General features: G+C 42.6%; 8 protein-coding genes, 2 long non-coding RNA genes and 2 pseudogenes across 22 annotated transcripts; 7 read left to right on the top strand and 5 right to left on the bottom strand.

The window, feature by feature from the left end:
• Positions 1-21,029: 21,029 nt before the first annotated feature.
• LOC144705231 (Adenine nucleotide alpha hydrolases-like superfamily protein) lies at positions 21,030-22,995 on the top strand. Its single transcript, XM_078577814.1, has 3 exons — positions 21,030-21,515; positions 22,327-22,445; positions 22,777-22,995. Exons 1-3 carry the CDS (start codon positions 21,153-21,155, stop codon positions 22,922-22,924), a joined length of 630 nt encoding a protein of 209 aa, XP_078433940.1. The 5' UTR covers positions 21,030-21,152; the 3' UTR covers positions 22,925-22,995.
• On the bottom strand, positions 22,943-26,447 carry LOC144705230 (UDP-galactose transporter 1-like). The gene is made up of 5 exons (XM_078577813.1): positions 26,103-26,447; positions 24,316-24,565; positions 24,036-24,243; positions 23,457-23,688; positions 22,943-23,320 (listed from the first exon to the last, which is right to left on the bottom strand). The coding sequence occupies exons 1-5, from the start codon at positions 26,211-26,213 to the stop codon at positions 23,114-23,116; spliced, it is 1,008 nt and encodes a 335-aa protein (XP_078433939.1). The 5' UTR covers positions 26,214-26,447; the 3' UTR covers positions 22,943-23,113.
• Positions 26,448-33,149: 6,702 nt separating this feature from the next.
• Positions 33,150-34,060, top strand: LOC144705170 (zinc-finger homeodomain protein 2 pseudogene; annotated as a pseudogene).
• A 189-nt stretch (positions 34,061-34,249) lies between these two features.
• On the top strand, positions 34,250-37,219 carry LOC144705169 (short-chain dehydrogenase TIC 32, chloroplastic-like). Its single transcript, XM_078577719.1, has 8 exons — positions 34,250-34,407; positions 34,485-34,716; positions 34,783-34,862; positions 34,929-35,082; positions 36,210-36,288; positions 36,360-36,438; positions 36,695-36,750; positions 36,817-37,219. Exons 1-8 carry the CDS (start codon positions 34,293-34,295, stop codon positions 36,994-36,996), a joined length of 975 nt encoding a protein of 324 aa, XP_078433845.1. The 5' UTR covers positions 34,250-34,292; the 3' UTR covers positions 36,997-37,219.
• Positions 37,220-39,901: 2,682 nt separating this feature from the next.
• ABCD1 (peroxisomal ABC transporter 1) lies at positions 39,902-81,660 on the bottom strand. The gene is made up of 26 exons (XM_078578775.1): positions 81,478-81,660; positions 79,671-79,853; positions 78,219-78,477; positions 76,860-77,084; positions 70,532-70,729; positions 69,735-70,189; positions 68,857-68,995; positions 68,687-68,765; positions 63,190-63,428; positions 62,784-63,088; positions 62,614-62,716; positions 62,368-62,520; positions 61,960-62,059; positions 61,779-61,887; positions 44,115-44,205; positions 43,744-43,868; positions 43,522-43,671; positions 43,361-43,433; positions 42,857-43,037; positions 42,625-42,783; positions 41,884-42,048; positions 41,549-41,785; positions 40,829-40,989; positions 40,685-40,737; positions 40,318-40,396; positions 39,902-40,221 (listed from the first exon to the last, which is right to left on the bottom strand). The coding sequence occupies exons 2-26, from the start codon at positions 79,730-79,732 to the stop codon at positions 40,132-40,134; spliced, it is 3,990 nt and encodes a 1,329-aa protein (XP_078434901.1). The 5' UTR covers positions 79,733-79,853; positions 81,478-81,660; the 3' UTR covers positions 39,902-40,131.
• A 15,941-nt stretch (positions 81,661-97,601) lies between these two features.
• LOC144706030 (small ribosomal subunit protein eS1-like) lies at positions 97,602-100,443 on the bottom strand (annotated as a pseudogene).
• A 1,154-nt stretch (positions 100,444-101,597) lies between these two features.
• EMB1968 (ATPase family associated with various cellular activities (AAA)) lies at positions 101,598-104,564 on the top strand. 3 transcript variants are annotated; one of them, XM_078578125.1, is made up of 12 exons: positions 101,598-101,744; positions 101,936-102,014; positions 102,096-102,175; positions 102,887-103,009; positions 103,102-103,171; positions 103,241-103,314; positions 103,383-103,503; positions 103,585-103,647; positions 103,734-103,793; positions 103,904-103,978; positions 104,105-104,188; positions 104,272-104,564. In XM_078578125.1, the coding sequence occupies exons 1-12, from the start codon at positions 101,701-101,703 to the stop codon at positions 104,368-104,370; spliced, it is 972 nt and encodes a 323-aa protein (XP_078434251.1). In that variant the 5' UTR covers positions 101,598-101,700; the 3' UTR covers positions 104,371-104,564. The 3 variants fall into 3 exon arrangements, with proteins under 3 accessions (XP_078434251.1, XP_078434250.1, XP_078434252.1); XM_078578124.1 differs by having other exon boundaries at positions 103,904-104,029; XM_078578126.1 differs by lacking the exon at positions 103,734-103,793 and having other exon boundaries at positions 103,904-104,029.
• Positions 104,565-114,512: 9,948 nt separating this feature from the next.
• Positions 114,513-118,553, top strand: LOC144705529 (BTB/POZ domain protein TNFAIP protein). Its single transcript, XM_078578267.1, has 11 exons — positions 114,513-114,977; positions 115,561-115,658; positions 115,730-115,775; positions 116,268-116,350; positions 116,475-116,539; positions 116,830-116,891; positions 117,047-117,106; positions 117,261-117,293; positions 118,003-118,068; positions 118,153-118,242; positions 118,333-118,553. The coding sequence occupies exons 1-10, from the start codon at positions 114,537-114,539 to the stop codon at positions 118,195-118,197; spliced, it is 999 nt and encodes a 332-aa protein (XP_078434393.1). The 5' UTR covers positions 114,513-114,536; the 3' UTR covers positions 118,198-118,242; positions 118,333-118,553.
• Positions 118,554-131,106: 12,553 nt separating this feature from the next.
• Positions 131,107-132,334, bottom strand: LOC144705148 (uncharacterized). Of its 2 annotated transcripts, XR_013581988.1 has the most exons (3): positions 132,194-132,334; positions 131,588-132,076; positions 131,107-131,506 (listed from the first exon to the last, which is right to left on the bottom strand). It is a non-coding gene; the product is annotated as an uncharacterized LOC144705148 (long non-coding RNA). The 2 variants fall into 2 exon arrangements; XR_013581987.1 differs by having other exon boundaries at positions 131,107-132,076.
• LOC144705146 (uncharacterized) lies at positions 131,589-132,681 on the top strand. Its single transcript, XM_078577696.1, has 3 exons — positions 131,589-131,765; positions 131,871-132,127; positions 132,205-132,681. Exons 1-3 carry the CDS (start codon positions 131,589-131,591, stop codon positions 132,641-132,643), a joined length of 873 nt encoding a protein of 290 aa, XP_078433822.1. The 3' UTR covers positions 132,644-132,681.
• A 9-nt stretch (positions 132,682-132,690) lies between these two features.
• Positions 132,691-134,764, top strand: LOC144705145 (Eukaryotic aspartyl protease family protein). Of its 9 annotated transcripts, none has more exons than XM_078577689.1 (8): positions 132,703-132,890; positions 132,960-133,077; positions 133,156-133,382; positions 133,465-133,819; positions 133,890-134,078; positions 134,150-134,222; positions 134,281-134,368; positions 134,463-134,764. In XM_078577689.1, the coding sequence occupies exons 1-8, from the start codon at positions 132,781-132,783 to the stop codon at positions 134,554-134,556; spliced, it is 1,254 nt and encodes a 417-aa protein (XP_078433815.1). In that variant the 5' UTR covers positions 132,703-132,780; the 3' UTR covers positions 134,557-134,764. The 9 variants fall into 9 exon arrangements, 7 of the variants coding, with proteins under 7 accessions (XP_078433819.1, XP_078433816.1, XP_078433818.1 ...); XM_078577694.1 differs by having other exon boundaries at positions 132,741-132,890; positions 133,481-133,819; XR_013581984.1 differs by having other exon boundaries at positions 132,692-133,077; positions 133,890-134,062; positions 134,463-134,618.
• On the bottom strand, positions 133,080-136,783 carry LOC144705147 (uncharacterized). Of its 2 annotated transcripts, none has more exons than XR_013581985.1 (5): positions 136,382-136,783; positions 135,588-135,706; positions 134,302-135,219; positions 133,457-134,205; positions 133,080-133,389 (listed from the first exon to the last, which is right to left on the bottom strand). It is a non-coding gene; the product is annotated as an uncharacterized LOC144705147 (long non-coding RNA). The 2 variants fall into 2 exon arrangements; XR_013581986.1 differs by having other exon boundaries at positions 134,302-134,508; positions 136,382-136,774.
• Between the last annotated feature and the right edge of the window lie 5,331 nt (positions 136,784-142,114).

Below are 142,114 nucleotides of genomic sequence, written 5' to 3'. Positions count from 1 at the left end.
ATTATTTAATATATTCTTTTAACATGATATTACATTTAAACTGATAACATATATTTTCTGAATGATTATTTGTTCTCTTATATTTATATAGAGAATAGACACTAAAAGATTTTGGAATTATTTTGGTCATTGGGCTTTGAGTTAAAAAATGTAATATGAGTTAATCCGAAAATGAGTTTAAATGGCTAAGGAATAACCTAAGTGAGGGTGAATTAGTTTCTCTAGCTATATTATATTTTAATGTTTAATTTACCTAGGATTTTTCTACCTAGGAAATGAAGTAGAGGAAATAGGAAACACAATTATTATTTTTAGACAGCTTAGGCTAATCTTAATGTTGTTCGAGGGTATCTGTCCCAAGGTGATGATGTGCCCTAATCGTGTTTCGGTGAATACCCCCCAAGAAAATCATTTGAAAATAGGGATGAACAAGGATACTAAAAAAGGAAAAAGGCGATGAAGCTCTGTCATCATCAGCCCCCAAAGTTTTTCATGGAATGATGTCGCTTGACCTACTTCAACTTGGCCCTCAAATCCTTCTTCTAATGGTCCCCTAAGCCTTAATATGACCGAACAAAAAGATCTAGCAAGAACAATTTACTTCTGAACAATATTTGCTCCTCAACAACACTTAGTGTGTCAACTCCTTAAGTAGTATTGAAGACATTGCATGATGTCATGTATTTCAACAAGAATATTTTAGATCAGAAATTTATTAATTCAGAGATTAAAATTCATAAATATAATTATGGATTCCCTGCATTACACCTCCCTGTTTGTGATCTTTCTTTCCTCAAGCCCTCTTATACTTCACATTTCTCTTTGGATAAAATTTCTTGATTTGTGTTTGACCTTTGGTGATTAACACTAAAATAGCATCTTCATTCTTGAATCAAATGATACAATTACACATGGAATGATTTTTAACACAATTTCAAAAAAACATTATCTCACACAAAATATTCAAAATCAAATCTCTTACATCTCCAAAGGTCAATCCTCCCACATTCTTAGTCGACCATCCAATTTATCCGCGTCCAAGTTCAAACCCCTTTAACGCTAAACCAAAAGATGTGATTCCAAGTTCTATGGATTTTTATGGATGTTAGAAACTATTCATAGGTTGAACAAAAGTTATGAATCAATGTGGAAATTATGATAAAGATGTCAAAATTATCACAAGGTCGAGGACATGCAACATTTGTAGGCCAGCCTTCTTTTCTTTGAATCTTAAATCACCTTGGATTGATGTTAGAAAACCACTATTCCAAGTTCTATGGACTTGGATTGATGTTAAAAAAAAAATCATCTTGCAGGAATGCTAAAAAACTGCATGAAAATTGCTTCAGCAATTGAAAGATCTCTCTAGCTTTTGGACCTTGATTTTCAAAGACCAAGGATGGAGATTGTTTGAAATTTGGGCTCCAAACTGTATAAATAAACTTAGAAATTTGAAATTGCATAATTGTAATTTTTTAAAATTCCAACAGTCATGTGTATTGATTATGATTAGGAAAAATGAAACAGTAATCATTTTAATTTTAATATCTTTATCATAATTTCCATATTGACTTTTAACTTATGAATTTATTATGATTAGGCAATATGAAAGAGTAATCATTTTAATTTTGAATCTTTGATATTTACTATTTTTCCATAAGTTCAATGTTACCTCTCAAGTGTCAAGGGTAAAAATTAGTCGTTATGCCAACAATTTAAAATTTAAAATAATTTGAAAGTTTCAGGTTTGTGTACTACATATCTTATCCAATACATCACCATTGGATAGTAATATCTTCCAGTAATTTATGTTAAGTAAATCATCAATAAATGTAGTCATGAATAAATGTAGGAATTTGACAAAGTTATTAAACCAATCAAATAAGTTCAAATCCAGAAAAATATTTGAAAATTTTTAGAGAATATGTTTTTCTTCACATCATAGAAAATACAAGTCCTTAATCAATGATTTAACTTTTTCACCATATGGTGAAACTAAGTAGCCTTTTAATATAACTATGGATGGCTATTTGATTTTTACATACACTTAATCTACTAGTTGACTAAAGACCTATTGTGCTTGAACACGGTCCCAATTGGGCATGTCTTACTTTGAAAATTCATCAAAACACATATCAAAGCATTTTACTAAAATGTCATTTAAGATTAGTCTTCACCAATGTTACCAAGTATAATAAAGGATTAAAAAATTAGTACATGGAATAACATTTTACCCTTCGCAATGACAGATTAATGAATCTTTTAAATAAATCAGAACCTATCATGCATCATCTTTGAATTGCATCCAAATACTAGAATTTCTCAATTCTTGGGTTTCTCATTCTAGCATCATATTCATTCATGACACCTAAGTTCAATGCCACGAGAAGCTCAGTATGCTTCTTTTATGATGTACTATTGTATGCTAGCCCTTTAAGATAAGCAATGAATTGTTAGTGCTTTGCTGTTCACATGAACAGAGGGGCTGCTACTCAATAGGATTCACAAGAAAATGATTCCCTAACCCCTTTCAATGCCATTAATTTGCTTATATATTTAATTTCCCTGATATTTTTAGGTTTTTATGGACTTTTATAACCATTATTCCTTTTACAGCAAGTTTCTAGTGTCAAAATGTCAATATTTATCTATTTAATGATTTATTTATTTTAAAAAATATTTTTATGTTTATATTGGTCAACGTTAAGGCTTCAAATTTCTTGTGACTTTTTAAAATCTAGATAAAACCCATTAGACCTCTTGTTACTACACCACCATTCATTTTAGAGAAATCATGGGGGAAGCTTCATAGAAGGCGCGCTCATTTTATTGAAAATGCATTCATATGCATATATGTCGTCACATGTAATGCAGAAATTTTCGCTTATGGTGCACCTCCAAAAAAGGCAATATTATTAATTTTATAATATTGCCTTACGATGTGAGCCTGGAAGTTTCTAAATTATACTGCTGAAAAAATGCAGCATTTATGGGGAAATGGCAAGCACCCAAAGTTTGTAAAACTAGAATTAGGTGGTAACTAATCATGGATATAATATATTTCATTTTTAAAAATATTTTATCTAAATTTATAATCATATAAAAATTATTTGAAATTAGCGACATCTAGAGAGATCTATTGTATTCTATTACGGGATAATTTTTTCCAATTTGATCATATCTGTCACAGAAATTGGGATAGAGAATAAGGTGTGTGTTGCACTACTTAATACAATAAAATTAATATTTCAGATATTATAAAGTTTACATATAAATGATTTGTGAAATTATAATTGATATGGTATTACGGCACTATCGTTGTCATCATTTAAATACTAAATTCATATTACTGACTGAAATAAGATTATTACGGAAGAAATCAAATTATCCTTATCTTGATTTGAATTATTATATGTATTTAAATGAAAGATGAGCGTGAAAAATATTGATAGTTTATTTGTTTTCAACAATAATATTTTGGAGATAAAAAATCTCCACAAATGGTATCCTCTGTCAACATCCAAAACCTCAAATGAATGCATATACCAATATGGGGACACATATTAATATAGAATATTTATGTGTCCCAATATTGGTATATGCACGTAGATGTATTCAATTGTTAAATTATAAATATTCTATATTAATATGTGTCCAAATATTGGTATATACATTCATTTGAGGTTTTGGATGTTGACAGAGGATACCATTTGTGGAGATTTTTTATCTCCAAAATATTATTGTTGAAAACAAATAAATTTTCAATATTTTTCACGCTCATCTTTCTCTCAACGTTCACGATTAATGTTTTCATATTTCAAATGTCTCCCCCCCCCTTCAACATGGGTCCCCATCAAGCAAGACTGCATTCTTGATTCAATGTCATTCGAACCATGAATGATTTAACAAACATGATTTTTTAACTTTAATGATATTAGGATATGTTATAAATATATGTGGCATGAAAGCCATCATGCATTCCACATCTCATATAATATTCATTAAAATAATAGGATCATTAAAATATCATCAAGATATGTATAAGTCCATGAGTACATGAAATGACTAAGTAAATTATGATGAGATCATAATATAATGATCGTTATTATTTAAAAATATTTTCAAAACATTCTTATCTGAAAGATACTCCAAAAGGACACCATTTATCTAGAAAGAATACAATAAGTATTTTCACTCACATGATGAGTGTTTAGTTCAATAGCCATGAGTGTGGAGACACTAAGGACAGATAATAGGTGCACTTTGGGGAAATAGCTATTTGAACTGATCTGCACAAATCTATGAATGGTAATATGCCTATTGTTAGTCAAGTTGATTCGTTACACAATTCAGTAAGTGGTCCTTGGGCTTAAGGCACCAACGACACCTCATAGATGGATGATTGTAGTTTGACAATGAACTAATGCTCTCTACCCATGAGATTTAAACCATCCTTTCTTGGATTTAGCAACAAGTCCACAAAGGTGATTGCGTGATCAATATGGGATCACCTGCCCTCAATATAAGATGATATTGACTTAGGAAGAAGATGCAATTAGATCCTTGGATAGAGTAGTGGAAATATTAGAGGTATATTCTAACTATGACAAACAAGTCATTCACCATGAGATTTGAAGTTGTCTTAGTTCAGATGCAAAAACAAGTATATAAAGGTTCTTGTTATCTGAGATGGGATCTTTAGCCCTTGATATAAGGGGATTGCCATCGAGTAAGAAGATGTGATATAATACTCGATCAAGGTAGTGAAAATAGTAGAGAAGGTGTTCTCTAATAGTTTCCACATGAAGTAGTACTGACTAGGATGACCAATTAGTTCTTGATAGTTGATTGTATCCTAACTCATCTTAAGAGTGCCCAGTGGATAAGGAATTGATGGATATTGTGTGGCCATCAAGCCAAATCACACCACCACGTTTTTATTTAAATTTATTGAATAAAATATTAGTTCATTATTATTCCAATGTGATGTTCATAATGAAGTCTATGAATACGTGCAATGGCCTAGTGAATTATGATGAGATCATAATATAGTGATAACTAGCCTTTAAACATGTATTCTTACTATTACTATTGGATGGATAGTCGAGATAGAGATTGAATTATCCAGATAGAATAGAACCATCTGATACTACTTATATGACAAGTATGGTTGATCTTGTGTCCATTAGTGTAGTGACACTAAGGACAGATTGTAGGTGCTCTTTGGAAGAGGACCTACAATCTGTCATTATACCTAAACGTCAATCAGGTTGGTTCATGTCACGGCTTTACAAATGATCCATTGACCTAAGACACCAAGGACATCTCGTGGATGGACACCAACATTTTGACAACAAGTTATGGGTCCCTAATCATAGGATTCAAATAAGTCAAAGCTCGGATGTAGTAAGAAGCTCACAGAAATGATTGGCTGGTCAAAATAGGAGATCTTCCCCTGGTATAAGAGGAGATTGACTCAATGAAGAAAATGCAGAAAATACTTGGCCAGTGTACTGAGGATATCAGAGAAAGCATTCTCCAATGATCCCCATTAGGCATTAGTACTAATCGAATAATGGATTTGGGTTTGACAATCAACCATACCCTAAGTCGTTTGAGAGTCTCTCCCGGATGAAGGATTATACATATATGGTAATTGATGATGGTAAAGGCTCCATGAGCGAGTTTGAACACTACTTGGTATCTTCTAGAGCGAGAGGTGTAGTTTGGCACCCCTGAGGCTGGAAACTTAACCTATCGATTGGGTAAAATTGATCCTTAGTTAATTAATCTATGCATTGATGTAGTTAATGAATGATGTTAGAAAATAATTTTTATTGGGCGATTAAATTTAATAACTAGAATGATACATGGGCCTAGAGGGTCACACACATAAGATCATAAGGGCATTGGTGAATATATTTTACTTATTGGGTTTCTAAGAAAAATATTAAGTAAAATATAAATAGCAAAAGGGGCACAAATTTTAGGCACCTAGGCCAGCGACCCCGTTCTCCTCTTTGATCCCTTCTCCATTCAACCAAGGAGAGAGTCTTCATGGTGAGAAGATCTTCAAGATTTTCATGAAGAGTTGGAGATGAAGAAATGGAGATCCAAGAGTTATGTGATCACATTGATACTTCTAGAGGCCAGGCACCTGAACGGCTTCAAAAAAATCTTAGAGTTAGTAAGTCAAGGGTGAAAAAAATTTTCAACAAGGTACATATGATGTGCTGATTTTAATGATTGATTCAAAGGATCAATTAATCATTTCAACATTCATAAAAAACATATTTTCTATGATTGAACCAAGGCACCATAAACCAACATGTATTGTACATAGATGACAACAAATGGTGGTAAAGGTTATATTAGAAAGTTGACATACTTTTTATCTTATAGAGCAAAAAGGTGTAGCTTTGTATAATCACAAATTGCATGTTATTTTTAAGATTAATTTAATGTATTTTTTCATTCAAATGTCCATAGATGCATGTTAATTAATACTATAATAATTTATTAAATTTTATAGATGAAGTTATGGTTTTCCTTTTTTTGGTATTTTTATATATTTTTATAATACTCCAATATCTCCCCTTTAGTTGCATCCAATGCGAGACTAGCTAGGCCGTCACTCTCTAGGACATAAGCTATGTGCACAGACTTAAGAAAAAAATTAAAGTTCTTAACCCAACCAATAAATTTTGGGATGGTCAACAAAATCATAACTTCATAGCTCATATTTGTTGTCATCTATTATAGATCATATCAGGTTACTCAATGAAATCCGAGCCTGCAAAATGTATCTCTAATGGATCAATAAATCAAGGAAATCCTAAGTTCATAGAAATGTTTAGCTCCTTCTAAAGTTTATCATTCCATACAACCATCACGTGTATGTTACTCGGTGAACTGACGATATCCTAGTGGAGATCGAAATCTCAACATACGTACTAAAATTTAGAGAATCCCCCATTAATCATAGTATATTTTATTAAGCATCCATCTCATGGGACTTATAACTAATTACAATATCAAATTGTGGTTTACTCCCTACAACTTATGCAGCCAGGAATATACCCCCACCAACCATTGAGTATTCTGGAGCAGTAACTTCATTACTTGACGGAATTAGACATCATGTCCTTGTGTTATACATTGGTCCTTAGTTCATCTTTAATAAGTGGGCCAAGATTGGACTCCGTCAACCCAACCTAAGGGAAAATAGATTCTGATACACTATCAAAGGAGGACCATCCTAAAGTTCTTCACGTTCACCCTACAGCTCATATGTTAAATAGATGAGTTTTCTATGGTCTCTTAGGTGAAGTAAGAATCTTGTTAGATTCCAACTTAACAAGTAACTTTAAATATGTCTGGTATGCGAGTGTGGGATAGTGTATGTCAACTATCTTACATAGTTAACCCCATGATTAAATATCATTGGTTGACTATGATGGAAATATATGTGGTCGGCAAGCCAATCACACATTCCACATCTCGTTCCATGTTCAATAGAACATATTCATTATAGTGCACGTGTGATGCTTTTAATGAAGTCCGTAAACGCATGATCGGACTTAGTGAATTATGATGAGATCGTAATACGGAGATCACTAGTCTTTAAGCATGTGTTCTAAACATTCCTATTCAAAGGATACGCGAGAAGGACATCAAAGTATCTAGATAAAATTAGCACTATCTAGCTTCACTCATATGATGAGTATGGTCGTTCCCATAGCCATTAGTGTGGAGACACTAACGATAGATAGGGGCTGCTCTTTAGTGGAAAGAGTTCACTGAATTGACCCGAACGAGTCCCTGAATGGTATTATACCAAACTATCAATTAGGTTGATTAACGTCACGGTTGTATAAGTGGCCCTTAGACTTGAGACACCAAAGACATCTTGTGGACGGACGGTTGTACTTTGGCTATGGCGAACGAGTCTCTAATCATGGGATTCTAAATGATCTTAATTCGGGTACATCAAGAAGTTCACGAAGAAATTCACCCAGGCCAGAATTGTTCATGGGCCTTCCCCTTCTTCTCCACCCTACCCACACCCCCTCTCCATGCCCAATGCGATCAGAACGGCGTAACGATGACAGTGGAGGTAGAACGGGGCTCGTGAAGGAGAAGGAGGAGATTCGATGCGCCGAGGATTGCGTGGATACGTCTAGAGGCTGCACACATTAGCAGCTTGACTCGTCTCTCTCCAGGATCCAAGAAATCACAAATGCGATCCGTGGAAAGGTACTTCGTTTCAATGGTTTTATTGATGTCGTTCGATTTGCAAAAATATTCCGCTGCAAACCGTTTTGTTTTGTTTATCCATGTCAAGGCCTCTAGAACCCAACAGTGGTATTAGAGCCAGGTTATGCCTTGATTTGGATGAAGAACATCATCAAAATTGTCCAAAACGGAGTGCAAAAAGATGTTTTTCGCATTATTTAGTTCATTTCCATTCGAACAGCCCTCTCGTTCCGTTCTGGGCTCTCTAGAGCTTGAACAGACCCCGTTTCAATGGTTGAAAGGGGTTTGTCCAGGGTGGAACGGGTCTCCGTTCAGTTTGAACAGGACCTGTTGCCTCCCCATGGCGGATCGGGCCTCCCCAAAGGGAAAAGGGGCCCCGTTCAGGTTGAACGGGACCTCCTAACGGCAGAATGGGGTTCTGTTCAATCTGAACAGGGCCCGTTCAGCGGCGGCGGTCCTTCGGCGGCAAGGGTGAACCCAGCGTGGGTTGACCGGGGCTAGGCTGATGCAGGCCGCGCTGGGCCCGTTTGCGGCGCCACCTAGCACGAATGGGTCGAACCCAATCCGCTCTAGGCGGCCCGCACACGTGGCGATCGCCAGCTAGGCAGCGCACCCGCGTGGTGGGAGCCAGCAAGGCTGGCCGCCCACGGGGCCTGCACCACGTAGGCCAGATTCCTATGTGGCTGGCGCCACTTGGGCGGCCGGCCCATGTGGCAAAAGCCAGCTAGGCTGGCCGCCCGCGTGGTTGGCGCTACCTAATCCGGGCTGCACGCATGGCGGGTGCCACGTAGGCTCCATGCCCTGCGTGGCGGTGGCCACCTAAGCGGCCCGCTCGCGTGGCGAGTGCCACGTAGGCGCAAGGCCCGCGTGGCAGTGGCCACCTAAATGACCCGCCCGCGTGGTGGGTGGCGCCTGCCCACGTGGAAGTGCCAACTAACCGGGTGGCTTGTAGGGCCCGCCCTTGTGGGGAAGCAAAAATTCTTTGTTTTAAAATGGTGCGACCATGGGGTATTGATCCCCCAAGACCTGGTGGTCGGTGGGCAAGGCCCAGTACCACCAGGCTATATAAGAGTTGTTGGTAATGTTAATAAAAGAAATATATACATTTCCTTTATAAGCGGGATATTTATTTAAACTTAAATATTTTAGAAATAAATTATTTGAGGCATGAAATAATTTCTGAAATTTTCTGGAAATATCAAAAAAATTATATTATTGATTTCTTGACATAAAAAATTAAAGGTTAAATTTTAATGTCAAATAAGTCGAAAATATAAATTGGGAATGTTGATTTCCCTTTATTTGAGTTGAATAATTTAAAAGTTAAACTATTTAATATCAAATAAATTCCAGAAAAATCAGGAATAATATGCATTTGATTTTATTCATCTTACTAAATTAAAGCTAATTTATTTGTTGTCAATAAAAGTCCTTAACTTAGGGAATACATATATATTTGGAATAATTGAATGCAATAATTTAAGAGTTAAATTATTCAATTCAATAAAATTCCTATAACCATTTTAAATTGATTAAATGATTGTTTCTTGATTTATTTTTCACAATTTTCATGATTTTTAAATTTAGCAATGATTTAATGTGATTAAATTTTGATGTAATATTGCATTTATTTATTTGATTTATTATTTGCGATATTATATTGTGGAATGTTGGATGGAATGAGATACTAGAAAAAATTAGATGGACCTAATGTAGAATCCCTAAATTTTGGTTATTCAATATAGAGAGATATTCGACTTAAATTTTTTACTATCATTGATAGTCAAGATACATTCACATCCTTACACCATACACGACACATGTATTATTGATACGCCCTAGATGAAGACACATGTGATATGAGATGTCTCATAGTGCTCCTCGTGATAGTTGAGACAAAACCTGAAATCCCTCAAAAATTAAACTCTGAGCCGTAGCGCGAGAGTGACGAACTCAAGCGTGGTCCTCCTTCATTGTAGTCTTAGGATCCAAATTCCTTTTAGTAGAGTCGGTGGAGTAAACTCCAGGCCCATTTATGTGTTTTGAGATTCCGATCCCCACTAGGACAATGTCAGTTTCTCCGCTTTCGTACACATGAGGGTTGCATGGATTGATAAATTTTAGTGGGAGCCCTTATAGATGAATATAACATCTGCTAAAACTTTTCATTGACCTAATCTCCTCTAAACTCGTCGTCAAGTAGCCCATTAGCTTGCATGTTTGATGAAACTCATTGACAAGTCGATAATTTATGATGTGCTCATGAACTTGATGAGAGTCTTCAAGTCTAAAAGGTTAGTTTATGTCCTTACAAACAATGTCGATGACGGTGATGGGATACGAGTAAAAGGTTGAAGTGAAGAGTTCACTATGACATGGTTCAATGTTAACGCACCGTGAATGAGTTGTTAGCTATTGAGGTAGCATGAATACAAAGAACCTAAGGCCATGTAACACTATATGATAGTTATTTGGATGTGAAATTCAAGAGTCAATTCAATGCTCACATGGTCGAGGGATCTTCTGCATATTAGGATATGCTGAAGATGATTGAAATGATAACATATTGATATCGACTAGGATAATGGTTCTACGTTCAATTTATTGTTGATCTTGTCATTGAATCCCTTCATGAATTGAACTTAACTTGCTTACAAATGTCAAAGATGAACATTTACAAGGTAACATCCCAAGACCCCTAATTTGGTATGACCAATGAGAAGGTGCTCCATGTCCTTGAGAAGGAAAAAGGAATAATGCATGTTAAGGTATCCCCATCACACAAGGATATAAGCAGCAACAAATATTTACACTATGGTCTGAAATGTCACTAGAAGAGGAACTATGCGTTGTAACTCATTAAAATTGCTCAGAGCAAGTTGAAACATATGGATGTTTTCATTGCTTAACATGTGGAAGAAATTTGAGGAAAAGGAAACATGAAGTTGAGGCTAGGAAGTATCATAAAAGTTACGATGATCACTATTTGTATAGTGAACCTCAATTTTCACTTTGGAGATATAGTATCTTTGGAAGATAATCATGTTCCTATCATGAAGAAGAACATCGCATCTGTTATGAACAGGTTTGGATATTCCCTAACTATTGAGAACAATAGTTATTCTATTTATTTGAGAAATGATTTGATTGCTTTGGCATCAATAGAAAGGGAATAATTATAGTTGATGGTTCTTACCATTATCTCAAAGTGATATTACTCTTGAGAAGAGTAAGAACTATGTGAAGAAAGCTCATCTTTATGAGCATATGTAGTATTGTCAAAAGGTACAGAACCTAAGATTCATAGGATGCATAGTTAGCGCATTTGATTTTGAATCATTTGCTAAATGCTAATCATACCTTTGGGTAAAGTACCCATGCCTCCAAAATTATAAAGTGGAGAACATGTCAATGATTCGTTGTAGTTAATACAGAATGATGTATGTTTCTACATACCTGAAAGAGTATGAAAACTTTTCGATGCGATAGAAGAGAATAATACTTGAGTATGGAGTTCACATAGTTCATGCATGAAGATGTTACCTATCTCAACTTAGTCATCCATTTATGAGATGAATGGTTCAACAAAGACATAGATTCACACTGTGTTGGGCATAGTGGATTCCATGAAGAGTGTGGGAGGGTATCTGTTGACTATCTTACATAGTTAACCCCATGATTAAATATCATTGGTTGACTAAACTTAGGAGTAGATGCATTATATCTATCTAGGTTCTCCATGTCTCACAATTATGCATCATATCATAATTGAAAATCAAATTTACGAGTGTAAAATGGTGGAAAATTAAAACATTGAAATTATTGTGAAATAAACATAAAAGTTGCTGAATATTTATGAGATAATCATCTATAAATATTAACATAATTTATGTAATTTTGCTAAACCTCAAAATAATATAACTCTTAATTTTTTTATTCAATAAATAGTTATACAACATTTCATAATTTTATTAGCCTAAAGTAATTTTATTTTATACTTATTTGAGGCGATGGAATTATTTATATTTTTTCCAAAACGTTTAGATTTTTTATTTATTTACCCTTAAATAATTTATTGTAAATCATTTAACTAAATAAATTATTGATAAATTATTTGAATGTAGCATATCTGTATATACAAAAAAGCAAGAAAGGGTTGACGTTGTTGTAGCACTCCCGCTCTCGAAATGTCGGAGGATCCATGTTCAAGTACCAACTTCCTCATTCTAAGAAATATAACCTTTTTCTCACATGCTTAATTCAATTAGATGGGGTTGGGTCGCATCGTGTCAAATGATTTGTTGGGTGCTATAAGCCTAGATCTAGATGAAGAAGAGGATTCCATGAAGCGAAAGACACGTAATAATCATAATAACATCATTAAATTCATGAAATGAAGTACCTTAGCACAAATCACATCCGTGATTTCTTGGATCCTGGAGCGAGACGAGTCAAGCTGCTCAATTCTGAAGCCTCTAGACGTGTCCACGCGATCCTCGACACATCAAATCTCCTCCTTCACGTTGACGAGCCCTGTTCTTTCTTTGTTGTCGTCGTTACGCCATTTCAATCACATCAGGAGTGGATAGGGGTTGTGGGGAGAAGGGAGAAGAAGGGGAAAGGCCCCTGAACAATTATGGCATGGGTGAATTTTGTTCAGGGCCTTCCCCTATTAATACTAAGTGGGTATTTTTCATAAAACCCCCAAAATTTTAAGTATACCTTTCGACATCCAAAAGACCATTTGCGTGTGACCCTCTAGGCAAATGTCTCAGTCTAGCTAACGACTCCAGTGGCCCAAAAACCTTTATTGGCCTTCCAAATTAATTAACTAGATCATTATATAGATTAATTAACGTTGCATTGATTTTACCCAATCGATAGGTCAAGTGTCTAACACGTGGGGTGCCAAGCTACACCTTGTACTCTAGAAGATACAAAGGAGTGTATATCAACTCACTCATGGAATCTGTTCGTCATTGGTTACCGTGTATGTATAATTCCTCATCCACTTGACGCTCCTTGTACGACTTAGGGTATGGTTAACTGTCAAACTCTAATCGGTCATTTGAGTTAGTAATGATGTATTCAAAAATCATCAGAGAACTCTTCTTCGATATTTCACGGCCTTGGCCAACAACTTCATCGCATCGTCTTCCTTGAGATGTCACCTCTTATACCGAGGGTGGACAATCCCATCTTGACCACTCAATCGTCTTTGTAAACTTCTCGATGTACCATGAACTACGAAAGTTTAGAATCTCATGATTAGAGACTCGTTGGCCATAATTAAAGTACAACCGTCCATCCACAAGACATCTTTGGTGTCTCAGGTCTAAGGGACACTTACACAATCATAACGTGAATCAACTTGATTGACACTTTGGTATAATACTATTCAGAGATTTGGACAGATCAATTCAGTGAACTCTTTCCACTAAAGAGCACCCACTATCTATACTTAGTGTCTCCACACTAATGGCTATGGGACCTGCCATACTCATCATATGAGTAAGGCTATATGGTGCTATTCTATCAGATACTTTGATGTCCTTCTCGCATATCCTTCGAATAGAAATGTTTAGAACACATGCTTAAAGACTAGTGATCTCTGTATCACGATCTCATCATAATTCACTAAGTCCAATCATGTATTCATGGACTTCATTATAAGCATCACACACGCATTATAATAAATATCTTGTATTAATGAATATGAAATGAGATGTGGAATGTGTGATTGGCTTGCCAGCCACATATATTTCCATCATGATTGATTGGATCAATCAGCCCGAACAACCCAATCTAATTTTATCAGATTGGGTTAATTGGTTTGCTAGACCCAATCTAGTACTAATCAACCTACTCAACTTGATCATCTGAGTAAACAATATCAGTGGCCTACCTATCATAAGCTGATCAGGGTTCACCTGATCCACGGGCCACCTAGTGGGCACCCATCGAGTGCATGTCTCTTGTGTACGTAAATTCTAGGTGTACATTTAGGCATCCATGGTAACCCCTAAAGAGAATCCTAAGAATCCAATTAAAGGGCAAGCAACTGGCATCAACACTAGGGATGTTCGTGGCATTAGTGTTGATGTGCAAGACTATGGTTAGCTCTTGCATTGGGCACCATTAGCATTAAAAATGCCCCTAACAATGTCCAAAAATAAATTTTCTTAGAGCTCATTTCAGACTTTTTACTTTATTTTTGAATCAAGGCCTCTAGAACATGATGATAATTCTATTGTTGAGTTCTAGGCCTTGATTCAATACTTAGAATAATATTTTCCATAATGCATGGTAGAAATCAAGTCTAAATTGATATCTATAATATAAGAAACTCATAATATCTTGTGGAAAACTTGTTCCACTCTTGACTTATACCGTGGGAGAGTACTTTTAGGCCGGTCATGTGCCTAGCCTCTAGATATATTCGCAAAATAAAGGGGCTACTAGATCTATTATTATTTTTCTCCAACTCTTCTTGAAGATCTAATTGATCATCTCACTATCAAGACCTTCTAGTGGAATGAGTACAAAGTGAAAGAGAGAGTTAGTATGGGGGCATATGATGAATGCAAATTCAGGATGTCAATTTTTTTTGATATTTTAGTTAAATAACAATGATTTATATATCTTAGTTCATAAAATATTTTGACTATTTAGAGACGAAAAAGGATCGTCTCCACAGGGAATGTATATTAGGCTTTAAATACTGTTCAAATGATAAATCAAGAGTTTTTTAGAGGAGATAAGTCTAAAAGAGGATATTGTGATGTGATGAATACAAGGTATCGAGAGGGTGATGATAATTATTAAATAAGGGTGATATGAATAATAATATGCAAAATAAGGAGGAGGACGTGGACAGATCAAATGGAAATGAGAGAGTGTGATAGATAAAGACGTGAAGCGATGATGGATGTAGGAGATGAATAAAAATACTGGATCATGAAATGTGTGAGTGGTAGTGAGTGGATGTGGATGGAAGATGGTGGATTAGAATGGTGAATAAGTGATAATGATCTACCTAATGGATGTGATGGAAGAGCAGATATGTGGTTGAGAGATGGAGAAGAGGATGATGGAATACATGATTTAGTATTTTAATATGAGATGAAGGTAACGAGATTGAAACCCAGACGAATGTGGCAGGGTGAGATGATGAAGATAAGGATGTTGACCCATTTAAATGAGTCTGAAAGAGAAAAACCAATGTAAGGCAAGAGACTTACCTTACATTTCTATATTCCATCATGATCAAGGCATTTCCTAATGCAGATCAGCCTCTTCTCTTCACTTTCAACCTTCTGCAATCATTATAAAAATAAATTTAATGATTTTAGGCTTGATAACAAGCATATATAATCAATTTAATGCATATAAACTTATAGATATTGTCAAATTAGCATACTAAAAATATGTGTTATCAGCTCCCAGGTTGGTCGGGATGGGCAACTAAAATGGGTGTCCCTAATTTTATACTTATTTAAGAACAATTATAAAAATCATTTTGAATAAAGTACATCTACCAACGTTCTCTAATCTTATGTGTGTGACACTATAGGCCCACTTATCAATATAGTTAATAACTTTCATGACCTGATAATATTTATTGACCTACCAAATGAACTAAATATATTGAAATATAGATTAACTAATTCAAGATTAATTTAATCAATCGATAAATTAAGTTTTAAGCTCGTGGGGTGTTATGCTACACGTCTTACTCTAGAAGATAATGAGTATTTGAACTCTCTCGTGGAACATTTTATCTCATCGATTATAATATATGTATGATTTTTTGTCCGTGGAGACTCCTGAATTACTTCGGGTATTTTAGATGTCAAACCCTAATTTTTCATTAGCTAGTAGTGATGTGTAATGTGGAATATCCCTATTACCCTAGATAGAGATTAGATGCATATGATTCTTCGAGACAATGTCATCTTACACCAAGGATGGATGATCCCCTAATAACCGCTTAATCACCTTCATGTATGTCTTACTATGCACAAGTTGAGACGTTTCAATTCCATTGTTAGAGACGGCTGCATTATATTCAAAACATTGGCATCCATACATAAGACGTCCTTGGTATCTCAGTTCAATGGAACACCTATAAAATTGTGACATGAATTAAACTCATTGTCTGTTAGGTATAATACCATTAAGGGATTCATACATATCAATTTAGTGGACTATTTCCCCAAATAGCACACTAATGGACAGAAGATCAGCTATATTTCTTTTAAAAGTAAGATCATATAGTGTTATTCTACACAACAAATAGGATATTTAAAATACACACCCGATGCCTAGTGATCATTGTTTATGATCTCATCAAAATTTAACAAGTCATTACACACATTTAAATACTTCATTATAAACGTCACACGAGAATGATAATGAATAAATATTTATTTTGATGAACTCAAATAAATCATGTTAGTGTGATTGGCTTGACAACAACATAACATAGATCACCATTGCTATGCCTTTGTATTTGTCTTGGTTTGTCATTCAGTTAGTACTTATGCCATTCGTGATGGGATTGTCTACCCTCATTAGAAAAGGAGATTGACTCAAGGTAGGAGATGCATCAAATTTTCTTCCAAGAACAGCGTAGATGTCTGAAAAAGGCTCTCTACTTATCACTGTCTTACATCATTGCTAATTGGAATGAGAAAATATTGTCTGATTGGTAACCATACCTTTAAGTTATTAAGGAGTAACATGTAAATGAAGTATCACTACATGGTAAATGATGATTGTAAATATTCCACGAGAGAGTTGATATGCTCCTCTATATCATATAAAACCTAAGATGTGGCTTGGAGCACCACGAAATGGAAACTAAATGTATCAATCTGGTTCAATATATTTGTAACACTTATGTCAAAATATTAAATTTACAAAGCCTTTTGATTAATTTTACTGGACCATTAAGTTGTTAATAAGACTCATAAATAGGCTCAGATGGCCACATAGATAAGATATGTGGACGTTGGTGGATATATCCAAATTATACTGGATTTTATCAAAGTGTCCAAAAAGAGAATAAATAGGGGGCACCCTATTTTAGGTGCCCTCTTGAACCATACTTAGGTGCTTCCCCTTTCTTCTCTCCCTCGTAAAACTATTTATCTTTCTTGAAAAATAGGATAATGAGAAGATATGCTCGATGTTCAAGAGTTGTTAAAGAGATTCAAGAGGGATCTAGTGTTGAAGTGATCTTGAGTATCCATATTGAGGTTGGGTATATGAGTAACTTTTAGGAATTCTTTCATGCATTTACTTTTGCAATTTCTTATAAAAAATTTGTTAGTTTACTTTAGTGCACGGCATTGTTTATCATTTTGGTCTCTCACTATTTGGTCTTTACATTCAAATGACCCTCTCAGTTTGGTCCGGTTTGGGTCCGATTGGACCTGTCCTGGACTAGTCTGGTTGACTTGTCAATGACAAAGTCGTAAGTAAAAAAATATATTGATCGGTATGTTAAAATATCCATATAACAAGCTGTAGAACAGATGGTAATGAATGTCACTTTGCCTCCCTTCCCTTCTTTCCCTTCTCTCTCTCAATCTCCTTCTTTAGGTTTTTCTCCCAACACAATAGAGAAGAAACGCTGAATAGATAAGAAAATTTGGATGACATCTTGTAGCCCTCCTTCAAAGAACTCTACATCAAGTGGATGCCCACAGATGGTCAAACATATGGCCACTATCACTAAGCTCAATAAAAACCTCTGCAACAAGTTAGATTTGCAATTTTTTTGAATTTTACAAAAAAATATTAACTAAATATTTCATACTTTACTTCCAGTTTTGGTCCGGTTTGGCCCTTGACCTACAGCCCACTCTCAAATGGAGCACCAACAATCCTGGTTTAGTTCGGTCAAACCAGCCCTCAGTCCTAAATGCCCAACCCTACTAATGAATACCACTAATTATCCTCATCAACGAGAGTCACAGTCGTGTGTCTTATCTGTTGTCACCCTCCATCAGTGCAGTGATTGTTGTCGACATTAGACTTATTAAGCATAGAATGTACAAATGTGATGCTCCTATATACAATACACAAATTAGAACATCATCATTCGGACTTAATTATTTTATTTTGATTTCCATCATACTGTCATCCCTCCTCTTCCTTCATAATTTCTGTCACTTGCCATCTGCCATCTCGGACAGATGACTGGTGAATGATGGCGGCAGTGCCTCAGCCAAGTCATCCTTCAACCGATCCAGATGATGTTAAAAAAAAGAGTGATAGTAAACGGAGAAGAGATAGAGAGAAACAGCCAAGACCCTCATGAATCATGATGATAAAAGAGAGAGAGGAGAGAGAGATAGATGGCACGTCGGGAAAGCAGGAATTTAAGAAACTTCCGGCTCTGTTCTTCTGTGTTTTCGAACCTGTTCATCGTTCTTCATCTCTGCCAATATTTGATTTTGTTCCTCGGCGTTTGGTTACGCTGACTATGCAGTTACTATTCACTGTCTCCAGTTTCTCAACCACAGTAAATGAACTACTCTATCTCCAGCGAAGAACGGTGTTCTTTGGCGCTATCATAGTACAGATGACGGGACGGGACGGAACGGGATATGGGAATATTAATGATATATTTTAATATTAATGGGTGTTTTAATGATCGTATCCCATCACGTGACAGACGTCTGCTTTCCCGAAAAAGTCACGCGCGAGTCCGACTGGGAAAAAGGTAGCATCCGTTCACGTTCGCGTGTCGCGACGTGCACGTGGCGGATTGTCGGCCGTCCGATACACCGATTACGACGATCGATGTCAGCATCTACTAGAAAAGCCTCGATTTTCACTCATCGCTTTTACTCAATTCCCAAAACTGACAAGTCAGAGAAAGATCAGAGACTTGTTCACAGAAATGAATCAGAGAGAGAGAGATTGGGTCCTAGAGAGAGAAACTCAGATTCTTAGAGAGAGATTTAGAGAGGGAGAGAGACACTTGGAGTATCTTCGAGAGAGAGATTTAGAGAGGGAGAGACACACTTGGAGTATCTTCGAGAGAGAGATTTAGAGAGGGAGAGACAAACTTGGAGTATCTGAGAGAGAGAGAGACTTGGAGTATCTTAGAGAGAGATTTGGAGAGGGAGAGAGAGACAGTCTTAGAGACAGATTTGGAGAGGAAGAGACACTTGGAGTATCTTAAAGAGAGATTTGGAGAGGGAGACAGTCTTAGAGAGGAAGAGAGTGATAGTCTTAGATTTAGAGATTTGGAGAGAGAGAGAGAGAGAGAGTCTTAGAGAGAGAAAGATTTGGGGAGGGAGAGAGTGACAGAGTCCTAGAGAGAAACTTGGAGAGGGAGAGAGAGAGACAGACTCTTAGAGAGAAACTTAGAGAGGGAGAAAGAGAGACAGAGTCTGAGAGAGAGAGATTTGAAGAGTGAGAGAGAGACAGTCTCAGAGAGAAAGTTAGAGAGGGAGAGAGAGACTGAGAGTCTTAAAGAGATTTGAAGAGGGAGAGAGACAGAATCTTAGAGAAAAAGACTTACACTCTTAGACAGAGAGAAAATTGGAAATGGAAAGAGAGAATAGAGTCTTAGTGAGAGAGAATCAGTGAAGGAGAGAGAGACTCAGGTTCTTAGAGAGAGAGAGACTGGGCCTTAGAGATAGAGACTTGGAGTTTTAGAAAGAGAGATAGAGGACGGGGCAGAAGAACGCGCTGTAAACGCGCGCCAAACAGTTCACAAGTAATTGGAGGAGCAAACACGCCAAGTATCGTATACGCATAACTCGGGGTGCAATTATAAGGGGTGGGTTTCTCACTCTTTCTCTCTTCTCTGTTCACGAGAGCTCTGTCTTATCCTATTTACTTCTCCACAGTTTTCGCTGACGGATTCCATTATGAGGCAGAAGAGAGGGACAGAGAGAGAAAGCGAGATCAGAGTTTGTGATGAGCACGCAGAAGCATCACCCGGCCGTAATCATGGAGACTTTTCGCGGTTTAGAGAGAGAAGGGTGCCATCGAGGTCAGCCTCTTGCAGGAGGAGCTTTCAATAGTTGCAGGCCGTGGTGTCGGAATGGTCAGGAATCTCAGAAAGATAGAGAGAGAGGATAAGGACAGAGAGTTGGAGAGAAGGTCAGGACTCTGAAAGAGAGATGGGGAGAGAGAAATATAGCTTTAGAGAGAGTAATCTTCAAGATAGATGGGGAGAGAGATTGATACCGATATAGAGAGAGAGAGTAATCTTCAAGTGAGATGGGAGAGAGATAGCGATAGAGAGAAAGAGGGAGTAATCATCAAGAGAGATGGGAGACAGATACCGATAGAGAGAAAGAGAGAGTAATCTTCAAGAGAGATGGGGGAGAGAGATATAACGATAGAGAAAAAGAGGGAGTAATCTTCAAGAGAGATGGAGAGAAGGATAGATACCGATCGAGAGAAAGAGGGAGTAATCTTCAAGAGAGACGGGGAGGGGATAGATACCGATAGAGAGAGAGAGAGAATAATCTTCAAGAGATATGGGAGAGAGAGAAATACCAATAGAGTGAGAGATTAATCTTCAAGAGGGATGGGAGAGAGAGAGATAGATAGAGGTATAGATAGGTAGAGTTTTATAGAGAGAGATGTCAGGAATCTTAAAGAGACAGAGAGAGATAGAGAGAGTTCGAAACGGATTGATTCGAAGGCGGGCCTCGTGACCACCTTTCCTCGTCGCAAGAGTAGGTCCGTCTTTGTCCCTTGGCTCTCACTTCGTCTTCTTCCGTCTTCCCCTCCCTCCACGCAACTATAATAACGCAAGCACCCGACTTTCAAGCAGAAGTCTCAGAAGAAAGGAGAGAGAGAGAGAGAGAGAGAGAGAGAGTGAGAGTGAGGAAGAGAGAGAAAGGGAGGAGAAGGAGAAGAAGATGAACGGCGCGATGGGGGAATCGCTACTAAGGCAGCTGAGCAGGAAAGAAGCGAGGGGCTACGGCGGTGGGCGAGGGTCGAGGAGGTGGAGCAGAGGAGGCTATGGCGATCAGAGCTTGAAGAAGCTGCAACATGATGTGGCTGGGTTGGCGATGAAGAAGAGGGTGGTGGTGGTGATCGACCAGTCTACGAGGGCCAAGCACGCCATGATGTGGGCTCTCACTCACGTCGCCAACAAGGGCGACGTGCTCACGCTCATCCACGTCGTCTCCCCGCACTCCTATCCCCACCGGGACTCTGCCCGCTCCCCTCCTCGCCTTGCTGATTCCCTTGGCGCCCTCTGCAAGGCCTGCAAACCGGAGGTTCTCTCTCTCTCTCTCTCTCTCTCTCTCTCTCTCTCTCTCTCTCTCTCTCTCTCTCTCTCTCTCTCTCTCTCTCACACACACACACACACACACACACCCTCCTCTCCTCAGCTTTCTCTCACCCTCCTCTCCTCAGCTCTCTTTCTCTCTCTCTCTCCCACTCTTTCTCACTCTCTCTTCTTCTCTCCTCAGCTCTCTTTCAATCTCTCTCTCTCCCACTCTTTCTCACTCTCTCTTCTTCTCTCCTCAGCTCTCTTTCTTTCTCTATCTTCTTCTCCTCCACCTACTCTCTTCATCTCTCTCTCTCTCTCCTTCTCTCCTCAGCTCTCTTTCTCTTTCTATCTTCTTCTCCTCCACCTACTCTCTTCATCTCTCTCTCTCTCTTCTTCTCTCCTCAGCTCTCTTTCTCTCTCCATCTTCTTCTCCTCCACCTACCCTCTTCATCTCTCTCTCTCTCTCTCCTCAGCTCTCTTTCTTTCTCTATCTTCTTCTCCTCCACCTACTCTCTTCATCTCTCTCTCTCTCTCCTTCTCTCCTCAGCTCTCTTTCTCTTTCTATCTTCTTCTCCTCCACCTACTCTCTTCATCTCTCTCTTTCTTCTTCTGCTCCACCTCCTCTTCTCTCTTCAGCTCTCTCTCTCTCGCTACGTATATAACTCTTCCTCCCTTCTCTCCTCGACTCTTTCAGTCCTCTCTCACTGCTCCTTGCTCTTATCAGTCTTCTTCTCCTCGCTCATCTTCTTGTTCTCACTCTTCTCGTTGTTCTTGGTCTTGTTCTTCTTGTAAACATTAGTTCTGTTTGTGTTTAGGTGGAAGTGGAGGCATTGGTGATCCAAGGGCCAAAGTTGGCGACGGTGCTCAGCCAGGTGAAGAAGCTTGAGGCCTCGGTCCTCGTCCTCGGCCAGAGCAAGCCCTCAGCTTTCTGCTGGTACTCCAGCCATCTCTCTCTCTATCTCTATCTTTATCTATCTATCCATCTCTCTATCTCTCTATCTAGCTATCTCTCTCTCTTTATATCTCCCTCTATCTATCTATCTCTATCTCTCTGTCTCTCTACCGTTCTATTTCTCTATCTATCTCTCTGTCTTTCTATCTCTCTATTTCTCTATCGATCTCTATCTCTCTATTTCTCTATCAATCTCTCCATCTCTGCATTTCTCTGTCTATCTCTCTATTTCTCTGTAGATCTCTCTATCTCTCTATCTATTTATCTATCTATCCAGTTTGAGTAATCTCACACTCTAATCTCCATTACGCAGCTTATTCCCAGACACCCAGGAAGAATTTGTGGAGAATTGCATAAACAGAGCCAGCTGCCTGACCCTCGCCGTGAGGAAGCAGAGCGGAGGCCTCGGCGGCTACCTCGTCAGCACAAGGTGGCAGAAGAACTTCTGGCTCTTGGCGTAGAGCAGTACATAAATCTCGTAACATGAACAACTGATCTATATATAAAAAAGAACCATGTCACTGATCATCCATACATGTCATGCACCGATCATCTCATTTTCACGACCCATTTCCCCCCATGTCGGAAGAGAGAGAGATACATCAGATAAATTACCGTAGGTAGTCGGCCAATCCGCTGATAAATTATCGTCAGGCCTTGTCATGTTTATCGTTGACAAGGGGAAGAAGCTCTGAAGAGCTTGATCGAGTGGTCACTTGTTGCTGGTTTTGCTGCAACCTCTGCCTAACGAAGCCATAGAAAGTGCAGCCCATAAGCGTTATCGCGCAGCCAAACGCGTTCAAACCCGAGATTGGGTTTCGGAAAACCGCCCAGGAGGCGATCACCGCCACCGCCACCTGCAATTCACCACCTTGATCTTAGCTTCTTAATTTTCCAAGAAATATCAGCTCCCCGTTCTACCAGATCATGAGTGATAAATTGGTTTGCACAATTATGATCGCATGTGATCATATGATTGTTTAGAGTGCTTACCTTGAGGTTGCCGGCGACGTTGAAGGTGACGGCGGTGGTTGAATGGATTACGTAGAAGATGGAGAAGTTGAGACAGAAGGCCAGGATGCCGGAGCTGAGGATAACGAAGAGCCCTGTTCCGACGGATTGGTGGGTGTAAAGCCACGTCACCACGCCACCACTTTCCAATATTATTGCCGGCACTGCCAAGATCATGGTCGCGAATGGAGCCATGTAGTAGACAGTGTTTATGCTGTGCCACCCACCATGCCTCACAAGGTTTAGGGTTCAGGGTTTAGGGTTTAAGGTTGATGGACAATGAAAAGTAGAATAGATGACGGTTGTAAATCTAGAGTGTTTGCTGGCAACAGATTGCAGAACTAGATGTAAAAGACAATGTGAAGACTGACAACGTCAAGGAACAGGACAGATTACTTGTCGTCATTCGTCCCTAAACCTTAATTCAGGAAAGGTAAATTGAAGAGGCTAACGAACTGAAGAGAGAGAAAATGTAAAACTAAGAGGTCTGACAGCAGCATAAGTTGGAATAAGGTAAGAGTAGAAAGTAAATAGTTGTAACCCTGAGAGTAAAAAGGTTACCTGTCAAATTTATATCCGTGGAGAAGAGACTCTGCCAAGATGGTTTTAGTGGAAGTAGCCAAACACCCAAATAGTGCTGCACAAAACCCTAGCACGTTAAAACTAAGCTCAGTAATGGAAGCCAACAGAATTCCTCCGACGATGGGCACTAGAGAAACCCATATTCTCCGGTCAAAGCGCTTTTTCCATACAACCCATTGCAAAATAACTGCATAGAAATAAAACCTTGCCTTCATTAATTTTCCGAATGTCATCCATGAAATTCTGTGATAATACCAACCTGTTGTTGCAGGGGTAAAGGATTTGATAGTCTGCATGAAAGAGACGGGAATGTAGCGCAAGCTGACGTTTCCCAAAACGATATTGATGCAAAAGACAAACGACATTGGGAATATTCTTCTCCAACGATCTTCTGGGTCGACCTCAATTAGTGGTTTTATCTTCACTAGCTTGATAGCGATGTATGCTCCAATTGAAGAGCATATAAAATGAATGCATGAAACGGTTAAAGGAAACTTGAAATCTAGTTTCTGCATCCAAAAAAATCAATGATTAAATACAAGGATTGGATCTAAAACAATAAAGGTAACAGATATTGAACGACATAAGGAGTATAGATTTTATCGAAAAAATGACCCCTTGGATTCGAGACATCCACCCAAAGTAGCAATTGAAAATGACGACAAAAATTTTGTTTGGGACAAAAACTATATTAATAGGGCAAAATGCCTTTGCATGAATAATTCATGGAGAATATTCCAAGAAGTGTTTCAAAATTGGAAATGGAAAAAAACAGTCAATCGTTTAATATATTTTGATGTTAACTGAATCATTAAATCCATTGAAAACTGGACATGGCATATTGAGATATGAACTCGGATGGAAATTCAAGGAACTTAAATGCAGTCATAAAATAAGTTCTGTGTCTTGACTGGCCCATTAAATCCATGCCACCTGTATCAGTCGTAGGATTGAAGTCAAAACAAAAGGAGATCAGGGTAAAAATGCTTCATTGACTCGACCCCCATATATCGCCTCCATCAGTTCCTTATAATATGAAGTCAACTGGTCACCCAACATCAGTCTATAGATGCGTTCCGTTATCAAGCATATGAGAGTTTTTCCATGTTTCAGGAGGAATTGTTCTATAAGTTCAGGTAAAATTCGTAGCAAGTACAACTCTTCAAATAGATTTTTACATATCCAGTTGTTAAAACCGGAGTTATCATCTAATTCATTCGCTGCAGGTGCAATCACAGTATAAGATACCAGACAAAATGGCATCTGTTGTAGAAATACCACTGCGCTAAATTTATGGTCCTGGGCATAAACAGATCCAAAAAGTATTAAAATCAAAGACTGAAGGTCCTCTTGAAATATCACCCTTCCAATTTCAATAAGATTTTTGGGATGGTGGTGCAGAGGACAGTTCCTCTGCAAATAAGGGTGTTGCATCAAGACGGATGTTCTCCGTGGTCGTACTTCAAGAATCCGCAAAAGCATCAAGCATCTGACTCATCCTTAACCGAGAACAATCTGCCAGAATTTTGGAACCTTTCTACATGATTGGATCCCCATCCCCTGTAGGAGTGTATCCGTCATTTGCTTTTTGAGTAGTTTCCCTTGAAATACCTGTCGCCATTATCTTAGGAGGGCAATTAAAAGTTGTTGACTTGGGCCGATTTCAAAATTTAATCAGGAATACAGTGATAGAGACCTCGGATTTGGAAGGGTCTAGGAAGGGATGTTACAAAACGATAGAAAGAAGAGGGAGAGAAAGCAGTGGCTAAAAGCCAATTTTAATACCCCAGCCGAAAGAGTGGACAGGAGGAGTTTATGAAGAAGAGAAAGCTAACGAATATTTTCGATTTGCATACTGAAATTCGAGAAGCTGAGTAGAGTTTGCTATAGTCAGAACCCCGTAAACGACCTCGCAAATTCAGCAAAACAACATAAATCAGACAATACAAGTAACAGACGAGCTAGAGCAGGAAAGAGCATGCCACAAAATAAATTTCAGAGATTGGAGAAAATTGAAGAGAAAAAAGGGGAAACCCATCTGGTAACCTGAAAGATCCACTTGTTCATGATAATAACCGTCACATTAAACGCCCACCACTGAAGGATTGCGAGGATGGACCGAAAAACAGGCCACGAGAGCAGCTGGGTTTCCTCCATCGGCCCAGCTCAGGGAAGGGCAGAAATCTCCCAGGAGAAGACGAGAGAAATCAGTCGGAAGGGGGTCTTCGAGAGAGGGAGAGAGACGCCGTCTGGGGGAAAACCGGGGGACCCTTCAACTTCCATGAGACTGGGGGGAATTGGCGCGCGGGGCGGGGCTGACACCCTCCCCAGGGCTGCGGAACGCCGAGAAAAGACGCGTGAGACCACGATTTCACCCACTCTGTCACGCCTGCCGTCAAAATACAACGACCCATGTCTCTCTCTAGTCTCTGTCTAGTCTCTCTCTAGTCTCTCTCTAGACTCTCTATTATCTTTCTTGTCTCTCTCTTCCCCTAGTTTTCTCTCTCTAGACACTCTCTATTCTCTCTCCAGTCTATCTATAGACGCTCTCTATTCTCTCTTCAGTCTATCTCTTTACTCTCTCTCTCTAGTTTTCTCTCTATAGACACTATCTCTCTATAGTCTCTTCAGGATACTTCTAGACCCTCTCTCTCTCTAGACACAATCTCTCTATAGTCTCTCCAGGATATCTCTAGACCCTCCCTCTCTCTCTAGTTTTCTCTCTCTAGACACAATCTCTCTAGCGATCGTTCGAATCTTGATCTAAGATTTCAAACGAACAAATGCAGATTCAAACTGATTTGTTCGAATCTTTCAATCAAACAGACCCTTTGTTCATGTGCAATCAAAAGCTTTGAACTAATAATTTGATTCGTTCGTGTTCGATCGGCCATTTCTTCGAACTGTTCGAATAAGTTTGAACAAATGACCAGCGGGCGCCAGCGGCACCAACGACCGCCAGCGACTTTCTCTCTAGCGGCTGCTGGCCACCGCTTGCTACTTCTGGTGGTCGTTGGCCACCGCTGGCGACTTCTGGCAGTCGCTGGCAGCCGCTGGCTAACCCAGAACTGAATACCGAATTTGGATTTGAACATTCAATTCGATCCAGATTCGAACAACGTGTTTGAATCGAATCGAAATTGAACATTCGATTCGATCCAATTCAAACAACGTGTCTGAATCGGATCAAATTCGAACATTCGATCCGAAACATCCATCTTGTTCGAACAATCCAATCCGAACACGATGCGCAGATTGGGTTCGAATCGGATCTGAACTAGACAGATCGGTGTTCAGATTCAATCGTTCAGACGCCCGATGCGATCGACCATTCAAATGATCTGTCCGAATCCCTGATGCCTAAATCTCTCTGTAGTCTCAACAGGCTATCTGTAGACATACTCTCTCTCTAGTTTTCTCTCTCTAGACACATTCTCTCTCCAATCTATCTCTTGTTTTCTCTTTCTAGTCACTTCTCAATATTCTCCCTCCAATCTCTCTCTAGTCACTTTCTCAATATTCTCCCTCCAATCTCTCTCTAGACCATCTCTCTCCAGCCTCTCTCTAGACACAATCTCTCTCTAGTCACTCTCTCAATAGTCTCCCTCGAATCTCTCTCTAGACCCTCTCACCAACCTCTCTCTAGTCACTCTCTTGATAGTCTCCCTCCAAACTCTCTCTAGACCCTCTCTCTCCAGCCTCTCTATAGTTTCTCTCTCTCTAGACACAATCTCTCTACAGTCTCTCTCCAATGTATCTCTAGACTATCTCTCCAGCCTCTTTGTAGTCTCTCTATAGACTCTGCTATGCTACATTTGCCGCCGTTGCTGCCGTTGAGAGGAAAACTTCCTGCCCATAGCCATTGTGCGTCGTGCCCACCCGCATGGCTGCCATGCATCACGCCCGCTCGCCCGACCACCACATGCCGCGGCCACCGCGTGCCGTGCCTGCCCGCGATGCCACTGTGCGCCGCACCCGCTGCGCTCACCCACGCGGTCACCGTGCGCTGCGCCTACCTGGGGGCCATGCCTACCCGTGCTATAACCGCGCGGTGCACCTACCCGCGTGACCACTGCGCGCGCCCCCGCCCGCCTACTTGCCTACCGTGCGCCGTCACCACCTGATTCAGAAACATCATCCTCGGCTTGTGGTTCTACAACTGTGCACCCCGTTTACCGTTTAGGTTCTGGGGCACTGCCCGGAACCTCGCAATGAAGCGACTCACCCCTTGACCCCCCCAACAGCGCGTCACCCTATCAAAGTGCACGATATTCGCTCTCACCAACGACGCGTTGAGAATTTTTGCATTGCCCTCTCATGCTACGCCGGCGCTAAAGGTCCACCCTTCCCGCTTGGTGATCTGCATTATTTTATCCAGTATTTTCTCGTGTGTTTTTCCACGGGCGTCGGACTTAGTTGAATAGCTTAGCTGAATAGGTTTTTGAATCTTCTCGAAATCGACCATTTTCAGATATTGGATTTGGAGCTTTATTTTCACTGCAGTGGTTGTAAGACAGTATGCCCGCCCTCGACCGAAGAAAGGGGCTGCACCATCAACATTTTCACCGGATTTAAATATTCAAAGTCAATCGTGTCAATTTGTGGTTTGTTTTATCCACCCCCAGTTGAGTTAGCCATCCTACCCCTGTCAGTCCTAGTCATTTGACATCACCTTCTCCCTAGTCTCTCTTCAGTCTCTCTAGGCTATCTCAAGACACACAATCTCTCCCTAGTCTCTCTAGGCTATCTCAAGACACACACACACACACTAGTTTGTTTTCTCTCTAGACACAATCTCTTTATAGTCTCTCTCCAGTCTATCTCTAGAACCTCTCTGTTTAGTTTTCTCTCTCTAGCCACTCCCTTAATATTCTCCTTCCAATCTCTCTATAGACCCTCTCTCTCTCCAACCTCTCGCTAGTTTCTCTCTCTAGACGCAATCTCTCTTTAGTCACTCTCTCAATAGTCTCCCTCCAATATCTCTCTAGACCCTCTCTCTCTTCATCCTCTCTCTAGTTTCTCTCTCTAGTCTCTCTTTCTCTCTCAATATTCTCCCTCTAATTTCTCTATAGACCCTCTCTCTAGTTTCTCTTTCTATACACAATCTCTCTCTAGTCACTCTCTTGATAGCCTCCCTCCAATCTCTCTCTGGACCCTCTCTCTCCAGCCTCTCTCTAGTTTCTCTCTCTCTAGACACAATCACTCTACAGTCTCTCTCCAGTCTTATCTCTAGACTTTCTCTCCAACCTCTATGTAGTCTCTCCCTAGACTCTGGTGTCACTCTTTCCAGATTATCACTCTCTAGACACTCTCTAGACCTTCTTTATAGTTTCACTCTTTCTAGATTATCACTCTCTTGGCACTCTCTCTAGACCGTCTCCCTAGTCTCACTCTCTCCGGATTATCCCTCTCTAGATCTTCTCCCTAGTCTCTCTCTCTCTCCAGATTATCTCTCTCTCTCTACCTTCTCCCTGGTCTATCTCTCTCTTTCGACCTTCTCTCTAGTCTCTCTTTCTACAACTTATCTCTCTATAGCCCTCTCCCTAGTCTCTCTCTTATGATTATCTCTCTCTCTCTCGACCTTCTCCCTAGTCTCTCTTTCTACAGATTATCTCTCTCTAGACCCTCTCCCTAGTCTCTCTCTCTCTCCAGATTATATCTCTCTAGACCCTTTCCCTAGATTATGTACCTATAAACTCTCTTTACTCTCTCTCTAGAACCCACCCTCCAGCATCCAGCCTCTCTCTCTAGTCTCCTGCCTCTCTCCAGTCTCTCTGTCTAGACCCTCTCTTGAGTCTCTAGAACCCCTCTCAAGTCTCTCTGTCTAGACCCTCTCTTGAGTCTCTCTCTAGAACCCCCTCTCCAATCTCTCTCCAGTCTCTCTGTTTGAACCCTCTCGCCATTCTCTCTCTAGACCATATCTATCCAGACTCTATTCTATCTCTAGTCTCTCTCTCTAAAATTTGAAGAACCTAGAACATAAAAGAAGTGACAAGTTTCTGGCGGTCTGGCCCACTACGATGGAGGAGTGGCAATCGAATCGAATTTTCATCTGATCTGCCAGCCCGATTGTGGCGATCGGATGGACGGTCAAGATTTTCTGACTGATACAACCGAATAATGCAGATCACAATCTATCAAAATTTCCGATCATCCCGATCCTAGTCAACCGCCAATCGTCAACTGTCATCCATTTCATCTGAATCTCTCACAGATAGACATAGGTGTTCTTTTCTGTTCGTTTGAGACGAACAAAAAATTCGCACAAAACAACCACACAGGACCTTGTTCTTTGTTATTTTCTTTTCTATTTTAAAAAACAAAACAAAAAATTGCACATTCGAGCCAAATTGGCACATTCAAACAAAAAATTCGAACAAAGCGAACAAAAGAACCACAAAAAAATGACAAACATACCAAACATAACAGATAAATCAGATAAACCCCAAAGATCTGTGTGATGTTCTGTTCGAATACTTTTTTGTTATGTTCGGAAAACTGAACAGAATGAACATTTTGCACAAAAAACGGAACGACCACGTTTGCTCACAGATCATGATCTACGCTGACGAGGACAGCTAGACTGAATGAATCATTTTGTTCCAAGTGACAAATGAATAGAGACAAAAATGACAAACATACCAGATATCAGAAATGTGAAATACAATACCCAGCTTTATGGATATTTGGATACTGTTTATTCGTCCTAATATTGGCACCTGTCCTCTACTTAGGGGTTGTTCTGGTTCGATCCAACCCATCTCATAGATATTGATGTCAGATTGCTGCATTTTTTTATATAGGACAGTTAAATCTAATTTTAATTTTGATAATTGACTACATTCATCTTATTTTTCGTTTGAATATACTTAACAAGTTTAGTTCATTGATCAATATCAAATTTGGTAAAAAATGAACATGAATTTTAACTTTTGGATAGCCGGTCAATTATGGTATTAAATAGGCGAACACTAGTAACCAGTGTCCATTGGGGGAAGAAAAGGGATAAAGTGACGGCCAATATGGGCATCAAGCCGCGGGTGATGGTCGCCCCTGCGAGTGTGACGACAGAGAGAGACTCCATGCATGACTGACCGTGGACCATCCTGACTTCTTTGTTTTACCCCGAGACCTTCGGAAGTGAGCGGTGACAAATTTTAGGGACTACTAAGACAGACAGCGTTGACGGTCACACCAGTCAACGTCAACGTCATCCAAATACTGATATATGGGCAATGGTTAGACCAGGTCAAAGCTTCCTCCATCCAGGCCAATGAATCAAGTAGGGCTGGTCTGCTTGGTGGACAGAAGAGGACTATTTTGGGCCCAACCCATTAAGACAAAAACACCAGCCCAGGTTCCTTTTCTGGTGCGTAGGCCACAGATCCAAGTAGGCCACGACGATGTGACCAGACTTGCTCATTCAATCCAGAAAGCGTGAGCTAAGAACCCAACCGATCAGACTTTGACTGGGTCTACTCCACTCTCTCACTCTATCTCTCTATCTCCATCTCTCTACAGGATATATACGTGGGAAAAGCAGTCCCTTTTTCCATGATTGAGTGCATTTCTAGGATAACATCTCCCACCCCATCTACCTATCTCTCATCTAGAGATCGGCGTAGGAGAAGAGAGATGAGAGATGGATACATCTGCGCAGATAGTACAACCATCTCACATCCTATTTTTCTATCTCTCCTCTAGAGATGGGTGTTGGAGAGACAGATACATCTTCGCAGATAGGACAACCATCTCCCATGCTCTCATCTAGAGATGGGTGCAGGAGAAGCGAGAGGGGAGATGGATACATCTGCGCATCACCCATCCTATCTTTATATCTCTCATCTAGAGATGGACGTAGAAGAGAGAGGGGAGACAGATGCATCCGCGTAGATAGTACAACCATCTATCAGTCTATCTCTCATTTAGAGATGGGTGTGGGAGAAGAGATAGATACATCTGCGCAGATAATACAACCATCTATCAATGTATCTCTCTTCTAGAGATGGGTGTAGAAGAGAAATGAGAGACAGATACATCTGCGTAGATAGTACAACCAGCATCAATATCTATCTCTCATCGAGAGATGGGTGTGGGGGAAGAGAGAGGAGAGGGAAACAGATACATCTGCGCAGATTGTACAACCATCTATCAATATCTATCTCTCATGTAGAGATGGGTGTGGGAGAAGAGAGAGGAGAGATAGATGCATAGCCTCCTCCCCGGGCCAATTGCCATTTCCTGGCCAATCATACGACCATCTCGCATTCTTTTATTGCGGATGCGTCTTGTCATGGTAATTCACGCAGACCCCGACATGCCCGAAGCCCACCCTCCTCGTTCACCCACCCCCCCCTTCTTTACTTCTACCGTGGACCACTGAAACAGCGGCGATCATCACCGATTTCCCTCCAGCGATCCGCATAATTAAAACCCAAACTTTGGAAAATACCCAGATTGAGCTCTCGCTTCTTCTCTGCGCGCGAAGAACAGTGACCCCCGGTCCTGTCGGATAGATCGCCGTCGGCGTCATTTCCCACAGTAACTCCCACGTCAGAAAAAATCCATCCTTTGCAGGCGGGTCAAACTCCAACTTTACAGGAACAAAAAATAACAATAATAACAACAAACAAACCCATCAAAAAACCAAGAACAAAGAAGGAAGAGTAAGTAGATCGCGTGGAGGTAAAGTAAATGAGCATTGAATGGCGATTACGCAAGGGGCTCAGCTCCCCAGGTGACCGGAAACAACTGTTATGACCTCAGAGGCCGAGTCGGGGGACCGCGGTGAAGTTACCGCGGAGAATAGTTAGGGATCGGCGCTCATTAACAGCGCCAGCGCTGTCAGCGCAGGCCGATCGGGGCCCAACAGAAAATGGGCCTGCCAGCAGGCCCACTCTACAAAACCCCCCACCCAATCCAACGGCCCCGGGCCCTCCACGTCGGCGTCTCCCATCGACTCAGGAGCCGACACGTGGCCCTCTGACCTCCTGCCCATCAACTCATGAGTGGTCACGTGATCGCCGCGGGAGTAAATCCCCCCCTTCTCCCTTTATAACCCCGCGCTAATTCCCTTCAGCGAGGCCAAACCACGCGGTTTGCGCCGCCCGTGACAGCCAAGCGAAAGCACGAAGAAGAAGAAGAAGAAGAAGAATGGAGCTGAGCATGGTGCCGTACAGGGGGGAGGAGGAGGGGGGGAAGGCCGGCGGCGCCGCGGCGGAGACGGCGGCGGCGCCGGCGGCGCGGTACTGGGAGTGCATGAAGAACCACGCGGCGGGGCTGGGCGCGCAGGCGCTGGACGGGTGCGGGGAGTTCATGCCGGGCGGCGAGCCGGGCTCGCTGGAGGCTCTGAAATGCGCGGCCTGCGGCTGCCACCGCAACTTCCACCGCAAGGAGGAGCTCGGCGGCGGCGACTACGTGCCCTTGGACCACCTCCACCACCACCACCCGGTCGTGGTCAAGCCGGCGGCGCCCTTCTTCCGACCGATCGGGCTCGCGCTCCCGGGCTACCGGCCCGTGGGGCTGGCGCCGTCGCCGAGCACCGGCTCGGAGACCCCCCCGCCGGCCGCGCCCCTGCTCTTCTCCGGCAAGGACCGCGACCGCGCCAGGAAGCGGTTCCGGACCAAGTTCACGCCCGAGCAGAAGGAGGAGATGCTCAAGTTCGCGGAGAAGGTCGGGTGGCGGATCCAGCGCCACGACAACGACGAGCTTCAGGAGTTCTGCTCCAAGGTCGGCGTCAAGCGCCAAGTCCTCAAAGTCTGGATGCACAACAACAAGAGCTCCCTCGCCGGCTCCGCCCCCAAATCCGACCCCCCCTCCGCCCCCATCCCCGTCTAATCCCCCCCCCCGTAATTACCCCTAATCCTCCCCCATAACGTCTCCTCTGATCAATCCCCTGACACGGATTAGCCCTTAATCGCCGCCGCCCCCCGGCGCCGCCGCCGCCGAGTGTAATTCGCTAATCGGAACAAAAAGCAAGGGGTAATTCGTAGTTTTCGTGACGACATCGTGACGGAAAAGTTTAATCGTGTTTCCCGTTTTTTTTTTCGGAATTTAAAAAATCCCGAGAAATTCTATGCCGTGGGCCCCACCGGATATCGGGACAGCTGGCGGACGATCTCGGATTGTTTTTTCTTCGCGCGCGGCCCATTAGGGTTCATTGGGCCGGCGGGCCCGTTAAGGAGATGTAGCTGGGATTTGAGGGAGAAGAAGAGGGAGGAGAGTGGTGAGAGAGAGATGGGGCTATGGCGGTGGCCGTGGGCGGCGGGAGCTTCCGGCTATGGCGGATCTTCCACGGCGGAGCAGGTCACGGAGGGAGTCGACGCGGGGAAGCTGACGGCCATTGTTACAGGTTCGTCTCTCTTGTTCTTGGATCTCGATCCATGGGGGGAGCGAGAGTTGGTCAGATTTGCTAGGGTTTTTGAGCAGGCGCGACGAGCGGGATCGGGAGGGAGACGGCGAGGGTGCTCGCTCTGCGAGGAGCCAAGCTCATCCTGCCCGTCCGATCCCCCGAGGCGAGCGCGTCGGCGATTGAGAGTCTGAAGCGGGAGAATCCGACGGCCCAGATCGAGGTCGCGGAGATGGACGTCAGCTCGCTCAGCTCGGTCGCGTCCTTCGCTTCCAACTTCAACGCCTCCGGCCAGCCCTTGAACATACTCGTGTGAGTAGATTCTTCCCTCGAATTTCACCTCGCTCGCCATCCAATTGTCTAACTCTTCGCGTTTAGAAACAATGCGGGCGTGATGGCCTGCCCTTTCCAGCTCTCCAAGGACGGCGTGGAATTGCAATTCGCCACTAACCATCTCGGTGATTTCTTCTCTGCCCTCTTGAGATCTCCATGGCTGCGGTCTGACTGTGGGTTTTTTCCTACAGGGCACTTTTTGCTGACGAAACTTCTGCTGGAGAAGATGAAGGCCACGGCCAAGGAGACGGGGATTCAGGGGAGGATCGTGAATGTCTCTTCCGGGGCGCACACCCGAGCAGACGGCGCCTGGATCGATCTTGAGAAGATAAACAACGCCTCAGAGTAAGCTCTGTTTCTCCTGGCATGGCCTTCGATTCCCCTTGAAACTTCTGTAGCTGTTTGATCATCTCCGATGACGCTGACGAGACGTCATCGTCAGTGTCATTGTTGAGGAGACAAAATCTTTGGTTGCCTGGAGAAGACGGGACGGTTTGTGCCTTCCGTCGTGGGGATTAGGCGGTGTGGTTCAAAATTTTGAACTTTACAGATCAAATTGGCGGGTTTTGATCGGTTTTTTTCTATAGCAAAGTCTCACAATTAATAAATAACTCATGTGGGTGATTGATCAATAGGTTCAGAGTTCAAAACCTGGTCAAAATGTATTTTTGGCATTAAATGTAGTGAAATTTTGGTCATCAGTTCAGCAAATGGGGGAACCCCGGCCGACTTGTCATGTGGGGGGGTAGTTTTGTGTGATGGGCAATTCTGATTTCCGCCCCGCAACTGGCCTGTTCACCATCCGAGGGGTTTAGGACAGTCAGAAATTCACCCACTTGGCTTGAATTTCTGCATCGGACAGTGCGACCATAGATAGTGAGATGCAATACCTCTGATTGCATCTCATCTCGTTTCCATCCATGATCATGGGTGACAAAGGGGAGGCGTCTTCCATCCACATTGGAATCTTACATACGTAATCTATTTCTGGTTCTCGCATACCAAAGTATTCTTCAACACTGGGCCACTCTCAAGTGAGGCTGTTCCATCCCTTATAGTCAGCAGTCATCCTTCCTGACCTTTGAACAGAGAATGGAGTGAAAAAGCCTTCCTTTCCGTTTCATCCTTGTTCTTACATCGGGTGCCGGTGATTTACTCTAGCTTTATAACCATCCTCCGTGGTTGCCTCCTTGGACAGAAAGGGAACTAAGGTGCAGACTCCTGGACAGATGACTGACTGAAATGTCATCACGTCTTATTCTGTTATCTGTTCCCCAGCCTTCTTCGTGAGACCCGCTTTGCCGGTGGGGATGTGCGTCCTGGGTTCGCGCCGTACATCCCATCTGCCTGGCCTGTATGCAAGTAGTGATGCACTTGTTCCCCATCAATCTCTTGTCCACACGCACCAAGCTCGTTGTTTACCTCGCTCAGACACTAGAGAAACAAGATAAATCTTCCATCTCTTTTGCCAGGTACAAGGCGTTCAAAGCCTATTCACGCTCTAAGCTCGCCAACATCTTGCATGCGAACGAGCTCTCCAGGCGCTTGCTGGTGGGCGCTTGAAAGGAAAACTGCCTTCTTTTGCTGAATGTTCATTCATCCTTGTAGTCTACCTCATGCAGGAAGAGAAGGCCAACGTGACGGTGAACTCGCTCCACCCGGGTGTGATTCCAACGAACCTCTTCCGCCACTTCAACAATGGTGAGTAGTGTTTGCCTTCACTGATGACAATGACGAATGGATGATGACGAGCAGTTGTGGAGGTAATTCATCACCTCTCGTCATTGTCCCTTTGATAGCCTCACTTGGATGATCAGACATGACAGAATGGTGCTCATCATTCGTTTGTTGGCGGATGATGATGACTGCTTCTTGTCATCGTCATCAAACTCTACTAGTGAGCAAAGCCTGCGTCATCTCTGCTTCCTTAAAGTTCCTAATGGAGACTTGTTTGTAGCTGTGGCTCTCTGTCTAGGTTCCTTGGTAAAGCCCTTCATGAAGACGGTGCCACAGGTGAGTTCCTGGGCTAAATGTTCATCTTCATGTCATTCGGTAAGATTGGTCTCTGTGAGTTCGCAGGGCGCCGCCACCACGTGTTACTTGGCGCTGAACCCTGCACTAAAAGATGTCACCGGGAAGTACTTCGCCGACTGCAACGAGGAAGTTCCGACCTCATATGCCATGGACGAGGAGCTTGCAAAGAAGCTCTGGACTCTCAGTGAAGAGCTTGTGGAGAAGCTGGAGAAACCTATTCAATGAGCCCCAACGCTCAGGTATGACTCTTGGTTCTGAGGTCGCAAAGAAAGCACTCCAGTCGCACTGGCCATTCTTTTAGAACCTCATGATGATAAATTCAAAACTTGAAATCAACCCTGGCCGGAAGGAATTATGTATGTGAGCTCAAAGTCGTCCTACATCGCAATTATAAACATTTAACTTCTGGGCATTTCAATAGTAATGGCAATGATTTTACTCTGTTTAATGCATTCGTTGAGGACAACAATCATGATTCAAAGATGGTTGTTTTCGTGCAAAGAAGCGCTTGTGAATTAATTTATCTTACTAGAAATCCCAGAATGATCCCCCCCATGAGCTTCTAAATGGCTTAAAACCCATATTATGGCATTTGCGTAACACAAAATATGGTCTTGAAAATGTTGAATGTGCAAGATGATGAAAGCTTTCTTATTGTACGATGGGCAGATCTCAACTTTAAGCAACAGTGATAGTGAAATGTTATGAAACTGGGCAGAAAAAGACTAGCAGGATTTGATTATTGCTCGAAGAGCAGGTATTGAAAGATTGAAAAATTAAAGGATTAAAGTTGCATAGTGAAGGACACTTATAAGATCAAGACAAACCAACGACGGATTGGAAGAAAATATGCAAACAATGTATTTTGCAGATCCTGAAGAACAAATGAGTACAAACGTCTTTTAAAATGAGATAAATTTGACATTTCCATAGGGGTGGGTTCCTCTTTCTCCAGTGATAGAACATGCCACCTTGGCATCTGAGTGCCAACTCTAGTGATAAAACATGCAAATCCAACGCTTGAAGGTGTTTAATATGGAGAAGAGCGTGCCACCTTGGCATCTCCGGATGGGAGTGGCTGCATTGACAGCTCTAACTGACAACCTTGCCTTGCTGATTGAACTTAACAGTGGGTAGTCTTGAATGTTTAAAGGGACACAGGGTGATGGGAATACAGCTAAAGAGAATCAAGAATCTGGGATAACCAAGGGGGACTTGGGGGGAATGAATGCTGAAGATTCATAAAAATTGCTATTGCTATTAACTAAATATCATGAAAAATTGCCCTCATTTTACAAAATTGCTGTCCGAGGTGCACGAGGGATGGGCCAAATATTGAGTGGCATGAGTTCCTCTTTCTCCAGTGTTGTCATCCATCCAACACAAACAATAGATAATTATCTGAGTTTCTTCCTCAGGAGAGAAGCTGCTCTCAACCATACCACATCATCAATCGTAAAACATATTGATGCATATCTTGGAAAAGTTCTAGCTTGAAGGAGATACCATGTTGTCTTGGTGAAATTATAAAGGCATGGTTGTCTTCCTTGAACTTCCACCTATTGAATGAGAGGTACTGTCAGTGCGTGATCAGTGCTCTGGCTGAGTGACTGTTTCTCTCAAAGCAACATCCATGATGACGATATTGACTTAAATGACACAATCACTTTTTTAGCAGTAATTCTTATGCTATAGTTTTAGTTACCAAATTTTCTTTTTTTGAATAACAAAAAGGGTGGTCAACCCAAAAGGATCGATAACCACCCTCCGATTTACATGCCTTAAGCCGTATGGCTCTATTAAAAAGGGGTTTATCCTCTCCCCTCTCTTTTCCCCACTCAGGGGAGCCAAGCTGCCAGAAGTCCTTCCACCTCGTGGGCTAGCTCATCTGTAGAGGCTGTCCCCCCACGAAAGATCACGTCATTTCTGTGGCGCCATATCCCCTAGAGCACTGCCAACGCTTTGCCCCCCGCGTCTCTTTGTCTAGAACCGAATCTCTGTATCGAGTCCCAGAAGGCTTCCTCTGATGTCGGGTTCATTGCCGCCTGAGTTCAAGTAGCCCAAATAATACGAGCACGAGGGCACTCGAAGAATAGGTGATTACAATCCCCTTCTCCTCCTGTGCACAATATGCATTCCGTCAGTGCGTAGGGATACATCTTCTTTCAGAAGATCCGAGTCCTGACTCTTTTTTGAAACACAAGCCACCCGAAGATCTTCACTTTCAGAGGGACCATTAGACGCCATATCACTTGGCATGTGTGCGCCATCTCTAGTTACCAATATACTTTTATTTAAACATATTTATTCTTATTGTGTTTGTCATGATCCAGATTACATGCGACGGATCACTTTGGTATTGGGTGACTGTACGTCTGCAGGAGAATAGTAGGACATACACTTATCCTTTGACTAACTTTACACATCCTTTAACTAAGCTCAAACTCTAAATTCTTGTTCAAAAATATACATCTATATATCTATATTTCATCAAATATATATATACATCTATTGAAACCATTTTTAAAAAGTAATTTATCTAGATCATAGGCGGTTTAAGAAAAGCAAAAAAGATGCATAAATAACACCACATCAAAGAATTAATTTTTAGCTTGTCATGACTGATTAAAATAAAGTCTTAATTTTAATTCATTTAATCACCATCCATTCTGCACCTTACTATCATCAGTCAAGTCATCTGCCTTGACTTTGGAACAGAAATGAAACTAAAGCCTTCATCCCTTCTGTTCTATTATGTTCCATCCAACATTGGATGTCGGTGATTTACTCTAGTGTTTCCGACATTCTTCTGTCCATTCAGTCATCTGTTCCTTCTTGCTCCTTGGGGAAGGAAATGGAATAAAACTGCACACTCTGACAGAGGACAGACCAAAGTACCGTTCTGTCCGGTCCCGTCCCTCCTATTCCGTCTTCCATTGTCGTCCCTGCCTCCTATTCCGTCGTCTGTCTTCCTCTGTCCATTAAGTAGTTATTAGGCTATGACTGGCGATGGAAGACCAGAAACAACAACCGCCGCTGAACAGGCAGGGACACCCGAATGAACCAAACTGAGCGAGCAAACGATCAAACTCAATATTTGCTAATTCTGAGGCATTTCCATGGGGGGATATTTTACCGCTGCTAACATGTATATTATTGATGATAGCACCATCCAAACTTACATTCGAAATGGGCCTTCTAAGCTTGTTGGGCTGGGTAATACAGTGTATGACAACCAAATGATGTACTTTATTTGCAGACGAGCGGCCCGCCACAGATCTTCTCCTTGGCTTTCGTACAAGAGATTAAAACGCCCAAAATATATGATTTCTGATAGGAGTTACAATACCTGGGTTTGCTTTATTGGTGGATGATTGACCGTAGCTCCCACTTGCCCTCGCCATCAATAAGGCACAGCTCCGAGGAGTGAAATGGGATGAGCGCAGGTCTCTTCACAAGGTGGAGAAAAATTGAAGATGAGATGATCATAGAATACCCACTTGACCAATTAACTTAACAAGAGACCGACTGGCGTAGTTAATTCACCTGGGAAGATGTAATTACGGTGATGCCCAATTCTTTGGCAATTCTGTACAAATGTTCCTCTACATCGACACTGGTGGCACTGCAAGAGGATGCATAAGCAACTTAAGATTGATACTATGACTCAATCTTAGAAATTATTTTATAGCAAATAAAAATAACGTTTGTTGAGACCTCCATCCGACAGCTTGTCAAACCAATGCTCACAGAAATAAAAAGTATAGGCAAAACAGGCATAACGTTTATGATAGGGTAAGAATAGCATAAGCCTCAGGCATCTTTCCCAAGAAAACAATAGAAAAACTGCAGAAAAGGGAGATGCCCGTTTGCGAAAAGACATTTAAAAAAGCAATAAAATCATAAAATTTACTTGGTGCATTCGTCCAGAATGCCGAATTTAGGGTGGTGAAAGAACAGCCGTGCCTGCCAATAAGAAAACCTGTCAGAGATTATGCAAAAAACAAGCAGGAGACACACATAAGGGGAGGCGGAGGATGAATATCTATTAGCTGACCATGCCAAGCCTCTGCTGTTCCCCCAAAGACAAGATGTCTTCCCAGTTTGGTGTCGCATCCCAACCATTCTCCTCCCTCTCAAGAATGTAGAAGAGTCGTACATGCTCAAGGATTGTTCGAAGATGAGCGTCTAGAGAGAATGAGTTCCCTGATGCATCGCCTATGAGAGAGAAAGCAATAAATAATCCGCAACAATGAGCATGTGTGTTATAATGACAGTTAACATGGGAATTTGGATATGGCCCAGAGACTAGTAAGCAGAAATATTGAATTTATAATCATGATCGTGAAAACCAAGGAAACCATCATTATAATTTTATGAAAGTATTTCTAGAAAAAATAATTCACATGCTCACAGCTATAATCGGATTCTCCACGTTACACCATTTTACTATTTTTGGCAATTCTAGACATGGATTTTTTATAAAACATTTTTTAAATAGAATAACAAAAGTGAACTTTGAGTGCTAAAATAAAATGACGACAACGTGTGAATAATGCACACAAGTAAAAACTTAGTTCCAACAAAATTTTCTAGCGAGAAAAAATTGAAAAATTTTGAGACGGTAAAATACAGGGATATTTCAATAATTAAGGATACTATCCTCAAATACAGGGATATTTCAATAATTAAGGATGCGCAAGTAGAAAAGGCTGAGGTTAGACAAAGGAAGAGAGATAATTGCAGCGCAAAAATTCTGGAAGAGGAGGAGATTTACTTTTGCCACTTAAACTCAGGATCCTCTCCTCTGCTTCCTCACGAGTGAGGGGGTAAATAATTTGATCCCGCAGAGTCCCCAGGCACGTGTACGGTCGCTGAGGGATGTAGAAAAGACCACATTCTGACCGAATGTCTTCATTTATATTGAGGCAAGGTTTAGCTAGCTTCCCACTCGCCACAGGCCACAAACCTCGAAGGATTCTGAAAACTGAGCTCTTGCCGCTGCCATTGGGACCTTATATAAGATTAAGAAAATTAGAATTAAAACTCATATTTTGGTGGCAATGAAGAAGAGATCATCATAAAATGAACCTAAGAGAATGCTTCTCTCACCGGTAACCAGCATACTGTTGCCCTGTGCTACATCGCAAGTCAGTTGTCTGGCAAGCAACTTTTGGGCAGGGGTAATTATATCAACATTAGAAAATGAAATACTATCACTGGAGGTCACAAGCTCCTCATTTGAAGCAGATCTTGACTCAAGGGAGAGGCTAGTCTCTGCGTATGACAATAAAAAAACACCAATTGGCCAGGTTTTCATGTATTGTATGCTGTAATTTCCTCAAGATCAGTAGAAAGAAGTGTTCAGGAAACCTCAATATTGCACAATAAAAAAACATGAAAAATCATGAATTAAATGAGCTTCCCCCAAATAAAACATTTTTGTTAACAAAAAAAAGAAACATGGCAAAGCACTAGCGTTTGCCATCCCAGCGAGAAGTCATCATCATCATCCAGAAATCGTCATCATCATCCTAGTTGCCGACAAATAATGATGACGATCTCATCATCTTGAACAAGGGTGAGAATCCATGGTGGCAGGGGGAGAAGGGGATTTCTCCTCCAAACATCATCGTCATCATCATCGTGACTGTCAGCCCTAAGATAACAATTTTATTATATCATCATCATCCGTCATGGATGAGTGATGATGACAAAGTTGTCAAGGAATTCTCATCATCATCCTTGAGGACAGCAAAAATTACATAGTGCCAATGCACCACAAAAGCTTATCAAACATGACTATAGAACCATACAAAAATTATCATAATTTCAGTTCTATGAAATTTTTACCACTTTGAGCAGCATCAAGATACTCTTCTAATTCAAATATACGGTTGATACCACCGGTAAGCTCAAGAAACTTTCGGTTCAACTCGAGAATGTCGCCAAATGCTAGGAAGCTCTGTGAAACAACAGAAGCCAAGAAACGCAACGCATGTGCCAACTCGCCTGCAACCATTTGGGAAACAGAATTAGTTCAGGATTCCTTATCATATTCACAAAGTGTATTCCTCTCACGTACCTTGAGTAGACGTCAGAGCGCGATCTCCTTGATGCTCCATTGCATATAACAAACTGAGCCCCCAAGTAACATTGTGAGGAAGCTGCTTTGTGACAAAGTCATCCAATATTCCATAGATCCATTTTTTATTTAACAGCATCCCAGAGTGGTCAAGCAGTTCTTTGAACCTTGCATCGACCATCTGCACGATTTGGGGAAAACATTTAGAGGCAAGAACCGCTAAGAAAAGCACTAACAAAATCGTGGCGCCCTGTTTCTTTCTGAACAGTTCACAGAAACTACATGTCCATTAATATTCTCTGAGCATTAAGTGAGTGACTAAGCTATACTTGGACACTTGAGGAGGAACTCCTAAAATCTTCTCGTGATATTTTGATTATTTTGAGTACGCAAAGGCTAAAATATAAAATCAAGTGACACAAAGCCGACAAGGATGCCTTTTCCCCACAGAAGGGAAAAATTTGATTAACCATGCCTTATCCCCAAAGAAGAAATCTATCTTACAGATCTTTCACGAGAACCACCACCGAAAAAGGCGACTGACTCTGCATGTTCGCGGAGCCTGGAATGCATGAACCTACATGGACGAAAAATGAATAAGAAAAAAATTAAGGCTAAACAAAAGTTGCACCTTAATTGCATCAAAATAATAAAATGTTGCACACCTAAACTTTCCTTCAAGCTGTTGCTCTTTACCAGACAACTCTCCGAACTCAGGTGTAACGCTTCTTAAAAATCCTAAGCCAAGTAACATGTAAGCATACAGTATACCAACTCCTCTTCGTCCAGTTAAAGTCTTCATCCTCCATGTAAACCTTCCCATCTCGACAATAAAACTTTTAGGCAAGAAAATTGGAGGAAAAAACAGATTATGACTAAAAGCTCACCAAATGATGTCAACTGAAGGTTTGACCATCCCAGTTACTAAGCTTGACAGATCACTCGCCAATTTTTCCACATCGCGTGTAATCCTCTGGTCTGCATCAATGTTTCCACTTGACATGTGGAACACCTGCGTACAACGGATGCAAATTGTTTTATAAATGTTCTGATGGCACCATATATCTATAAATGTAGGGCTGCCCACTCATCCAATCATAGGCAACTAACTGGTTTTACTCTTTAATTGACATTCATGTCAAAACCAAGAGAACTGCGTTTACATTTCAGGCTGATTCACCATTTGTCCATTATCTTAAACAGTGACAAGCAAGATCTAGGACCTTGTCATTTGAGGAAAATAAAAAGAACCAATTACCTTGTAAAAAGCATTCCGTTTCATGTAGGTTCCAAGAAGATGCTGTGTCAACCGTATCCTCCATCCTAGAGCCAGTGTGGCCGTTAGATGTCTGCGCGGTGGCAACAAAAATATAACATGAGTCAATTCAATAATCGATCCCCAAATAATAAGAAGACTCATTTCAAACACAGATAGGTGCGGGAACAAATATGATGCTGTCAACCGGTTACATATATACAACATGGACACTTATAGGATCTACCCTGAAAACTGCTCTAATGAATCCGAATGTAAATTAAAGATAGCAAAAATGGACATTGAGCGAATGTGCACTTGAAACATTGTGATATGCTGCGGCAGCGGGTCTATGCTCAGAGGAAGACACGGGCCGGGCCCATCACGCATGCACCGGCCCATCCCGAATCAACTCCTACTTAAGGACCTCTCCCGCGAACGGGGGAGGCAGGCATTCACACAGCAAGGCTTACCATTCTCCTTCCCTACCTCCCTCTCCGAATATTCCCTCACTCTCTCTCTCGTGGTTCGTAGGTCGACGCGTCATCTTCACCGCTCGAGCCGACAGCCACACTTCTCCGACCATTCCCGTTTCTTCACTCTCTCTGTACCCCGGGAACCTTCTCCTCTCCTCTCCTATCTGTTATCGACATTTGGATCTTGAAAATTTTCTATTGATCGTTGGGTTACAAGTGTTCCACGATACGTTCCAGGAGTAGGATCGTATCACATTGAGCAAATGGACATTGTGCGAATGTACCGAAGAGTTGATTCAAAATCAACCACCTCACCCACCTTCACTGAGAGAAAAAGTCTCAAACCTATCTACTTTTTAATGCCTTCAAGGTCAGATTAATGGAAAGTTGTCCATAGCAGAATAATATTCCTGGAGAATATATGGTGCTGGTTATGATCTGTATGGATGGATACACTGTACAAGTTTACTTGGATATAAGATCATTTTTTTGAAAACAAGTTATTTCGGAACAGAGTAATACCACAGACGATGACAGAAATGGCACAGCCTTGGTGCGGTTGCAACATTTTATTTTGAAACTGAGTAATACCACAGACAATGATACGACTTGACAAAAATGGCGTTGGGTTGAATTAATAACAAGGGAAAAAATGAGAGAACAAGAGAGAGACATGGATATCAAGAAGGGACAATGAATTAGAAAAGAAAACAGTCAAGACACAGGAAGAAAGATAGAAATGACCACCTTGAAGGGATTTCCTGTCCACAAAGGTCCTAGACCCTCACACCCTCCAGAGTACATTCTCTCCTTATTATGACATTGTTGAACATTTCTCCCTTTCTTCATATATTTAGAGTCTAAATATTTAGAAGTTAAATGACTACAGTGCCCCTTCCCCGTTACCAGTGTTGTAAAAAGTCTCGGGTATACAGAGGAATGAAAGCATTTACATTACTGTGGAATACAAGGTCATTAAAAAAGATGCAACCAGAGGTCTGAGCTTCCTGTGGCTCAAGATCATTGAACTGAAAATTTGACTTTGAAATCCTGAGAAATCAGTGAAAAACTTGCTGATGACTTCAAACCCAGGTTGAAGTAGACTTCTCCAAACAAAATGGAAATTCAGTACACTACAATCTTAACAACATGGAGCCCATAACTCAGCTGCCTAGTGATAGAGGTATTTCCTTGACCTCGTACTGTGAGGATGGAGAACCACGGTAATCACTGATGAAGAATGGAAAACAGAAACGATAAGGTTCAGAGCAAACCACAATCTGAGAATGAGAGAAGCGTGACATGTATATTCCCCCTTTTCTGGTAACAAAACTGCTTCACACCCAGCCTCTGCCACTTATCGCCTTCCCAATGGGGAAATTAATTCTTGAATTCTTTGATTCTTTGATCCTTTGGACTTCTATTCATTGGCTCACAGCCCAGGCCCTTTAGTTCACATACACTGTTACCGGCCTGTCACAGAGGGTCCTTTTGCTTTGATAGGTTATAGTAAAGAACATATCACCTGACCAGATGAAACACAAGCTCCCAAGCTTTATAAGCCTTCTTTTGTAAGAAAATTGTTGAACTCCATGCTAGGGCTTGGAGGAAGGAGAGGAATGAATTCCTTAACTAGAATGTACATGAGGAGGGGTATATATACCCTAGGAGAGAGAGAGAGGAGAATATGAGTTAGTGATAAGTGAGGGAGCCTCGTGGGTTTATAGAACATGACCCACTAGGAGAGGCCTCTCACTAACAGCCCCCCGCAAGCGAGGTATGGATGTCATCCATGCCAAGCTTGGAGGTAGCACGAACAAGGAGAGGATTTGATAATCCCTTCGTGAGAACATCTGCCGCCTGGTCGGATGACGGCACGAAAGACAAGTCGAACAAGCCCTCGTCCATCCGCTCCTTGAAGAAGTAGCGGTTGATCTCCATGTGCTTGATGCGACCCGTCTGGCCCGGATTTTGAGCCAAGGCAATAGCCGATTTGTTGTCACAATAAAAGTGGATCGGACGGGTGTACTCGACGCGAAGTTCGCGGAGCACCCCGTGAATCCACTGAGCCTCAGAGGCCCCATCCGCAAGTGCCCGGTATTCCGCCTCTGCACTCGAACGGGAGACACGATCCTGCTTGCTGCTTTTCCAGCTCACAAGGCCCCCGAAGACAAAGATGCAAAGACCGGTGGTAGACCGGTAGTCCACAGTCGAGCCTGCATAGTCAGCGTCTGTATATACCTTTACAGTCGGCTCTGAGCTCCGGGGGAAGAGTAAACCCTTCCGACAGCCCTTCAGGTACGCGAGCACCCGGTGAGCTGCCTGACGATGAATCATGCGCGGAGCATGCATGAACTGACTGAGAAGGCTAACTGCATAGCTGATGTCGGGACGCCGCGGTGTGGGATAGAGAAGTTTCCCCACCAACTGCTGATATTGATGGGTGCTGACCGGCGGAGAGTCACCCCGCGCCCAACTTGACGTTGGGGTCGATGGGGTCTTCACAGGAGCACAGTCGGTCATACCCGTCAAAGTCAGCAGGTCCACCGTATATTTCTGCTGGCTGATGAAGATACCACGAGCCGAGTAGGCCACCTCGAGCCCCAAGAAGTACCGGAGCTGACCAAGGGCCTTGATCTCGAACTCGCGGGCAAGGGAGCGGCTGAGGCGTGAAGCTTCGGCAGTGTCCGACCCGGTGATCAGGATGTCGTCCACATAAACGACCAGGATAGCGACCCCGGCCGGGCCGTGACGGAAGAAGAGAGTGGCTTCCCCATTGCTCTGGGTGTACCCTTCGGCGCGCATGACGGAGCTGAAGCGGCCGAACCACATCCGCGGTGACTGCTTCAGTCCATACAAGGACTTCCGCAGTCGGCAGACGGTCCCCGGAGGCCCGAGAGGGTAGCCGGAGGATGATGCATGTAGACCTCCTCGGTAAGATCGCCATGAAGGAAGGCGTTTAACGCCGAACTGGCGAATCAACCACCCATGATGAGCGGCCAGCGACAGGAGGAGGCGGACGGTGTCCATCTTCGCGACCGGAGAAAACGTCTCGAAGCAGTCGACGCCGTAGGACTGAGTGAAGCCACGAGCCACGAGCCGCGATTTGCGGCGTTCCAGGGAGCCATCGGCGTTGTGCTTGGGGTGTGAACCCACTTGCACGACGGCCGTCTTCCCGGCGGGAGAGGAACCACATCCACGTGTGGTTTTTGAGCAAGGCGCGCATCTCTCATCCATCGCCGCTTTCCAATGAGGACAAGCGATAGCATCGGTTAAGCGGCGTGGAACGGCGACAGAGTAGATGCGGGTCAAAAACAGGCGGTAGGGAGTACTCAACCTGGCGAAGGAGCGATAGTGAGAGAGGGGGTAAAGGGGAGTGCGGGTGCACTGGCGGACCCCTTTACGCAAAGCGATAGGCAAGTCAGGGGAGTCATCGTCAGCAGGAGAAGAAGACGACTCGGAAATGGCTGGCGGAAGAGAGGAAGGCGAGGACTCAGCAGACGGGAGGAGCGGAAGCAGGAGGCGAGGATTCGGGGGAGGAAGATAATGGAGTAGGCGCAATGGGTGAGGAAGGAAGGCCGACTGGTGGAGGAGAAGAAGAGGAGGGTGGAACGACTGTGGGAGGAGAGACGACGGTGGGAGGAAAGGGAGCAGCGGGCTCCAGAACCAGATCCGGCTCCAAGTGGGGGGCCGGAGGAGATGAGGGAGAGAAGAAGGGTTGAAATTCAGAGAAGGTGACATTGGCGGAGACAAAACCGACGAGAAGAGGGATGAAAGCATTTATACCCTTTCTGAAGCGAAGAGTAGCCAACAAAGACGCATTTGAGCGCCGGGCATCCAGCTTCGACAGGGAGGGCGTCGTGTCATGAACATATGCCGTGCAGCCAAAGACGCGGGGAAGAAGGTGAGTGCGGAGCTGCGCGGCGGGAAAGGCAGCCGACAACCGGTCAAGCGGAGGGCTGAACTGGAGGGTCGGGTGGGCAGCCGTTGATGAGATGAGTACTCGTCAGAACGGCTTCCCCCAATAAGTCCACGGACGTGGTAGTCCAGCAGGAGAGTGCGGGCAGTCGACGTGACATACCCAATACGCCGCTCGGCAAGGCCATTCTGCTCGGGCGTCGCCACGCTAGACGTCTCGTGGAGAATCCCATGGGCGGTGAAATACGAGGTCAACTCCTGGTTGACGTAGTCCGGCGCATTGTCGGACCGGAACCGCTGAATAGTCCGGCCAAACTGAGTCTGAAGCATGGTGCAGAAGGCTTGAACAGTCGAGGAGACGGCGCTCTTGGACGGCAACAAGTAGGTCCACGTGTAACGGGTGGCCTCATCAACAAAGATCAAGAACCACCGGTGTCCCTTCAGGCTGGCCTGTCGCGACGGACCCCATACATCGCTATGAATGCGATATAAGGGAACATCACTGTGAGAAGTCGACGGAGGGAAGGAGGCCCGGCGATGCTTCGCCAGTTTGCATGCATCACAAACAACAGAAGAGAGGTCCAAGCCAGTACACAATGTCGGAAAAAGTCTTTTCAAAACATGGAAAGACGGATGCCCGAGCCGCTGGTGAGTGAGTAGAAGCCGCTGCCGGCGCTGGTCCTCGACCGTCAACAAGCACCGCTGCACCGGGGTCCCCGACCGCCCCCTCTCCTCCAACAGCAGTAGGCCATCCGAGCGCCTAATTCGCAAAGTCTTCCCCACCTTGTCAGTCAAAAAGATCCCATCAGACTGAATGTGGAACGAGCAATGGACCGCATCGACGAGTCGCTGCAGTGACATAAGTAAGGTCTGAAGGGACGGAACATGAAGGACGTTGTGAATGATACCACGGCCATCCACATGGATTGACCCGATACCAGTCACGCGAAGTCGTCCCCCACCCGCCGTGTGGACAGCTCGACCACCAAGGTGTCGCTCGTAGGACAGAAACCGGTGGTTGAATGGGGTCATATGCTCTGTGGCCCCAGTATCAAGCACCCAGGTGGTATCCAAACGGCGGAGCTTGGAGGGCCGAGTGTCCACAATACCACTGATCTGACTTGGGAAGGAAGAACGCACCGAAGTCACTGAAGTGAGCCACGGTAGGCTGCGAAGAAGACGCGGTCTGCAGGGCAGCCAGCTGGGAGCTGATACGGGCAAGTTCGGCAGTCAGCTGGTCATTAGTCATGGCTGGATGGCTGGAGCTAGAGGGCGACGGGGCCGGTGCCTGGGCAAGATGGGCTCTGGCTTTGCGGGACCGGCGAGACGACGAGACAGGAGCTGATGACGCAGGGGCGGCCTCGGATCCCGGTACTGTCCAAAAATTTCTTGATGCACCGGGCCTCAAGATGATTCGGCTCGCCGCAGTAGGAGCAAACCACCTGTGCCCGAGAGCCCGAAGAAGGCTTGGGCAGCAAGGGAGGTTGCTCCGTAGGGCGGGACAGGAGGGCAGCACTCTCGCCGGGGGACTCGGCAAGCAGGTCCAGCAGCGGACGTTGACGACGAAGGCTGCTTTCAACCTCCGTCAACTCCTTAACCAGACCATCGAAGTCCGGAAGAGGAGTCTGGGAGTGAAGAGCCCGACGCCGGACATCCGCATATTCCGGATTCAGCTTGTCGAGAAATGACATGTAGCGGAGCTTGAGAGCATGGCGGCGGTCGACGCAATTCGGATCCCCCACCGGCATGTAATAGTCCACCTCGCGCCACAGGGCTTGGTGGGCAAGGCTATAGTCCATAATGGACATGGTGCCATGTCGGAGTGCACTCGCCCGCTCGGCCAAAGTAAAGATCTTCCAGTCATCAGCATCATGCCCGCAGTAGCGACGGGCGTGCTCCCAGATCTCCCGCGGAGTCGTCAGGTGGAGGAACTTGTCATAGACCTCTCGAGAGAGAGTGTGAGTCAAGAGCCAGGAGTGGACGAAGTACTGCTCAGCACTCCAGGCCGGGAAATGCGGGTCCGTGACCGGGAGGGGCTGGCAGGTGAGATGTTTCTGGAGCAGACGGCCGCGCAGAGTGTACTCGACGAACTTCAGCCACGACATCAAGTTTGGAGCACTGAGACGGCAGTTATCCGGAGCCGGAGGGAGAGGAACACCGATTTTCGGCGACGGGAGTTCCCGGGCAAAGTCAGCCGCGGTGAAATCTGCTTGGGTTGACGTCGGGGCGGTGGATGCAGAAGGATCACTGCCCATGCTGGAGGTAGTCGACATGACGGCAAACAGCAGCAACGGCAGCGAACGAAGAACCGAACACGGTCCGACACTGCTGGCGGATAGTAGTTGCTGGCGGGCGCGGCGCGCAGGCGGGAGACAGCTGCTTGCGGGCTGCTGGCGGGCGCGTCGCGCGGGCGCTCCGTGCGGGCGCTGCTCGCGGGCGCTGCTCGCGAGCGCAGTGCGCGAGCGGGTGGCGCTGGCGGGCGCGTCACGCGGGCGCTCCTTGCGGGTGCTGCTCGCCGGCTCTGCTCGCGAGCGGCAGTGCGCGAGCGGCGCGCGGGCGCTGCTCGCGGGCGGCTGCTTGCGGGCGGCGGTTCGCGGCGCCCTTGCGGGCGCTGCTCGCGGGTGCTGCTCGCGGGCGCTGCTCGCGAGCGCAGTTCGCGAGCGGCGCGGCGCTGCTCGCGGGCGGCTGCTTGCGGCGGCGGTTCGCGGGCTGCTCGCGGGCAGCAGCGAAAAATGCCCCCCCCCCCTTTTCCCAAATCAAGGAAGCAGGGAGAGGAGATCCGCGAGCAAAGAGCAGAGTGGGAGGGGGAGGGTGAAGAAGAAGGGAAGAAGAAGAAGAAGAAGAAGAAGAAGCCCGCACAAAGGCTTAGGGCTAGAGATGGGGATCAAGAGCTTGGCTCTGATACCATGTTGAACTCCATGCTAGGGCTTGGAGGAAGGAGAGGAATGAATTCCTTAACTAGAATGTACATGAGGAGGGGTATATATACCCTAGGAGAGAGAGAGAGGAGAATATGAGTTAGTGATAAGTGAGGGAGCCTAGTGGGTTTATAGAACATGACCCACTAGGAGAGGCCTCTCACTAACAAAAATAAGTCCTCATCCAAAGAGAGACAGATCAGGCCAACTTGAAGTCAAACAGTCCTCATTGGTTCCTCCGAAAGTGGCGTTGCTAGGTGGGGAGCCCCATGAGGCGATGGCAGCTAGCGCGGGCATCAGCAATCTATGCAAGGCAAGCGAGAAGATAGGTACCCCAAGCCTGGGTCACACTCCGACGGGATTGGAGGCACAAAGAGAAGATGTCAACAAATCCATGGCTACACAGGAGGCCGACACAGAGCAAACATTCCCTGGGGATTCAATGCAGCCCGCAGATGAAGTATGAAGACGGAAAACGGCAGGGTGCCCAGAAAGAGGTGGTTGTCTTGGGCTAAAAAGTTCCCCACAGATGACAGAATACGTGGGAAACCACTCAGAGGAAGTAGGTCTGCGGCACTGAGATAGCTCCCCCTACGAAGATATATTGCGAAGGGAGACCTCCTGGGAAAATACATTGGGAACAGAAGGAAAAGTGGTTTGTGCGGGACGAGATAACGGTAAAAGTGTGGTTGACCACCTGAAAGGAAGTCTAAACTTCGAGGCGAATGGAAGGGTAGAGCGGAAAGGTGAGTCGGATGCAGACTGGAAGGGGCCAGACATGGTACCCAAGGAGAATATAGTGGAGAAGAATGAGATAGAAACTGGTGCCAATGAGCCCGGGAGAAAAGAGGAAATTTTGAGTTATGTACGTACAAATTGGAACGGAAAGACCCCCATGGACATGGCAAGCACAGAGGAGACCAGCAGAATGGTAGAAGCTGACAAAGGGAGGGGAATTGAGTTGAAGAGAAACAATGCTCCACTAGCCGTGTACAAGTGGTGGTAGCAGAAGGGGGATATGTGAGGGAGCAAAGACAAGGAGGGGTTCTGTTGGTTCACCCATAAAGTGAATCTCCTGAAATGTACATGGGCTCCAAAATGAGCAGAGGAAAGGAAGGGTGGGGCAAAGTTTGCGAGAATGGGGAGCCAATGTGGTGTGCTTACACGAGACCATGATGGAGAAGTGCGAGGTGAGGGATCTAAAGATTGTGGGACAAGATTTCCTGAAGGGGTACTTGGTCCTGAACACAGTAGGGCGATCCAGCGGTTTGGTGGTGGCCTGTAATGACTCGATGTTTTTCCTGGAACGAGTGGTGGCCTGGAATGAAGTCATTGAATTTGTTGTTGTCTCAATATACAGCGCGACAAACCTGGTGTTAAGGGCATCTGTTTGGGGGGAGTTGGCAGGGGAGGTGTCGAAATTCCCCAGTTCACCATTGCAGCATGGTGGTGACTTCAGCATGATGTTGGAGATGGAGGACAGACCTCATGGAACAAAGGATCTGAGGCCCTCTACGCCTTCATTGCTGGGGCATCTCCACAGGGAATGGGACCAATTGATTTTCAGCTCAAAAAATGAGCCCATTTATTTGAAATCCAACTATAGTAAATCCTATGAAAATAGAAAATGAGCAAAACAAAGCAATGAGACAATGACTTGTCACTGTGAAGCTATAGAGTATCTGTTAGTGATAGACTATCCCTCATGGGCTAATGGGCCCTATTCTATAAGCCCACTAGCCCTATTATCCTCTCTCCCTCTTAGGGTACATATACCCTTACATGTACTCTGTTCAAGTTATGTCATTATCTTCTTCTTCTCTTCCCCAACATGGTATCAGAGCTCTAGAGCTCCTTCCCTAGGGTTTGACATCGCCCACCTACAGCCGCCGCGCACGCACAGCAGCCGCAGCCACAGCACTACCGTAACAGCACCATGCCGTTCACCGAGACCGACTTCCTGGAGAAGCCACTGTCCTACAAGGTGGCTCATCCGCTTCCGTCGGTCCCCGAGACGACACTCTTACGGGGCCCGAATCTACTCCCGTGGATGCGCTTCGTCGAGACCACCTTGAAGGCGCGCCAGCTCTTCAAGCATTGCACTGAAGACCCCCTTACCATCGACCACCCACATTATGCAGCGTGGGACGTGGAGGACCAGTTCATCCTCGGCTGGATGTATGCGTCTTTATTCCCTTGCTAGTCAGGCCAGCAATTTCCGTCAGGGGTCGTTGACGATCTCTGAATATGCACTTGCCCACAAGAAGATGTGGGATGAAGTGGCTGCCCTGCAGAATCCGTCCACGGCCTACTTCGGCGGCTTTGGTGCGTCTTCCCTTCCTTCATCTTCAGATGCATGGTACTGTGGCCATACGGCCTTCCACTCACCTGTCGTCTCCGATACGACTTGGGTCCTTGATTCGGGGGCTACCGAACACATGACCCCGAGCAATGCCCGGTTTGTATCATATGAGCGGCATCGTGGTGGCGGCACTGTCCTCGCGGCCGGGGGTGGATGTCTCCGTGTGGCCTGAATCGGGGCAGTCTATGTGGACGGCCTCGGTGTGGTCCACAATGTTCTCCATGTCCCTGACCTGCGGGCCGTGCTTATGTCTCCGCAGCGCTTAGTTGATGCTATCTCCTGCTCCTTCCACCTACAACCTGACGGCATGTTTCTGTCTGACAAGGTGGGCCGGACTACACCGATTAGGCGGGAGAACGGACTGCTGATGCTGGACGATGGAGGCCGCTCCCAGTGCTTCATGGTGCACCAGACTCTTCTCTCGGTGGCTGAGCAGCGTCGGGGACGCCTTCTGATGGAGCATCAACGCCTTGGACACCCACCTTTCTCCACTTTACAGCGTCTTTTTCCCTCGTTGTGTTCGGGCGTGGACCTTAAGACTATGCTTTGTGAACCTTGTCAGTTAGCCAAGCACCGCAGATCCTCTACTTCATCCTCGTCTCACACATCGACCCCGCTGTTCCGAGTCCACAGTGATGTTTGGGGGCCGGCACCGCAGATCAGTCTGAAAGGGCACCGCTACTTTCTACTCTTTGTGGACGAAGCTATCCGCTATACGTGGGTCTACCTCCTGACTGCGAAGTCGGAGGTTGCGCAGAATGTTCGACACTTTTGCGCCATGGTACAGACACAGTTTGGTCGAGGCATCCAGCGTTTTCGTTCCGACAATGCTCGGGACTTCTTCAACGCTGACCTCGCCTCCTTTGCCGACCGGGGCATCCTCCACGAGTCCTCTTGTGTGGCCACGCCCGAGCAGAATGGCATGGCTGAACGTCGCATCGGCTATGTTACCTCGACGGTGCGGACATTGCTGTTGGACTCCAAGGCGCCGGGGCGTTATTGGGGAGAGGCGGTTTTGACGAGTACTCACCTCGTTAACGGTATCCCCACCCCACTCCTGGAGTTCTCCAGCCCCTTGGACCGGATGACTGTGGCATTCCCGAATGCTTCTTTGCGGATGGGACTCTTGCCTCGTATCTTCGGCTGCACCACCTACGTCCATGATACTTCTCCCACACACACGAAGTTTGATGCACGCGCACTCCGGTGTGTGTTTGTGGGTTACTCTTCCCTCCAAAAAGGGTACCGGTGCTATCATCCGCCCGGTTCTTCATCTCGGCAAACGTCACCTTTGCCGAGCATGAACCCTATTTTGGGGACTACTCTACCTCATCACGCCTTCCGCTGGATGAGGCTCCTCGGCCCCCTTGGGGCCAAGTCCGATCGTGGAGTCCACCACTCCCACTCCACCCTCCTCACTTCCGGATCTTTCTCCCCTTGATTCCTCTTCCTCACTTCCTCCTGCGGGGTCCTTGGACGTGTCCTCTACCTCTTCTTCGTTACCTGCCCTTCCCCTTTCGGCAGCTCTCCCTCTCACATTGGTCTCCGTTCCTCCTTCCGGCCCCCCATCCTTGTCAAACCCCGGTGCGTCACCCTCCTCTCTCGATGACCAACCCTCGTCACCCCCCCCTCCCGGTCTACCCTCGCCCTCCGGTGAGTCTCCTATGACTCCCGGTGTGTCGTCTACTGCTCCTCCCGGGGAGTCCCCCATTGCTTCCGCTCCTTCTCCTGTCGATGGTGACGATCAGTTGGGGTGGCCTATTGCTCTACGGAAAGGGGTCCGTCAGTGCACTAAGGCCCCCCTCTACCCTCTCTCTCATTACCTCTCCTTTGACCGGCTGAGTCCTCCCTACCGGTTGTTCCTCACACGCATCGAGTCGGATCCCGTTCCTCGACGCTTAGCCGATGCTATCGCTTCTCCCCATTGGAAAGCGGCGATGGACGAGGAGATGCAGTCTCTCCTCAAGAACCACACGTGGGACGTCGTTCCACTACCTCCGGGCAAGAGGGTAGTGGACTGCAAGTGGATTCATGCCAAGAAGCATCATGCGGACGGTACTCTAACGCCTCAAGTCTCGGCTTGTGGCTCGGGGGTTCACTCAGTCCTATGGCGTGGACTACTTCGAGACGTTCTCTCCCGTGGCGAAGATGGAGACTGTCCGGCTTCTTCTGGCGCTTGCAGCGCACTTCCATTGGGCCATCCGCCAGTTCGACGTCAAGAACGCCTTCTTGCACGGCGACTTGACGGAGGAGGTGTACATGCAGCAACCCCCGGGCTACTCACTCGGCCCCCCCGGTCACGTGTGCCGACTGCGGAAGTCCCTCTATGGACTCAAGCAGTCCCCGCGCATGTGGTTTGGGAGGTTCTCCTCTGTTCTGAAGACCGAAGGGTACACTCAGAGCAATGGAGATGCCTCTCTCTTCTTCCGTCACCGCCCGAACGGTGTCTCCATTCTTGCCGTGTACGTCGACGACATCCTTATCACGGGATCTGATGCTGCCGAAGCTGTCCGCCTCAGCACTGCCTTGGCTAAGGAGTTTGAGATCAAGGCCCTAGGTCTTCTCAGATACTTCCTTGGTCTTGAGGTAGCCTACTCCCCCCGTGGGATCTTCGTCTCGCAGCAGAAATATGCCGTCGACTTACTGGCACTGACAGGGATGACCGATTGTGCGCCGATGAGCACTCCCATTAATCCCAACGTGAAGTTGGGCAAAGGGGAGGATTCGCCGCTGACGAATTCCCACCGGTATCAGCAGCTGGTGGGGAAGCTCCTCTACTTGACGCACACTCGGCCCGACATCGCCTTCGCCGTCAACCTGCTCAGTCAGTTTATGCACTCCCCACGGGAGATTCACCATCAGGCCGCCCACCGGGTCCTTGCGTACCTGAAGGGCTGCCCCGGAAAGGGCCTGCTCTTCCCTCGCAGCACTGACCAGACAGTGAAAGTCTACACTGATGCTGACTTTGCCGGCTCCGTTGTGGATCATCGGTCTACCACGGGCTACTGCACGTTTGTTTTTGGCAGTCTCGTCTGCTGGAAAAGTAGCAAGCAGGACAAAGTCTCATGCTCTAGCGACGAAGCTGAGTACCGCGCACTCGCCGATGGGGCCTCTGAGGGCCAGTGGATTTACGGCATCCTTCACGATTTTCGCGTGGAGTATGCTGGCCCGATTCACTTCTTCTGCGACAACAAGTCGACGATCGCGTTGGCCAAGAACCCTGGACAACAGGGCCGCATCAAGCACATGGAGCGCAACCGCTACTTCTTCAAGGAGCGAGTTGACGAAGGGATCTTTGACCTGGACTTTGTTGCATCCGCCGACCAGGCAGCGGACGTCCTTACCAAGGGACTCTCCCGCCCTCTTCTTCAACGTGCCGTCTCCAAGCTCGGTATGGAAGATATCCATACTTCGCTTGCGAGGGGGTGTTAGTGATAGACTATCCCTCATGGGCTAATGGGCCCTATTCTATAAGCCCACTAGCCCTATTATCCTCTCTCCCTCTTAGGGTACATATACCCTTACATGTACTCTGTTCAAGTTATGTCATTTTCTTCTTCTCTTCCCCAACAGTATCATACCCTGGGGATTAGGAAATAGCAAAAAGGTAAAAGTGACCGATCTTAGAGGATCAGGACAGGTCCTACATCCTTATCTAGGTTGAGCTCATGGACCATTTCTTTCTAGCAGATGTGCAGTCACTTCCTCGCCTGTTGTCGGATCGCTCTATGATCATCTGGCAATTGCATGAGGGATCCAGTTGTCCTGCATATTTTAAGATGGAAAAATCCTGATTCCAGGAGGCAGGCTTCAAAGAGGTGGATGTAAAATGGCAGTCAGAGGGCCCTGAGCAAGGTTTGGCAGGTGATGACTTTGGCTAACAAAATTGGAGGTCTACAAAGTCACCTCAAGGAGTTAAGAAAACAAATCTAACAGCGAAACCAGAATCAAGGAAAACCAAAAGCGATCTGATCAAAGAACAGGAAGATACCTGATACATTATTCTCAAAAGAACAGGAAGAACAGGAAGATACCTCAAGAAGGTATCAGCTGACAAGCCTTCAAAAGATCGCATTAAGTCAAGTTGCACGTGCGACTTGATTATAAATAAAGCCCATATCAACAGGATGGCCAAGAAGTTGTTAGACCACGCATGGCAGCTGAAGTAAGAGGCTGGAGTGCGGGAGTCTTCCATGACCAGAAGGGGAGAGAGGGAGCTGCTCCACCTCTCCATTCGTATCTGTCTTTCATCCCACCACCATTCCCTCGACTCCTTCCGCTCTTTTCCTTGCATCACAATCTCTCCGTTGTGGATTTCGAACACTACATTCAACGGTGATTTCGCTCGTTGGCTTTTCTATAAAAAATCTTGATCTATGATATCAGAATGGTATCAATACCTTAGCCAGAATCAAGGAATCTGAGACTATATAAGATACCAGAACCCTAACTGAAGAACAGGAAAAGGAGTGGCCTGGGTAACAGGAAACAATAGCAGAGGAAGGTAAGAAATAGAGATGGAATGGAGACAAAGGTCAAAGCAGTTGCGGCTGGAGGGAGATGATAACACGAGGTTCTTCCATCTCAAGGCAAATGGTAGGAGGAGAATGTACAGAGGGTGCATGCACGAAAGTGGGTTCACAAGCAGTGGGTAGAGCTCTGGCTGATCACTGAAGGATCTTTTCTTGACGCGGTGGAAGAAAATAAGTGGAGATGGACCGGAGGGGGTGCAACCGGGTTGACGTACTAGTAGCGAGGGGCATTGGCGTGAAACTTCTCAGAGGAAGAGGTTCAAAAGGCCATTAGGAGGCTGAACAGGGAAGTGACACTAGGGCCTGATGAGTTCCTGGTGTTCCTTTTTAGCACATTTTGCGAGATTGAAGATAGAGGTAGTGGCCACAATCAAGGAGTTTAGATGTGGAAACTATGGAATGGAGAGGATAGACTGAGTCTATCTGGTTCTATTGCCAAATCGTCAATGGGCATCAGTGTTGGAAATTTCAGGCCTATTTTGTTGTTGGACTTCATATATTTTATCATACAAAGGTTTTGGCAAACAGGCTGAGGGAGATTGTTGGACCATTCCAATTAGCATTTACTCCAAGCCGACAGCTGGTGGATGTTGCAATTGTAGCAACAGAGATCCTAGAGGGTTGGTGGTGGGGGGAGAGAAGGTCTGGGGTTTATGTGAAAGGTGGATTTGACAAAGGCATATGACTCCCTTCATTGGGATTTCCTCTGGACATCTATGAAGTGAAAAGGTTCCAACAGAATGGGTGGATGGAACAAGAGATGCAACACATCTCAGTCTTTTTCGGTCTTGGCACGGGCACCCTAAGGGCATGGATTCAACTGGAAAGAGGGGGGGTGGGTCAGGCAGAACTGCTACAGTTCTTCCTTGCAGCGGACACCCTTGCTATAGGCACAACTCAATCCTGTGCCCACAGTTTGTTGAAGAGATTTCAGACCTCAAGTTTCCTATTGGGTATCCCACTATTGCAATAGGCGGATGTCACCACATTTTTGTGGAGGGATCAGTGGAGGAGGCCAAGAACCTTACCACACTTCTAGACCTTTTTTCATATTGTTGGGGACTGTTAGTGAGATACTATGCTCTATGGTCTAATGGGCCCTGTTCTATAAGCCCATTAGACCTATTATAACTCTTCCTCTCTCTTAGGGTATATATACCCTCTCATGTAACCTCATTAGGTTATGTTATTACTTCCTCTCTCAATCAACCTCCCCCAACCCCTTCTAGGGTTTGTCAGGGACTTCACATTAACCGTGTCAAATTATATTTTGTTGGTTTTGAGTTGTCGCAAGAGGAGGAAAATCTATGCTCTAGGGAATTGGGGATGCCCAGTGGGACATTACCCATGACGTATCTAGGACTGGCAGCCGCTCATTGAGAAGGTGGACCAGAAGTTAGAGGGGTGTCAGGCCGGCATTCTGTCGGGGGTTTGAACGGGGGGGGGGGTTGCCTGGTTGTTATGCCGCATGCTCTTAGTGCTCCTCACCTCCTACGTCTTCACCATGAAATTACTTGTGGGGGTCAGTCAACAAACGCCTAGAAGGCATGATGAGTAGATTCCAATGGAAACGCTCAGGGTTGGGGGATGAGTGCAGAGTGGCACTCATATCTTGGGATGTAGACTGCAAACCCGTCAACCTGAGGGTTCAGGGCAGTGAATCTACATGCCATGAACATATCCCCATCAACCAAGTGAACAAACAAACTCATGGGACCGGAACTGGATATGGTTATGCAGGCCTTGAAGGAAAGTTACGAACCATGGATAGATTGGGAGAGGCATGCAGCCCTGGTCAGAGGGTCATCCTCATTCTGGCAGTAGCTGAGGCACGTGTTCCCTCAAGTCCAGGAGTTTTTTGGTGCTAAGCTGGGGGATGGTTCTGTTTTCTGCTGCTGTCTAGATAACTAGTCTACTAGAGGCACACTAATGGTGGTGTTTCCATGCCTATTTGCCTTCGCATAGGGCATCCTCAAGCGAGGGTTTGGGAATGCTGGGATGGCAAATGGAATCTGATAAGTCCCTACAAAGGACTTACCACATCAAGAAGAGACACAGGAATGCTGCCACATGCACATGTCAGATACATGAGTGTGTTCATTGAATAAAGGGGGGAAGGATGCTCAATAAAAAGGGAGGGAGTATCAAGAAGTTGTTTCGTTACCCAGGAGGAAACGCCGGTGATTCTCAAATTCACCATCATCGAGAGGAGTCCGATTTGGTAGTCCATCTCAGATCTGAAAGTGAGGAAGCTGATCCAGTTTCTCTGTTTGTGTTTCTCATATTCCAATTCCGTGTTCTCAACTCTCTGTACTAATCTTGGACCAATTTTGATCTATCTCATTCTTGATTGTGGTTGTCTTCAATTTCCATTTTAGTGAGTGACTTGGTTCAACCTGCTGGATTGTCATATTCCATTTTGAACTTTCTCATTCTTGATTGGAAATTGTCATGAAGAATCCTTTTGAACTTTGGATCCCTCAGATCAAGTCGGAGTCCTAAGAGAATCCGCGCTTTCAACAACCTATTAAACAAACGAGCAGCGGATAACATGACAATCCAGCAGTCGATATTGCATTTGAGATCATTGCATAGGACACAAGACAACTGGGGCTGGATAGGCACATCCTTCTCTACCCCAGGAGTTATATGGGCAGATTATATAAACAAAAACAGTGCTATGATCCTGATCTTCCCCAAATGGAAAACAACTTGTTAGCTGAAGCAGACTTCTATTTTGTGTTCTTTATTTATGCACTGTAATTTGCTTGTGTGCTCTTTTATTTTCCTTATGTAATATTTTCTTGTTTCTCATGTCCACCTGTCAGTTAGGGTGCATTGCTCCACCCATGACAGAACCTAACAAAACAGTGAGTTTGAAGGAATCATCATCATGAATAGATAAAAATAAATCAACAGAGCCAGATTTGATGCAGTCCAAAAGATGTGAGTCCTCTGATTGTATGTCTCCAAAAATTCCCCTAAATATGGGTATACTAACTTCCAAGGGAACAACCCTCTTTAGTCCTCTTATCCCAAATTTGACATCTAAAGGATTGTTGACATGAAATCATGTGTATAGGAACAAGTCGCAAACCATAATCTTAGAAAGCCCAAAAATCTATTTACTAACTGGTCCCTAGGTAACTGCTAACCCTAACTGTTGAAGGAAAACAGATGAGAACCCCACTTTTTCCATGAACTTGAAACAACACAACAATGTAAAAATACAGAATATAAGATATGTATATAGTACACCCGAGGGAATTGATGAACTCATGTCAGCATGTCAGATACTCCACAAAGAGTGGAAATTCACAATCTCATAAAGTTCAAACGGCAGAAGACGTCAGCATCACAGAGAGTATATGCCATGAGAATATAAAAGGCAGTCTTATTAATCTAAACTAAACACAAACGTTCATAATAATAACTGAATAAAACAAGCAACTTTTGGGTACCTGAGCGAAGGTGCGACAAAGGAAGATGCAGCACTTTGGAGGACGCTAACACCTACAAGCCGAATGAAGGCCAGTTTGTCCTGCTCCAGAACAAACTTTACACTTGTACCTGCAAAAAAGTAAACATTTTGAATCACCAAGTCTTGGCTTTGATATGATCAATAAACCTCTCAGGATTCACCATTCAAGGAAGCAATGCGATCTGAAATCCATGTCCTGGACATTACAAGCAGCGCAACAGCTAATAATTGTGCACCTTGTTTATCCATCACTGTCGGAACCTGCGGTGGATTTTCCAAACACAATAATGAAATGGGGGACAATTTAGCATCAGATAACTGGAGGTGTGGAAAGAGCAGCTTTGAGAAAGCAGAAAAACATGGGATCTTTAAAATGAGAGGCTTTAATCCTAAAAATGATCCCAAGTCATTCACAGAAGAGAAGTTGATTAAAATACAAGATCTGGAGTCATCAAGCAAAAACTAATGAAATAGCTCAAATCATGGAAACCGATATGAACGTAAGGTTAACTATCCCTTTTGTTATCCCTAGAAAAAATGACATAAACACCAAGATAAATCGCATGTACCAGCACTTTAAACATTGCCCCGACTCTCAGAGGCAAGGGCCTTGCAGCATTCTGTAACTGGGGGACAACAGGCAGTTGCTTGTAAGACGTTTCCGGAGATGAGGCAATGACCTTCATCGAGTAATTCTCCACCTTAGAATCTGAGAATAATTTCTGCAGCCATGTGTAGGGAGGGAAATAATGCATCATTTAGAACCATGAACGTATAAAATGAACTAACTCAAATTGTCCCAACAATAAATAGACCTTTCCACCAGTGGTAAAAGCATTTTGGACAACGATTGCATCAGTTTTACGATCAGTCTCTGATGAAGGTAAACTTCTCAGAGATCCAGAAAATGCATCATCCCTGATAATAACAAAACAATTTATACATCAAGATCAAAAAACAGAAAAATTAAAAGAAATGGAGCTACCTTTTGTACTGGACACTCCATCCTCCTTCTCCATCTAGGGACAAAACAACATCATGGAAGGCAACCAGCGCAGGACGGTGAGAAATAGTAATGCATGATGTTCCCATGGCACGAACTTTGGCACAAAATCTCTCCTCCATGTCGGTCGTGACTGCACTCGTACACTCATCCAAAATGGCAAACTTAGGTTTATGATAGAACAACCGAGCCATCCCCAATCTCTGCTGCTCTCCAAGTGACAGTTCATTCCCCCAGTTGATTTCCTCTTCTGGAGGATATCGTTTCAATAAATACTCTAGATCAACCTATTTCATGAATTGTCGATAAAAAGGGGTGTCATTTAAAAAAAAAGAGGCCACGCTCAAGCAAAAATATGGTATTAAAGGAACAAGGTGTAGAATAGTACATTCTTCAGCAATTCAACCATTCCGCCTTCAGTAAGCGGTTCTATCTCTTCATTTGCCGTCAGAGGATAAATTAGCTGGTCACGTAATGTTCCAACAGCTGTATACGGCCGTTGAGGCACATAAAATATTTCTTTGTTCAGATCAGAGCCAATTCCTGGCTTGACGATGTGGCCAGAGACCAGTGGCCAAAGACCACCGAGCACCCGGAAAAGGGAGCTTTTCCCGCTTCCATTCGGACCTGAAGCAGATAATTTGTGAGAAACTCATAATAGCTGTTCAATTTTTGTCACAATACATTTTTCATTTCAATTTTCTTCAGCTACGTACATGACAGGGAAGAAGAAATCACAAAACTAGTAGTGAATCCTGATAGCTCCATAATCAAATCAATGTCATGAAGTGCAACTTTCATCATGTTACAGTACAATTTCAAAGAGCAATACCCTAGATCGTAATATATGAATGACTTCAATGCAGTCTTGCGAGCTTTAATACTTTATTCCCAGTCAATCTAAGACACCCAAATCTAAGTTGTTTTCACCGATACTAAGATATTTTTTTGAAGAATTTCACCAATACTATGATGACGAAATGAAAGGCCTAAATTCAGCAAATTCCTTCAACCTTACGCAAATTTAATGCTCCTCAGTTGGAAACAGTTGTTGAAGTACACAGACAAAATAGGAAGTTGATACAGACCTTGTGGATTTTATCTGTCCTAAACTCCAATTAATCCATTATAAAAAGCTGTGGATATGAATGTCTTCAGTGAAATGAGCGAGAGGAGAGAGATCAATCCAGAGTGGGAGGAGAAAACGTTTCAACAGAGAAACCCATTAAAGACCTGGGAAAACATTCACAAAAGTAGAGGATGGTGGGGAATGACGGGACCTGGTCAAAGTAGAGGGTAATGAGAACAACACCTAGATTCAATTTATTTCTGTCCCTTGAAGGAGGGATTCTCTTATGTAAATGATAGTACAAATCGAAGTGCCTCGCGACCGACAATGCATCCAACCAATACTGAAACACCAAGCCCTCTCCTAACTTGGCAGAGAACTCTTATACTCAGGGGAAGATTTGTCTGAGTCCCTGGAAAAATGACAAGGGACCTTCGAACAAGACTGCTCTCCTTCCCCAATTCAGCCCCCTACAACAACTGTTCTGGAATATTTGGATGGTGCCCGGGGATTCATGATTCTAACCACCCACTTTGTTAGTTATGCTGTGTTCATTCTTACATGGTAGGTCTGCATCCAATATCCCACGCAACCATCGTGAGACCACGGCTTTGCTCCAGCCTAGAACCTTACCACATAAAAGTACCTCATAAGGCGTTCGAGTTGCTTCCAAATTCTTGCTGGCATTTGCATACTGAGATGGAAAATTGGAATCGATGAATGTACTGACTGTAGTAAGACCAAGAGCCCTCCTCTCAACAACACCTTGGTTTGCCATCCCTCCAAGTGTCTCTGCCTCAGATCCAAGCCTACTTTGTGAAGCTCACATTCTATCCACTTCCTCAAAGCCGACCTCCTGTATGCATGATCTGACTAATTTGGAATATGTGGACCCTCTGTACGCCTCATGTCCTGCCTGCACAATCAGGGTATGGTCTGATAATGGCCAGGGAAATGATCTAATGTCTGCCAGTGGGAACTGCTCCACCATATCTACTGAACATAGGGACATATCCAGTTTAGATTTCATGCTGCATCTCATCATGCTCCTCCACATATACACGATACGCAGGCCCCATTTCTTATAGAGCTGCCTCTGATATGAATGACCAGAACTCTGGATCCCCTCCTCCAGTGTCGTTGGGTCAGTACCTTGCCTCGAGGGTCACATTGAATTCTCCCCCTAGCAACAACATACAACATTGAAATGTGTACACCAGGTCTGCCAACTCCCTCCATAGTTCAATCCTCCTTATGGTCTTCATTGGACCATAGACCAAGAGTACCATTTTAAAATCGTCACTCTGCCTTTTCAGTTTGACCGCTACAGAAAATTCACCTGCCCAAGTGTCCACTTTCTGGAACACTGCTTCATTCCCTATGTAATCCCTAGAGGAAACCTCTTCCTACCACATTCCACTATCATGCCTTGCATCTTTCCAGTATTTTTTCTTGTAAACTCACCACTGTGCAGCTTCCCATTCTTTCAGATAGCTTCCCACTATTTTGTGGAGGGCCCTATGTTCCATGAGACGCATTTCATGGCTGAGCAAATATTCCCCCTCGAGCTTCTGCAAAAATTGCTGCACCTCTCCGATTAATGCAACTCCCTTCGGATGCCTTCATCCAATATCTCTCTCTAGATCCCTCCACATGCCTGCTGCTTGCTGTCATTGCAATGAATACCAGCTCTCGGTATTGCAGTCCAACTCATTTAATATAGGGATGGGTTGGGTTAGGTTCCGTCTGTGTTGCCCACCAATGGGTTGGGTTGCCTCCTCCACTGCTGATGTTGATTCCCCCCCCCCCCATTTTGTTCCATTCTCATGGTCTTCTTCTGCAGCTCCTGTTCCCAACAGAGCCGCCGGGGGCGGCAGTGATGACCATGCGAAGAGCAGAACCCCAAAAGTTCCTTCTGGTCCTCAAAATTGGATCAAAGATGGTAGTTTGGGGGCCTCTATTTCAGTCCAGATGAGAGGACTCGCTGGAGCTCACCAAATGGCCTGACCAAGGTCTCCAACGTCCACTGGGTCCTTATCCTATTCGGATACCCTGTGCTTCCAGGATGACTTTATAGTGCACCCCCACTGAGGCTCCATCTTTTGAAAGGATCCAGCGCCATTTTAGCGCCTGCGCCCCAGTTGACCTCCTGCTGCCATAGAGGCCCATGGACAAAGAAAACCCCATTCTAGAGAGACCACAGTTATGCTTTATAGAGGTTTGGAAATTTCTTCCAAATATCGTGTCGCACATCCTCCATCATCGTGACTCCTCCTGAAACTTCTCCAATTAGGCACCCCATGAGAACCCTGTGGTGTCTCGTCAACTATTCCCTCTCCATTCAGTGTCCCCTTTCATCTGGGGTATGCCTAGGCTCTTCATCTCCAGCTTGGGAGCCATCAGCCCTTCGTCCCATCGTTCTCTTTGACAGTCCCAGTGACAATGGCACTTGTGCTATACCAGCGGGCCTCGGGATTCCTTCGCGCAGTGTAAACACTTCAGGCATAGGTAGCAGTTCACCCCCCCTCTAACCCACTATTAGAGAACAAGGTTCGAGAGAAGCTCTCTGCCGGCGTGGCCCAACTCTCACCCAACCTTCGTCTTAATCTTCTCCTACCGTGTGCTCTCCCCAACCTCTTCTAGCTGCGCCAGTAGGGATACCCTGCTGGCCAACCTTGTCTGCTGTATTCTTCTTGACCCTGCACGCCCTTCCCAAGGGCTTCTCTACCCCTGCTCATGAATGTCAACTTCATCAGATGGAGATACTGTCACCTCAGAGCATATCAAAGGTATCTCTACCTCACTCTCACCTGCAAAACCATGTGTGCCTACAACCTCGAACCACCTTTGAGCCTCAGCCCTATAACCCCCTGCATTGCTACCGTCTGGAATTTGCTCTCCTTGATTGTACAATACCATACACTGTAGGATCTTCTCCACGCGGGCGATCCTTTTATGTTTGGATTTATGGCTCAGGAGCCTCCTCATGACATAGCCCAGAGACCTACGAGGAACTCTAGCTCACCCGGGATTTTCTGCACAAAAATCCTTGCCCCATCATCTTGTTCTTGTTCTTCTCTGATAAAGAACAAGAACACCCTCTCTATATTAACTCTGTATACATCCTTCCTGCTTGTAGGCCATGTGCTCCTGGCGGGATCTCTTCCTTCTCCTTTCCTCTTCTTGATTTCTCTTCTTGGACTATCTCTCGCATACCTTTATTGCGCTTCCATGATCCATGATCCCGATGTAAAAGAACTTCTTAGATTTCAGATACGATACCTATAAGAGTGTATGAAAGGAGAAAGAGGAATGGGATGAAAGTTAGAGGGCTAGCTGGCGCTGAGCTGGCCAACTAACTAACTGTTTCTTGAAAAGTAGCTTAGGAAGGAAATAAGAGAGTTTTTTTAAAAATATAGAAATAAAGGAGTTATAGATAAGGATACGGGGAAGGAAAATGTCACGGAGGATTTGGGGCTTTTCTTGAGCGAGTTATTCCGGAGGAGCTGCAGCTGCATTTGGCCAGAGGTTCATCTGGGGTTCGTGGCTGCGGAGAAGCACGAAGAGGAAGTGGGGAGTTCTTGTGCGAGAAGGAGCTAGGCGTGATGATGAACTGTAAGTCTCATTTACAGATTTCCTTATCATTCGATACTGTATCGTATAAATTTCCTCTTCCTGCTATCATGAACAATGCATCTTCTTATCAAGCCGTAAACCCCAGGTTGGTCTCCTCCATCACCTTGCTTCCCTCCAATGGCGCCGTCCGGTGTGGTCAATTAAGAAGGATTCCAAGCTGGAGAAGGCTGGATCGTGAACAACCAGATCAAAACATCCTCCACTCTCCCAATCGCACTGCGACTGTCCAATTCCTCCAGGAGAGGTTTAAGACGCTGAATCTGTGTTATGCCTCCTCAGTTCTTGATATAATAGATTGCAATGTAGAGATGTCACACGAACCAACAATGCTTCCAAAAATACCAAATCCAATGTAGGATAGAGTTGGTGGAGTATAGCAGTGGGGATCGGAAAGAAAAGAAACAAGAAGATGGAAAGAAGCTCGAACTAGGGTTACTACATCGGTAACCCTCCCTCTGGGTCGGGACTCTCCCGCTATCCAGCCAGTTTCTGCGGCAACTACCTTCAAGAAAACTCTTTGCTTCTTTTGTTCCTCCTGCCTTTGATGCATATGCTCTTATTTGGTTGACCGTCGCACCTTACATTGACCGGCAACGTTTAGTTCTCTGATACATACGTGGAAGACTCGTATCAATCTGCAGGGCCAGGCTCTCAATTGGCAGTACAAGTACCCCTGCTGCTTTGACACCTTCCCCAACCCTGCACCAATGTGGAAGTTAAAGGTTTGATACATAGAGCACAATCAGAAGCTGCTCTACACTTGATGTTGATGTTATCACCACTTCTTTTAGCAACAGATAGTATCATAGCAACCTCTGCAGGCACCTGTAGTAACCCTGACTCAATTGGAGTTGTATGTCTGCATTTTCCTTGAGCATGGTATAAGTGGATTATGTGATATTATAAAACAGAAACAAATATCAGAATCAATAAAATAAGCTCAGAGTTCATGCTATAGATGGACAAATATTTAATAGTCTGAAAAGCGGAAACAGCTCTCTAAAAGAGCAATCCACATCAAAAAGGCCATGAAAAATGAAGTGTCATTCTTCTGCAAACATAAGGCAGCAATATGCTAAAACATCATCATTAACACCTTATTAACACCTTATTACTCCAGAACAAATAATCAACAAACAAATCCAACTATTCATTAATCAAGCAAAAGGCCATTAAGTACCTGTGATGAGAAGATTAGAACCGGGGGCAACCTTAAGACTTAAATCCTCCACAAGAACATTTCCTGTAGGCGTGACAACCTGAAAAAGCTTTATTAGAATTTTCTTGAGAAAGTTTAGAATTTCCAAGAGGATGTCTTTATGAGCCTTTATGGAGAATCCAAGAGAATACCTTGACATTTGAAAATTCAATGTAATTTGCTTCCGTAAAGTTATTCTTGTTTGCATTATTTTGGACAATGGCATTATTGCGGACAGCAGATAGCTCTTTGGATACAACCATCAGTTCATGAATGCGATCAGCATAACCACTGTTTTGCAAAAAAAACAACATTTCAAGCTAAAAAAACATATGAAAGATACTGTGATAATGTTTAGATCTTTGGTCAGTTTACTAAAGCACAAGTTACCCATTTTCCTGGCTTTTTGTCATATATTTATCTCTCTTCAAGTTTGTAACAAATGGGTAGCAACATAACCATTACTTAATGAAATTAGACATCATCCGGGTTCCCTCTTGCCCTCACCTCGCCTCAATTACCTAATCACAAGGGTTGTCAGTGAAATAATACATGGACGAATAAATGTTGAGAAGTCACATTCGAATAATAGTAAATGGATTAAATACAGGATTCTCCTTTCATCCCATTCAGAAGAAGACTCATAAAATGTCAAAGAATAAGTCCAGGTAAGTAGAGGACAACATTAAACAATGTTTTGATTTGCACAAAAACGAAACTAAGCCTAGGTTTTGAGATTCAAGCGAATTCCGCACCACTACACCTGGAACACTACCATTTGCGTGCAATATCTTAACAGCTAGCATTCTCTTGGAACATTTTCTGTTCCCAAAAGAGAAGAAACAGTTTTGTTTTTGAAATCAAGACTGAAGCTAAAAACATCAGTCAGTAAATTTTAAGAACTCCCAACTTTCTTAGTCTGAAAGTTTTAACATTCAGGAGAAAAAATGCATGCATTCATAACTTAACAAGTATAAACAAGGAAAACGGTTCAAACAGGAGGTCTATTAAAAGGAAAATCATATGGCACCTCAAGCGATTCAATCTTCGTGAACTGATTGATAGTGTTCCCAGAGACTGGAAAAGGGATATGATAACGCTCGTGTGGTATCGAAGATTGCTCAGCATCTCTGCTCTTCCCAAGGTAGATGAGTCAGGTCTCAGATTACCAGCAAAAAAAGGTTCAATAATAAGTATAACTGCCACCGTGGCACCGAGATATTTCAAAAGGAAGTCTTGAATCATTCCAAACCACCAGTGATCATGGAGAACAAGCTTCATGTGACGAATAAGTGTCCTGAACTTCTCACTGATATGTGATGCTTCCCTGTTTTCTCCTCCATAAAATGCTATACTTTCAGCATGGGTTCTCAACCGGGAGTGAAGTTGTCGATATTCGCCTTCCACTTGCTGCTCTTTTGACATTAGTTTTCCAAACGGTGGGGATAAGTTTCTGATCATAGTTCCAGCCCCTAATACATATGCCTGAAAGTAAATTCGAAAAACAAGAAATAGTTATTGAAAAATGACAGAATATTATTCTGACATGGAAAATATAATACATCGTCCATAGAAATTTGGATTGCGTTGCAACACAATTGCGGTATGTTTACATTATAGCATATAAAAAATTCGTTATACTAAATAGAATTTCCACCTATTTTTTCATTTATCCTTTTGTTTCTAAAAAGAATGATTCGGCAAGGGATTTCCATTTTTAAGGTGTTACATACTTTATGAAACAAGAGAATGATTTAAAAAGAAATTTTCCTCCTTGTGAAACAATGTTGAGAACCGTAGGATCAGGTGCCCAGAGAAGAGAAGTACCAGTATCCAAAATACATATTTTGGGCTAGTATAAGAACAGAGACGCCAAGTGTAGAGAAGGCCATCAGAGACAGAAATGAGGTCATCCTGAACAAGGTCACTCAACTCTGAACAAAATCTCGGTATATCACTGGCAATTCGTTGTTCTGGGTTGCTGATTCGTCCATCGACATGTGACATTTTGTAATATGCCATATTCTGCACCAAGAAAAAGAGTCGTGTAAGCATCTAGAGAAAATGTGGAACAGCTATTTGATGCAATAGCTTTGGCAAAAAAGTTGTTTTCAACTGAAATGTCATAAATTTTGGCGCTTTCACAAGAATGCGATAAATATTTTTTTGTTTTGAAAATATGAGATCGATACTTGTTGATCTGAGTATTACATGTCTTTATTTTCTCTCTCTTGTTAGCCCATTAAGGGCCCTCTCTAGTCAGCCCACTAGGGCTTCCTATAAAACCCTGTAATCTCTTTCATTTGCTATCAAGAATTGTTCTTTTCTTGTTTACATGGTATCAGAGCCCTAACCCTAACCCTAATCTGGGTTTCCTGGGCTCGACCTTGCGCTCCGATCTTCGGCGGTTCTCACAACCGCCTGATCTCGCGCTCCGGTCTTTCGCCGTCTCGCTCCGGGCCTCCCAGGCGCTCGCCGTTCTGACGTCCGCCGTCCCAGCGTCTTCCGCTCCGGCGCCCGCCGTCCCGGCCCGCGCCGCCCCGGCTCGCGCCGCCCCGGCTCGCGCCGCCCCGGCGACCGCCGTCCCGGCGACCGCCGTCCCGGCGCCCGCCGTCCCGGCGCCCGACGTCCCGGCGCCCGACGTCCCGGCGCCCGACGTCCCGGCGCCCGCCGTCCCGGCTCCCACCATCGCGGCTCCCGCCGTCCCGCGCCCGACGTCTCGGCGCCTGCAGTCCCGGCTTCTCGTCGTTCCGGCGCCTTCTGACTGTGGTCTACTCTGCTTTCATCATGACGAACCCGGTTGAAGCCCAGACCTCTACTGTCACGCCAGACTCGACGCCGGTATCTACGCCACATGCATCTGCGGTGCCTCTCGAGCCCGGGAATTGGCCGTCCTCCTCTGGACCATCCTCTTTGCCTCGGATGCCTCCGGATGGTATGTTTACTGGATTCAATCTCCTGCAATGGCGCCAGTACGTCCAGATAACTTTAAAAGGGCATCTCATGCGCCATCTTCTAGAAGACGGACCTTCCCGGACCGATCCCAAGTATTATGATTGGCTGGACGTTGAGGGGGTAGTTCATCGTTGGCTCTTGGACAGTATTTCACCTAGTGTTAAAGGTGAATTCATGTCTCTAGAGTCGGCTCGGGCGGTCTGGGAAGCAGCACTTGAGAGCCACTCCAAGAAGCACAACATTGCGACTGCATGCGAATTGGTACATCGGGCCGCTAACCTGCGTCAAGGGGACCGGTCTATCATGGAGTACAGTACGGAGCTCATTTCGTTGTGGAATGAAATTGACTACTACATGCCGCCTGACCCCCATTCGGTGGACCGCCAATATACTCTTCAACTTCGGGTTTTCCAGTTTCTTATGGGACTGAACCCGGAATATGAAGTTGTACGGGCTCAGCTTATTCATCGGGAGACTGGTCCTACCTTCAAGGATGCGCTCCACAGTGTGCGGGTTGAAGAATCCCGCTTTCAGCAGGCCCAGAACTCGGCTTCGGCACTTGTAGCTCATTCCTCTTCGTCTGCACGCCCATCGTCGACTCCACCACCCGGCTCTTTGCCACGTGGTCCGACGGCTCGGACGGAGGATTCTCCAAAGGGTGATCCTTCGCTGTTTTGCAATTACTGCAAGAAGCAAGGTCACTCTAAGGAGATGTGCTACAAGCTTCAACGGAAACGCGCACAACCGAGCAACCTTGCTGCAGCCGCCTCGTCCGTGCCCCCCCCGGGTCAAGTGCCTATGCTGTACGGTCTTCTCCTGACTAGTGCCTCTCCCGCTAGCTTCACTCCGGAAGAGATGGAGCGTCTACGCCGCTTGCTTGATCCTCCAGTCGTGGGCTCATGCTCCTTGGCCCACGCAGGTATGTCCACCAGTCTTCCCACACCTACATCCCCTCCTGGCCATTCTTTTTCCTCTTCCACTTGGCTTCTTGATTCCGGTGCCACCGCCCACATGACCCCAAATCCTCGAGCCTTTCAAACTTATGCACCCGTTTCTGGCTCCTCCAAAGTTAAAACAGCCTCCGGCGATCTTCTCACCGTGGCGGGTATTGGTCGTGTGGCCCTTTCCTCTTCTACGCATCTATCTAAAGTTCTTCATGTTCCTCGCCTTACTCATCATCTTCTCTCCCTATCTAGCCTTGTTCGCGACTTGAAACAAGACCTTACCTTCTCTCCTAATTCATGTTTTTATCGTGATAAGGTGTCGGGGAGGACGATTTCCATTGCTGAAGAGCATGAGGGGCTCTATCTTGTTCGTCCTTGTTCGAGTTCTCTTGCTTTTGCTGCTGCGGCAGTTTCCCTTTCGGCTTCCCACGAGCGTTTGTGGCTTCTTCATCGACGTCTCGGCCATCCTTCTTTTGCTACTCTTTATCGTCTCTTTCCTAAACTCTTTCAAGGCCATTCTGTGGACCGTTTTGTTTGTACTGCTTGTCGAATTGCCAAACATCATCGTACCACGTATCCTATTTCGTCTTCTCATTCTTCGACCCCATTCTCCCTTATTCACACCGATGTGTGGGGGCCTTCCCCTATTCATAGTACTTCCGGTTCTCGGTGGTTATGCATCTTTATTGACGACGCTACTCGATTCACGTGGGCATATTTCTTGAATAACAAATTGGAGATATCTCGTGTCATTCCTCAATTTTACTCCCTTATCCAAACTCAATTCTCTATATCCATTCGTCGCTTCCGTTCCGACAATGCTAAAGACTACGTTAACACCACGTTAAGCACCTTCTTCCAAGACAAAGGCATTATCCATGAAACTTCTTGTCCCTATACACCACAGCAAAATGGCGTTGCCGAAAGAAAATTCCGTCACATCTTTGAATTGACTCGGAGCCTTCTCTTCCATATGCATGTGCCCAAGTATATTTGGGGGGAAGCCGTCTCCCCCGCCATCCATCTTCTTAATCGTCTTCCATCTCGAGTGCTTGACTACTTCACTCCCATTGACCGTCTTCAGCATTCCTTTCCAACTCTCTCTCTCCGAACTCATCTTACTCCTCGTGTATTTGGATGTGTATGCTATGCGCCCAACCACCAACTTGGTCGTGATAAACTGGATCCCCGTGCTATCAAGTGTGTGTTTGTTGGCTATTCTTCCATCCAAAAAGGCTATTTATGCTATCATCCACCCTCTCGTCGGTTCGTCGTCACCAAAGATGCCACGTTTGATGAATTGCTTCCCTACTATTCCTCCTCCTCTCCTGAACCCTCATCGTCCCCATCTCCCTCCGATCCACTCGAATTCCTCATCCTCGTCCCTCGTCCCTCTTCACCGGCCCCGCCCGACGTGTCTCCGCCTGTTGCTCCTCCAGCAATTGTGCCTCCCGACCCGCCTCCGGCCGCCGTCTCAGTCCCTCCTGTGGAGCCTCCTCCAGTATCTGCTCCTGCGCTCGACCCTTCTGCTGCACCTTCTTGATTCCTCCGCTCCTATCCGTCGCTGCCCGCCTGAAAAACGCTACGGTATTACCCTTGCTCGTCGCAAGCCTCGGCTTCCTTCTTCGTCTCCTGCTGCCCCGTCTCCCTCAACCTCCACCCCTCCTGCCACCTCCTCATTAGCCGTGCTGCCCTCTTCCCGTTCCTCTCCCCTCTATCCGTTGGCGGAATCTATCTCCTCTCATCGCCTCTCACCCTCTTATCATGCCCTTCTCACCTCCCTTGATGCCACTTCCCTTCCCAAGACGGTGGACATTGCCCTTTCATTTCCGCATTGGCGTCAGGCCATGGCGGAAGAACTTCAGGCTCTTGCTCACAATGAAACGTGGGATCTGGTTCCTCTACCGGCCGGGAAGCATCTCGTGGGTAGCCGTTGGGTGTATGCTGTGAAGCATAATTCTGACGGTTCTATTGAGCGCCACAAAGCCCGGGTTGTGGCACAAGGGTTCACTCAGAAACATGGCATTGATTATCAGGAGACCTTTGCTCCCGCCCCCACGCTGCATACTTTGTGGATCTTATTGGCCCCCGCTGCGGACCGGGGCTGGATTTTGCAACAATATGATGTGAAGAATGCTTTTCTGCATGGAGAGTTGACTGAGGAGATCTACATGGCATTACCTCCTGGCTACACTTCCTTAGTGCCATCGTCTCCGCAGTCTGTTGTCTGTCGCCTGAAGAAAGCATTATATGGCTTGAAGCAATCTCCTCGTGCCTGGTTTGGTCGTTTCACGACGGCCATGCAGCATCGTGGATACCGTCAATGTAATGGTGATCACACTTTTCTACCGCCATTCCACGCCAGGGAGTCGCTATTCTTCTTGTGTACGTGGATGACATCATTATTACGGGTGATGATCGGCGACCATTACTGAGCTGGCTATGTATCTCTCGTCGAATTTGCTATTCGCCATCTTGGCCCGTTGAGGTACTTTCTTGGCATAGAGGTGGCCTATTCTTCAGCGGGATCTTTATTTGTCAGAAAGTATACGGTGGACCATCTCTGAGAGCTTGGCACGGAGGACGCCCAGCCCGCTTCGCCACACACTGCTGCGAACCATCGCCTTGGTGCCGATGCGGATGAGGAGCTTGCTGCGCCCGGCCCATATAGAAGACTTGTGGGAAAACTGCTTTATCTCACCCACACTCGCCCGGACATTGCATATTCAATGGGTGTTCTGAGTCAGTTCATGCAGACTCCTCGCATGAGCCATTTTCATGCTGCTCATCGTCTCCTCCGCTTCCTGAAGGGCACCATTGGCCGTGGATTATTGTTTCGCCGCCATACCGCCTACGCCTTGAAGTCTACACCGATGCAGATTATGCCGGCTCTGTGGTTGATCGTCGGTCCACATCTGGGTATTGCACCTTCTTGGGCGGCAATCTGATTACTTGGAGGAGCAAGAAGCAAAAAGTGGTCTCTCGATCGAGTGCTGAAGCGGAGTTCCGTGCCCTTGCGCATGGTCTGTGTGAAGCACTTTGGATTACCCAGCTTCTTCGTGAGCTACGGTGTCCAGTTCCCTCTCCTGTCCAGCTGTTCTGCGACAACAAATCGGCGATTAGCATTACTCATGACCCCGTTCAGCATGACCGTACAAAGCACATCGAGATCGATCGCCATTTCATCAAAGAGAAGCTTGAATCGGGAGATTTTTGCACGCCTTATGTTCCGTCCGCTGAACAGCTTGCATATATCTTCACCAAAGGGCTTCATGCCCCTAGGTTTGAGGAGCTCTGTTCCAAGCTGGGTGTGGATAACATCCACGCTCCAGCTTGAGGGGGAGTGTTGATCTGAGTATTACATGTCTTTATTTTCTCTCTCTTGTTAGCCCATTAAGGGCCCTCTCTAGTCAGCCCACTAGGGCTTCCTATAAAACCCTGTAATCTCTTTCATTTGCTATCAAGAATTGTTCTTTTCTTGTTTACAATACTTATTAAGTTTCCTCTCGCAGAAAAATAATCAAATACTGATGATTTGGTAATGTTAGAGCTTTTTTTCCATCCATCACAAAATAAAAATGGAAAATTAATTTCAAAGTACTCATTTATATTGAACGGGAGAAAAGTGACTAAGAGATCAGTAGACAATGAGTGACATGATTTTTTCTGCATAAACCTCATGGATTTTATACACCCGCTATTCGTGTTCTATCTTTTGAACCGAATTCGCTCACTATAAAATAGAGATGCGGGCTAATATTCTTTCCTGGATTACTGTACGAAGACTACGATACAAATGGCATCAATAGCATGAATTATAGATTACTCATTTTCTCAACTGCTTTTTGAGCAGATTTTAGTTAGCACATTACGATCATACCATAAATGAAAGTGCTAGATGTCACCACACAGAGAACCACGCACAATTGGCACTGTGTATTTTCTTCACAAAAAATTGGGGCTATGCATAACCGGGCTTCCAAACATCATACTTGCGCACTTTGAGAAGAATATCACACCTTGAACTTTTTATTCAGCCTGGCTCCGCTTTATCCATTAATTATATGAGACAAAAATATAGATGAAACTAAATTCATGATTTAGTAAGTGTAAAAGACAAATAATGCATTTCTTATCTTATGAATCAAGGTTCAGGGACAAACATGCAAATTACTATTGCCCATGGGGGACAATAAGCAACGACATAAGTGCCCATTTGGGCTCAAAGAATATCCACAATAAGCAACAAGGAATACCTCAAAATAATCACGATGGACCAATTGCGTCAAGATTTTCCTGAAACACAAGCCTAGTGCACCTTTTAAGTATTTAGATGAAGATAATAATGTGGAATGCAGAAAACATAGTACAAGATTTTCCCCAATGAGACGGAAAAATGTCGGTACTCGTCGGAGGAATGCAGCACGAAATAAGAGACCTTGCACCTTAGCCAGACGATTACTGAGTGCAGTTCGCAACACCTACAACATAAAGATATTGTCAGTATGTCTATTCAAACACTATTTTCCAGAGATATAGTAGCACATATAGAGAAAGAGACGATACAATAGTTTAAAAGAAATTTGAAGTGATAATTAAGAACAGAAAAGTATGAGAACGAGAGATTGTGGAACAGTCGTGATGTGACAGGAATCTGACTGAGGTGTCCCTAGAGGAGAGTCGACACCTATGACGGACAACAGGATGGAGAGAGAAAGAACAAGGAATCAAGATTGAACGTGGAAATGACACCTATGATTGACAACAAGTTGGAGAGGAAAAGAACAATGAAGAAAGAGAGAGAGGAGAGACAAGTGAAATGTATTCCACTAGCAATTGAAAGATACTCAGTTCTCCAATGATCCCCTCAAAGAGTATCCCCTCCCCCATTTATAGCTCATCACACAAAGTGCCTGAGATAACCCATCTGCCTTGCTTCTGTCTATAAAAACATAACCTCCAATATCATTTTGTTTTGAGAAGTTATTTAAGGGGGTCACCCGACAAAGCGGTAACTGCCTACAGTTACATGTGAAGATAGCTAAAACTCTCCTCACTACCTGGCAAATCCCTCCCTTATCTGATTACCCCTCTACGCCATTTGCGCTTGGGATGCCCAGATTAAACGTGCAAAAGGGCATGAGAAGAATAAGTGGTTCCAACCTCCGTCACCATTTTTGCATAAAGTGCATGTCGTGGAGGTATCAGGAGACATCCTCTGGCAGAAGATGTGTGTCACCAGTATCTTGCGCAGTAAGAGTTGTCAGCCGGACTGCCCTATTTACATTGTTATTTCCTTTTTATGTTTACTTTCTATTTTTTGTAATTTTTGTTTTTTAGACTAATGGGCCTCACTATCAGCCCAATACGTGTATCTTTTAACCTGGTATTTAAACCAGGCTTGAATAGTGAACAAGCGAGGTTTTCTTTTGTTCAAGAAGAAGCCTATTCCCGTCTAGGGTTTCCATCAGTCTGCTGGAGACACCTATGTCCATGGATGTCATACACGATACAAAAATTAAACAAATAAATTGTCTTCATAATCAATCAAAGTACTACCTTCCATAAAACCATTTTTATATTGCAGAGTCAAGAAATTTTGGAAGGGAGCTCACCGAAGTTGCAATTAGTAGGACAATGCTTCTCAAACCCGCTGTCCCCATTCGAGATAGTAATATCGCATTTATAACCTGTAGGGATTTCAAATCACTCCTCTTTTTCTTGTTTTTTATATCTAAGGCCTTTCCTTTTGACTCATCATCAATATTTCTCCCATCTGATTTATGACTGCGGGATGAGCTTTGTCGTCGAGATTGTATGTAAGCCGCAGTTCCACCAGCAAGAAGAACACCAGTTACAACTGCCAGACTCCGCCTAGCCAATATTGACAATTAGAAGAGATGCACCAGCAAGCCGATATGAAGCATGAAGCTTTTCTAAGAGAATGACATCTATAAAAAATTTCTTGAATTGCATAAAAGAGTATCATCTCAAATAAAAGAGATTTTGAAAAAAATTCAACATAAAATTCAAATAATATCGCATCATAAGCTCTATGACTCATTACACAGCTGTAAAAAAGACAACACATGGTTTGTTTTCTGAATTATTTACTCCATTAATAACCTGCATTTCTATATCTGAATGACTTCCCTTCGAGATCTCAGTTTTCAAGCATCGACTAAGGCGCAAGAAGGAAAGCAGGTATTTATGCGGCTGAAAAACAGATTTTTAAATATTTATATAATGAATGTGTTAATAAAACAGAGATTTATGAACAAACATGGCAAGATACTGATATAGCTCAAGGGAAAATAGCCATAGGATAGAGATAAGTAGAAAGAAATGGATAAAATTGAGCTAGTTTCAACGGAAGAAGAAAAGGTGATCCAACATAGAACCCCTAAAATCTTTTTTTAAGGAACAGACAGAGAACTCTTGCTAATCTCTAGCCCATAGTATTCATGGAACCCCCAACATACTCTTAGAAAAACATAAAATCCTAAGCTTACCATTCAGAAGCTTCTTGAATTACATAAGTCTCTGATATCTATGCAACCCAAACATATGTGAAACGCTCTAATTTTTCTGATGTCTATGCTAGCATGATGGCTGAGAAGGTCATGGTACCCAAACCTCAAAGAATAAAGTTATAAAGACATATGTTATCAGGAGGACTGAAATCACAAATGAGAGTATAATTTTCAACCAAATGCTTACTCTAATTTTTTTGAAGAAAAAATCCATTCTCTATATGAAACGATCTAATTTGGACATAAAAATGTGGTTCACAAAAAAACTGGAAAAAAAGATAACTCGAGAACTGACAAGGATGTGTGTGCCAAGGAGAGTTCAAAGATCAACTTTCAAATTTATAGATTAATTTTCTTCAATTAAAAAAATCTATCGAATAATAGAATTTTTTTTTTGAAAAGATCAATTAATAGAACCATAAATCACTACTCATCAAATTTTCTAATCGCTAACGTCAACTCTTTCTAGGAAAGGGAACCCTATCGTTAAGGAATGAGTTTTTCTGTTCGTCATATTCGGATGAAAAATAATACCTTCTGGAAGAAAAAATGTTTCGACCACGTTCAGTCAACTGCAGCAACTGAAGTGAAGGCATCTTTACAACTGTATATTATGCTCAACTGTTGTGATCATCTACTCATCTAATACATTCCGATTGATGTGGAAATAAACGTTTTCCCGTCCGCAGCCAACATTAAATAGGCCAACTACGTTTCCTGATAGACAAAGATAAGAATAATCAGAAAAAAATGTCTGTACACTTAAAAAAAGAAAGACTAAGTTTACACTTCTATCATATGATTTATAGAAGGATAAAGTAGAGAGTCAAAGATAATAAAAAAAGTAAAAAAGAGCCAAACTGACCCATCTTGTTTTACACATAGTTCACATCCTATCACTTATTCTTTTAATCATTATCAAAGTGAGTGCCAACGTGTACTTCGAGTTTCTATTAAATAGTAGTAAAGTCCCCCCAATTTCGGATCTAAAACCAATGCACATGTAATAATGTTGATTAACAAATTTGTGGGATGAAGATCTAACGGGACAGCCAACAGACATATCTGTCAACCACTTGGATAATCGGCCAAAGAGGTATTATTCATATCATCCTCATCTTTTAGGTCTACTTGAATCACATGGATAAAGCCAACAAGATGCCCTTGTGGAGTAAATAACATTTTTTACTAACGAGAGTAAGATCACCCAAGACAAGATATGTTTTTTTTTTTAACATTTAAGGCGGTCACCCGAGAGTAGATCGGTAACCACCCGACAAGTACATGACTCCATGTATTACATGCATGTTTAACCTCTTCAACTCCGCCCCAATCTCTAGGGAACCATGTCGCCATGCAGCCCTCAACCTCGTCGGCTAGTCCATCCGTTGAGGCCTTCCTCCCTCTGAAGATCACTTCATTTCTGTGGAGCCTTATTCCCCAAAGCACTGTCATAGTGGGAGGATCACCTAAGATTGGTGATCCTCCCAATATGATAGATATTTATATATTATCAATGTATAGATAAGAGACCCAAAGGTCCACACACCCTCTTTTCAAGTTCCTTTTAACCGAAAAGAGGCAAGACTTGATGCAACTTGTACGACACCATCCAGAAACGCCTCCCTCCCTTGAAAATAACCCTAGTCCGATGCGGCCATATTGTCCAGAGCACAACTAAAGGCCATCCTTGCTCCTCCTGCACCCTGCCTGCACCGCCCCACAGAGAGACTTGGAAGGCCTCATCTGAGGAGACATCCATCCCCATGGTTGACTGGCAGGCCCACCCTGCACGGCTACATAAAACTTAACACGCCATATGTAGCAGAGCCATCTACCATAAAGTATGATGCTGCACATAAAAGTACAAGCACGCTGATATCTTGACATCTCACTTGCAATTAATTGTCGGAAAGTAACACTTTCTTGGCGAATTCCCCTCCAAATTTTCTATCTTCACGGTACGATTAGCATGTTTCGAAGAATTCAAGTTTAATTTCGTTTTTCCTCTACATCAGAACAACGGAAGCAGCATAAAAAACAAGTTCCCGCTTATCTATCCCTTCAATTTGCTGCATACACAGCGGGAAGCATGAAACTTCTGCAGACCCACATACGAAGACGAAGCAAAGCATTTACCGAAGCTCTCGCTCGATACATCGCCATAATTTCAAACATCCAAAAAATCCAGAGGAAAACATATCCAATGAATATCTACAGTAATTATCACAAAAAAATACTAATCCCTTGGCAGCAAAAGGCAAAGACAAGGCGAATTCTGCAACGACCACGCAGACAAAAATCAAAGACGTCGACAAGTGATAGAACTGTCAGAACGCACAGGATCCAGTGATTGCGAGCAGATATTTCTCAAGGATCGTCGGTTTTCAGAAATCCGAAGGAAGACTTGTGACACAAGAATTCGGACAGAGCCGTGAGAGGGCGAAGACCGAAGACTGTGAAACACGAACTCGGTCTCAAACCTCGACCCGAATCAGTGAAGCAGAGATGTTATGTGGCGAGAGCCTTACAGAGTTACCCGCGGTTCTCGCAGTACCAACGAACCCTGACTTCGCCATTATTGCGCCCAGTCGAGCTCCACGATTATATAAATATATATATATATATATGTTTTTTTTCTTTTTTATCGTCGGAGATGACCGACCGAGTCACGCAACTCAGAACGGCGGTAAAGAGCGTGGTGAGCCGAATCGTAGAAAGACCACAGACTGGCCCAATAATAGCCCACTAAGAGCGAGCCCAATAGTGAGTGACCAAGGCTGTAACCAACTCTGACGTCCGTTTCCACTTTCCAAGATGATGAGAGAGGAAACTAACGGGCGCCGTCTATGGACGGTTATCGTTAACTGTCAGTGTGGCTCAGCTCCCACTTTGTTGATTTAGGATTAGAGGACCGTTTGCTTATGAACAAATCTAGCTCGTGCCCCGTGTTAATGATGGGTGTGAGCTCGGCCTCAAGCTGGATAAAAATCTTTAGAATGAAATGTCCATGTAACATGCCGATCAATGATCATGCCATATGCATGTAATACTCTGTGTGCATAATACATGGCCTCGTTCTAGTAATCGTGGACAATTAACCACGACTCCATTGTGGACTCGACGAGTGTACCAATGGTCATGACCTAGTTACAAGTGAGGGTTGATGCACACTTATTCTTTTTTTTCATCTCGTCACAAACATTGACGACGGTGGATGCTTGGCGGAGTTTTGTGTCGTGGTGGAGGACCCACTCCCAAGGTTTAAATAAATAGGAGATATATAGAAAAGAGGATGACGATGGTAGTTGTATGTCATCGCTAGGCTTGTTAAAAACATCAAGAATTGGGACTAGTGAATAAAGATTTAAGTCATCTTGGAGTATTTATAAAAGTATCAATCAAAATAAAATGGATGGTAACAAAGAGTGATCATCCAATGTAGCAAGGAGATAAAGAAAGAGAGATAGAAGAGAGGAGTTAAGGTGATGTAGAGTGAAAATATATAGAAAGTATGATATCAAATAGATATCATAGAAAATGAGGTAGAACGACTTGAGAGATGGCTATCGTAAATAACATCCCTTTGTTTAGAGAGAGGTTCCTAGATGTGAGGTTATGGGAGTGCAGTGGCGAAGGAAGGTGGTGAGTTGGGATGGGAAGTTCGTGTTTTTTCGTCAAACGAACATTGTTCGTTGACGAATGAACAGATGAAAAAATCAGTTCGTGTTCGCATTCGATTCGTTCGTGTTCATTCGTGAACGAACACGAAAAAGACGAAAATTTAATAACTGAAAACATTGTAAATAGAAGAAAGGAGGACCACTCAACGATTACCGGTGTGAGTATCAGATGAGGTTGCCCCCTTTATATGTACTGTTTGAAAAAAATTGCATAGCAAATTGTAAATTGATTTACCTGAGTACTCTGGCAATGGTGTGATAGATGAAAATTGTGCATAATATAACTTCAGAACAAGTTTGTGAGGTAATTTCAAGATTAAATGAAGTGGCCTCATATTACATAAGTATTTGAAAAGGAGAAATGCTAAAACAAATTTTAAAGGCCAAGTTTGGGAAGGTTCATGTAGTTCTCTCTATTTGTAATTTTGAATGTGAGAAGAATAAGATTCAGGGCTCCACATTTTATTTCTTTAGCAATGTACTGTAAATCTTAATATAAATATTATAAGATGCATTTTTTCTCCTTAATTGAGCAGATTCATATGCTAATGAACTTTTTATCAAGGACAGCTGGAAAAAAATTGGTCACATACATATACCTGGCCCGCTGCCCATCAGTTTTTAGTCTATCAGTATCAAATATCAAAGTTAAGTAGAACACCAAATTTGAACTAAAATTGTTAATTTTAACTTCACTACGGGAATGCTACATTTTCAACAAAGGAATATTAATAATGTCAATAATCTATTGCACAAAAATAACCATTATGTTTGAAATTTTTTAAGCTTGTGTATGGTTTTATCATTTTCAACAATAGGTACGTTGCTTTATTTTTTAAGCTTAAAATTGTTACTTTTTAAGCTTGGCATTAGTCATTGGATGTTTATTTGGCAGAATTAATCAGTAGATGCGAAACCACAAGCATTAATATATACTTAATGATTCAATCAATGCAAAGATTATTTGACTTAAAACTATGGATGAAAAAATATATACTTATTATATATGTAATATATAACCTAATCATTAATATATACTTAGTGATTCAATATACTGTAAATCTTAATATAAATATTATAAGATGAAGAAGTCTCGGTTCAATTTGAAAACTAAATAGATTGTTCTGGTAACTGAGTTTCAAAAACATCAATACGGCTAACATTACATTGGACAACAATAATCATTGCTGAAGTGAAATTGTGACACTCCCAAAATGTGATGTCATTCTATTGAGTAGGGTTGTGGGGCTCTAACTTGAAGTCTGTTAACTTGAGCAAAAGAATATTTGTAAGGATGTGCTTGGTACTTACCCCAATAAGTATGTCTTGGACTGGACAAAATGGCTCTGTGTCGTCTCTATTGGCATCGTATGTGTGTTTGATATTGTCATCACCATCTGATTCGGAGTATGAGGTGACGATGACAACAGTCAGGTCTTGGGGTTGCTTTTCTAATCTTCGTTGGAGTAGTCGTACACTCCTCCGTGGTGTGCACCTTTTTTACGGCTCCTGCTCCCTCCATCATTTCTGCGTGAGCGTTAGTGTACCTATTTTTCCAGAATTTACATATAATGTTTGAGAGAAATGATGTTCCAAGGCAGTCAAAAAATGTTAAGAAAGAATTGTTTTTAAAACCAATGACATCCAAATGTCGTGTACACCAAAATTTTGTAAAGCGACTTTTGATGATATTTATTCAACACCTAACCCCTTGTGGTACCTCGTAATAAATTGAAAAGTAAACGATCAATGCGTTCATTTTTATAATACAAATAAATAAAAAATGCATGATAGAAATGACATATACCTAGAATCCCCATGCTACCATCCTTTACATTTTCTTCATCTAAATCCTCTTCCACTAATTCGACCTCTTCAATCTCATGTAATGACTCTGCTATGTTGCTTTATGGATGTTGTTGCCTCGACCAACATTTTAGAGTCATCAGTACGGACATGTTCTCCACCCAAAGTCATGAACGTTTATACGTGCAAATTCCATATCCAGCGGAGAACAAGCGTTCAACTAGTGCACTGGATGCGCAAACATGCAAAAAATCTCGTGCCAAAATGGAAAGCTTAGGGAATCTCTTACAACCGTTGCCTTGCAACCATAGGAGAGCATCAGTCAATACACGAGACATTTGTAGGTAACTCTATAACTCGTCTTCCACGAATGGAATGACATATTCTTGTCGTGGGAACACCTGTTCAAGCCTCGTCTTGATGGACCGTATGAAGATCTCATCCATCCCCGCTTCCTCGTCTCGATGGACCAAGGTGTCACGTTATTTTGGGGCAATGGAGTCTAACTTAATATGTGGGTCTACAACTGATGCAATCGAGAAGACAGCATTTCCTCAAATGCGAGCCTCGTACTTGGACAATTTTGCTCTCATGGCTCTACACTTGATTTGGATGGAGGCACGTTGTTCCACCATGATGACAACACCGTTTGGAAAAAGGCGTCATTGGTCTATGGCATCAATATGTTTACGAAGGTGTTCATCAAGGACTTGTATCAATGATAAAACTGTTGCTGCCATCACACGTTTAGAGCTGTAAACAATATCTGACGCTTCACGGAAAGGCTTTAAAATTTGAGCAAAGTGTGCCACCATTTGCCACTCATGTTCATCTATCAACAAGTTTTTCTCCACCGTGCTCTCTAGCTCAAAAATTGCCATCTTGTACAACCATTTTCTCTTTTGATATGCAACTTGTAACATTTCATGTGTAGAGTTCTATCTAGTCTTCACATACAACACGACTATTAGGCATCTTTAATTGCGTACACCATTGGACATAGCTTCTCCGTCTTTCATCCGAAGGACGAATGGCTGCAACAATTTGACGCACTCCTGTAACCAAATCTCCTAAAGAGGCAAATCGCCCAACCCATCATCTTTGTGCTTCTTCGGACTCCCCATCCACTAGCACAGTTGCCTCGTCGGGTGTAAGCGGAGGTGGAATTCCTAGTGCCTTCAAACCATCTTGCACTGCAAGGTTTATGACATGTGCAATACAAGGCATGTGTCAGTTTTGATCAAAGTTGGGATTCACTTTCTGAACTGTGTTAGTCAACAATGTAATCATCGATCTATTGTTACTTGCGTTGTCTGCCATAATAGTAGTTACTTTCTTCCCCATGCCAAAGTCGACCAACACCTCTACGACAAGTTGTGCGAGGTAACTCCCACTAAGTGGACCATCAATTTTCTTTACTGCTAGGATACGTTCTTCAAGTCTCCATTTATGTGTGACCCAATGCACACTGATTCCCAATAAGGGAATCATATTTTCACTTGTCCATGCATCCACTGTTAGGCAAACACTTCTAACATTTGATAGTGAGCGTACCAGCTTTTGCTTCTCTTGCCCAAAGAAGGCCTTCGTGTATTCACGAATGCTCTTCGAGCATGGTATTCGAAACTTATGTTGTGCACAATAAAGCAACACCTCTTTGAAACTTTTGTCTTCAACGATGGACCATGCTTGGTTAGTGAGATATATAAATACGGTGAGCATCTCCTTTGTTCTCTCAAATGTGATACCTAGTAAGAAGGTATTTTTCCCCACTAGCAAACTCAACATTCCAACAATAGATCCTTGACCTCCAAAAGTCGGCTCCTCCTCTGACCCTGAAACTTCTTTAACTTTCAGCTCCTTATGGCTCTTCTGCAAGTGCCTCCAAAACATTGTTGTCGTCCCCTCTTTGTTTCTCTCAATAGTTGTAAAATTCTTGGAGGGTTCTCCTTGCACAAAATACATTCATACTGGTTTAGGTCAAACTCTTCAAAATATTGCATAGCCTCTAATTCTCACCCACGACGCTTTCTCTGCGAGGTTATCGGAGTAGTTGTGCTTGATTCCCATCTACATTTACAATCTTATGCCATTTCAGCATTTGCATTCATCTGACTTGAATTGCTGCCCGTCTGAGCTTCGTCAACGTTCATAGAGGACAAGCTTTTTCAAGACGTCTCCTTTAAGAATAAAGAAAAACGCAATTGTTCATGCATTGCATTGCTTCGCATTATCATTATGTGACTAGTCATAGAAACATACATTGATATAAATAAACGTCTATATCAGCAATTTTAGATATGACCACTCGTCACACGCACACAGCTGCATATGATAAAAAATGTAGATATTTCTGCATATGACAATCAATCGGAACCACATAAATCATTTCATAAATTAGAAATACATAAACAAATAGTAACTCAAAGAAATACATAAATCATTCCATAAATTAGAATAAAAAAATGCACACAATAAAGTACCTTATTGTAGTAAGCCAGAGGAGGATGCCTTGCCAAAGGGAGTGAATGTAGACCAAGAGCTGCTTTTAGGGGCTTGTTGGACGCATGAACGAGAGAATGAGAAAATGAGAGAATGAGAGGGATGAGTTGGACACGTTGGGAGAAGGGAGCTGGAGGGAGAAGGGGGAGGGGTTCTGACGGGGGTGGGAGAAAGGGGAAATGGAGAGGATCAGAGGGAGGAGTTGGGGACAACAAAGGGGAAATATTTTCCCCATTGATAAGATAGAGCACTTCCAGCTTCCAAAAGCTAGACTATATTTAACAATTTCAAATCCTGTAGATCTCAAAGTCTACTTATATAATTTAGTAATCTCTTATTTTTTCTATCTACTTGAATACTTATATAAATCGTTAGGATTCTCTCCAGAGGGTGTTCTTGCTGTGGGTCATCGTCTAACACATTATTATAACCATTTGAACAATTTGGTACAATCTAGCGAAAACTATAAAACAATCACCCATACAATGGAGCAAGCATAATTTAAATCCACCATTTAACACATGCTGAAGTATAAAACTAGCTTGGACATGTGCATTCTTTATTTGACGGACGATGTTTCTGAAGAACAATGGAGATTCAACGAAGAGCATATAAACCATGGAGATCCACCGAAGCACATATAACCCATGGAGATTCACCAAAGAACATATAAACCAAGGAGATTCACCAAAGCACATATAAACCATGGAGATTCACCGAAGAACATATAAACCATGGAGATGGAGGGAGAAGGGGCAGGGGAGAAAGAGTACTGTTTGGGAGAAGGAGCCGCATTGGGAAGATAACATGTTCGCAAATGGTTCGTCTGTTCACGAACCATTCGCGAACATGTTTGTCTCCAATTTTTTATGTTCGTGTTCGTGTTCATGTCTGTTCACTCGCATGTTCCCGAACGAACAAAATTTTTCTTCCCAACCCTAGTGGTGAGGTAGTTTACGAAGTAAAGTAACTTAATTGTTCATGGATTTGAGCTTTCGGAGTTGGAGAAATACTCACCATCTAACTTAATAGAACTCGCATAGGGAGAGACTGAGACATCCAAGAGGGATTGGCTTAGCAAGAAGGCCGTGCAATGGGGGTTATCATTTTTCACTCATAACTTCACCTTTTGAGTTGTACTACAACCCTTTGATATTTCAATCCCTACCCACTATACTAGGTTGTGAATATTATGTGGTTGTTAAGCCAATCATACTTCCCTGATTTATTTTTACTTATTTATTCACTATTAACTTATGTGATATTTATAAGGAAGTCCCTAAATCTGTACAATGACTTGCAAATTATGATGAGATCATACCACAATAATCACTAGCATTCAAACGTGTAATCTAAAAACTCTTACTCACTGGATATTTGGGACAGACATCTAGTTCTCCACATAAACTTCGGTATTTGATCCTACTTATATCATAAATATGTTTAATCATGTGAATACTTCAATTGGGTACACTAAGGATGGATGAGGGTGCTCTTTAGAGAAAGGATTCACTAAAATGATTGTACAAAAATGTGAATAAGATTGATTCATGTTTAGGAAGTCCATTGACTTGAGGTACCAATGAAATCTTATGTATGGATGGTAATTTTTGGACTAAGAAATATGAGTCTCTAGCCATGATATTTGAACATATATCAGCTTGGGCATATGAAGAAATATATGAAGGTGGTTGAGTGGTCCAGATAAGATCATCCACCCCCGGTAAAAGACAAGATTGACTCAAGGAAGAAGATGCATTATATCCATGGCTTGAGTATCAGGGACATTAGTGAAGGTTTTTACCAATGATCCATGATACACATCAAACTAATGGAATAATGAATTAGATTTTGACTACTAATCATATCATAAGTTGTTCTAGAGTGTCAAGTAGATGAAAGGTTACACGTACCAAAAGCAACGATGATAAAGGTTCCACGAGAGAGTTCAAATACTACTCAAATATCTTTTAAAAGAATGAAGTGTAGCTTGGCCCACCACAGGCTGGAAACATACCACATTGATTGGATTAAACTGGTAATTGATTAATTATTATATACTTCCATGTAGTTGATTAAAAAGTTGGTTAATAACTATTATTGTGCACTAGAAGTTATTAACTATATTGATACATGGACATAGAGGGTCACACATAATATTAATAAGGAATCTTATGGAAAGTTATTAAATAAGGAGCTGTTCTTTAAGTTCCCATGCCAGCGAGTCCTGGGAGGCCTTGTTTTCTTCTATATTTCACTCTCCACTCATTCAACTAGAAGTTATTGATGGTTAGAATATCAACTATGTCTTCAAGAGGATTATGGGAAGAAGAATATGATATCCAACAGTCCCTTTATCACATGGAAATATCTAGAGACCAGGCACATGAATGGCTCGAAATCAATCTCTCGAGAAGCAATTCAAGCTCAAACAAGTTACCCACAAGGGTTTTTAAGTTTCCTATGATTTAGAGATTAATTGAGAATCGGTTTCATCTTTAGCTCAATGGGAAACAGTTTTTGGACATTCTATCAAGCCCCATAACCCAACACTAGGTAACATTGAAACTTGGAGATTGACTCTCACATTATCTGACATCATGGTTTGGGTCCTCTGAGTAAAAGCACGGAGCACTTTAGGTGCTTCACTCTCTTAAAATTGTACTCATGACATTGATAAAAAAGGTGTTCGCTAAGTGGGTCGAGGCTTTTAGCCACATTCAAAAGACATAACTTCCTCCTTAATCATATGAAAACATGTATAATGATTTTTTTTTGAAATTACAAGGAATATGAAATGTTATCCACCCAACTAATTATGAAATGTGCAAGAGTAAAGAGAAACTTTCTTGGCGCTTATCCCAAAAGTGGATAATCTAGTTTCATTTAGAGACTTTCGTTCTATTAGCATTTGTAATGTATGCTATAAAGTTGCATCTAAGATCATTAAAAATCGACTAGGGACCTTCCTAGATAGACTTATCTTGTGTGAAAAGTGCAGTTTTGTCAAGGGTTGACAGATCCATGATAACATCATACAAGTTCATGTGTTAGCCCAGTCCCCAGACACTCATATTCCATGCTCGAATCTCATTATCAAATTGGATATGGAGAAGGCTTTTGATCGAGTCGAGTGGAGTTTCCTTACAATAGAGTTACTTCGTTTTGGGTTCACCGAAGCATTCATTGCTTTTGTCGATGCCTGCATTAGAGAGAATCACTTCTCTCTCCTGGTGGATGAAAACTCCACAAGCTTTTTCACTACCATGCGAGGACTACGACAAGGTGACCTTATCTCACCCACTCTTTTCATACTGATGGAGGAGGTCTTCAGCCAATCACTCACACGAGCAATCGCCCACAGCCTCACCCGACCCTACTTTACAAAAAAGGGGTGCCAAATTCTTTCGCATTCTTTGTTTGCAGATGATGCCATCCTTTTCCTCAATGGATCTTAAAACCCATTAAGGAACTTACGAGTGTACTCACTGCGACGAGCAGGCTTCTGGTCAGCTTGTCAATGCCTCAAACAGTAGCTTTATGGTTGGTCCATCTACCACCGATAAGCGCTCTGAGGTAATCCAACACTACACTCGATACTCACAAGGATGCCTCCCTTTGGTTGTCTCGGATGTCCTATCTTTCTCGGCCCTGCTCGACATCATTATTTTGATGCCTTGTTGACCAAGCTGAGAAAGGAACTAAATGGATGGAAACTTCGTTTTCTATTCCCTAGTGGGCGTATCCAGCTTATTCCACTCACTATCGCTCACAATCCTTTGCTATGTGGAGCGATTGTGCGCATGTTTCTTATGGTCCGGTCACCTCGAGGGAGAGAGTCCCCACCACTAATTTTCTTGTGAGAAAGCTTGTCGGTCAATGGACGAGGCGGATCTAGGGATTAGACGCCTTCAAGACGTCCAAAACATGCTGTAGAAGAAGCTCGCGTGGCCTATGTGTACCGCGTACTTCCCTTTGGGGAGTTTCATCTCAGCCAAGTACGACGAGTGGGCTGGCAAAGAGATGGATATCCGGGCCTATTGTAGATGGCGGACTTGGTAGTGGCATTTGCTAGAGATAGCCAATGTCACACGTTGGCATGTCGATCAAGGCACGATAAGCGCCTAATTTGATACACGGCTTGCTCACCCGCCCTTAGCCCGTCATCACCACTTAGAGCCTCATCGCCTCTGATTGATCGTGGTGTAGGTACTCTTGGACAACACGCGCCACCTATGGGAGCAACATGGCCTCCCTTAGACATGTTACCCCATTCCTTGAGTACTCCCATAGCGCTCTATCAAGATCATTTTATTTGGACGCTTACCCTTGATGGCTCCTTCTCTTGCCGATCTTCTAGGGAGCATTTCCGCAAGAAATCCCCCATCCAGCACTAGGGTGGCCGTATCTGACATCTGGTGATCATTACTTACGTCTTTTTCTTCTGGTGGCTCATACATCGTGGCCTCCCGATTGAGGATCGGGTGACCCATTTAGGTCACTCACTCAGTTCACATTGTCATTATTGCCCTACTTTTCCCAAAGCTGAGACTATGGAGCACCTTTTCTTCTACAGTGAGACAGCCTTGAACTATTGGCGCCAAATCATACATCATTGGCATCTGCTACTAGGTACCTCCTCTACTCTAACACCATAAGAGTGTTTGGCGAGATGTATCTCTCGCCAACACGCTCCACGCAGAGCCTGATAACAACCTAAATTCGGTATTTATTTCATGCTATTAGTACAATTTCATGCATTTAAAGAGCTTAAAAGTGGGTTTTTATCATCCATTTACATGAAAATACTGTTTTCAAGTGATTTCTGATTTTCCCCTAATTTTCTGTTAATTCTATGAATTTTAAAGGATTTATTTGAGCTCGAAATAACTATTTTTGAATGAAAATGACAAGTTTAATATTTAATTTCGAGATTTATCAGTATGGGGATGAATCAATGAATTTTGTAGAATTTTTAACGAATTTTTAGGAATTTTCTGAGATTTATTTGAAGAGGAAATGCATTTGTTCTAAGAAAAAAAGATATATTTATAAGAGAAAAAAGTATTGACCTCATTTTCGAACTTTGAAGGGCCTTTTTGCAAAGTTTTATTGCAATGAGACCCTCAAAACAGCTCTCGGTCGTGATTGCAGGCGTAAAGATGTGATTTAAAATATTTTGGGGTTTTATTGCAAATGATTTATTAATTGTTTTAATATTTTAGGAAAAAAACCGGAGGAGAGAGAGTGCGCAAAGGGTATATACGCAATTACCTGTGGGCGGCGTCATACAGTAATGCCAGAATTTAAGAGGGGTCTTCTTACAAAATTGCAAGGAAACCTCCGTCCGATCGACGTGGCCTCACCATCGCCGTCGGATGATAATCCGACCGCGTGTAATGAGAGCCAGCACTAGGAGGTAAAGTCACCGCCCGCACAGCGCATACAATGCGCGTGTATGGGCGGTGACGTGGCGAATCATAAGTGGACAGAGAGATGAAGAAACGCACGTGTACGTGCCTATCGAAATGGATTCCAAACGCGTTGTTTGACATTTCTTTATGTTTTTATTTTCGCCAGGGGGGTACGTGGTGCGACAAGGATGCGCCCGCTTGGAGGAATTGAAGAGCCGTCGGCTAATCAGCAGAAGACACCTCAGCACGCAAAAAAAAATATAAAAAAAAATAAATGAGTTTAAATCCAATGACTAATATTGGTTTAAATTCATTTATTCATAACTTTTGATCCAGAAGTCCGATTGAGATGAATTTTTTATGGACTTGCTCGTATTGATCCCCTCTTTCTATCTGTATGTTGGATCATTGAGATCAAGCCTGCATTGATAGATATAAATTAATTACTAATTAGGGGTAAAATAGTAATTTACTCCATTTTACCTAGGTATAAAAGCCGAATTTCGAGAGGAGGGGGTCATTCTTGATGGTTCTCTATCACAGCCTGGATCAAACTGTTTGGTACATTTCTCTTCATTGTATTTGAATTTTGGTGCATTTTGAATGAAATTAGTTCAATTTCTTGTTTGTTCTTCTTGATTCTGATATGAAATTCTAAATCGCTTGGCTTGAGCAGCATGTACAAGCCCTGATTAGAATTGAGAGGAGAAATTGAGGGATTTAACTAGGCATTCAACTGCATTTCCAAAGAAAAACTCAAAAAAATTAACTTTGAATTCTAGGGTATTAAAACTTTAGTTTCTTTTATCTCTATTACATAGTATTGTAGTCAGTTCTGAATTATCGAATCTACAAAACAAACAAACCAAGTAAAAAAACCTTCTTCTTAAGTCCCTCTATAGTGAATTCCTTGATCCCCTCAATTGGATCAAGTAATTCAGCTTAGAGATCCCTAAATTCTTCTACTCTTCTCATCTCTTCTACCTTCCTCTCTAAATTATCTTCCAATTGGGTTAAATTGATCCTCATTGAAGATTAAGTTAGTCCTAATTATAGAAAATTGTCGAATTGAACTCCTTACTAGCCTCCCTTGGACGATACCTTCACTCATCATTGTGCATCTTAAGTGAGGTTTTATAAATTTTATTGTATAAGCAAGAATTGACAACGACAAGGGTTAAAATTGCATAAATTTTACCCCTATTTTTGGCTTATCAGAGCCCCTTCCTACACGTCACCATAGATTACTTACTATGGGAGATCTGGAAAGGGCAAAATTCTTGTCTTTTTGTAGGGACCCCCATAGGAGCACTAGATATCCTATGATGAGTCAAGCAATGGATACGACGCATCCACCATCTCATACAACCTCTCGCTTGTAGCTCAGCCCTCGCATGCGACCTCCTTCGCATCTGGGGCACTCTGGTGACCCTCACACCCATCTACATTTCACTACAGATTGTTCGTTGGCATCCACCGTAAATCGGCATCCTCAAGCTAAATGTGGATGATGTGGCCAAAGGGAACCGGGGGCCAACTGGGGGAGGCGATATTCTACGTGATGACATAGGGAGTATTCTCTTTGTTTTTTTGTCTTTTTTACGACATACAAACAAGTATAGGTTCTGAGGCTATGGTGATACTAGATGGTTTACTCCTCTGCGAGGAACAAAACCTTCCCCACATTCTCGTAGAATCGGACTCACAAGTGTTAGTTGAAATACTTCGTGCAGATTTATGCTCCTAGTGGTGGCTTCAACGCGTATGGCAAGACATTCTCCGTTGCCACCCTCGACTGACTAGTGCTTGTCACCAGCTACGCGAAGGTAATCAGATAGTGAATGCCCTGCCAACCACGCGGTATATGCACACACCCCTTCTTCTCTTTTCCTTTATTGGCAGGAACTCCCTCAGGCAACTCGTGGATGCTATCGCATTGAGCGCCTCGGCTTACCGGCTCGTCATACGCATCACACACTATTGGAGGGCCCATGGGATTGGTGTACTGCATAGAGTGCTGATGGTGGGAGATTGCTCTCTCACCTACTGGTCCAACCTGCCATGCACCTCAACGTTCCCATCTATGGACGAGGGGGGGGAGAGGACTGTGCACACTCCGAGCATCACGGCCGCTCCGCGGGCACCACACATTGCCATTGACACGAGTGAACTTCTCCCATCTTTTACTATGTATCACTCATGTATCTTTTCTTTTCCTGCATCAAAGACATGGGCGAATAAGGTCTGTGTGTAATTGGGACATGTATGCTCGCTCCACACCAATAAACATTGAAAAACACTGCATTTAATAAATAAACACCCCTTGGGTGGTGTCCAGGGCACTGATCGATCGGTCTACAGGCACAAACGTAGGGTTGACTGCACCTGGCACCGTGTTTTTGCCAATAAAAAAGAGAATAACTATAAGGATGTTTAGAGTATGATGACAAAGCAAGGGTGAAGGTTATGCATGTGTGGTTTTGCTACATTGTTTGACAAAGAGCTGAGCAGTGGTGTTTTTTCTTCTCATTTGGGACTGATTGAATAAGACAAATAAATTTTAAATAGGAAAAAAATAAAATAATAATGAAGAAATACACCAATTTTTTTCAAAAAATACCAAAATAAAATTATTTAATCCAAGTCTTTAATACATGGATCTACAAGTGATTCCTTCGTGATGGAGGTCGAGCTGGTAGAGGACCTCAACATCGACATCTTAGTCGTTCCTCCACACTAGACATATTCACCTTTTTGATGAATTTCTTTCTCTTTCTATTTGGATTCTCAATTTTTGCTTAGCTTGGGAATTATATGTGGTCTTCACCTTATGTAGCACCAATAACTTAATCATGGACATAAATTGATTGTTGTTAAATGACTAGCCCTATCACTACTTATGGCTTTTGGACATCCAAACACGTTAAACTAATACATTTTGGATAAATTTAATAACCATTTCATACTCATTTGATCACGGGGGAACGACTTCATCACATGTGGACAAGCACTCCACACTCATGATCATGTACTCATGACAATTAGAGTTAGGTAGGCAACCATAAAGTCAATTCCTCACAAGTCAAATAGTTATACCTCACTAATGGGCTGAAGTGGCATTTTGTCCTTCTTGTTCACTCTCACAGAAGACTTTCACCTAATACAAATTGAGCATCAATAAGTGCATTTAAAAATAGGTTGGTTCAAAAGAATCTGCTATCTATAATTTTAAGAACAGAAATTCTAGGGCATAGCGTCATCCACACAAAGAAGAATAACAAGCCGATAAGATACTTGTTCATTCCTTCTTCATGCCCATATCCCCTAAAAACATGGTCAACTCCCAATTTCAAAACTTCAGGTTCATTTGAGAAATATAAATTAATATCTTTTAATCTTATTTCTTTTTATCAATATAATCCCATTTTTTTGGAAGTAAATCAGTGACTAATAAATAGTTCATGATATGTGAATACAAAGGGTGGCTTTTGAATAATCAGGAAACTGATCAAAGATGGACGTGGACAGTTCACTAAATAATCTAGAATATGATATATCGCTACGTTCTCCAGTCTCCAAACTCAAAATTAAACTCTTTAATTATGAATATTTACATTATTAATAATAGTTTTTATTAATATAAAAATCTTGAAGCAACATGCTTAGAAATATAACAAGTAACAAAAAAATTATATAAAGCAAAAAATAACAAACAATATTTTTTGGTTTGTGTAATTCCACTAAGCATCATCTAATGTTTCTATTATCCGTAAGCACTAAACTGTCATAAATTTTACGTAATTCCCATAATTCCAACTTATTTTTTTCACCACCATTAAATAAAAAAATACACATGAAAAAAAGAACTAAGACAAATTGATTATCATATTTATTAGCTCAAATGCCATAAATTTAACTATCATCAATCCCAACTTGTTTTTTTCAGACTTTGAAATGGAAACATGCATACAAGAAAAAAGAACCAAAACAACATTAAAAGTCTCTTTTTTATCATAAACACAAAACAATTTATTTATAACATATATTAGCTGAAATGCCGCAACGTTTACTTATTTTGCTCAACTCCAACTTGCTTTTTCACAAATGTCAAATGAAACAAATACACAAATGTAAAATGAACCAAAAAAAACCTTAAAAGTTCATTTTTTTATCATCAACAGAAAAAAACGTAATTATGATATTTATTGGCTCAAATGCCATAAATTTATCATATTTTCCTCAACTCTTTTTTACAATCGTGAAATGAAAAAATAGACACACAAAAAAGAATCAAGTCAACCTTCAAAAGTACATTTTTCCACTTAGCACATAACAATTAAATTATTATATTTATAAGCTCAAATGTCACAAATTTAACATATTTCCCTCAATTCCAAAGTTTGTTTTCACTATCGTGAAATGATAAAATACACGCAAAAAAGAGAACTAAGTCAACCTTAAAAATCACATTTTCCCCATTGGCACAAAATAATTTAATTATTACGTTTATAAGCTCAAATGTCACAAATTTAACAAATTTCCCTCAATTCCAACTTGACCTCTTCAGAACTATGAAATGAAAAGGTACACGCAAGAAAAAAAGAACCAAATCAACCATAAAAATCATATTTTTAGCCTTAACACAAAACACCTCCATTACGATATTTATAAGCTCAAATGTCACAAATTTGTCAGATTTATCTTAATTTTGAACTCATTTTTTTAAAAAAATGGTGAAAGGAAAAAAACACAGAAGAAAAAAGACCAACACAACCTTAAAAGTCTACTTTTAATCACTAACACAAAACAGATTAGTTATTGTCTTTATACTCACCCTTCTTCTTCCCCTTTTTCCTCAAATTTTCAGTTATTCTGCAGTTCTTTCGTTGTTCTTGAGTTCTTCAATTCTTCAATAGAGAAGATGGTTGAAAATCGAGTGATCTCGCCCTAGGTTGAAGCTTCTGCTCACCTTCTTCTGCGCAGAGAGCTCCATCAGGGCAATCGACGGATGGAAGCTCAAAACTGCGCTCCTCGAGTTCCTCTGCAATTCTCTCGAAATCTTACGCACACACCACTTCAGTCTCCTCCAAAAAATCTTCTGCTGACCGATCCACCTTCACTCCAATATCTTCTGAGTAAAATCAAAGAACCTACCAAAAAAATAAATATTCAAGACAAAATGTCATGAACATAATATTTAAATGTAGATTTAGAAAATGCTTTTATCACCATAAATTAAAACAATATGTACTATACTTTACAGATAAAATTCAAACCATATATTCATAATCAGGTTTATTGACATGTGAATCGTAATAGGGTATTAAACAGAGTCTAATACGTATAAATATATAATCACATCAATAATCACCATCAACCTATAAAAACAAAAAATTTAGAAAATTAATATAACACTGGTATAAAGAAAATCTAGAAAAGGGTTTAACAATGCATTGCAATAGTGTTGTAAAACAGCAAGATTAATACTTAAAACATTACATCAATATCTTTCAATAACTCATTGTCAACGTCCCATAAGAGAAAGATTCTAGGATATAATTGAATGAATTGATATTACTATTATGCAAAGTCAATATGTAAAAAGTTTAATTTGGTTGAATTAGAAATAAATGAAAAAATGAAGATCTGAGGGGGTAGGCATTGACCTCCATCAACTTCCCAAGATCAAACTTGGGAGCCTTCAAGATCTTGACCTTCTGGATGAACACGTTCTGAAGAGGGTAGATGCTCAAAGTGTTGAGTTCGGTGCCTTGGTTCGTCCATGGAAAACACGTTTCCATGGATGCAGAAGCGTGTAGATCGATTCACAATTGATCTTTAAAATGAAACATTGAATGTACCTTTTAGGGAACTCATTTCGCCCTTGACCTTGCCGCTTCGAGATCGTTCTGAAGCAGTTACGCGTCTGACCTCTAGAAATTTCCACGCGCTCACTCGGCGCTTGGATCTCCACGTCTTCTTCTTCAACTCTACTTGAAAATCTAAAAGATCTTCTCACCATGAAGACACTCTACTTGGATGATTGGAGGAGAGAATGGAGAAAGGGAGAGATCTCAAATCAGGTTTGCATGGGTGCGTAAAATGATGCCTCTTTCCCTCTTTATATTTCACTTTAGGTCTTTCTCAAAAACCCTACAAAGTTAAATTTATCCACCACTGCCCTTATGACCTTATGCATACGACCCTCTAGGCCCATGTATCATTCTAGTTAATAACTTTAGTGGCCTAATAATATTCAACGACCAACCATATTAATTAATTATATCAACATATAGATTAATTAAATAAGGATCGATTTAACCCAATCGATAGGTTAAGTTTCCAGTTCGTGGGATGCCAAGCTACACCTCGTGCTCTGGAAGATATCGAGTAGTCTCAAACTCTTTAATGGAACCTTTACTATCCTCGGTCACCGTATATTATAATCCATCATCCGGGGGGGACTCTCGGACGACTTAGGGCATGGTTTATCGTCAAACCCTAATCCATCATTCGATTAGTATTGATGCGTAACGAGGATCATTGGAGAACACCTTCTCAAATATCCTCACTACCCTAGCCAGGGATTTTTATGCATCGTCTTCCTTGAGTCAATGTCCTCTTATACCGAGGGCGGATGATCCTGTCTGGACAACTCAATCATCTCTGTAAGCTTCTTACTACATCCGATCTATAACTTATTTGAATCCCATGCATGGAGGCTTGTAAATCATAGTCAAAACATAGTCATTCATTCAAGAGATATCCTTGGTGTCTCAAGTCAGTGGATCACTTATACAATTGTGACTTGAATCAACTTGATTGACGTTTAGGTATAATATCATTCAGGGATTCGTATAAATCAATTCAGTGAACTCTTTCTACAAAGAGCACCCACAATCTGTCCATAGTATCGCCACACTAATAGCCACAGGATTAGCTATACTTATCATGCAAGTAGGATCAGCTAGTGCTATTCTATCTAGATAATTCGATGTATGTATCAACTATCCATCGAATAGGAATATTTAGAATACATGTTTAAAAACTAGTGATAACTATATTATGATATCATCATAATTCACTATGTCATTGCATGTATTCATGGACTTAATTATAAACATCACACAGAACAATAACGAACATAAATATTTTATTCAATGAACTTAAATAAACATTGTAGTGTGATTGGCCTGACGACTACATAATATCCATCACAAAGTGGCCTTCTCGATCTCCGTCCCAATGACTTATGGGATGAACTTCTGCACCAGCTCCTTCAGATCACAGGACAAGGCCTGGTTGACCATGATCTTAGTCATCTTCCTGAAAATCTGAAAAAATAAAAAAAATAAGAAAAACCCTCAAACACAATGATAAACATAATAAATATAAGTTTTGGTAAGTTTTCATGAAAACATTTACCTGTCTGATCTGGCTTGACTGGTCATAGCAAGTGCGCTTAACTTGGTTGGGGCATCTCTTGGTCTTGACATCAAGGTGAGTTTCAATTAGGGTTTGCCACTTCCGGACAAGAGATCGAAGCACGTCAGTGGTAAAGTCCATGCCCTAAACAAAGAGACCAAATTTATTCATTTAGAAACAAAAATTATGGGGAAATTTACAGTAAAATTTTATTAAAAAATAGAAAATTTGAAGTACCTAGAAGTTGGTGAGAACGTTCTTTCCCTGAATGTCCTCAGCTTGGAGGCAAAGGTTCTTGTAGTGCTGATCTTCTTCATTCTAAAGATCAGCAAGTCAAACCTTGAATACTCTGTGCTTCAGGCTCACTTGCGGTCTATAATTAGATAAAGAAAGTTATATTTAAGTTTTTAACACCAAAAAATGAAGAAGTAATCGAAAAGGAACCAACTGTTAAAACCCTAAATATATTAGAGGCATCGCATGTAAGCACCCGCTAGAATCGTGTAGAGTACAACCCTAGTCAGATTGATGGACTTCATTTAGATAATTGGGTGAATAGTCATATACAAGAAAACATATCAAAATAATGATATATCTTAGAAAAGCTTGTAGAGTCAAAAATGACATGAGAAAACTGGTAAATGTGAAATGAGTGCTAATACCGTGAATATCATAAAAATTTAGTCATTCTAGAAAAAATACCAGGTTTCTGTGAGTTGTATACATTATGCAGGCCAGAAGCCCATTTTATGAGGCCCATTAGCAACTTGTGGTCCAAGACTTGTGGCAGTTTGCCGTCCACTTTTATCATTCCTCCTTGATCCATTTGGCAGATTGCCAGCGTGACACACATTTTTGGACCAAAAAAAGTAAAATCTTGAAAACACACAGTAAATTTCAAACTATATGTCATAGATAGAAATTTATTTCTCTTCATGAATATAATACTAGAAAATTCTTAAAAGTACAAAAAATGATATAAAATTAAAATATTATTCTGAAAAAATAACCAACCCCGCCAAATGATTAAATAAAAAACATATATTCTGACTTGTGAATTTATTTTATTCATAATTTAATTCTAAAAATCCAAAACCGCAGATAACTGGAAAATTGGAATATCATTCTAAAATACAATAAGTCCTCGAAAATATTTAATTAAATAAAACTATATAATTTTCTGGCTTATAAAATTTAAATGTATTGGAATAATTTCCTACGACACCATCTTCAATGGTTTGAGATGGGCAGAATGGTTTGGGATTTTAGTCATCCATCCATTGATGTCATACCAATGATGGAGGGTCGCTACGGGTGACGACGACGACATAGTCATTGTCCGATCCACTTTTTGAAGACCATTTACACATAATATTTTAATATCATAATCTAAAGACGATACTCTGATCATGACTAGAGAGAAGCTTCCTTGAATGAGTTCCTAATTAAAACTAAATAAAAAGAGAGAGCATAATCGAAAGAGAGAGAGAGAGACCATGAGAGTAATGGAGAGGAGGAGAGGAAAGGCCTACAAGAGGACGGGACGGAACGGAGTGTCACATAATAGTTCCGTCCCGTTCGGAGATTCGGACGGGTGAGTCCCGCTCCGTTTATGTGACACCCCGTTCCGTTCTGTTTTGTAAAGCTTGAAAGAAGCGTAAAACTGGGGAAGACTTGAAGAAGGGCGGGAAAAGGGTGGTCGGCGAGAGCTTGAAGAAGAGGGCAATCGAGGAGATGGCGCCGGTGGTGGAAAGCTTTCAGCCCTGGGTTGAGAAATAGTAAGATCCTTCCCAAATTTCCCTCTCCATCATTCATATTCCGGTTTTCTTCGATTTTCATCCTCTGTTTTTCATCCTTCTCCTCGTTCGCTGTCGGATTCTCTGTACCTTGCGATTCCCATGCGCGAATTCGATATTTTCTTCTTCTTCTTTATTTTTCTCTCCTATTTATATTCCCGCATGTAATGCAGCCGTCCAAGGCAGGTGAAGGATGTTGCTCACCAGGAAGAGGTCGTCCGTGTGCTCACCAACACGCTGGAGACTGCCAGTGTATGATCTCTTCTTCGCTCTCGTACACAAACAGAAGTGTTTGGTATTCTTTGTCTGACGATCTTGTCGTATTGCTTTTAGTGTCCACACATGCTGTTTTATGGTCCCCCGGGAACTGGTAAGACGACTACCGCGCTGGCTATTGCCCACCAGCTCTTCGGGTATTGATCTCTTCCTCTCTGTTTCTTCAAAATCGAATCTATGGACATGACCCAGTTGTATTTCTCGCTCATTATCTGTTAGAATTTGTTGTTGAAGGTCGAAGGGGAATAAAAACGCAAATTGACTTTTGTCTGATGGTTTTTTTTCCGAAAAACTTTCAGCTTTAGCCCTCTATCTATGCCATATCAGCGTTTTCCGGTGCGGATATCTAGGAACCGTAATTTTTCATCTGGTTTATATGTGAACTTTTGATGCAGTAGGTTGATATATATTTCATATCGGACGCTGCATGATTGCATGTTGAATAGTTTGGGATCATAGAATTTCTGAGGCTCGATATGATTTTATCTAGAGTCATCTTCATCCGCTATCTTGACTGTGTGGATGGTTGCATTTACTCAATTCAAAAGTCAGATGATATCATTTTTTTAATCATATTTATTCTGCTAGTCTTCAAGATACCAACGTCAAAAAAAGATTTTTGTTACGCTTACGGAATCAAATATTAGTTCGAAAAATGTAAAATCTGGGACTGATCTAGTGTTCTGCTGGATAAACCTGTTTTCTACAAACCAATCGATTTGTTATAAAATTGTTACTCTTTTATGTGTCAGAATATAGTTTGGCTTTCCACTTTTTCATCATGGACTACTGTTTCTGGCTTTATGCTTGTCCCGCTGGTGATTCTGGTTGATTTTTTGGAAGATTAGGCCAGAGCTTTACAAATCTAGGGTATTGGAGTTGAATGCAAGTGATGATCGGGGAATCAATGTTGTGCGGACGAAAATTAAAGATTTTGCTGCGGTTGCTGTTAGTTCTGGCAGCAGGCAGAGGTTCATCTCGTCTCATCTCAAACTCGTGAATTATTACTTCTACTTGGGTCATTCGCCGGTACTCATTAGCTGTCATTTAATCCATCATTTAGTGGCTACCCGTGCCCTCCTTACAAGATAATTATCTTGGATGAAGCTGATTCGATGACCGAGGATGCTCAGGTGTGAATTCATGATTATATGCTTGCCCATTGTTCGTTTGATGAAAATTCGTTTCCTATTCCCGAGCAGAATGCATTACGGCGTACCATGGAGACATATTCCAGGGTTACTCGCTTCATTTTCATATGTAATTATATCAGCAGGTATTTCTGCCCCTCCAGCACTTATCTTTGATACGAACAAATCTTTATTTGAGCTTGATTTAATATAGGATAATAGAGCCGCTTGCATCTAGATGCGCCAAGTTTCGGTTTAAACCTCTTTCAGAGGATATTATGCACAATCGGATATTACACATCTGCGAGGAAGAGGGACTTAGCGTGGATTCAGAGGTTTGGGTTTCTTTCCTCGCTCATTTTTCTGTGAATATGATCTATCCTAATCATTCGAGTTGTGGCCAACCGACGTGGCAGGCCCTCTCAACTCTTGGGACCATCTCCGAGGGCGACCTTCGCCGAGCGATCACATACTTGCAGGTTTCTCTCTCTTCCAGTTTGTTTTCCTGTTCACTGCGTTGACCCATCATTGACCATCCGTTTTTTGTGCGATAACTTTTTGGAAGAGTGCGGCCCGCCTGTTTGGATCATCGATATCCTCTCAGAACCTCATCAGTGTGTCGGGGGCAAGTCAATCTGATCCAGTCAACTCAGCAATAAAACACTGGAATCAAGTTAATTTTTTAATCTAGGAGTCAAGTTATGAGATTTAATAAAAGTTTTCATTTGTTTCCAGGTAATTCCACCGCAAGTAGTCCAATCGCTCTTCGCAGCCTGCAAATCTGGCGAGTTTGACGTGGCCAACAAGGAGGTGACCAGCATCGTTGCCGAAGGATACCCCGTTTCTCATATACTCTCGCAGGTTTTAACTTTTGACCCAGGAAGATTCATTAACTTTGACCTAATAGTTCCGTCGACTTTTCGCATCTGATGCTAGCTTTTCGACGTGGTCGTGACGGCCGAGGACATATCTGATGAACAGAAGGCCAAGATCTGCATCCGACTGGCGGAAGTTGACAAGGTCAACCTATGCGCCATGTCATCTTGATGAGTCAGCGTCCATGTCATCTTGCTGACTCAGTCTTTTTGACTTTCCCTTTGCAGCGCCTGGTTGATGGTGCTGACGAGTATTTACAGCTGCTGGACGTGGCCAGCAACACCATGCGAGCCCTCTGTAACTTGCAGCAGGAGTTTGAAGCTTAACAAACCTTATCGGATCTGTGACTGTTTGGATACTGGTCGACCCATTAAGACTGCCAGAGGACTGTGAGCTTATTGGGTGAGCCCATGTGGGCTCCACTCTTCGTTCAAATTTCTCTAGCTATTGTGAATCTGAACAGCCCACTGGAGGTTGGTAGCATTGTCCTTCAACTTTGATGAAGAATCATTATTATCTCTGTTATTCTGTGATGAGGATATCGATGATGAAACCGACATCAACTTCTGTCATCTTGTGTTCGCCGGTCCAATATCAGTCTTAGATTCTAATATCAGACAATCTGATATCTGATATCACATGCTGGCTTTTGAAACATAACAAATTGAAGATGTTTGTGGGTATGAGGACATATGATGATGGGTCAGGACGGTGGTGGATGACGGTATTGGATATCAGTTTTCTTTGTAGATGAACTTTCCTATGAGTAAATATTATTTTTTTAAAGTTGTACTTATTATTTTATTTGTAACCAATAGTGACTTAAATCCTTCTCGAGCATGAACTGTATTCCAGAGCTCACAGGCTTGTGTTGTGGGCAGTCAGTCTTCTTTTGCATGTTCTACTTTCATCATATGCAGGGTAGGGAAGTTCGTGTTTCGTCTTCGAACGAACAATGTTTGTTAACAGACGAACAGCCAAAAAAACGGTTCGTGTTCGTGTTTGGTTCCTTCGCAAATGAACACGAACAGTACGAAAATTTATTAAGGTAAGACATTGTAAATAGAAGAAAGGGGGTATCAAATGAGGTTGCCCCTTTTTATGTGTACTGTTTGAAAAAACTTGCATTGTAAATTGTGAATTGATTTACCTGAATACTCTGGCAATGGTGTGATAGATGAAAATTCAGCATAATGTGCAAATTTGTTAGGTAATTTCAAGCTTAAATGAAGTGGCCTCATATTACTTAAGTATTTGAAAATGATAAATAGTAAAACAATTTTTAAAGGCCAAGTTTGGGCAGGTTCATGTAGTTCTCTCTATTTGTAATATTGAATGTAAGTAGAATAACGTTCAGGGCACCACATTTTATTTCTTTAGCAATATACTGTATTTGTTAATATAAATATTATAAGATGCATTTTTTCTCCTTAATTGAGCAGATTCATATGTTAATAAACTTTTTGTTGAGAACAATTGGAAAAACATTGGTCAGATACATATATCTGGCTCACTGCCCATCAGGTTTTAGTGTATAAGTATCAAATATCAATGTTAAGGAGAACACCAAATTTGAACTAACTTTGTTAAATTTTAACTTCATTACATGAATACTACATTTTAGCAAAGGAATATTAATAATGTCAATAATCTATTGCACAAAAATAACCATTATGTTTGAAAAATTTTAAGCTTGTGTATGGTTTTACCATTTTCAGCAGTAATTACGTTGCTTTATTTTTTAAGCTTAAAATTGTTACTTTTTAATCTTGGCATTAGTCACTGGATGTTTAGTTGACAGAATCAATTACTAGATGTGAAACCAAATGCATTAATATATACTTAATGATTCAATAATGCAAAGATTATTTGACTTAAAACTATGGATGAAAAAATATATACTTATTATATATGTAATATATAACCTAATCATTAATATACACTTAGTGATTCAATATACTGTAAATCTTAATATAAATATTATAAGATGAAGAAGTCTCGGTTCAATTTGAAAACTAAATAGATTGTTCTGGTAACTGAGTTTCAAAAACATCAATACGGCTAACATTACATTGGACAACAATAATCATTGCTGAAGTGAAATTGTGACGCTCCCAAAATGTGATGTCATTCTATTGAGTAGGGTTGTGGGGCTCTAACTTGAAGTCTGTTAATTTGAGCGAAAGAATATTTGTAAGGATGCACTTGGTACTTACCCCAATAAGTATGTCTTGGACTGGACAAAATGGCTCTGTGTCGTCTCTATTGGCATCGTATGTGTGTTTGATATTGTCATCACCGTCTGATTCGGAGTATGAGGTGACGATGACAACGGTCAGGTCTTGGGGTTGCTTTTCTAATCTTCGTTGGAGTAGTCGTACACTCCTCCGTGGTGTGCACCTTTTTTACGGCTCCTGCTCCCTCCATCATCTCTGCGTGAGCGTTAGTGTACCTATTTTTCCAGAATTTACATATAATGTTTGAGAGAAATGATGTTCCAAGGCAGTCAAAAAATGTTAAGAAAGAATTGTTTTTAAAACCAATGACATCCAAATGTCGTGTACACCAAAATTTTGTGAAGCGACTTTTGATGATGTGCTTGGTATTTATTCAACGCCTGGTAATAAATTGAAAAGAAAATGATCATTGCATCATTTTTTATACTTCAAAGAAATAATATATGCATGATAAAAATGACATATACCTGTAATCCCCATGCTACCATCCTTCCTCTACATTTTCTTTGTCTGAGTCCTCTTCCACTAATTCGACCTCTTCAATCTTAGTAATGACTCTGCTATGTTGTTTTTTGGATGTTGTTGCCTCAACCAACATTTTAGGGTCATCAGTACAGACATGTTCTCCGCCAAAAGTTGTGAACGTTTATACGTGCAAATTCCACGTCAAACGGAGAAGAAGCGTTCAACTAGTGCACTAGATGCGCAAACAGGTAAAAAATCTCATGCCAAAACAGAAAGCTTAGGGAATCTCTTACAACCATCGCCTTGCCACCATAGGAGAGCATTAGTCGACACATGAGACATTCGTAGGTAACTTTGTAACTCGTCGTCCATCGATGGAGTGACATATTCTTGTCGTGGGAACACCTGTGCAACCCTCGTCTTGATGGATGATATGTAGCTCTCATCCATCTTGGCTGCCTCATCATAATTCCTGTGTTGCTGTCGACTCACTCGGTTGCCTCCAAAGTTGTCTTCATCCCTCAAATTTGTGACTTCCTCCTTATTAACATTGTTCAGAAGTCTTTGCACCAATGCCACCAAGGTGTCACGTTCTTCAGGAGCAATGGAGTCTAACTTAATATGTGAGTCTACAACTAATGCAATCGAGAAGGCAGTATTTCCTCGAACGCGAGCCTCGTACTTGGACACTTGGTTTGGATGGAGGCACGTTGTTCCACCATGATGACAACACCATTTGGAAAAAGGCGTCATTGGTCTATGGCATCAATATGTTTACGAAGGTGTTCATCAAGGACTTGTATCAATGATAAAACTGTTGCTGCCATCACACGTTTAGAGCTGTAAACAATATCTGACGCTTCACGGAAAGGCTTTAAAATTTGAGCAAAGTGTGCCACCATTTGCCGCTCATGTTCATCTATCAACAAGTTTTTCTCCACCGTGCTCTCTAGCTCAAAAATTGCCATCTTGTACAACCATTTTCTCTTTTGATATGCAACTTGTAACATTTCATGTGTAGAGTTCTATCTAGTCTTCACATACAACACGACTATTAGGCATCTTTAATTGCGTACACCATTGGACATAGCTTCTCCGTCTTTCATCCGAAGGACGAATGGCTGTAACAATTTGACGCACTCCTGTAACCAAATCTCCTAAAGAGGCAAATCGCCCAACCCATCATCTTTGTGCTTCTTCGGACTCCCCATCCACTAGCACAGTTGCCTCGTCGGGTGTAAGCGGAGGTGGAATTCCTAGTGCCTTCAAACCATCTTGCACTGCAAGGTTTATGACATGTGCAATACAAGGCATGTGTCAGTTTTGATCAAAGTTGGGATTCACTTTCTGAAATGTGTTAGTCAACAATGTAATCATCGATCTATTGTTACTTGCGTTGTCTGCCATAATAGTAGTTACTTTCTTCCCCATGCCAAAGTCGACCAACACCTCTACGACAAGTTGTGCGAGGTAACTCCCACTAAGTGGACCATCAATTTTCTTTACTGCTAGGATACATTCTTCAAGTCTCCATTTATGTGTGACCCAATGCACACTGATTCCCAATAAGGGAATCATATTTTCACTTGTCCATGCATCCACTGTTAGGCAAACACTTCTAACATTTGATAGTGAGCGTACCAGCTTTTGCTTCTCTTGCCCAAAGAAGGCCTTCGTGTATTCACGAATGCTCTTCGAGCATGGTATTCGAAACTTATGTTGTGCACAATAAAGCAACACCTCTTTGAAACTTTTGTCTTCAACGATGGACCATGCTTGGTTAGTGAGATATATAAATACGGTGAGCATCTCCTTTGTTCTCTCAAATGTGATACCTAGTAAGAAGGTATTTTTCCCCACTAGCAAACTCAACATTACAACAATAGATCGTTGACCTCCAAAAGTCGGCTCCTCCTCTGACCCTGAAACTTCTTTATCTTTCAGCTGATCGTGCAGCTCCTTATGGCTCTTCTGCAAGTGCCTCCAAAACATTGTTGTCGTCCCCTCTTTGTTTCTCTCAATAGTTGTAAAATTCTTGGAGGGTTCTCCTTGCACAAACTACATTCATACTGGTTTAGGTCGAACTCTTCAAAATATTGCATAGCCTCTAATTCTCACCCACGACGCTTTCTCTGCGAGGTTATCGGAGTAGTTGTGCTTGATTCTCGTCTACGATTATGGTATCGTGCCATTTCAACATTTGCATTCATCTGACTTGAAATGTTGCACGTCTGAGCTTCGTCAATGTTCATTGAGGACAAGCTTTTCCAAGATGTCTCCTTTAAGAATAAAGAATAACACAATTGTTCATATATTGCACCACTTTGCATTATCGTATTCGTTAATGTCTACCAATCAATAAATCAGTGTATCATTCGAAATATGCACTAGAATCAGAACAACAAACAAATAACTCAAAGAAATACATATATCATTCCATAAATTAGAATCAAACAATGCACACAATAAAGTACCTTACTGTACTTAGCCAGAGTAGGATGCCTCGCCGAAGGGAGTGAATGTAGACCAAGAGCCTCTAGCTTGCTAAACGCATGAGCAAAAGAATGAGACAAATTAAGAATGAAAGGGATGAGTTGGACACGTTGGGAAGGGAACGGGAGGGAGAACTTCTCCAAAAAGAGTATTTGGCCTTCAAATGCGGCAAGTGCTATGAATAAATCTGCTATTCAGACAGATTTTTAAAGAAAACATTACAAGCTCATTTGAAGCAAAGAAAACATTGGCAATAGTAAACATGGATCACTCAAACAGAGTATTTGGCCTTCAAATGCAGCATGTACTATGAATAAATCAGGTATTTTGATAAACTTTTAATGAAAAAATTAAACGCATCTTTGAAGCAAAGAAAACATTGACAATACTGAACATGTATAACTCAAACAGAATATTTGACCTTAAAATGCAGCAAGTACTATGAATAAACCAGGTATTCTGATAAACTTTTAACGAAAAAATTACACACATCTTTGAAGCAAAGAAAACATTGACAATAGTAAATATGAATTAGGCAATAGACTATAAAAAGAGTGTTTGGCCTTCAAATACAGCAATTTCTATGACTAAGTCAGTTAAATTCTGATAGTTTTTTCAAGGAAAAAAATACACCGAGTGTTTGAAGCTAAGGAAACATTGACAATACTGACATAGATAAGTTAATGGACACCATAAACAGTGTTTTCCCTTCAAATATAATGGGTGCTATGAATACACCTATCAATGATCAAATTTTTATGTAAATTTACTTTCATGCGTATTAAGCAAAGAAGATAATAACTATAGTTTGTCAATGGACACCAAGGAGACAGTGCTGGAACAAGTCAATTCCTAGACACCCCATTAAAATCAGTGTCTAGAACAATAACCATTTGTAATCTTTCTTAGCTTAATAATGCCCTCTTTCCCTACAATCGACCACTTCTCCCTAAAGGGTAGACCATAGAAGACACAAAATTAGGGTTTATCTTAGTTTAGGTTCTTCTTTTCAATGAAAACATTAGGGTTTCTTGGTCTGGAGCTTACCAGCAATGAAGAGTGAGGTAGGACGACTAAAGGAAAAGGTGACTGAGGGGATGGATGGATGGATGATGACGGGTAAAGGGTAATAGACGGGCTTGTAGGGAGGGATAAAACAGCCACAGAAGTACACGCGGTCGGATTTGGACTTTAAAACCGATGAAAAACTGGTGGTGCAGTTCAGACCCTCGTCGAGGGCGGGAGTACTATCTTCACCCACCGCGACGATGCCTAAGCACCGAAATCAATATCCAAATTTGCGTCACGAAGAAACACTCGAAAGAGAGAGAGAAAGTGGGAAACCCAAATCAAATCTAATTCTGACGGCGGTGGAAACTTCTCAAGAAAATACTGGATGGAGAACACTTTTGACACCAAAGAGTTCAGGCGTACCTCGGCACCGTAGTGCGTGAAGAGGTTGCGAGGAATTCAGATCGTGACAAGGCTGGGCGAATCCGGGCGTTGAGTGGCCCACTGGACGAGGAAGATTCTGGGCGTTCCGGGCGTTGAACGGCCCTGGTAGTGAGTAGATGTCGTTGTCGCAGAGTCAGGCGTAGGTGACTACCCGCGTGCGCGGAGCGCGCAGAGTGCCGGCGCGCGCGCGGAGTGCACGGAGCACGTGCGGCTCAAAGCGTCAGACGGCGTCGACGACGACCGGCGGCTTGGGTCGCTCTGGACGGCGGCCTAGGGCTGCCCTATAGGGGCGGCCTAGGGAGGTCCTTGGGGGGGAGCCTTGGCGGGGCTGCCTGGGGGCGTCTTGGGGCGTCCTTGGGCGGCCTTGGCGAGGCTGCCTGGGGCGACCTGGGGGCGCCCGTGGGTGGCCTTGGCAGGGCTGCCTGGGGCGGCCTGGGGCTGCCCTGTTGGGCGGCCTTGGCGGGGCAGCCTGAGGGCGGCCCTGGGCGTTCTTGGGCGACCCTGGCGGGGCTACCAGGGGCGCCCAAGGGCTGCCCTGTTGGGGCGGCCTGGGGGCATCCTTGGGCGGCCTTGGCGGGGCTGCCTGGGGCGGCCTGGGGCTGCCCAGCTGGGCGGCCTTGGCGGGGCTGCTTGAGGGAGGCCCTGGGCGTTCTTGGGCGGCACTAGCGGGGCTTCTAGGGGCGGCCTGGGGGCGTCCTTGGGCGGCCTTGGCAGGGCTGCCTAGGGGCGACCTGGGGACGTTCTTGGGCGGCCTTGGCCGGGCTGCCTGGGGGCGTCTCTGGGCGGCCTTGGCGGGGCTGCCCTGTTGGGAGGCCTTGGCAGGGTTTCCTGGGGGCGACCAGGGACTGCCCTGTTGCGCGATCTGGGCGTGAAGAAAGAGAGAGAAAAGAAAGAGGAGGGAGGGAAAAGGAGAGTGAAGAGGGAAGGAAGAGAGAATGGAAGGCCGACGTCGCGAGGCGACAGCGGCGACGACGACGGCTAGGGTTAAGAGGGATAGGGGAGGCTGGGCAGTCCTCCAAGAAGAGTTAAACAAAACTCAATTCTTGAAATTATGACTGCCTAATGTTTCTTGAAAATAATGGCCTATATATAGGCCTTGGAGGCAAGAGAAAATGACGAGGAATTAGAGACGAGAAAGTAAAGACGTGCGCCGTGTCACGCCAAAGGGCAGTTGTGGATCTGCCTCTGGCGACGTGTCATGACGCGCGTCGGGACGTGCACAGGTGGAGACGTGCTTGTCGACGGTTGCAGCGTGTTGACTTTGGTGTTGACTTCAGTTGACCGTGGCGGGTTGACTTCAGTTGAATTTGTCGTTGGGTCCATAGCAGGCGTGTTGACTCCAGTTGACTGTGGCGAAGCGTTCGACGGTGATGTGTTGGCGTCCTCGCCATCAAAGAGTCTGCGGTTGTCCTTGGCGTTCATCTCGAAGCAAACAAGCTGAAGGTTTTGATTGCCAGAGGCAACGACGGAGACGGGGTTCTGACTGGAGGGGCTGGGAAGGGCGGGATTGGGTGGGGACGTGGATGCATTGGGAATCTAACCTATTCGCGAACGGTTTTTCTGTTCGCGAACCGTTTGCGAACACGTTCGTGTCTGATTTTTTCTGTTCATGTTCGTTCATTCGCATGTTCGCGAACGAAAAATAATTTTCTTCCCAACCCTAATCATATGGTTCGTTAAATTAATTTTATTTCTACCTAGGTCAGTTCTCATAATAAGAAAAACAATTTAAAACATATAGTTGGATATCTAAAAGTTCAACATCCTAATATCAGATTTTCCTTTTCCTAACATCCATCCTGATATCTTTGCATTGGGTTTGGATCATATTATTAGAATTGTTTGAATTAATAACAAATAAATATAATAAATATATTATAAATGAAATGAGAGAGAGAAAGAGAGCGAGAGATAATGAGAGAAGAGAGAGATAGAAGCGAGAGAGGACGAGAGAGAGAGAGAGCCAGAGGGGGAGAGAGCCAGAAGAGAAAGAGAAAGAAAGCGCGAGAGAAGAGAACCAGAGGGAGAGAGTGGGAACGAGAAGAGGAAGAGATTGAGCATGCGGCAGAAGAGAGCCAGAGAGGGAGAGAGCACCTGAGAAAGAGAGAGGTAAGAGCCAGAGGAAGAGAGAACGAGTGAGATAGGCCGGAGCGAACGAGAGAGAACGTGAAAGAGCGCACACGAAAGAGAGAGAACAAACGAGAGAGATATGAAGAGAGAGAACGAGAGAACGTGAGGGAGAGAGAGAGAGAGAGAGAGAGAGAGAGAGAGAGAGAGAGAGAGAGAGAGAGAGAGAGAGAGAGAGAGAGAGAGAGAGAGAGAGAGAGAGAGAGAGAGAGAGAGAGAGAGAGAGAGAGAGAGAGAGAGAGAGAGAGAGAGAGAGAGAGAGAGAGAGAGAGAGAGAGAGAGAGAGAGAGAGAGAGAGAGGGAGGGGGAGAGGGAGAGAGAGAGAGAGAGAGAGAGAGAGAGAGAGAGCAAACGAGAGAGAGATGAAGAGAGAGAACGTGAAAGGGAGTTGTTTTTTTCTCCAACAGTTCAAATCTATACTACTATAATAGGAATTGGTGTACCCTTCTGGCCTCTGATTGGCTGACAAAAGAGTGAGAGAGAAGAGAGAGTGAGAGCCCCCTCCCCGCCGCTGCCCCGCCCTCCTTCCCCGGCCTCCCGCACCCCCTCCCCACTGCCTCTCGCCCCCACTCCAACCCACAACCCCTGTCGCGCCCCTCCCCTCCCCGCTGCCCGCTTCCTTCCCGCCGCCACCCCCTTCCCCTCCCCCCTCGCCCCCTCCCCGCCGCCGCTCGAGCTTGGCGGAGGTCGAGCCGCTCGAGCCGGTGGAGCCGCCCCAGTGAAGCAGGGAGGGGGGGCGGTCGTCAGCTAGAGAGGGCGGTAGGGCGGCAGGGCGGCAGGTGGGGGGGGAGGTGGGGGCGCGGCGGAGGGGAGGGGCGCGGGTGCCGGGAGGAAGCGGGTGGCCGGGGAGGGGCAGGCTGGCAGGGGGGAGGGGGCACTGGAGGCTGGGGGAGGAGGGCAGGGCGGCGGCAGGGAGGGGGCGCATAGCGGTGGGGAGGGGCCACGGCCAGGGGAACGGGGGGGTGCGGCGGCGGGGAGAGGGCATGGGCAGTGGGGAAGGGGGGTGGCGGCGGTGGGGAGGGGGCACGGGTGACGGGGAGGGGGCACTTGCGGCCAGGGGAGGAGGGAGGGGTGGCGGGAAGGGGGTGAGGGCAGCCGGAGGAGGAGGGCGGGGTGGCAGGGAGGGGGCGCGGGCGGCCGGGTGAGGAGGGCGGGGCGGCGGCAGGGAGGGGGCGCGGGCGGGCGGGGGAGAGGTGGGACGGCGGCTGGGAGGGGGTGCGTGTGCGGTGTGCGAATATTCCGTGCAGTGTGATGTGTGAAATTAGTGTACCCTTCTGGACGCTAATTGGCTGACCAGAGAGAGAGAGAGAAGAGAGAGAGTGACACCCTGCACAAAGACACAAAAAATTATCTACTGCGAGCATTACGAGGGGGCCCCACTAGTAAATATACAATCCGAATTCATACTTCGAATCGAATCGGTCGCAAAATCCAGAACGAATTCGACCTCAGACCTTGTTCGATCGAACGATTCGGATCGACTCTCACTGTAACCGATCGAAACATTCGATCAAAATTCGATCCGCACTCCCATCCCTAGACACAATCACACTACTGTCAAGTGTCAATCATACTAGTCTCTCATCATCGTCCAAAATTCTCGATCATCCGGAAACCGATCGGCACCGTCGAAATTCAACGGCTAGATTTGAGCCAGGCCCGCGGATATTTCTTCCCCGAGCTCGGAGAAATTCAGCCGTTATCGGCAGACCGGCATGGCAGTCGTCTACGGGGGAGTGGCAGCGGGGAGGGCGAAGATGATCGTCTCCGGCGCGTCCTGCTCGTGGTGCTCTCGCCCTTCTCTCTCCCTCCATCGCCGGAGCAAGATCTTGGCCTCGTCCGCCGCTTCCTTCCTCCTCGCCTCGCCAAATTCTACCCTATGCCAAGGTTTTTCGTCATCCTTGAGGCTTGCCTACTGCCGCGCGGCCAAGCAACAGCAACAGCGGGAGGGTTCTACGAGGAAGCGAGGAGGTGGGAAGAGGAAGGTCTCTGAGAAGCCGCCCTCTCGGGAGCCTCTCGTGGAAGTTGTGCCCAATTCGAGCGGCCCTGCAGCGGGGCGTAACGCGTCTTTCCCCCTTCCTAAGCCTCCTGCTGGCTTTGTTGTGGATCCTGTTGGGAAGGTCCTCCTCGCCTCGCCTCGGCGGATCGCCACGATTGTGAGGAATTTGTTTGTTTTTCGACGTTGTTTGGTTTTTCTCTGTTGTTCTGAGTTACATTACTTGATTTAGAGGTTAATCTGTGAGGAGATTCTTGTAGCTCAACCTTTTTTGCATTTCCCAACTAAAATGTAGATGCCGGACATGTCAAAATGTAGGATATCAATTAGTCTGTCTGTGTATTTTATTCGGACAAAATAAACGGATACCCTTTAGAGCCAGGGCTCCGCAATTTGGTTAAGCTTGCAATCCAGGAATTTTTTCAATAAATTCTGCGGATTTTTTTCTCATTGTTACTATGTTTGGCTTCCTATAATCTGGTGTCCACGCCTCTTAATGATGCATCTGAATTTAACTGTTCTCTTTGAATTCTCTTTACCCGACGTTCTCAGACATGATGTACTGCTTATCATTGCATATTCAGTGGCCGCTACGCCCATTTATTATATATACTTTGCCCGTACTGGATGAAGTGACCATCTTTATTGTGTTTTCAGTTGTGTTGGGCCCATGCAGCTGACCTCAGCATTGGGTTTCCTTCCTTATAATTATCGTTATTTTAATTTTTTAAATAATTTTGCAGTTTGATTCGACCAGCAGTTTCCCATTGGAATGTGTGATAAGGAGAGTATTTGAAAGTTCGCGCGGGCAGGAGTGCATGTTATTGTGCCCAGTCGATACGTAAGTGAAGTCTTGTTCTTGCTTTTCTTTATCCGAATGCTTGGAGCTAAGAATGATTTCTCAATTTTCAGTCCAGTTCAGATATTGAAGAGCTCGAACTTCAGTGGATGGGAAGCTGTACGTCTTCTGGACCCTACATCCTTTTAAATTTCCAGTGGAAGTTTTTGTCGATCTAGTACTTCATTTTGTTTCAATTGATTTACCGTGCTGTACAGTCAGCGAGCATTTTTTAAGAAATTCTAATTTAATTAATTCATCCTATGTATTTGAAAGTATAATTACCTTTTTAGCCGAATAATTTGGATAGATTTTCTTTTATCAAATATTTAAATATGTGTTATTTTTTCTAAACATGGGTTTTAAAATATTTGATCTTTAATTTTTTTACTTAAGTATAACAGCTAGTTTATTTTTACGAGGATTTTCCTAAATGTATCAAATACCGTGTGTGAAATCTGCGTTTCATGCCAAAAAAAAGTTATGGGGGTAAGTTTGTAAGATGTAGGATAGTGAAGTTATTGGTTGCTTCTGTTTCTTGGCGAACTTTTTAACTAAAGTCGTCCTCATGATGGATCAACGAGAAATTAGTAACTGTACCACATCTTACAGGTAAGTGATGAAGAAGTGGAGGCTATACTCCCAGCTGCTGCGTTTGCTCTTGCCAAGATTCACATGCACCTTGTGTTTAGCGGGTGATTATTCATTTTCTTGGATCCATGTTTGAAGCTGGACTATTCATTTTCTTCGAGAATAGTTGAATATGGCTCATATCCTTCCGTGACTACCCACTGATTTCAGCCTCTCACAATTTTTCAGGTTCTGTTACACTGCACGAGGCAGATTTTGTTACTCTGAGGACGATATCCTTGAATTCCGAACTGGTACATGACATATTTTTGTTATTTTTATGTTAGGTTTATGTGTCTTCCCTTTTGCTTGACGAGTTTTTTTTGTGAATAAATCTGAACCCCTTTGAGATTGACTTGAATAAAAGATGGGCACTTATTCAAGTTTATGTTGCATTCTATGATTTTTTTTTCCTGTCCTTTATTTATTCTAGTAAAGGAGAGATGGCTATTTGCTGTTTAGGCTTCTGAACTTGCCTATTTTTTTCCTGATGGCCACACATGTTTTCTGGTTATTTATCTCAAGAGCTTGTTGTGCCGTTCAGATGATGGTGAAGATATAGATGGCTTGCCAACTGAGGGTATTGACATCACATGCTTTCATCAGGTGAATTAGCAATTAAGTAATTCTTCTGACAAAGATTATGCTGCAATGTTAATAGCACTCTGTCATAGCACCCTCATATCTTAATTTTCTTTCGTTGAAAAAAACATAGCTAGTTTTATTGTTTTGCTAATCCTTCTGTTACTTGCGTAATGTAGGATGGGACGCATTATATGATATACACGCCGTCAGATCCCCTGTTATTTGTTGCTGTCAAGGTACACAATTGTAGCTGTTACTTTTTCGTGCAAATTTTTTTAGTAATCTTCATTTTGTATCTTATTCTTGAACTATGTCGGCAATCAATACGTTGCACTTACTAGTTTTCTATTTGATATAAGTTGGAATTGATTTTTTTTTGTCGGAATGCAGGATCAAGATGGGCAATTACAGATCGCTGATGACGTAAGTAAACCAACCTTCATGACTCTGTTTTAGGAGAAATTATGTCCGGAAATTGATGCGTCAATAGAAATTGTTTTCTCTACAAAAGAAATACTTTAAAAGCTTAAGTAGTAGGGGACCGTGTGAGCCACTTGGTGGGTAAGTGATACGATATTTTCAAGAACAAATGTTGTCACAAGAGAAATGTAGTCAGTTAGACGCACATGTAGATGAGTTTGCACGTGCAGCAAGCATTTAAATAAAATTCTGGCGGCAAAAGGAGGGAAAGGATCCTTTTTCAAGAAAGTCAGAGGTAGTCAGTCCAGTGCAAATCTCAGAGGAGCCATGGTGAGGAGGAAGGGCTCCGTAGGGAGATCCTTGGTCTATCTTTTGTGTTCCTTGTCTACTTGTACAAAATGGAATTGAAATCTACTTCTGGATTTTAGTATGTTTTCCAAACTCGATAATCTTTTCCCAAGGAACTTCCACAATACCTTGATAAGAATTAGGCGTATCAGTAAGTTGATGATTAACGGTTGTTCACTGATACCTAAAGGGCTTACTTCTTGGAAACGCTTATTTTGGGTATACTCAAATTTCCATTTTCTTAGTCTATATATGCGGCAGAAGTGACCTTAGTAGGTGTATCTTTTATTTCTTTAAAGATAACTCTCAATTTACCATATCTGGCTCTGACCCTAGAATTTTCATGCTTTTCTGGCGCTGTCAGTTTCTGTTGGATGATCCTGCTGTTGTTGGTGCCATTGACGAAGAGACGGAGTTCAACGCGCTGGTGGTAAGCTAGTATTCCTCTTGAATGTGCCACTGTCACTATCTTTACTTTGATTCACGACTTTGATTTCGTTTGAACTTTTTTTAGGAGGAAGAGGCTGCACTTCTTGATTCTGTCATTGGGGCGGAATAGTTTCCTGCGTCGTTTAGTTTTTTGGCTGCTCCATCTGCCACTTGGGTATTAATTCACCCTTTTCACTACTATTATAGAGGGACAGAGTGGAAGGAAGATGTGAATCACCTGACTTTTCTTGTATGCGAGGTGCAGAAGAAGGCTTTCAGAAGTAAAATATTATTAGAAGAAGAGATTTGACAGCCGTTGGCAAGACATGGAGCCCACCCTAGATAAGACTTGAGGGAAGCGGAAGGTGACCCAAGACACAACGAAAGAACTGGGTGCTGTATGGGAAAGCCAAGCAGCGAGAGAGTCCTACCCGCATCTTGTACCGTATAATTTAAATGATTGTGATAAGCTGGTATTCCTCTTTCTCTCTTCCTCTTCCTCTCCCTCTCCCTCTCTCTTTCCCCCCCTCTCCCTCTCTCCCCCTCTCTTTTCCTCTCTTACTCTCCTTCTCTCTCTCTTTCTCTCTCACCCTCCCTCTCTCCCACAGTCCCTTTTTTCCCCCTCTCTCCCACTCTCCCTCTCTTCCACTCCCCCTCTCTCCCCCTCTCTTTTCCTCTCTTACTCTCCTCTCTCTCTCTCTCACCCTCCCTCTCTCCCACAGTCTCTTTTTTCCCCCTCTCTCTCCCACTCTCCCTCTCTTCCACTCCCCCTCTCTCCCACAGTCCCCCTTTTTCCCCTCTCTCTCCTCTCTCCATCTCTTCTCCTCCCCACTCTCTCTCCCTCTCCCTCTCTTCTCCTCCCCACTCTCTCTCCCTCTCCCTCTCCCTCTCCCCCTCTCTTTTCTTCTGTCTCTCTCACTCTCCCTCCCTCCCTCCCTCTTTCCCCCTCTCTCCCTCCCTTTCTCCCACTATCTCTTTCTCCCTTACTCCGAGCCCCTCTCTTCCACTGTATCTTTCTCTCCGTATGTGTATCAATATTCAAGAGATAAGACCCAATTATGCAGCATCAAACCTAATCCAGCATTATAGTTATTTATCATTCGTAACAGAAATCATTGGTTACTGATCTCTCTAATATCTCCACTACCTTGGCCAGAGATTCAATGTATTTCTCCCTAGGGTCAATCTCCTCACATACCCAGGGTATAAAATCCTATCTTGACCACTCAATCACCTTCATGTACTTCTTGCTACATCCGAGCGAAGACTTGTTTGAATCGTATGATTTGAGACTCGTAAGTTATAATTAAAATATAACTATCATTCTGCAAGATGTTTTGCTCTCTCTAATCAAAGGACTACTTCTATGAGCATGACACAAATCAACCTGATTAATGTTCAGGTATAATAACGTTGATGAATTTATACATATCAATTTAGTGCACTCTTTCTCTAAGGAATTCAAATGGATTAATGTCTCTACACTAATAGCCACATGATTAGTCATACATATCATATTAGTAGGATAATATAATGTTATTATTATGAGATAGTTTTTTGTTGTTCTCAATTATCCACCGAATATGAACATCTAGAATACATGTTTATGTACTACTGATTACTGTCTTATCATCCCACCATAATTCACCGACTCCTAACACATTCATACTCATCAATCTAAATATCACATGACAAAAATAATAAACAACTATTTATTAGAATGAACTTAAGAGGAAATGAAGTGGCAATGGGCTTGAGGGCCATGACGAATCCATTTTGATGCATCCAATCGTACATATCTTAAGGCTATTTTGGTATCATATTGTTGATATTATCTTAATTTTAGGCAGAGTTTAAAATTCATGAGTTAAGCATACCATTTTTTTTAAAAATAGAAAATTTTATTATGGTTTTGTATAAAATTTACAAGCTCAATTATGTTTCATGAAGAATATGTTTTAACACTAAGTTTTAATCGTACATACAATGCTTTCGGGATTCATTTTCTCTAGTGGTTACTTATAATTTTCAGTATGAAGCCAAAATTTTAAAAATAATAAAGAGCGAAGAAGAATGAAAAAAGTGGTTTTAAAGTGCCAAGGGCCCTCATCAGCTGCTAGGCGTAGCATCGCCCAAGCCATTCATGGGCCGACGAGAGCATAATGCTCAAGTCCCTACACAGATGGTGCGGGCTGGTGCCTAAGTGGCGGTAGGGTAGGAAGAGGTGAGCCCAAACAAGAGGGCCCACACATAAGGCAAGTATAGAGAGTCCATGTGGCCTCTGCACATGTGGGGGAGAAGATTAGTATTTAATTTGATAAGGAATGAATCAGATTATATACCACCAGAATTTTCAACTTCCTTCAACATGGAAATAATATTTCCTTGCTTTTTTTGTGATGGAGGCCGTGTTGGATTGACTGAATACAGAGATCATTGCGGCCCAATGGGCCCCAAACCAAAGAAAATATGATAGAACAAATGACCAGGCTTTAGACCGACTTAAGCCGAAGCCACCGTCATAACATGCCAAACTTTAAGTTATATTTGAATCTCAACCATTTGATATTTCTAAGGAAGATTGAACAATTTGCATTATATCTGACTTCTCTTTTATATTATTTCTTTTTTAGGCTCCTGATTGGCCATGGCCACTAACGAGGATGATGTGGCTTTAATGAACAAGCCAAGAAAAAAGACCCTATTGACGGGACTGCTGACATGGCAGGGTTTACCAATTTTAAAAGGGTCCATGACTGCAATTTAATCACAGTAGTTGGATCCATGCTGAAAGAGATCAAAGGGCTAGGGGTAGATCCATCCATCTCTGCCTTGGCTATTGACTCCATCGAATGGATGACCCAACAGCCCTTGCAGGAATCCCATGGCCAGACCATCCCATCTACAACCATCTGAGATCCTCCTGAAGGCTTAAAAGGGGTTTCTGACACCAATTTTGCCATCTTTCGACCAAGATCTAGGGTGGCGATGTGTGACTTGTATGGGGCTCATATGACCAAATTAGAGCCCCTCACAGCTCCATAGAGACTCAGTTGGCTCAAGAAGGTGCAGAAGGAGGTCCATAATGCCACAAAATGCACCCGCACTAAGTAAGATGATCTGAGTCTTACATCAACATAAGGTAGTGGTGATTTGTGCACTCATCCTCAGCTTGTTCAAATCAAGGAATTTCTAGTGCGTTTCTAACTTGATCTGATTGGTATTGAGTTTTCAAACATCTCTGAATACATAGATTTAGATTAAACATAGTTTGAAATGATATTTCACTATGTTTTAGTAAGTCCGTAATGTGTTTTTTTGACAAACACGTTACCATCCATCGACAAATTCATCTGACATTTTATTTATTTTATTTTATTAAAAATATACATAAATTATTAAAAACTCATGCTTATATAAACCATATTCTAATATTATGAGTTATCCAAACCATATAAAATATAGATACTAATCTATTAATTATTTCAATTCTTCCTATTACCTTCTATTGTTTTCTCTCTCTCTCTCTCTCTCTAGTTTCCTAAATCCTTCTCAAATTAATAAAAATTATTCTCATATTATTAATATACATCTGCACATAATCAAAAATTCTATTTTTTAGATATCATTAATATCCTTATGCCCCACATCTCTTTATCCTTCATTTTATATCTTAATAAAATAAAATTCCCCATTCATTGACTCCCTAATCTCAATATTTCCTTAATTACTATATATATCCCTCCTATATCATAAATAACCTAATATTAATTAAAATAAATAATCATACAAATTATATTACATACTAATGATAGGACCCTTACTAATTGATCTTTACCTTATTTCTCTTATATCTTAATTACACTATAAAAATAATTCCTCGACTACATAACTTACTCTCTCCCTTCAATATAGTATGATAAAAAAATTGAATTATCCCACTTATTCACAAACCCTATATATCTATAAAAATATAACTACTGATAATAGTATGATATAATATCTTTTATTATACATACATTATCTCTTCCTTTCCCCAGCTATCCCTAACCTTCTTCCACTTACTACTTATCCTCTACATTTTCATTATCTTCCCCTTACATCAACTTATCCCTTCTCTTAGTCAACTGCATAATTAATTTATTTCTTTAGATATAGGTATTTGATAATTGATAAAAAAATCTTCTATGAGAGTGTTGATGGACAGCTTGTACCTTCCAGAACACACAAAGTGTCTTTGCACCTCATGTGTTGGTGACTCAAGCTATCAATTAGATTATATCGATTCAATATCAATAAATATATTTTTACATAGTTAATTAAGTATTTTATGTGAACTTTTAATAAGGGTTATCATGAAACACACAATGATTATTGGACATTTATTAAGGGTTAATTAAGTATGGAGTTTTTATGAAGCAAAACCATTAAGTATAAACACAATAAAGCCACAAATAAAAAATTACCCCATGATTGTATTTCTTTGGGTAACCTTCCATCTCCCTTTATCATTTTTTCCTTGGGAACTCTCCCATCTTAATGCATCTCAAATGATACGGAGATCATTGTGGAGTGATGGTATTGCTTATCTACTAGAAGACAAGAAGATTCTCTTATCGATGAATAGGTGGATACGTCTAGAGGCAAGACACATGTGTGTCATATGATGAATCATTCGACGGAATAAGGACCATAATTGTGGTGAAAACTTAAATGATTCTCACAATAAAAGACTTAGAAAATAACCATATTGTCACTCAAAAATTGATATGATCAAATCACCTTCACATGGATTGCATCTACAATGTCTTGATTCCTCGAGTGAGATGTGTTGAGGTTTTCATGTGTCCAACCTCTAGACATATTTATGAAATCCTTACCACATTGAATATCCTCCATGTCGATGGTTCTCTTAACTATCCAATAGTGTTGTTATGACGCTTTGCTCACATCAAGATTGTGTTGGGTTATGCTACCTTGTTTGAATGATAGTAAACTATTTGTTGTGCAACAGAAACATTGATCGATTCCAAATCAAACTCTAGAACCTAATACAACATATGTAAATTGTGGGGAACTTGTTCCACCCTTCACTTGAAAACTTTGACATTTTTCTGAAGTCATTCACGTGCCAAGCATCTAGAAGTATCCACACGATCAAGTTACTCTTGGATCTCCACTTCTTCTTATCCAACTGTTATTGAAAACTTTGTAGACCTCCAGTCTCCAACTATACTCTTGGATGAGTGGAGAAATGCTCATGAGGAAGCAATGTGGGTGGGGGTTGCCCAACTTTGGCTGTCATGGGTGCCTAAAATAGGTGCCCCTTCCCCAATTAATTTTTCACTCAATATTTTTTCTCAAAAACCTACCAAGTAAAATATATTCACCAATACCCCCATGATCTTACGCGTGTAACCCTCTAGGCCCACATATCATTCTATTTAATAACTTCAGTGGCCTAATAACAATTATTAGCCAACCATATTAATTAACTATACAAATATAAATATTAATTATCTAAAGATCGATTTAACCCAATCAATAGGTCAAGTTTCTAGCCCGTGGGGTACCAAGCCACACCTCGTGCTCTAAATGATACAGAGTCGTATTCAAACTTTCTCATGGAACCTTACCGTCATCAATTACCGTATATGTATAATACTTCTTCCGCATGAGACTCTCGAACGACTTCGGGTATGGTATATCGTCAAACCTGTCATTTAATTATTATTGATGTGTAATGGGGATCATTAGAGAATGCCTTCTCCAATATCCTAACTACCCTGGCCAGGGATTTAGTTGCACTATCTTCCTTGAGCCAATATCCTCTTATACTGAGGGCGGATGATTCCGTCTTGACCACACAATCATCTCTGTGGGATTCGTACTATATCTGAGCTAAAACTTTATCGAATCCCATGGTTAGAGACTCTTAAGCAATAGTCAAAACATAGTCGTTGATCCACGAGATGTCGATGGTGTCTAAGATCAACGGATCACTCATAAAATCGTGGCATGAATCAGCCTGATCAATGTTTCAATATAATACCATTCAATGATTCATACAGATCAATCCAGTGAACTCTTTCACCAAAGAGCACCCACCATATGTCCTTAGTGTATCCACACTAACAACCACAAGATCAACAATACTCATTGTACAAGTAGGATCATATAGTGCCATTTTATCCATAAAATTTGATGTCCTTCTTGACTATCCATCAAAAAGGAATATTTAGAATACGTTTAAAGACTATAAATCATTGTATTATGATATCATCATAATTCACTAGTTCACTACTTATATTCATGGATTTCATTATAAACATCAGACTAGAATAATAATGAACATATTTTATTCAATGAACTTAAATAAAATATGGTGGTGTGATTTGGCTTTGGAGTCACATAATATCTGTTAGAGTGGAGGGCAGCCAAGAGAGAAGGTAGAAGAAGGAGAGACCCCTAAATGTTATGAACTGGTTGAATTCCATTTAAGGTTTTATCCTATTTATTTTTATCAATAATTATTTCTAAAATCCCCTAGAATTTAAGTATATATTTTGATGTCCAAAAGGCCCTTTGTTTCTGACCCTCTAGGCCCATGTATCATTCTATTTGATGAATGTAAAAGCCCAATACCTCTTATTAGCTTATCTTATTAATTATATGTACTAATTTATAAATTAATTAATCAATGATTGATTTAACACAATTCACTCGTTGGGTTTATAGCTAATGGGGTGCTAAACTACACCTCGTACCCTTGGAGGAAAAAATTAGGGGTTCTCTCTTGCAAGCTTTTTATAATCAATTATTATGAACATATGATTACTCATCCAATTGACACGTTGCAGTATGATTTAGGGTACATTCAATTTTCAAATATAATCGATCATCTGAGTTCTTATCGATGTGTTTGGAAATAATCAGATAACTATTATCCAATGTTTTACTTTATTGGCCAATGACTACATGACATCATTTTCCTTGAGTTGTCTCCTCTTGTACGAAGGGTGGATAATCCCATCTTAATTACTCAATTTTCTTTGTGAACTTCTTGCAGCCCCCAAGCTTAGACAGTTTGGAATTCAATGAATAGGAGCTTATAGGTCATAGGCATATTATGTTTGTCTATCCAAAAAAGAAGGGGAACAACCCTAAACAATTCTAGCACATGAATTTTGTTCAGAGCCTTCCCCTATTTATACTAAGTGTGTATTTTTTATAAAACCCCCAAACTTTAAGTATATCTTCTATCATCCAAAAGATAGTTTGCACGTAACCCTCTAGGCCCATATATTAGTCTAATTAATGACTCTAGTGGCCCAATAATCTCCATTGAAATTCCAAATTAATTAAATATATTATCAATAGATTAATTATGACTCATTGATTTAACTTGATTGATAGGTTGAGTTTTCAGCGGGTGGGATGCCAAGCTACACCCCATTCTCTAGAAGATAAAAAGGAGTCTGTCTCTACTCATTGAAATTTTATGTCATCAGTTATTGTATACGTATAGTCCCTCGTTCACTTGACACGCCTTGGATGACTTAGGGTACGAGCAATTGTCAAACACTAATCTGTCAACCAAGTAGTTAATATGCCTTTGAAATATCATCGGAGAACTCTTCTTTGATATTCCATTACCTTAGGAAACGACTGCATCAACTTTTTATTACTTCAATTGTCTCCTATATGGAGGGCGGATGATCCCATATTGACCATTTAGTCATTTTTTGTAAACTTCTTGATGCACCCAAACTGACATTATTTAGAATTTTATGATGAAGAACTCATAAGTCATAATCAAAGTACGGGTATCAAGACACAATACATCTTTGTTGCCTTAGGTCTTAGAACCACTTATACAATAATGACATGAATCAACCTGATATATAGTTTGGTATAATACCATTCAAGGATTGTACAGTTCAATTCATTGAAATCTTTCTACTAAAGAGAAATCTATATCTATCCTTTGTGTCTCCACTTGATGGCTACAAGGCCAACTATACCCATCATATAAGTGAGACTAGATAGTGTTATTCTATTTGGATACTTTGATGCCTTCTCGATTATCTTTCGGATATGACTATTTAGAACACATTATAATCATATCACAGTTCATTAAGTCTGGTCATGCAGAATTCATTATAAGAATCACATGTGCACTATAATGAAAACATTATATTAATGAACATGGAGCAAGATATGAAATGTATGATTGATTTGCTAGACATATATAATTCCATCAGGTAGTGTTATCATATGGATACCTCGATGACCTTGAGTATCCTTTGAATATGACCATTAGAACATATGCTTTAAGATTAATTATCTTCTTATTATAATCTTATCATAATTCACCCAATCAAGCACTATCTTAAGTCTTCATTATAAGTATCACACATGCACTAAGAGGTCATGCACATCATCACTGAACTCCATCGTCATCGAGGGCTGCTCTAGTGGAATGACGACGTGCACATCTCCCGAGCGCCTGCACGATATATTTTATGTATCTTTTCTTTTTCTTAACATGGGGGTGGAAGAGTGGGAATCCGAGTGTAATTGGGATATTTATACTCGCTCCACGCCTATAAACATTGATAAACACTCCACTTTATAAATAAAATCCCCCTGGGTGGCGTCCAGGGCACGGATGGATCGGTCTACGGGCACAACCCCGGGGTTGGCCGTACCCGGCACCGTGTTTTTTGCCATTCAAAAAAAAAAAAAAGAGAGGTCATGCACATGAATGGCTTGAATGTACTCTTTTAAGAAACAAATGAGAGTGGAATCAACAACATATAGGATGATTTATTGTTTTTTGCTACAATCTGATTTAAATTCAAAGTTTTCCACTACGTTAATCACGTTGGGACAATTATTCAAACCCACAGTAACCAATGGTGACAAGCTCAGCATGGTCACTGATAACATGCAATATTAATAGATTATATGATGATATTTACATATAAATATATTTGCATTAAATTGGTTATATATGTTTGCTATCAAGTCGGAAATGATTAAACCCATCAATAGAATGATGTTTTGAAATTTGTGCATTTAACATATTTTTAGGGATTTTTCTGACAATATATTTTGAATGAAAATAAGTTTTTGAATTATAATATGATTTTTCCTGAACTTTGGCAATAAATATGCAAAGGTATAAATTTGCTGATTCAAAATACAAATTTATTTATAATTTTCAAGTCTTTTAACTTTATATGAATTTTGAGATATTTTTTGGCCTTTTACTTTGACCATGCCAAGTGTTGTCGTTCGATTCATCGAATGGTGAACAACTAATGATTAGTATTGATGATTAGCGATTACCAATCATTAAACCTCATTAATGATTTGTGTCAGCCAATCATTGTAGCTCAATATTCTCGTTCATAGTTTTTAAATCAGGGGGGTGACATGGACCAATAGCACGTCTCACTTCATTAGTCATCACAAAGGTGCGCTCATGAGCCACCACGTCACATACCCTCTTTTTATTTAAATAATACAACTATTACAATATAGTTAAACTTACCTTTTCTCTTTTTTCTGTACCCCACATGTGGCATGATGGAATCCGTTCATCACGAATGATGAGGGAGAATCAAGGCCAATGATCGCATTAAATGCCACAACGAGACAAAACCCTAACATAATGACATGATAGTGGTGAGGAGGAAAAGGAGAGAAAATTTTGAATTAAATCAACATCTAAGAGTCATCCAACTCCTAGACTTGATATCCGATGATCTAAAACTCTGGTTAGTTTTGATCTTATGTCCTCTACCCATCCGTATTGTTGGATATATAAATTGAGCTCTGAATCTTTTTCTAATAAAACTTCAAGCTCACTTCCTCCCAAAGAGGCAGATTGAAAGAAAATAAAGTTTTGAAGGTCCATCAAGAATATTCTTGGTTTCTTGAGTGCTTGGAGATGATCAACAGAGAAGAGCGGATGCTGATCTGAATCAAGAAGATGCCTTGATTCGGACGAAACATAGGGATGTAAGGTCAGCCTTTTGCCTTACATTGGTCATTCTTCAACACATTCATTTAGGTAGATCATCTATCATCCATATCCATAAATATCCATCATCACCAATCATCACCCTATATATCATCATCCACCATCCACCTCATGTGTCACCTACATAGTCATGATCCCATCAAGTTTTTCTTATCTATTTATCTAAGAAAACATAAATCACTAACTTCTTTCATTTTATATATCACTCTATTCCTACTTCCACCACCTTCATCCCCGTGTCTCCTACGGTCATCACATCTCGTCTTTATACTAAACCATAATTTCAATACTAAACCCTAGAAAAATATCTCTTATTATCATTACCCTTAAGTCTCTTATCTCGTCTAATTGTCACTTCGTCACAACTTCCTTCATCCTTCTCTCCTGTTTTCACTTGCTTTGATCACGATCCACTGCTGGTGTAATACCTGTTTCATTCTTCTCAAAGAACTGTTATCCCTATCTTTGATCACTATCTCCGTCCTATCACTATCTCCTACGATATATGTATTCCTTATCACCCTCTCAAATTCATCCTAAAGAGAGTGCTATCTCCTAAGATCTGTTCCCTGTGGAGATGACCCATGCTCATCACTAACTGGCCAAATTATTCATGAGTAAAGGTTTATAAATTTTATTGATTAAAGCCAAATACACAACGATGTAATTTTGCCTTACTTTTGAGTTTATCAGTAAATGTCATTAAAATTTAGGGAGTATAAAGGATTTTTACTTAGGGTTCAGATTTCCCGAATGTTGACATTTACCAAAAGGACTTACTTTAATGATGTACTAGTAAAAAATTAACATGTGACTTATAGATGTTATGAGACAACAATATCAAACCAAATCTAATTAGGATTAAAGATGATAATCAAGATTTAATGTAGACATTTTTTAAATCTAGGGATCAAGATTTAATCTAGACGGGATTATGCTCATGGTTATGTTAAATATCATCTGCATCAAGAGGTTGCCCACTGATGGTCAAAATATAGGGTGGCTATGCTGCGGTCAATAGAAACCTCTTCAGCATGTTGGATTTCATACTTTTAGAAATTTTTAATTTTTTAAATAAATATTCAATACTTTACTTCCAGTTCTGGTCCGGTTTGTCCCTTGGACCTAAATCTGTTTGACCAACCAGTCCACCCTCAAATGGAGGACCTACGGTTACGATTTGGTCCAGTCAATTCAGTCCTAGGTCCTAAATGTCCAACCCTAATTTCAACAGTTCTATATCTCTTGTTATAAATATGACCTAACATGTCGAGTAACGACCAGAGGATAACGATCAACAAAGACGACTTATACTCATTGTCTCTCTCTATCCTTCCTCCCTCTCTTTCTTTCTCTCTCTTCTTCTTTTTGTGCCTCTCTCTCATCGTCGTCATCATCCAGTTCTTATTGATTTATTTCAGGTATAACTCCATGGGTACAATGCATTAGTGGTATATCAAGGGTGTAGAGCTGTTCAAGCTGGAGCTTCCTGATGGAGGCATTGTGGTAGTCCCATAGAAAGCCCATCTGACCATTTATTTGATCGATCATCAGATGAGCCGATAGATTGGATCAACCCTCTGGGCTGATAAAGATCTGACTATTGATTTCTATCAAATCTTTTGATCAGATCATAATGAGGGCTGTTGGATCAATCTTATATGTAGATCAGAGAAAGACCATCCAATCAGAACACAGAGCCTTACAATTAACTACGGATGGAGGACAAATAATGGTTATGAACGGACAGGATGAGACCGAATGGATGGGTTCAAACTTCAGATAAATTTTTGTTGTCTCAACGTCATCCGTCCGCAAGTTGTCATGGATATGATTCAGCCATTAACCTAAAGTAACTGATGACGATATCTGGACAATAGAAATGACCAATATTTTAAAGAAAATATATACTACTAAGAAAAAAATATGGATGATTGGCATCAATGATAGCCTGCCAACACCGCACTGGCCCCGGCCGAGATATCCACCTGACCAGCCTTTCTTTCACTCTCATTCCATCTCTCTTTTCCCCTTGGTCTCTTCCCCTCTCTAAACCTGTATTGCTCACCCTTTCACTCCTTCTCTTTCTCTCTCTCTCTCTCCCACTCTCTTTTCCTCTTGCTCTATCCCCGTCTATAAACCTCTATTGCTCAACCTCTCTCTCTCTCTCCCACTCTCTTTTCCTCTTGCTCTATCCCCCTCTATAAACCTCTATTGCTCAACCTCTCACTCTCTCTCCCTCAATTCGCTTATCTCTCTTTCACTCTCACTCTCTTCTCCAAATTCTCTCCACTTCCCAATTCTTTCTCTTTCCCCCATTCTAATCTATTTATATTCGCCTCACTTTCTCCCTCTCTTGATATCTGTATCTTGGCTTCTCACCCTCAAACCACCTTGCTTTCTTCCCCTCCCACCTTCCCTCTCTAAATCTACCAATCGTGATCAGGTGGACATCAAACAGAACAACACGCAGTGACGTTACAGGGGCCAAGTACACAGTAAAATTCATCCGGTAGGGGCTAAGTACTCAAGTGCAGGGATAAAAGTTCTCGGATTGCGACAGCTGCTCATTTAAAGGAAGACGAGCTGGCGTCGCCCTACACTGGCTACACTTGCCATATTCCACGTGACATGTCCTTCTCAACAATTACTGAGCCAAATTTCTTTGAATATATGCTTAGCGACGGCCCTGAACAAGACAACAGGAAGGAGTTAGCGCGTCCCGGTCCGTCCTTAATCCAACTCATCCTGTCTATTTCTTAGTTTCTTTTCAGCCCACTTCCTGCGTCGGTTATGGCGACTCCCCACCCACTTCCGATATCTATCTCTTTCTATATCTCTCTCTCTATCAAGATAGCCATCGATCCTGGTGTGTCGGAGAAAGAGAGAACGTGGGAGAACAGGGGAGATGTGGAATGGGAATGGTGCATCGGCGACTCGGTGCGAGAGTTCACTCTAAACTGAATGATTGTTTTCTCAGAAAACAGATTGAGAAACTAAACACTAAACCCATTTCTTTCTGCGATCGTGGGCTGATGAGTGGCCCTTGTCATCTGAGACAACGACACGATCGGGAGACAATGTCCGCAAGAGAGATAGAGAGAGAGATATACAGAGAGAGAGAGAGAGAGAGAGAGAGAGAGAGAGAGAGAGAGAGAGAGAGAGAGAGAGAGAGAGAGAGAGAGAGAGAGAGAGAGAGAGAGAGAGAGAGAGAGAGAGAGAGAGAGAGAGGCAGTCAAGAGAGAAAGGCGGGTTCCACTTGCACAGGCATTTATCTCAGACAAAGAGGCCCTCGTTCGTCGCCGTTCCAACACTTTGCCAATTCCCATCCTGCTGGTATCGTTCCCAACCTCTCCTCAATCTCCGCTCCGCTCCTTTCTCCTTGCCTCTGAAGACAAACCCCATCATAAACTCATAAATAGCAAGAAAGATAAATTGAGAGGAGAGAGGGAAGAGACTATTTTTACACCATGGAGGACGACGCCGTCGACTTTTATGGCGTTCTCAACGTCACCAGAGGCTCCTCGCCAGACGAAATCCGCAAGGCCTACAAGGCCCTTGTCCGGCGATGGCACCCAGACAAGAACCCTCCCTCCTCCAAGAAGGAAGCCGAATCCAAGTTCAGAGCCATCACTCAAGCCTACGAAGTCCTCGTCTTCTTCTAATTCCAATCCTTATTCATCTTCTTCGAATTCCAATTCATCAAAATCTTATTCCTTTGATGAAATCTGAGACCCATATCGACTTTGCAGGCGCTTATTGAAAGGGAGCAAGGAACCATGTTCGGCTCCCGGAAAGAGCTCCGCCAGAGCTCCAACCGCAGCCCATCTCCCTCTGTCAAGAACTTCAACCAGGCCCCGCCACGGCGAGCCAACAGCGACGGCCGCCACCGCTACTTCGCCAAGCCTCCGCCCGTAGAGCGCCAATTAGAATGCACTCTCGAGGAGCTCTGCAAGGGCTGCGACAAAGAGATCAGATTCACTCGGAACATCCTCGATAGATCCACAGGGTAACCAAACCTCCCAAAAATGAAACTTCTACTGCGTAAATAAATAATATCAGCTGTTATTATTACCTTGGTTGCAGGAAGATAGTGAAGGCAGAAGAGGTCCATACAGTGAGGGTGAAGCCGGGGTGGAAGAAGGGAACGAGGGTAACCTTCGAAGGGAAAGGGGACGAAGCGGGGGACGTGGTGTACGTTGTAGCGGAGAAGGAGCACGCGGCGTTCAAGCGAGTGGGCAACGATCTAGTCCTCAAGATGGAAGTGCCGCTCGTTAACGCGTTGACAGGCCACTCCTTCTCTTTCCGGCTGCTCGGCGGCGAGAAGATGAGCTGCAGCCTGCACGACGAGATCATCTACCACGGCTCGGAGAAGATCATCCGCGGCCAAGGCATGCCTCTCGCCAAAGACCATCGCCGCCGCGGCGATCTCCGCATCAAATTCCACGTCGTCTTCCCCACCCATCTCTCCGATCCGCAACGCCTCGCGATCAAAGACTTGTTGAATCACTCTCCCTCTTCGTAATCCAGACTTCTGAATCTAAACTTCGCCGATTATTCTTCCGCGACGTGTAGACGCCCGTTCCGTTTCTTCGTGGCGGGTCCCGCGGAGTATCGCCATTAATAATAGCTAACGGCGAGAAAAAAACAGGCAAAGAGGAAATGACGATATCGCTGCGGGTGGCGCTGCTGTTTCTTCTCGGCGGAGCGGCGGTCTCCGCCGGCGAGTCCGCCGCGGTGCTGCTCGTCTACGGAAACGTCTACCCAGACGGGTCCGAATCCGCTCGACATACTTCGTTTTTTTTAGGTAAAAAAACGAACCCGGTTGATAATTTTCGCAGGGTGTTCTTCGTGGAACTGCGAATCGGGGATCCGCCGAAACCCTACTTCCTGGACGTGGACACGGGGAGCGATCTATCATGGATACAGTGCGACGCGCCGTGTATAAGCTGCGCCAAGGCGAGAAAAAAAGGCCGAGTCTTTACTCTTTAGAGAATAATTTCGTTCCCAATTTGGAAAATATTTCGATTTGGGCAGGGCCCTCATCCGCTGTACAAGCCAACCAGGGACAAGCTTCTCCCCTGCGGAGACCCTCTCTGCGGGGGTTTCTTCGCCGAGGAGAGAGCCTGCAAGTCGCCGGAGGAGCAGTGCGATTACGAGGTGGAGTACGCCGACCGCGGCTTCTCCCGGGGAGTGCTCGTCCGCGACGTCTTCTCCATCCCCTTCGCCAACGGCTCTCTTCTCCGCCCTCGTATCGCCTTCGGGTAAACCCTAACGCCATGCATCTTCACGTCAGTAGCGAATTTAGCGATAGAATTCTCAAAAAAAATAAACTTACGTTCGTAGGTGCGGGTACGAGCAGGAGTTGCAGGGGAAGAGCGCGCCGACGGACGGAGTGCTGGGCCTGGGCAGCGGCGGGGCGGGCGCGCTGGCGCAGCTAAGTGCGCAGGGGCTGGCGCGGAACGTAGTCGGTCATTGCCTTAGCCGCAGCGGCGGTGGATTTCTCTTCTTCGGCGGCGATCTTTTCCCGGCGACTGGTTTCAGCTGGGTCGACGCCTCTTCTCGCGGCCATTACTCTCCTGGCAAGGCAGATCTCTTCCTGGGAACGAAGCTCTTCTCCAAACGCCAGCCCATCGTTCTGGACACCGGCAGCTCCTACACTTACCTCTCCTCTCGCCCTTACTCGTCCTTCCTCCGCCTGGTAAGCTCTGAAGAAGAAAAGATCGCCTCGTTTTAGGGTTTTATTCTTTTGTTCGGTATCGCGACTGCAGTTGGAGGAGGGGCTGGCGGTGGCGCCGCTGGAGGAGGCGGCGGGAGACGGCGCTCTGCCTCTTTGCTGGCGGGGGAAGAGACCCTTCAAATCTCTTGACGAGGCGGCCAAGTTCTTCAAGCCTCTCACCCTTGTCTTCTTCAAGAAAGTGCTTCTCGAGATACCTCCGAGAGGGTATCTCGTTCTCTCGGTGTGTTTGGTTTCTTGAATTCCTCCGTTGGTGTGTTTAAGTTTGATGATCTTGCCTGGAATCCTTCTCAGAAGCTCGGCAACGTGTGCTTGGGGATTCTGAACGGCACCCATGTCGGCCTGAACGACTACAATATCATTGGAGGTTAGTGCTTGGTAATTAGCTCATTGATAACGTAATTTGATGTTAGATTATTGAACAGATATCTCCATGTTGGACTTACTCGTCGTCTATGATAACGAGAAGAAGAGGATCGGCTGGGCCCGCGCCGATTGCAGTCGGCTGCTAAAGTTTGGACCCGACCTTGATGAAATTTGATGATATGGATGGTATTATGGATGTCTGCTGACTGCATCTTCGTCGATGTCTGCTGTTGCATGCCAGTGTCAATGGGGATGATGGCTTCGACTCCGGGTCAATCTGGTCAATGCTGCAGAGCCGAGACGGCTTCACACATAGATTATTGAACAGACTATGATATCTGAGATACGAAAGCAAGGTTCATGATGAATGTTTCCATATGTTTGATGCTCTTAGAGATGCATAATTTTGCAGACAACAATTTGGTAGAGGATTCATGTTCCTCCCCAGTGAGGTAAATTTTATATGAGCAAGGAGCACGACTGATAAGCTGAATTACAACGAACATTTCTTGACATATTATTTACATGGCTTCTACTGTTCAACTTGGTAAGTGCTCGATCATAGCAGTATTTGTTGGCGAGAAATCTTCGGCCAGAATTTTTTTTAAAATCAACTGGTAAATTAATTTTGCAATAACTTAGCCGATTCGAAAGTGGAAATACAGAGTAAGAATGAGGAAATTGTGCAGGCTGACATGTTAAGTATCCCTCCCCAATGCCAACAAAAATAATCGACATGAAAGGTAACCGAAATCATTAATAGAGTAAATACTCGACAGTTGTGCTTCATTTTAAGAAAATATAAGATGGCAAACAATTATGCATTTTGGTAAGGAAATTTTGTTACTTCCTTCTGCTATGTTTTTGAGCTTAAGCGCAGCAGTAGGAATTCTTTGGCATAGGAAGCCTCTTCTGTCAGGTTTTGAAATAAAAGATCCAGTCCGTAATTCTCTTTTGTCAGAAGAACGTTTTCTTTTTGGAGATTTTTTCTCGTATGCCTACAAGAAACTCAAAACTATTGTAGAAATAATATGAAGAAATTCAAGTGAATGAAAGAAAAAAATAGACCCGTCAAAAGTTTAAGTTCGAATGTATTCTCATTTTATTAAGATTCCATCCTTGAAAAAATCATTCAATGGGCGAGGACTGGATACGAATGATTCAAAACATTTCAGCTCAAGAACACACATCTGCAACTTTTTCTCTCTCGTTTTTCCCTTGGAGCTTCAGCAGGTGTTCCATATCAAGATACAGGAGCTCCACATTAAGTAAAATTAAATGAGATAGGAACTCAGATGAAGGGATGTGAGGTTTAAGTAAATGGAGAGGAGACTCAAATGAAGAGTGACGGAGTTTGTTAACGTACCGTAATATGAGAATCATCACAATTCTTCACTGCTTCCTCGGACAATCATTTCAGCACGCTCATACACAGTGCTACCTCACCGTCCAATATAATGAACTCTTGCATCAGTTCCTTGGGATCTGAAATCAGTTTAAATTTATCTTTTGAGTGCATCGGCGTCCAATATATTGGAAAATCCAATAAAGTATCAATGATCAAAATAAACTTCTAAACTAATGACCCCAACATTGGGTACATACTCCCATTTGTAAAAATGAAATAGAAGTCAAAAATGAAACTTCTCCAAAAATGGGAGCACTGAACTGAAGTATGAAAACCTATGAGCGCTGGCTAGCGTGCCCAAAAAAAACTCACAGGCAGTTCGATTGTTGTTGAATGGAATAGATCACCTGCCTGCATTATTTCTGAATTGAAATAAACAATGCAAAGACCATCCATCATCCGATTAAAGAATTTCTTCAATCGAAGGCATAAATGGAAATCCCTTTTGTGGGAAAACTCGAAAATGGAAATCCATATCTCGAGTTCACATTGTCGGCAACAGTAGATTGTCCAGACATATGATCAGGACTCTGCGCAAAGGAACTTTGTCATCGTTAACTCAAACAAAGAATTTGGACAGAGGAAGTTCCTCGCAACCAATAAACGACCCCCTCAGAAGTTTTAGTAGAGAAATGTCTAATGACGAACAAGATAATAGCAGCTATTTCAGACTGCACAAGTAAAAAATTTGCCATAACACCACATTCGGAGGAAGACAAACATTTCATCGCAACTGTGGAGGAAAAAAACACCTCATTTGAATGCTTCAAAGCGTGTTCTCTCCGAATTCAGAATTCCCCCGACTAGCTCCCACAGAAGACAGGTCCAAAGTTAACCTCCCACAGAAGGATTCAAGATTCCATTAGTCGGTGAGGCGAGAGGGCTGGAGCTCCGGAGATCCTCCCAATCCGATCTTAACCTTTCAATTCTTTGATGGAGTCTTGTCTTCTTCTTCCGTAATCTTCGTGTGTAATTCGTGATTTCATTATACTTTCTGGATACGATCTCGTGCAAACGACAGATCGCGAGGCTCGCATTTCCAACAAATCTGTACGCGCATCTTGATAGATCCGCACGAAATCGTATCAATCTCCAGATAAAGTGTTTATGAAGATGCGACGCAGAGATGATGATCTCAATGGAAATCTGGGTCCTCTTATTGGAATACTCAATAAGAGTTCTGGCTTCAATTTTAAGCCTGCAGTCAATATACTTTACATCATTTATGCAGTCAATAACCTTACCCTGCTCTTTTTTTCTACTTTTCTCGAGTTGTTCCTTTATTTCCTCAGGAAATGTGATGTAGTAGCAGGTTATATTGATATGGTGGTAGTACCAGGGTATATCAGAGGACAATGATAGTGAAGACAGTGACGATGACGATGACGGTGATAACGGTGGCGGCAGTGATGGCAATAAAACAAACGATGGTGCCTACAGGGACGGTTGGGGAAGACAGTGACAATGACGAGGACGGTGATGGTGGTAACGACGAGAATATGGCAGCCTTCATGGGTCGAGCAGATGACTAATGGAGTGGCTAGGGGTTTAGGTGACGGCTTAATGTGGATGGTAGACGATGTGCTCGCTACATGCTTGCGGAGATGTGTGGAGGTGGGGCAACACACTTGCCATATGTGAGTAGTGTGCAGGTGGAAATGGGGCAATGTGCTTAGTGCAGTTGAGCAAAGTGTGAGATAGACATGATTTGGCGACATGCATGTAACAAGTGGATGTCTAGGTGTGCCAGCAACAGCTAGAGACGGTGGCTATGGAAATCCAAAGGCAAATCCTAGAGAGAAATAGAAGGAACCTCAATTCATCTTTTGTTGCTGTATATATCAAAGAACAAACATTTTATAACCTTTCTCATGAATTTTTTTAAAAGGGAATAAAAAAGGAATTATAGTACAGAAGATACTAAGACATTAGTTATGCCAGCCGGTCCATCCCGTTAGGTCAGCCTCCCTCATTGGAAAATTAAGGTGTCACCCTATTTTCTAAGAATCATTTAATGTTGTCCAAGTGGGAGATTTATCAAAGAATGTGGCCTGAAAGTAGACTCATATTATTATTATTATTATTATAAATGCATATCACAAATACATAATTATATTCAATTCATAAATACATACTATTTTTATTATTATTCATATGAAACATTTAAGTCGATTGAATGGATTTTGGCTGTCCCATTCTTTTACATAGTATATGGGGCATAGCAGGGATCAAAATTGTGAGTAGGTATACAAGCTGTATCTTGGAGGGACGAAGCACTAAAAACTATACGATAAAGGAATGACATGAAGGATCAAGACTCTCTGACTTTGGAGAACAGTAGTGCAGGTCAGACAATATTTCAATATATAAAATCAAATGGTCAATGCTTGGTTAGCTTCCTTGTTAAATGGTATATAGGGAATATTGTAGAGAAGTCAAGATGACAAGACATTGCAAAGCCAAGAAAACAAGGATGACAAAAACTAGTCACAAGAACGTCAAGGGTTTAAAAGCAACCAAACAAACCTTTAAAAGAATGGGACACCAAAAATCACTCTAGGTGAGACAGGGAACTATACCAATATCAGGGCAGATCAACTTGAAAAACCTCAAACGCTATCGTGAATGTAGATGCCAAATACCTTAATGGCCACATAGATTGAGAGTCTTACTTTTTAGGTTTTGGGGCCTTGATCTGAATGAAAACATTAGACGATTCATCGCATACGACTTTAAAGCAGAATAACAACAACATCAATAAAACATGAAACAGATCACTCGGCACGGACCACATCCGTGATTCCTAGATCCTAGAGCGAGACAAGTGGAGCTGCTCGTGTGTAGCTTCTAGACGTATCCACACGGTCCATGGCACATCAAATCTCCTCCTTTACCTTGATGAGCTTTGTTCACCCTCTGCTGTTGTCATTTCATTGTATTGATCACATCAGGATTGGGGAGGAGCCATGGGGAGAAGGTATAAGAAGGATAATACCTTTGAATAGTTCTGGGCTAGGTGAATTTCTTTTAGGGCCTTCTTGTATTAATACTAAGCTGGTATTTTTCATAAACACCCGAAAACTTTAATTATATCTTCTGAGATCCAAAAGACCATTTGCTTGTGACCCTCTAGGCCCATATATCAGCCTAGTTAGTGATTCCATTGTCCCAATAATCTTCATTGGCCTTCCAAGTTAATTAACTATAACATCAGATATATTAATTAATTTAGGATCTATTTAACCCAATCGATAGGTTAAGTCTCCAACTTATGGGTGCCAAGCTACACCTTGTGCTCTAGAAGATAAAGAGGAGTGTGTATCTTCTAGAAGATACACAGGAGTGCTCTAGAAAATTCACGCATGGAAGTTGTTCATCATCAGTTACCATCTACGTATAGTCCTTCATCCACTTTATGCTCCTAGGAGGACTTTGTGTATGGTCAACTCCCAAACCCTGATCAGCCATCTAAGCTAGTGTAGATGCATTCATAAATCGTCTGAGAACTCTTCTCTAATATTTCATTACCTTGGACAAGGACTTAATCACATCGTATTCCTTAAGTTGTCTCATCTTGTATCGAGGGTGGACGATCCCATCTTGACCACTCAATAATCTTCGTAATTTCTAGAGGCACCCCAACTAAGATTGTTGAGAATCTCATGATTAGAGATTTGTAGGTCATAGTCAAAGTAAAACTTTCTTTCCACAAGATTTATTTGGTGTCTCTGGTCTAAGGACCGCTTACACAACTGTAACGTGAATCAGCCTGATTGACAGTTTGGTATAATACCATTCAGGGATTCCAACGTTTATAGGCGTGGAGCAAGCGTAAATGTCCCAATTACACAATAATGGTTACAATACCAGCTATACTCATCATATGAGTGCAGTGTTATAGTGTTATTCTATCCGGGTTCTTTTATGTCCTTGTCGAGTATTCTTTTAATTGGAACATTTAGAAAATATGCTTAAAGATAATTGATCTCTGCTTACGATCTCATCATATTTGATTGTCTGATTATATATTTATGGACTTCATTATAAGAATCATACATGCACTATAATGAATATGTTGTACTAGTGAACATGGAATGTGTGATTGGCTTTCCAGCCACATATATTTCCTTCTGTAATAACCAATAAATTTATTCCACAATCACCAATAAATTTATTTCAGAATTTCTATGTGATATATAGAAACTTATTGGTGATTGTGGAAATATAGAAAAAATCACGAATAATTTTATTTTTTATTTCTAAAAATCACCAAATATAGAAAAAAATGTATTGGTGTTTTTTTATTTTTTTCTATTTTTTTATATTTCAGACCTCATTTCCGCAATCACCAATATTTATTTCAGAATTTCTATATGATATATAGTTTACTTTTATTTCAGAATAATTTATTGGTGATTGTTTTCTATATTTCATACCTCATTTCCGAAATCACCAATAAATTTATTTCATAATTTATAAATGATATATAATTTAATTTAAAATGAATAATATTTTTGAAACTTCCTTGATGAAATTAGTTATGACTTGCGATCAGAGAAACTTTTCTACCTCTCCTAATGATTTTTTATTTTATTTATAGTTTCATGCACCTCATTATCCTAATCCATCAAAAAATCTTAGAATAATTTCTTTCAGAATCTCTATATGATATATAATTTAATTTAATTTTAGAAGAATTTTATTTTTATATATGAAATTCTGAAAAAAATTTACTGGTGATTGCAGAAAAGAGGACTAGAATATAGAAAAAATAGAAAAAACCAGCAATAAATATCATGAAAAAGCCTCCTAATGAATAGCACGCAGAAACCATCTTTGTCCTCTGAAAATTGGTGATTTGCTTGTAACTTCTCCTTTGACCTCTGATAGAGCTGAAACTTATTGCATTTGATTTAAAAGATCAACATCCATTGGAAATGACTCAAAAATTGCTGAAAACAGAGCACTATAGTTCTCATTCAAAGCAAATCAAGTTTTGAGGCAAGTTTTTTCTCCAATTTTTAAATTCCTGATATCTCATCATCCTGAAGTAGTTAATATGAAAAAATTAGGCTTAAATTGTTTATCTTGAGGAGACAAATCTATCTTTATGAACCAATTTTTAATATCCTCAACATTCTGTTAGAAATATTTAATATAAACTTACCTTCGTTTAACAAAAATCGTGGCTCGTAGTCCAATGCGGGCCGCTGCGTTGGACAGGCTTCCTCACTGGCCGCCTGACGTGGATGACACGTTGGGGAGCCAGCTCAGCACAGCCGCCACTCTAGTTGAGCTAGAGAGGCTTTCATTTGACGTGTTACAATCGTCAGAAGAAAGTCGGTGGCCCACGCTAACAAGCAAGGTAAGCCCGTTTGCCACTCTAGTTGAGCTAGAGAGGCTTTCATCTGACGAGTTTCACACGTCAGAGAAAGCCGAGGGCCCACGTTAGCACTGTGATTCATCCACGCCGTCAGATTTGATAACTTGAACGAATCCAAGGCTCCGCATTTAAAGGAAAAAACCAAAAATACAAAAAAAGGTACCTATTCCCCTCTCGACAATTATAAGTGTTGACGAGAGAAAAATACTCAACTCTCCAATCTGGACCGTTACCCGTGACACATGTCACGAGATCAAATGTCCAGATGATGGATTCACAGTGTACCCCACATGATTTCAAATGCAAGAGTCGTTGGCATATAATGGCCACGGTGCTATAACAACACCTTTTCCCCTCGATATTTGCGTGCCTGGCACGTCAGATCAAAAGGCTGGAGTTCACTATATCAAGATTCTGGATTTAATCATAGCCGCCCAGATTATTGACTGTTCAACGCTCCCCAAGTTGCCGGATGCTTTAGAGCCTCACCGATCGAACGACCAGGATGTGCACACGACGAAGGCTTACATGGACCAAGCGCTAGTGAATCATGAGCTCCCAACTAGACAAATCGACCTGGACCCCGTCTCTGTACCACCTTAGATGGCTGACTTGGCTGTCTTAGCCCTAGATCGAGTCGACTCAACCGTGTTAGACCAACCCGAGTTGGCCGAGCCCGACTGAGTTGATCCAGCTGGGTCCGACTGAGTTGACCTGGCCGGATCTGGCCAAGTTGACCTGGTTGGGTTCGGCCGAGTCGACCTGGCCGATCTGGCTCGGGTCGAGTCAGACGATCTAGCCCGAGTTGACTCGGCTGACTCTAACTATGTCGACTCGGGTGACTCAAGCTGAGACAACTCAACTGGTTCAGACTGGGTTTACTCGGTCAATTTTAATCAAATCAATTCAGTCAACTTGGGCGACTCTGACTGAGTCGACTCAGTCAACTCATGCCAAGACAACTTGGTTGAATCGTGTCGAGTTGACTCGAGCGAGTCAAAGCAAATTGACTCGGTCGACTTGGTCGTCCGATCAGATAAACCCTATCATGTTTGACTAGGTCAACCTGGCCAAAACAAATCGAGGGCTTGAGATGCATGGG

This window comes from Wolffia australiana, chromosome 7, assembly GCF_029677425.1.
Source record: "Wolffia australiana isolate 7733 chromosome 7, ASM2967742v1".
In the NCBI taxonomy this organism is placed as follows: domain Eukaryota; kingdom Viridiplantae; phylum Streptophyta; class Magnoliopsida; order Alismatales; family Araceae; genus Wolffia; species Wolffia australiana.
Note: the sequence above shows the minus strand (reverse complement) of the source record. Positions and strands in the feature narration are given on the sequence as shown.

Excerpts from the sequence above, each read along its gene's own strand:
- LOC144705231 (XM_078577814.1), top strand. The coding sequence starts at position 21,153 with ATGAACGGCGCGATGGGGGAATCGCTACTAAGGCAGCTGAGCAGGAAA. Across the intron at positions 21,516-22,326 it reads GCAAGGCCTGCAAACCGGAG|GTGGAAGTGGAGGCATTGGT; the intron begins GTTCTCTCTCTC and ends GTTTGTGTTTAG. Across the intron at positions 22,446-22,776 it reads AAGCCCTCAGCTTTCTGCTG|CTTATTCCCAGACACCCAGG; the intron begins GTACTCCAGCCA and ends TCCATTACGCAG.
- LOC144705230 (XM_078577813.1), bottom strand. The coding sequence starts at position 26,213 with ATGGAGGAAACCCAGCTGCTCTCGTGGCCTGTTTTTCGGTCCATCCTC. Across the intron at positions 24,244-24,315 it reads CTTTACCCCTGCAACAACAG|TTATTTTGCAATGGGTTGTA; the intron begins GTTGGTATTATC and ends ATTTCTATGCAG. Across the intron at positions 23,689-24,035 it reads CACGGATATAAATTTGACAG|CATAAACACTGTCTACTACA; the intron begins GTAACCTTTTTA and ends TGGGTGGCACAG.
- LOC144705169 (XM_078577719.1), top strand. The coding sequence starts at position 34,293 with ATGGGGCTATGGCGGTGGCCGTGGGCGGCGGGAGCTTCCGGCTATGGC. Across the intron at positions 34,717-34,782 it reads CAGCCCTTGAACATACTCGT|AAACAATGCGGGCGTGATGG; the intron begins GTGAGTAGATTC and ends CTTCGCGTTTAG. Across the intron at positions 36,751-36,816 it reads TCATGAAGACGGTGCCACAG|GGCGCCGCCACCACGTGTTA; the intron begins GTGAGTTCCTGG and ends GTGAGTTCGCAG.
- ABCD1 (XM_078578775.1), bottom strand. The coding sequence starts at position 79,732 with ATGCCTTCACTTCAGTTGCTGCAGTTGACTGAACGTGGTCGAAACATT. Across the intron at positions 62,060-62,367 it reads GGGCAATGTTTAAAGTGCTG|GTTCCGACAGTGATGGATAA; the intron begins GTACATGCGATT and ends AATCCACCGCAG. Across the intron at positions 40,738-40,828 it reads AACAGCAGAGGCTTGGCATG|GCACGGCTGTTCTTTCACCA; the intron begins GTCAGCTAATAG and ends TCTTATTGGCAG.
- EMB1968 (XM_078578124.1), top strand. The coding sequence starts at position 101,701 with ATGGCGCCGGTGGTGGAAAGCTTTCAGCCCTGGGTTGAGAAATA. Across the intron at positions 103,172-103,240 it reads CGATGACCGAGGATGCTCAG|AATGCATTACGGCGTACCAT; the intron begins GTGTGAATTCAT and ends ATTCCCGAGCAG. Across the intron at positions 104,189-104,271 it reads GACTGGCGGAAGTTGACAAG|CGCCTGGTTGATGGTGCTGA; the intron begins GTCAACCTATGC and ends TTCCCTTTGCAG.
- LOC144705529 (XM_078578267.1), top strand. The coding sequence starts at position 114,537 with ATGGCAGTCGTCTACGGGGGAGTGGCAGCGGGGAGGGCGAAGATGATC. Across the intron at positions 115,776-116,267 it reads ACTTCAGTGGATGGGAAGCT|GTAAGTGATGAAGAAGTGGA; the intron begins GTACGTCTTCTG and ends CACATCTTACAG. Across the intron at positions 117,107-117,260 it reads TGTTATTTGTTGCTGTCAAG|GATCAAGATGGGCAATTACA; the intron begins GTACACAATTGT and ends GTCGGAATGCAG.
- LOC144705146 (XM_078577696.1), top strand. The coding sequence starts at position 131,589 with ATGGAGGACGACGCCGTCGACTTTTATGGCGTTCTCAACGTCACCAGA. Across the intron at positions 131,766-131,870 it reads CCATCACTCAAGCCTACGAA|GCGCTTATTGAAAGGGAGCA; the intron begins GTCCTCGTCTTC and ends TCGACTTTGCAG. Across the intron at positions 132,128-132,204 it reads ATCCTCGATAGATCCACAGG|GAAGATAGTGAAGGCAGAAG; the intron begins GTAACCAAACCT and ends CCTTGGTTGCAG.
- LOC144705145 (XM_078577688.1), top strand. The coding sequence starts at position 132,781 with ATGACGATATCGCTGCGGGTGGCGCTGCTGTTTCTTCTCGGCGGAGCG. Across the intron at positions 133,820-133,889 it reads ACTCGTCCTTCCTCCGCCTG|TTGGAGGAGGGGCTGGCGGT; the intron begins GTAAGCTCTGAA and ends TCGCGACTGCAG. Across the intron at positions 134,223-134,280 it reads CGACTACAATATCATTGGAG|ATATCTCCATGTTGGACTTA; the intron begins GTTAGTGCTTGG and ends ATTATTGAACAG.